The sequence below is a fragment of the Cetorhinus maximus genome, chromosome 12 (assembly GCF_964194155.1).
Source record: "Cetorhinus maximus chromosome 12, sCetMax3.hap1.1, whole genome shotgun sequence".
Lineage (NCBI taxonomy): Eukaryota > Metazoa > Chordata > Chondrichthyes > Lamniformes > Cetorhinidae > Cetorhinus > Cetorhinus maximus.
Window position 1 is genome coordinate 49443407 of NC_135890.1, and position 144179 is coordinate 49587585.

The following is a 144179-nucleotide window of genomic DNA, read 5'->3' on the forward strand; positions in this document are numbered from 1 at the left end:
ATTTTTAATAAAATTCTATTGGAAATCTATCAGGCCCAGGTGCCTTATCACTTTTCGTGGATTTAATTGCCTTTAGTATTTCATCTTGGGAAAGGGGTACTTCTGACGCATTCATAGAGTCAGACATTAGAGATGGGATGTCAACATTATCAAAAAAATTGTGAAATAAACCGGGATCTGAAAAGGAGTGTGAGGTATAAGGAGTGGAATAAAAAAGTTTGAATTGATCATTGATGTCCTGATGATTGCTGGTGGTTGACCCTGTTGGAGTGGTGATTTCAGTAATAAGTTGAGAGGAAGCAGACTGGCGAAACTGGTGAGCCAGGATCCTACTGGTTCTTTCACCATGCTCATAAAATGTACCATGTGATCTAAGTGTAAGCTTTTCTGTTTGTTTAGTAGGAATAAGATCAAATTCAGCCTGTAGAGCCAGACGCTGTTTGTATAATACTGGGGTAGGTGCAAAAGCATACTGCTGGTCTACGAAGAGAATTTGGTCAATCAATTGGGACAATTTTGAGGTATTGTGTTTGTTAAGTTGAGCAGTATATGAAATTATTTGTCCACATAGGTAAGCCTTCATACTCTCCCAGACAGTAGTAAAGGAAATATCTGGAGTATTATAAAGTTCTATAAGAGTAGCTATTTCTGAGGAAATTAATTTAGTAAAATCTGGGTCTGCCAGAGGAAGAGAATGAAGATGCTGCGGTGGACGAGAAACAGGTTGGTCATGGAACTGTATTGCTAAAAGGAAGGGGGCTTGATCAGAGATCACAAAACTATCGTATGCGCAAATTGAATAAATGGGAGCAGCCTCTTGTCAAGGAAATAATAGTCAATACGTGAGTAGGTGTGGTGAACAGGAGGGAAAAAGGAGTATTGTCTTGCTGATAGGTATAGAAAACGCCATGAGTCTCCCAATCTGTGTGTATCCAGAAAAGACCTGATGGCTGATATTGAAACAGACCTGATTTTGATATTGAAACAGATTTTGTGCTGAATTTGGGTAAAGAACACAGTTAAAGTCTCCTCCAAGAAGTAAGTGATTTGAGTTTAAATCAGGCATGGAAAATAAGAAAGTTGAAATGAAATGGTGATCACCCCAGTTGGGTGCATATACATTAGCTAGGATCAATGGACAGCTAAACAGTCTGCCCTGTACTATAACATAGCGGCCATTAGGGTCAGCTATAACCTGAGGGTAAACAAAGGAATGCCTTTATGGATTAAAATTGCTGCACCTCTCGCTTTACGTAAAAATAGGAATGAAACATCTTCCCAACCCAACCCAAACCAACTCTTCCGCATGTGAAAATGGTCAGATGTACGTAAGTACATTCCCTGCAGGAACGCAATGCCCACTTTCAAATGATGTCGATGAGAGAGAACTTTATTTTTTTTAACTGGGTGATTTAGACCTTTCACATTCCAGGTGACAAAATGGATTGGACAACTACCCTGTGAGGCCTTAATATTCGTGGACATTATGATAATAAAAGCACATGGTCCCATAGGTTAACCATTACATATAAAGGATAAATATTTTTGGACTGGTCATCACCCACTTGAAGAATGTTAAAAGCTGACCAAAAGGAAAGTATATATTTATATTTGGAAAAGAACAAGAGAAAGAGAAAAAAGAAGAGAGAAGAGAAGGGAGAAAAAAATAGAAGAAAGAGAGGAAAGAAAGAAAGAAAAGCTTACATCATCTCCCCAAACGAGGTGAATGCTACCCCTCACAGCTAGTGTACTATTCATACGTATCTTACCAGTGTGTCTTAAAAAGACAGCCCACATTAAAGCAATATACAATCAAATATTCCAAACAAAATGTATTGTACAGGTGCAGAATCTGGCCAGAAATAACAGTTTTGTAATACAGTACACAACAAGAGCAGGAGAATATCAAGAGAGATTCAACTGTCAAAGAATTCAATTGCACATGTGGTAAAAGATAAAAAAATAAAACACCCAAGGGGTTTATGTAAAACTTCCTGTGATTAATGCAGTTTGGACATAAGATACAAAGGGATTGGTATAACCAACAAAACATATTGTGTAACAGAACCATCATGGATAGTTACCTAATTAAGCATTGAGTACCGTTTTGTCCTGGGTGAAGTCACGATATGGCTTATTAAGAGGAGGTATAATTGTGTTCTTGAAAAAGGCTGAAGCTTCTTGTGGTGTGTTAAAAATCTTATTCACTATGTTGAAAGTTACACACAGACAAGCAGGATGGAGAAAGCCATACTTAAGTCCGGCTTCATGAAGTTGGGCTTTAACAAATTTATATTCGCCACGATGCAGGGCTAGATCCACGCTGAGGTCAGGGTAGATGAATATCTTGCTTCTACTAAAGTATCGTTGACTCTTTTCTCTAGGCAGATGCATAATTTGCTCCTTCACTCTATATTGATGGAGTCTTAGTATTAATGGCCTTGGGGGCTCACTATGATGTGGCTGCGATGCCAAAGAGCGATGGGCTCGATCCACTACTGGTGGTGAATCGAAACTCTCCTTGCCAAGAAGCGTCTCAATAAAGGTTGTTGGGTTTTCCTGTTCCGCACCCTTGGGCACAGAGAGAATCCTTAAATTTTGTCTGTGATTCTCCAGGTCATTCACCTTTGTCAGCAATTTAGTATTTTGGGCTTCCAGCTGGGTGCAACAGGTTTCCGGAGCCACAATTCTGTCGCATAGTGCTCTGTAAGTCAGCAAGTGTGCTGACAGAATTAAATTCAGCACAGGAAACTGCCACGTTGTTACCAGTTGTAGTATCAGATACCACAGTCGATAAAGCACCAGGCCCGGTTTCATTCTGATTACGTTTACCTCTGGGTTTAGACATTTCAAATATATGTTGAGCATCAGAATAAACCCCAAAAGCAGAACTTTTTAACCCAATATCAGTAAATTTTATAGGGATAAATTACAGAAATTGTGGGAGCTGTCTTCGGCCACGTCTTACTCCATTTCTGTCACGTGACCTCCTCTTAACATCCAATTTAAATATGTTTAGTATAGGAGTGAAGTTGAAACTGCCTTGCCTTCCATGCCTCAACACTAATCTTGTATACCCTGAATTTCCGTTGATGAGTTCCATTGCTTTTACACCAATGAGAAGCAACTGTGCCAATGGAGGATCTGAAGAGATATTTATGAGAATTTGTTTCTTGACATGGCTGCAGCCTTTGATACAGTTGACATCACCTTTCTCCAACATCTCTCCTCATTTGTCTCTTTGAATGGAAATGCACTCACCTGGTTCTATTCTCATCCCCAGTCATAACCAGAGTCATAATCTGCATTGCCTTTTCTTATTGCTCCCACACCATTGCCTCGAGAGTCTCCAAGGATCTATCCATAGTGGCTCCTATTTCTCATCTACATTCTGCCTTTCAGTGATATCATCCTAAAACACAGCATCAGGTTACACGTGACTGGCAACACCCAGCTCTACCTCACCAGCACCTCTCTTGACCCCCTACTGTCTTTAAATTGTCAGGCTGCCTGTCTGACACCCAGTACCGGTCGAGCAGAAATTTCTTTGTACCATACATTGGGAAGCTGTTGTCATTGGACCCCACCACAAACTCTGTTCCCTATTGACCAACTCTATCCCCTTCCCTGGCACTGTCTGAGGCTCAATCAGACTGTTCACAATTTTGTTGTGATATCTGACCCTCAGATACATTTCCATCCACATATCAGTGCCATCACCAAGATGACCTACTTCCATTTTGTAATTCTGCCCCTGCTTCAGCTCATCTGCTGAAACCTTCTTCCATGCCTTTTGTAAGTTCTAGATTTGACTATTCCAATGCTCTCCTGGCCAGCCTCCCCATTCTATCCAGATCTGTGCTGCCTGTATCTGATCTTGAACCAAGTCCCATTCATCCATCACCCCCATGCTCACTGATTTACATAGGCTCCCAGTTGAGCAACATGCGATGTTAAAATTCTCATCCTTGTTTTAAAATCCTTCCATTGCCTTGCCCCATTCTACCTATGTAAACCCCTCCAGACCTACAACCCTCACAGACCAGCTATGGTCCTCTAATTCTGCCTGTCGCATAACCCTATTTTAATCACTCCCACTATTGAAGACAAAGCTTTCAGATGTCTAGAGTCTAAACTCTGGAATTCCATCCTTGAACCTCTCCAACTCTCTAGCTCTCTCCCCTGCTTTGAGGTGCTTCTTTAACCCTATCCCTTTAATCAAGCTATTGTCCTAAAATTTCCTTGTGTGACTCCATGCTAAATAATATTTTAAAACGCACCTTTGAACTGCCTTAGGATGTTTTACTACGTCAAAGGTGCTACATAAATGCAAGCTGTTGTTGAATTTCCTGAAATATCTCATATGCATGTCCGTTGGGGTAGTGATTAGTGTAAAACCTGTGTAAAATGTGTAATTTTCTAGAAATTAAGTGCAGCCTTTCAGAAAGCTGCTCTTAGAAGCCTGAAGAGCAGTAGGTCATCCGACCCCTTGAGCTTGTTTTCATGTTTAATTAGATCGTGCCAAATCTGTACCTCAATGCCATTGACCCTGCCCTTAGCTAACAAAAATCTATCTATCTCAGCCTGGAAAATTTCAATTGACCCACCATTCACTGCCAGTGAATTCCAGACCCCCGTTTCCCTCTGTATGAAAAAGTACTTCCTGATTTCTAGCTGAAGGTGGCCACGGCCAGCTGGAGCATCAGCAGAGATCCCAAAACTCTGCTTTGCTCATTCAGGCGTTTATCAGGTAGCTGGACTGCATGCCTCATGACATGTTTTTTGCGCCACCATTCAAGAATATCTCACATAAGAGCAGCTGGCATGGACAGCCAAAGAAGGCACATAGCCAGAGTACAAAGGCAGTGAAAAGGGTGCCACAATTTCTTGGTAACAGATCTACAAACCTTGCTGGATGACATTGACCTCTGGAGGAGCAGACTGCTGAGACACTCACATTGCCAGCTGCCTCACACGCTAGGTCTGCAGACCAGTGCTGCGAAAAGCACTGGGATCAGGGGATCTTAGGCAAGGCAACATACAAACCACTCTCTCTTTTCTTCCTTGGGCACTCTGGCAGCTACACATGAATTACGCTTTAAACATCACAATGGTAAAACCTTCAAAATGCACTCTTGTTAAAGAAGCACTCACTCTGGATCTTACAGTCTGACTACCAGTCTTCTCTAAAAGGAATTGCTTCCAACCACAACCCAAAATTCTTTCGCTGCTACAATAAGATGATACCATCAAATTGTTTACTTCAGCTATTCCACTAGGCACATATTCCTCAATTGCCAGCCTTCACCTTATTTACCCATTCCTGCTGCAGGAGGAAGTGGCGTACAATGCCCGCAAGAGTCCGACACAGGAGGAGGCATTGCCAAGCTGAAGGATTTCATGGTCTAGGAGGACTAGGTTATGAAGCTCATTGTTATGGACAGGAGGGGGATTAATTTAAACAGCACTATTTTCTCCTCTCACCACCTGTCCGTAAACACAAAGGTGTTTTGATTTTGATTTCTCCCTTTATAAGCAGTGGCGTATTTCTCAACCCCATGATTTTGATGTGATCCAATTTCTAGTAATAACCTCAAAGTAAACTTGAGATAGGATGAACTCAAAGAGTTGGTTTACTTTGTACACACTCAAAATGGGGGGTGTGGGGGGTTGCAATGTAGCCCCCTTTTCATTCATACAGTAAAAGAGGGATAGAGAAAGGAAAGATTTATAGCGTAGAGGCCACAGAGAAAAGAAATGGCATTTCACATGGGTTCCACAGCATCAAAGTTCAATGAGATATTCCTTCACGGAGGTTGGCAGGCTAAAACCCAATGCAGCATAATTCACTTTTCTAGTAGTGTTGACTTCACACGATGGGATGGCACGCAGAGATGAATCAGCCTTGTAGGCATTGGTACAGAAGTTCCAGTAGAAACTGTGTATATGGGGCCAGGTATTAAATCTGGGCAAAGCCCCTTTTCTGTGCTGCTGCTAGTTAGATGGTAAAATGGCAGACTATGTTTGCAGTACAGCAAGGCAATATAACTGGCTCCGTCAGCTGGGGGTTCATGTCAAAGGACTCCCATCTTCTCACATTGTCTTTGACAAGTGTTGTGTATCACTTGCCTAGGTTCCCAAGATGGTTAAATGTTCCAACCATTAAGAATTGAAAGGAAGATTTCGGGATCCTTTGTCCTAGCAGAAGAATAGACTCAGTTTGGCCAACCTGGGTTAGGAAATGCAAATGTCCTTTCTATAATTCTCTTTGAATTTGGTCTGTGCATCCCACAGGGGTGTCATTAGTGTCTCTTAAGAGAATATGAGGTGTGAGTTTCTCTGATACAGCCAGAAAGCTCCTTTTGTTTGAGGGTCACAGACAGACATAGATTCAGCCATTTTAAAGGGTCTTTGTCCTTTATAAAATTTATAAAACTGTAGAAATAGTCATGAGGCTTTCTATATCTATTTTATAAAAACATACAGGGTGAGGTCTTAGTCCCCTCATAGAGAGGTAATCTGTTCTTGCTGTGAAAGAGGATGAGTGCAGGGTCATAGCGTCAGCATAAGGTTAGCAACTCTGGGAGGAACTACACTGCCTATTTTTTTGTATCCATAATCCCAAGCGGATGGCATTTACCATTCTTAGCTTGTTCCATCCTTTCCTAGAGCAGAATGGGACACGAAAGGAAGAGAAGCAGAAGACATAGTTTCTTCATTGTCAACTATGATGATAATGGTGGGGAAGAGGACAAGGTCACTGAGAAGTGCTTGAAAATGAGTCTGCCCTCTACTTCTCCATCTCAAACCTCTTTACAGCCACGCAGTGGGGGTGGGGCCATAAAATGCAATGAGCTATTCAAACGTCCATTGACTTTGGTGGAACCATAAACACCCGCTGGCTTAAAATTCCACCCTTGCAATTTTATGACCAAGACTCACTTGAAAAAAAGAATGTTCTAAGACTACGGTATCTACCGGCAGGCTTGAGCTCATTCTTCAGGGCACAGCAGGTGAATTGCAAGAGTTTCAGGGGCAAGTTGCGGTCTAGAATCAATTGTGTAACTAGCATCCATCCCATTTTGCTGCCAACTAAAGTTACCTGTCCTGGTCCTATGTTGAAGGTATGCTGAAAGTGGTGTGAAAATCCTAGATGTTAATGTGAATGCATCCTCAGAACACGCAGAACCGTGTTGATTAGTCAGCTAGTTAAAACTGACTAGTCCATTGAGGTAAAATTGTTTTCAATCGCAGTGAGTGTTGTCAGGCTGTTATTTTTTAGGAATACATCACAGTTGAACCTGAAATAAAAACAAAATGCCTGGAAAACTCAGCAGGCCTGGCAGCATCTGTGGAGAGAGAAACAGAGTTAATGTTTCAAGTCCGTATGACTCATCTTCAGAGCTAAAGAGAAGTAGAAATGTGATGAATTTTATACTGTTTAAGAGGGGTGGAGCAAAATAGAAGGTCAGGGATAGGTGGGAGCTCAGGAGAGATCGACAAAGATGTCATGGACACAAGACAAAGGGAATATTAATGGTAGTGTTAAAGACTAAAGAAGGTGCTGATTGTGGCATAAAGGTAATCTGACCCTGTCCTCACTCAGTGAAAATGTACATACACCTTTACCTAGTGTCACTGGATATCAATTAGGAGCAAGAGCCCTTTCCTTCATTTTCCAATCCAAGGTTGCTGAGGCCAATTGCACAATCTCTACCAGCACTAGGGGTTAATCGTAATCCTCTTGATCTATAAGGCTGAGCCTGGGTAAACTGGCCGAACATTGGAAGAATGTAACCATAACTTTTAAGTTAATTTCAAAGGTCATCATTTCTGTTCATTTTTCCCATGAATGTACTTTAATATCTGAGATTCTCATACAGTATCTTATTCCAGTCAGGAATCTTGCCCAATGCCTTAAATCTGCAGGCTCCTTGCAGGATGAAGGAAATAAATTATCCTTTCTGCTGTTGATCAATTTTCTTTTTTAGATAACTGTCCGTTAAAACGATTGCTCCAAAAAATTAAATCACTGCATCAGGAAACCAAATAACTATCAAAGAAACTGAAAGTGAATTGAATGAACGCATTAAATTACTGTGAATTTTGGATCTAGGAGTTTGACTTGAAGTGATCATTGTCTCCAAACTCTTCAGCAGAAGAGTGTTTCTATTATTGGCCCCAAACTCTACACCAATACTAGTTAAAGAAAAGCCACTGCAAGCTTGAGATAGTTCATATTTGTGCATCATGTTGTGTAATTGGACCTTGTTCAAATGAAATGCAAAAAATAGATGTTGTTGCTATACAATTGCATCATATGAACAGTTTTGGCTAATGAAACCCTACAGCTATCCTGTCACGCTCTTATCTTTTTCAATATATTTTTAAAAATTCATTCCAGTCACGTGGACGTTGCTGACAGCCACCCTTAGCCGCCCTCGAGAAGGTAGTGGTGCGCTGCTGCCTTGCAGTCATTGTGGTGAAGGTGCTTTTGCAGTGCTGTTTGATATGCCGTCACATTGAACGTCAATTTCTTTACAGGGCGAAACACAATTATTTTGGTTATGTCAATTTTTGGCCAATTAATGATACATGATTGATAAGTCATATGTTTTCTGTATACTTCGACAAAGGAAGATCAAAAGGCTTTTCTTCCACAATCAACGTTGCTCCTTTCACTGAGGAAGCACTGAAGCAAAGCACTAAATTAGGCTGTAGGAGAGGCAAATCTCCTAGGATTGCCAAGGGAAAACGCTGTGGTAGAAGCACTCAGTGCCAAGTTCGATAAATGTATTTTTTACCCTTTATTCTTTCATGGGATGTGGGCATCGCTGGCAAGTCCAGCATTTGTTGCCCATCCCTAATTGCCCTTGAATTGAGTGGCTTCTTAGCCCATTTCAGAGGGCAGTTAAGAGTCAACCACATTGCTGTGGAGTCACATGTAGGCAGATTTCCTTCCATAAAGGACATTAGTGAACCAGATGGGTTTTTACCACAATCAAAAATAGTTTCATGGTCACCATTACTGAGACAAGCTTATTATTAACAGAATTCAAATTCCACCAGCTGCCATGGTGGGATTTGAACCAATATTCCCAGAGCATTATCCTTGGTCACTCGATTACTAGCCCACCGACATTACCACTATCCCACCATCTCCCCTGCTTGATGTACTTTATTTCTCCCTAATCTTAGACCTTTCTGAGGAAGAGCCATTTTGTATCAGGATGGGGTAATATGTTTCTAGTACAACCTTTCTGGTTCCCTTGTAGTGCAGGAGGCTGTGCTGGACTTGAAGGTTTGATTTTATGATCCATAGTGGCTGCCTGAGGAGACTAACAAAATCGGGGGTTACATTTTCTGCCAGCCTCACTGCACAAGACTTTCTTGGAAACGACTCATGGCCCTTCTCAGATTGAGATTAAGGCAAATTGTGGAGTAGAGGAGGTTTTACTCTCCATCTAACCCATGCTGTACCATTCTTGATAGCAAAAGTAATGCAATGACATCCATCACCTTAATGAGCACAGGATTCACCAAAACTAAAATGAATTAACAAGGCCATTTGATTCTCTGAGGGCTTAAACTTCATTCGTTTTTTTAAATAATTCAGCAGTTGCTTTGAACAGTTTTGAGAAATTATGGCATTGTACAGACATAGGTTACATTTCAAAAGTTGTACCTTATTTAAAAGTCATGAGAATAATAATGTAAATGGAACAAACAGCACATACGGTTATATCATTTTTCTTGGTGCAAGCCTGAAACCCATATTTTTAATTACAGTGAAGTACTATAAATGTTAGAAAATATCACAAGGTATTTCACAGGATATATTCATATCTAACACCAAAATATGCCAAATATGTAGAAATGACAAACAGCATCCTATGTGACTGTGGCTGTGGTAAACTATCCCTCCTCATCCTTCTCAACCTGTCTACAGCCTTTGACATGATTGACCACACCATCCTCCTCCAACACCTCTCCACTGTCAATCTAGCTGGAGGGGACTGCATTCACTTGGTTATCAATCTAATTGAAGCCAGAATATCATTAGAAATGGCTTCTCTTCCCACTCCCACCCCATTAGGTACACCCATAGTGCTGTTAAGGAGGGAGTTCCTGGAATTCTGATCCGGCAACAATAAAGTAGGCGCTATAGTTCCAAGCCAGGATGGTGTGTGGCTTGGAGGGGAACTTGCAGGTGGTGGTGTTCCCATTCATCTGCTGGCCTTGTCCTTCTAGGTTGTAAAGGCTGTGGGTTTGGAAGGTGCTGTTTAGGGAGCCTTGGTGAGTTACTGCAGTGCATCTTGTAGGTGATGCACACTGCTGCCACTGTGCGTCAATGGTGGAGGGAGTGAATGTTTAATGTGGTGGACAGGGTGCCAATCAAGTGGGTTGCTTTGTTTTGGATGGTGTCGAACTTGTTGAGTGTTGTTGGAGCTGCACTTATCCAGTCAGATGGAAAGTATTCCATCATGCTCCTGACTTGTGCTTTGTAGATGGTGGACAGGTTTTAGGAAGACAGGTGGTGAGTTACTTGCCACTGGATCCCTAGCCTCTGACCTGCTCTTGTAGCCACGGTATTTATATGGCTGGTCAGGTTCAGTTCCTGTTCAATGGTAACCCCCAGGATGTTGGTGGTGGGGGATTCAGTGATGGTAATGCCATTGAATGTCAAGAGATAAACTATCCCTCCTTGTCCTTTTGCTGTTCCTCAAGAACCTGTCTTTGGTTCCCAATATTTCTTATATATGTGCTGCCTCTTGGCAATATCAGCCAGTTACACAGCATTAGTTTTCACATGTCACCCTGCTCTACCTCACCATCACCTTTCCCAACTTCTTCACTGTTGCTAAATCATCAGACCTTTCTTTGTATTTGTTCACGGGATATGGATGTCACTGGCTGGGCCAGCATTTGTTGGCCATCCCTAATTGCCCTTGAGAAGGTGGTGGTGAGCTGCCTTCATGAACCACCGCAGTCCATTGTTTATCCAACACCCAGTTCTGGAAGATCAGAAATTTTCTCTAATTAAATATTGGGAAGACCGAAGCCACTGTCTTCAATCCCTGCTACAATCACCCATCACTCCTGTGCTCACTTACCTACACTGCATCCCGGTTCAACCAACACCTTGCTTTTAAAATTCACATGCAATTCAAATGCTTCCTTGGCCTCACCTCTCCTCATCTCTGTAACCTCCTCCAGCCCCACAACTCTCCATGATGACTGCGTTCATCTAACTCTGGCCTCTCGAGCATCCCCAATTTTAAGCACTTCACAATTGGTGATCGTGCCTTCAGTTGCTGAGGTCCTAAACTCTGGAATTCCTGCATATATCTCTCCACCTCTCTTCCATTCTTTCCTCCTCTAAGACCCTCCTAAAAATCTACCCCTTTAACCAAGCTTTTGGCCATCCATCCTTAGGTAGCTTGGTAGCTACAGAACACTCCTGTGAAGTACCTTGTGATGTTTTGTTATGGTAATGGTGCTATTTAAATAGACATTCTGTTGTTGTGGAAAATTTTTAAAAGTGTATTAATAAAAATTAAAGGTAAACAGGTGAGTCAGATATTGGAGTCATTGGGCCCATGGTGTTCTGAGTAGCATAATTCCTATAATTGCAATTCTATTCTAAATTTCAGCAAATCATTTGAATACTCTCTAGTAATCTACAAATGCCACTGTCTGTCAGCTATCAGTGTACTTTTGTTCAGATTAAACAAAATAAAACATTTTTGTAGCCTTCGTTCTGAAGTGCAACCGATGTACAATGATGGCTTTCATTTATATTGTACACCTACCTTTTTTGATGGGAAGGAGGAATTAGGGGCTTTTGATTGTGAAGTAATTTTTCTGGGCTCTGCCTTTACCAAATAGCGTGAGTTGGAGATGGTGCTATAACATAGCTCCAGTTCTGTGACCTGCACTCTTCCCTGGTGAGACTGAGCACTGGTAGTTAAGCTCGGCTTATTCCTCATAAACCATCCTTACTTACAATCCAAGTGTTGGTCTTTGAGCTGGGAGTAGTAATTTCATCTTGACTACAATTCATTTAGGGTGACCTTTACTCTCTCCAAAGTGCCACATAGTGGAGGGAGGGATAGTGGCCAATAGTGAACCCAGGTTCTTGAAGTAGGCTTCAATTTTATCTGACCAAGCAATGACAGTGATTTAGAGGAATATTGAAAGGCTGTACTATTCACCCCCTCTGTGTTGACTTACTTTTCCTACTGAGGATGCCATGAAAACTACTTTAACTCTGGGAGAGGCAGGAGGAAATTTTACAAATAAACCTCATGGCAAACATTTTTCTTTTAAAGAAGAGATGAATTATATAATTTGAAAATGGCAGGTATGAGTTTCCACTGCAACAAAGGCTACCCTCAACCAAGAAGGGGGAGAATTTGACTTGAAGTTCATTTGTACATATTGTCTGGGTTTCATTGAGGAGAGGGAGCCAATGTGTTGATAGAGGAGTTCTGCATTCTGAGGAATTGTTCTAATCAGGTGGCTTCATAAGGTGAATGGCAGGGGGTGATGGGGGGAAGGGGTTGTGACCACACCCGGGGGTGGCACGGATGGGTTGCTGGGGCTGGTGGTGGGGGGGTGGGTGGTGCAGGAGTGCCAGGAGCTTTTGCACTTCTCATGATTTAAACAGCTGTGTTTCGCAGCACCCGCTCTGCCTGCCAGGAGCAGCTCTAAATAAATCAATGCAAATATCGAGGTGACTAGTGGGCAGTCAGCCCAAGTTTACACACTCACAGGTCCCAGCAGGAGCACCGGCGTGGACTTCCATGGAGCCATTTATGGTGAACCACAACTTCCAGATTTCACCGTAAATTGGCTCCCGCAGATGTTGCGGTTCTCGTATGACCTTCATTAGCAGCTAACATCTCAGTTCACCACATGTGGGGACACTAAAACTAGGGGGTCATAAATGCAAGATAGCCACTAATAAATCTTGTAGGGAATTCAAGAGAAAATTCTTTACGCAGACAGCAAATAGACTCTGGAACTTGCTATGACAGCAGTTGTTGAGGTGAATAGCATAGATCTCTATTAAGGGGAAACTAGTTAAGTATGTGAGAGAGAAAGGAATAGTAGGTTATACTGACAAGGTGAGAGAGGGTTCATGTGGAACATGAATCCTTTGGACTGAATGGCCTGCTTCTGTGCTGTTTTTTTGATTTGTTCATGGGATGTTGGCGTTGTTGCTTGCATTTACTGCCCCTCCTTAATTGCCCTTGTTCAGAGGGCATTTAAGAGTCAACCACATTTGCTGTGGGCCTGGAGTCGCATGTAGGCCAGACCAGGTAAGGACGACAGATTTCCTTACATTACATTAGTGAACCAGATGGGTTTTTATGACAATCAACAATGGTTTCATGGCTGTCAGCAGATTTTTAATTCCAGATTTTTATTGAATTCAAATTCCACCATCCCATCTCGAACCCAAGTCCCCAGAGCATTGCCCTGGGACTCTGGAATACTAGTCAGTGACAATACCACTATGCCAACGCCTCCCCTAAATTAAACTCTATGTAATTCTATATAATTTTGTCTTTTATAAGCTTTTCTATTTTCATCTTAATGTTGTAAGGAAGTGCCTGCCTGAAATGTCAGCCTGTCCTTTCAGATACAAATTGAACCCACTGTGCACCTCCAGAATTTTCTGTTTTTATTTCAGGTTTCCAGCATTTGTGGATCTTATTTTTATTTTCACCATACCTCTAGGTCCTAAGGCGCATCAGTGCAGAAATCAAGTGTCCATGTTTTTGCTGGGATTACATAAAGGAACTGCTGCTCTCTTGGTGTTTGAACATGGTGGTTCAACTGAGGAGGTGACAACAGAAGGGGAGATTTGAGTTAAAGAGTCTCCATTACAGCCAGCAGAATGGGTTTTGCATTGGAGGTTTCAGAGCAGTTTGTGCTGGGAACTGAGTGCTTCCCATTCAGGCAATTGTACAACCTTTAAATAGATTGGTGCAGTTTTGGGATTTTCCCCTGGTTTACAAGTGCATGAACAGAATGTTGGATAATGGCCTGGATTATCACCTTCGAGGTGGTTAGGGGGAGTTAGGAAAATTCCTGGCTCGACCTGCCTGCCTTGGAATAAAGTGCCCGCAAAGGTAGGATCTTCATTTTTACAGGTCTGGATGATTAACACTTTTTACTAGCTTGCAGTCCAGGTTTAACTTTCTCCTATGCTTGAAAAATAATCAATAGATTACTTTTTTCCTAAGTTTTTTTTTTACACAAACCAACATACACTGTGGAGTTCATTGGTTCTAGAAAATGTATAGTGAGTCAATGGGCATGGAAATGTCATAGCTTAGCATAGGGGGCCTGAGGGGGTGGGTGGAATGGTGGAGCTTAGCATAGGGGGTGTGAGAGGAGGTGGGTAGGGGGGGGTGTAACTTGGCATGGGGGCATGAGGAGGGCCTTTAAACTCATCTTTTAAAAGGTCCCGTCATGAACACTAGGATTCAAGGCTCCTCTGAGGGGTCATGAGCCACAACTCTTTAAAAATCTGGCCTGACTCCATGGCCTGAATTTTCTGGTTGGTGTGCAGGGGTGGGCCCTGCTCGCCAATGGGTAAAATGATGTGCAGTGACATCGGGCGTGCATCCCATTGTCGTCACGCGTCATTCCGATCTTCAGTTTGGCGGGCGCGCACCGGAGTCGGCTGCGCACCCGCCGAACAGCCAAAGGCCTATTAAGGCCATTTAAATGCTAATTAAAACAATTAACAGGGCTGCCCGTCCAGGTGAAGAGCCCAGGCGGCCTTCACATTTATCATGAAACCTCATCCACAGGCGGGATGAAGCTTTATGAAGGCTTTATAAATCAAGAAAATTTTCTAATTAAAATTCATTGACATGTGCCAGCTCATGTGACACTGTCACATGAGGGGACATGTCTGAAAATTTTTTTTTTCTTTATTTAAATTTTTCATAATGGATTTAAACTCCCTGAGGCAGCTCTGTGCCTCAGGGAGATTTCTGCGCTCTTTCGCGCGCATGCATGAAAATGTGCAGGCCCCAACTCAGCCTCCTTCTCCCGCCCACACAGGGAGCGCTCAGCACTTCCGGGTGCGCGTCACGCTGGGCGGGCCTTAATTGGCCTGCCCACGTAAAACGGCGGCGCGCAGCCGATCACGGGCAGCGATCGGCTGCTCACCCACCTACTCCCGCTCAGCCCCCCCCCCCACCCAGGTGGGGAGAAAATTCTCCCCTATGAAAATTGCGGAGGAGTAGGAGGTGCCTATATCCGCAATGGAGCCGTCCAGGTCGGGAGTGCCGAATGCGGCTTTTAACTGGAACCCTTTAAACGTACTCCTGAAAATTGTGGAGCCTGGGAATGGGGTCAGGAACCCCTGGAATCAGGGCCTGCCTGCCATTTTTAAAGGGCTCCTGAGTCATCCCGACTCAATGAAACTCCAGTGCAATATTTCCCATTCGTGTTGAGGCAAAAAATCTCTCTCAGCTTTGTTATTACTTTCAGGGGGACCAACATGGTCTCACTCGAGGATAGCGATTCTGCTGCTCTACAGCAGTTGGCAACTGTGCAACACTTCGTCACATTGGCTATTCTTCATATGTAGGTCCAGACTTTAATGGAGATAAAAAGTGAGAATGATGTAAAATGGGCTGCTGATTTGTTGAGCATCAGAATGTTTTTTGATCGTGGAGCTACTGGGAAATCTTGAGTGCTCTCTCTCTCTCTCAGGTGGTATTCTTTCTCATCGGTGGGAGGAGAATTTTCACTGTCATTGCCTGGGCAATAATCTGGGGATATGGATTGTAGTTCCCACCCAATCTATATATTACCCCAGTACAACAACATACTTGTTTATATTCCTCCTTGGGATGTGAGAAGGAGGTGTTGAGCCACTTTCTTGAACCAACTGCAGTCTATAGTTAAAAATTGATAATAAATAGCAATTACCAGTTTTTAAAAAATCCCTGGTGTGAGACATAAACTTTTCAGCTCTGAGATCTGAATTCCAGTCTAGCCTTTTCCAGTATTGGGAATTGTTGCCATTGGCCCCTGGCTGTGGTTTCCTACCATGAGTGTCCCCTCCCACCAGGTTGTCAGTTTGGCTGGCTGTTGGGTGGGAGGCAGACCTACATCAGGCTAATGAGGGCCTCCAGTTAAAATCTGCTGCGGGGTTTGCATGTTGCAGGCCTTGTCCACACTCTCTCTGGCTGTCCTTTAATGTCGGGGACTAAGTGCCTGAAATGCAAAATATATCACTACCCAACACCATTACCCTGTCAACACAATATCCTATTAGATAGCAATTAAGAAAAATACAATTTTGCAAATTGCTGTGAAATTTTATCTTTTGAAGGTACACTAAATGTTTTAATCTTTTCCAAGTAGGAATTAAATAAGGCTCTAAGCATGCCTGGGCTCTGATTGTTTTCTTAATGATTCCTCACCAGCCCAAATTAAAAACTATCCCTGTATATTATTTCTTCATCTATCAGGTCGTTATATTGAAATAGCATGTTGAATTTTGTGGAATTACAATGGAGAAACACAGTTAAAGAATAAGAGAGAGAGAGACATGTCTAATTCATCCACTGAACATAACTCGCCGAACGGACTACATAACTTCCAGCCCAAACTGACAGATAATTCACCAGTGGAACTTCAGCCAGACAACCTGCTGTAGCCTTCTGGTCACGATCCTCCCTGAGCCCTGTCCTCTCATGCTATTTCCAATGGTCCACAATAAGCTAAAAATAGCAGAGAAAAGGATGTTCATCCACGGCATTTGAGGTAGTGCAGAGGTCAGTAATGGTGATGGTGTATTCAGCCACAGCAAATCCCTAGTAGCTCTATGGTCAGCTTTGACAATTAAATGAATGTATTCTTTATGAAGGCCCTGGGTGTACTATGTTTGGAGGTTACTATGACAACGTTTTCTGGGGTCATTGTCAATATTCAACTTCTACTGTGGCTCAGGTGTTTTTAAACAGGCTGCTAAAGAAGGTAACTTTGCTCTCCTAAGAAATATCTCTATGATGTAGAGTGCTGCTATAGAGCCATCCAGCATGGGTAGCCGTCGCAAAATGATCATGCATCAAATATTCCTGCAGTGTCACAAAACTAACCAGTGCCAAGTAGAGCAACAGAGGGGCCTTGGAGAGTATGATCACAAATCCCTGAAAGTAGCAGGACTGCTAGATAAGATGGTCAAGAAAGCATATGGGATACTTTCCTTTATTGACCAAGGCCTAGAATTCAACAACAAGAGCAATTTACATTTGTATAGTTCCATTTAACTAACCAAACATCACAAGGTATTTCACAAGGACATTATAACACAAAATATGACACCAAATCACATCAGATTTTCGGTCTGATGACTAAAAGCTTGGTCAAAGAGGTAGGCTTTAAGGAGTGTCTTAAAGGAGGAAAGTGAGGTAGAGAGGCAGAAAGGTTTGGGAATGGTATTCGATAGCTTAGGGCCAAGGCAACCAAGGTGTGGTCGTCAATGTGAGCAATTAAAATCATGGATGCTCAAGAGGCTGGAATTAGAGTGCAGATAAGGGCAGGGACATTGTGCTGGAACTGTATAAAACACCAGTTAGACCTCAGCTAGAGTATTGTATACAGTTCTGGTCATTGTATTACAGGAAGGATGTGATCAAAGGTATGGAAGAGATTACGAGGATGTTGCCAGGCATGGGGAATTATAGCTATGAAGAAAGATTGAATAGACTGGTGTTGTTTTCTTTGGAACAGAGGAGGCTGAGGGGAGATTTAATTAAGGTTTATAAAATTATAACAGGCCTGGGTAGAGTGGAATGGAAAGACCCATTCCTTTTAGCAGAGATGTCAATTACCAGGGGGCATAGATTTAAAGTAATTGGTAGAAGGATTAGAGGGGAATTAAGATGTGTGTTTTTCGCATAGAGTGTAGTAGGGGTCTGAAACTCACTGCCTGAAAGGGTGTTCAAGGCAGAAACCCTTGTTGCATTAAAAAATCACTTGGATATGCACTCATGGTGTTGTAAGCTACAGGGCTACGGACCAAGAGCTGGAAGGTGGTATTAGACTGGATAGTTCTTTGTTGGCCAGCATGATGGGCCAAATGGCCTCCTTCTGTGCCATAAGTCTTTCTGTATTAGCACTCCATGCAAAGATTTATTAATCCTGCTCATCATGCAAATAAATTATTCAAAACAGATACTTGCTCCAATTTATCTAAGTCAGATGTTTAACTGTACAAACCAGAATGAAGCTTGAATTTCAACATTTCCTCTTAACAGACTGCAATCATTTTGTGATTGCAGTTGTATGTTTGGAAAATAATTTGAATGTTTCATTTAGTCATAATTCTGTTAATTTTTTTAGCTATGATGTGCCTCTCCTTGCATTGTGTTCTATAATTTATCAAATATTGATCAGGAGCTCAGGATTCCTTTGCAGTGATTCTCATTTTGACTTAAATGAAGCCATTGAAGTTTCTAGCACAGTAGTAAGGCACTGGGCAGCATTTTCTGGTGTGAGCTTCAGGACCCTTACATCAGGATCAAATGGGAGTCCCAAGTCCACAATTGCAGGCAGCAAGATAGGCTCAGCAATCTTCTGGGAGGGATACAGCTTCTTAACTGGCTGCCTCCGCATTCACGTCCTACCTCATGTTAAACTCACCACCAGTCGTCTCTCTCTCTGATGAGAGAGCAGCCTATGGTCCTCTGGGACTACAGCAACTTTCATTCATTCATTTCATTCTAGGAGCCATTACAAAAAAATAAGGATGGCGGATGAACTCCCGATACTACTGGCAGCAATCAGAGGGCTAGCAGCTCTGGAGCCTCATCGGGAGTGGTGGGCACTGCTGAGGCAGGTGGGAGATTGAAAGGGCACTGCAACATGGAGGTGCTTTCAGGGGTGTGGATGTAAAATAAAAATTATGAGGGCGGGGGGGGGGTGGGGTGGCGCTAAGCTCAGAAAGGAGGGGGAACTCCTACGGATGAATTGTTTGGGAGATGGGTGCAGCCTTTTCTACTCCGGCCCCTAGTTTGGGGCATGGAGCTTCTGGTCCCACCCCTCTCCCTAGCCTGCCACACGGAGGTTGCCTTCATTGAGTCAGTGGTCTCCACATGCAGAGGAGGTGGGGGTGAGGGGTCATTCCGCCAGCAGCAAAACGCCGATGATCTTGCAAAATTGCCCCTAATTGAAGCCTTAAGCATTTTAATTGGCTGCCCACCTCTGTGGAGCAGGCAGTTGAATCTACTCCCAACCCAACCATGGGAAAGTTCCTTATAGGTGAGAATGTGTTTGGAAACCACCCTGACACTAATTTCCCAGTTTGCACTTCCCCAGCCCCCCACTCCACCCCCACCCCCCACAAGATCTTAAAGCCTGCCACCAAGGACTGGGAAAACTCAGCCCATAACACTGAAGCAACTCAATCCGGAATATCATTATTTCTGCCTTTTTGTTACATTTATTACCTAGTGTTACCTTTTGTTTCAGAGTAAATATTTCTAAGAGCTCCTTTTTGCCTCAGGCTGATAACTGCCTTCAGTGAGAGTAAACTTAAAGAAAAATTAATTGAACAAAGCAAATGATGCAGGCTTTACATCAGTCCCACTATCAGGAGATAGCAGTGAACAGATATATCTGCGAGGTTCACAGAAAGAAAATCAACAACACAATCTTTGATGTACTGTATCTGTATACTGGAGGCTTGACTTCTGAAAAATACATGATTTTCCAATTATTTTTTGTAAAAACAAAAAAAATTGATCCAAGTAAAATTTTTGAAAATTCAACATGAAAAACAAAGTCATGCTGGGCTGCCTCACAGGAGAGTTTCCCAATGGTCCAGCCTGAAGGTTAGGCACAGGCAAATGGGTCTGTGCCAGTTTTGAGCTACATCAGACACAGGAGTTTGTGTGGAAACTTTAATAACTTTTTAAGCATTGGAACTTTTTCCAGTTACACACCTGATTTTCAAGTCCTTTCTTTGGGTTTTATAGTTGAGTTCTATTTTCAATTGTGAATTGAATGACTTGTGTGGAGCATAAACACTGGTATATATCAGTTGGGCTGAAGGGCCGGTTTCTGTGCTGTAATTTGAAGCAATGCTTAGTAATTTTGTAGATGCTACAGTTTGAATGCAAAGTAATATGCAATGTTTGAGTAGTTCCTCCAAGGGTCACTTAAGGGAGCAGGGTGAATCTTCAACTTCACCACATAGATAGTAATCTAACAGAGCTGATTCCAACTGATTTTTCATTCCATTGATTTCTATAATGGTATCCAATCCGCCATTACCTTTTGGGTGATGAAGACGAGAGATTTTCCCTTTCTACTTGTTGCATTATTCACTTGTCTCCCTTAGGTCGGTTGTTGCCAGAAGACAATGTTATGAGCGAGCTCACCACCAAAAAGATCAAATGCTAAAAAACGGGATGTTGTCTTGGTCCAGGCAACAGATATACAACCTGGAAATAATGCAACCCACTCACATTACCGCATAGCAGAATCGCACCTTTGGCAAATTTCAAAATTCTCTTGTATCCTTCATGCCTGTTTTTATTAATTATTATGATTGTTTTTGGTGGAAGCAGGAATGGTGAAAGGTATAAAATGTGTGGATTTCTTAGACTGGCCCACAAATGTTCTAACACATAATTGAATTGGCAAGATATTCAGTCCCATTGCTTAATAACTGTGCTTACTGATAATTTAAGTTCTTTAGCCTGTTGGGCTTGGCCAGTTCCAAACATAATTTCATTGTTGCTGTTTAAGTTTTTAAGTTGAAATTTTCAACAATTAGCAGAGACAAGCAAATAGGCTACGGTCAAAGCTATGTAAATATTATGTTTGTTAAGAGTGACACTGATGGCCAGACTGTCCCTTTAATGTGTTTCTTCCCGCCCTACTATAGTAGACAAATTAGATTTATCATTGGACCGCATTTTAAAGTACAGGTGTACCTTGTGGAGGTGGTAGATGTACAAGGTGGTTCATTAGAAGCATGGAAATAACAAATTTATTTTGCTTGACAATGTACTGACTCAGGAAAGGTAAAATTGCGAGCTCGCTATGAAGGAATGTCACTCTTGAATGCAATAAATAGTTTCCATACATCCCTATTTAATTTTATTTTATGTCGACAATTTTTTATTTCAAAATTAAGATCATTTAAATTATAATGTCCTGCCTATGGTTTTAAGAGTTATTACAATGTCAAGGGTGCCATAACAATCTTCATTAGACCATGTAAGCCATTTCTCCAAGAAACTAATTTTCATTATCTGTTTGTGGGGGAGAAACTTGGGCTAAAATTGAAGCAATTGCATAATTGAATCAAAAATTTGATGAAGTTTGAACTCCAACACTCAGTATGAAGATTGATGTTCGTCAACTCTGCTGTTGAATGCTTACATGTGTGAACCAAACTTTTGGAACTGACTCCATGGGCAGAATTTTGAACCTTGATGGGCGGGTGGGCCCCACCGGCTTGGCGGTGGGCGGGCAGCCGAACTCTGCTGCTGAAATGGGGCCGGCCGCCATTTTACACGGCCTGCCCGACAGGAAGCGCTATGCGCTTCCTGTGCGGGGGGTGGAGGGATTCCCCATCTGTCAAAGTGCGCTCTTTCGCGCACTCAATCACACCCTTGTCCTCAATTGGCCATTGACAGGTCGGTGGGCGAACAGCTGATTTCGCTGTCCGCCCGCCTTCCTAAAAAATTTAAATGGAGCGGGATGATGTCGAGGGTTCCTCCTGACGTCATCCCACGTCATTTTCCCATCGGCGAGTGGGCCTCGCCCCCAAATCACCGACGGGAAAATTCTAGCCCATGATCTATGCACCAGCTGATTTGGGGATGGGATGGGGAGCAAAGAACATTTTCTGATTCATGTTTCAGCAGATGAAGCCAGGGCCTGTGATAAACACCAACTACCAAACATTTAATTGAAAGTTTGTGCTTTACAAACTCAATCTGGTCAGCTGGTGGACCAGGCACAACAGGTGGAAAAACGTCGTTATTCGTTAATAAATTTACCATTCATTAATTCTACACTTGTGTGATAAAAATATATATCCTTTGAGTATGCTAAAGGGGTTGATCAAATACCTTAAACAAGGGCTGGATGTTCCCAGCTCTGATGAGATGGGAATGGAAGCGGGACAGCAGAAAAAATGGCCACTAAGGAATGTGGTTGGGACTCCTGTCTCCGTTTCTGCCCTCCGCCATTTTCCCGAGGGCCAGGGAGGGAGCAGACTTCAAAACTGCTTTCATTAATAAAGTACTTAATATCATTGTGGGCTCATTAAGAGTCTGCATCTGCAAAGTTTTCTAAATTTTAGCGAGGTGGCCGGACTTAAGCAGCTGTCGGGAATCAGACCCGCTCAATGGAGGCAGAGACAGGGTCAACTATGTGCTTTGTGAGAAAATTGGTCAATCTGGTCAAAGAAAGGTGAGCTATATTATTTGTGCAATCAACTAGATAACACCAGCTTAAATTAGCCAATATGTAAGGCACCAAATAAACTAGTGTAAACCATTCCTAAAGATTTTCTGGTATTGAACAGCTAAAATTAACTAATTTTATGACAAAATGCAATAAAATAAATCGGTAATGTTTTCAGTACTCTATATCCCCCAACTACTTGCACCCGATTGAGGCCAAACACCTCGCTCTCCTGGCTTTCTACCTTTGACTGGTACCTTGCTGTTTCTATTTCTAATCAGATGCTATACCCAAATGTGTCTCGAGTGGGAAGGAGCAAATGTGGTGGCAGGTCTTGTTTTACCATGTGAATTTGATGGGATCGAGGTAGCCATTTATCTGTTGGGGGCAAGAATTATGAGGTGACTCTACTGCAGTGGGAGTGATGGACAACTGGTTTGTGGGTTGTCCCATTAACTGTCACTTTTTCAATGCTTTGGGGCAAGAAAGACAGGAAAGAAACATAGTTCAGAGAAGGTTCACTCGACTCATTCCTGGGATGAAGGGCTTAGCTTATGAAGAAAGGTTGAACAGGGACTATACTCACTGGAGTTTAGAAGAATGAGAGGTGACCTTATTGAAACATATAAGATCTTGAGAGGACTGGATAGGGTGGATATCGGGAGGATGTTTCCTCTTGTGGGGGAGACCAGAGCTGGGGGACACAGTTTTAAGATGGAGATGAGAATTTTTTTCTCTCAGAGGGTTGTTAGTCTGTGGGATTCTGTTCCTCAGAAAGCAGTTAAGGCTGGGTCATTGAATTTATTCAAAACTGAGCTGAATAGATTTTTGATAGACAAGGGAGTCAAGGGTTACGGGGCACAGACTGGAAAGGGGAGTTGAGACCACAACAAGATGAGCTATCATCTTATCGAATGGCAGAGCAGGTTCAAAGGGCTGAATGGCCTACTCCTGCTCCTAAGTCCTACGTTCTTATGTTCCTAGATAAATAGCCACTCTGAGAGGAAACTGTCTCACCAGCTGCATTGACCACTGTGCTCAGCACATCTAGACAATGACCAGTGACTAAACATGAGGTAAATCAGTATGGTTCCACTGATCAGTATGAAGCTCACCAATATGAACCGATCCTCCAGCCCATTGATCCCTGGCACCAACATGCGGCTTGTAAGCAATAACTCAGGATCTCAAAAGCTGAACGTTATTTGCACTGTTCATGCAAATTACCTATCTTGTTAGCCTCTTGTGAAAAAGGTCAGGTAATAGTACGGAACTCAACTTTAAAAATCAAAATAAACAAGATGCCATCCGTACAAAAGCAAAATACTGCGGATTCTGGAAATATGGAATAAAAACAGAAAATGCTGGAAGTCCTTAACAAGGCTGGCAGCATCTGGGGAGACTAAATCCGAGTTAATATTTTAGGTCGATTACCTTTCATCAAACAGGCTGATGGCCACACATAACTGATGCTGTTAAAGGGTTGGAGCATTTGGTTTTTTTTTACTCATTCCCGATTATATTTTTTCTGCAAACCTGGAAGCTTTTATTCTGTACTTTTGAGCACCTTTAAGTACAACAACAAAAATTATTCAAGAGTTGCATGAGAGCTAAGCTGTTACAGCAATTCATTGTGGAACCAGTTTGTAACCACATCTGAAACACTACGTGCAGGCTTGGTCTCCCATATTTCAGGAAGGCCAGGCTTGCATTGGAGGCGGTAGAGGGAAGGTTAACTAAATTGGTCCCTGGGATGAAGAGGGCTGTCTTATGATGAGAGCTTGAATAAAGTGGGCCTATGTTCCCTGGAGTTTACAGCAGTGAGAGGCGATCTCATTGAAACATACAGGACTTTAAAGGGTAGAGCGGTTGGCCAGGATTTTCTGGCCCTGTCAGGGCAGGACCTGCCATGGAAGATTTGGTGGCCCAGGCGAAAGTCCGTTGACTTTCCACAGGACTGGATGATCCCGGCGGCGGTTGGGGCAGAAAATCCCACCCCCTTGGGCAGCACGTTCCCAAATTTGCACTAAGTGCGGTAGTGGGCGGGTAAAATGGCGTGCTGCCCGCCGGCCGCGATGGCGGGTTTTCATCCCAAACCTGCCTCATTACTTATGCACTCCCGGGAAACATGCCGTTTCTATGGCGAATGGGCTCTTCATTCGCTTGCCCGCCATCACCCAGCCGTTGCATCATGCTGAGCGCCATGTTTAAAGGCCAGCTGCAAGCACAGCGCTCATTGCTTCCAGTTCACCACTGCCCAGGAGACAAGGCCCTCAAAGTCAGGAGGACTGCAACCCCCCCCGCCCCCCCCCCGGCCCCCGGTTAATGACGGGTCCCTCGAGCGACTGCTGGATGCCGTGGAGGCCCGCCAGGATGTCCTGTAGCCCCCACTCTGGCTACAGGATGGGCAGCAACGTGACCAATCTAGCTTGGGAGGCGGTGTCAGCGGTGGTCAGTGTCAACGCCCTTCAGAAGAGGATAGCCACCCAGTGCCGCAAGAGGATGAATGGTCTCCTCCGTTCTACCAGGATAAGTTACTCTTCTCATCACTCTCAACTCACACACTCACGAACTCAGCACACACCCATTGGACCCTCATTCGCTGCTGGATGAAGGGGACATCACCATTTACTTTCTCTCACACAAACCTTCATTGTCCTCATCGTGTCCATGGGACCACTTGCCACCCACACTTGCCAGGCAAACTTATCATCTGGCCTGGCAGGTATCCTGCTTACACTCTCTCGCTTACACATGCAGGACAAGCTGGCACACAACAACAGGGAGAGGTCGCAGACTGGTGGAGGAATACCTCAAATCAAGGACCTCACAGACTTTGAAAATGCAGCCATCCAGCTGGCCGGTGAGGATCTGGACCATTCCTGTGCTGACGGTGATGTCGGCGCTGCTCTACCAAGTGAGGATCCAGCAGTGCAACATCCATCAGACAACCATGCTGTGAGTGATGTGTCCTCTCTCACAGGCCACAGCCATACACTAATTATCTCCCCTTGCTTTCATAGGCACATCTGGGAAACAGCCGATGGAGCCCATGACCCAGGGCCTCCAGTCAAGCCCCAAAGAAACCTCTGAAGAGGAATCTGAAGGCACCCTCATTGAAGTCCCATCACAGCGCTCACACACACCTTCCACCAGTGCAGAGACACACACCTCGGTGGGACCTAGTTTTAGGGTAGCCCTGGGATCACAATCTGGTGAGCACATCTCACTGTCTAATCCACAGCAGGTGGCGGTAGGGACTTCCTAGGTGCCCAGCACTTGGAGGACTGCTGGAGGCCAGAAATTTGCTGTGTCCGAGTCAGATGATGAGCCGCTGGACTCGGTTATGTCACAGTTGCTGGAGCTGCAAAAGCAAGCTAGGGAATATCAGGAAGGGATGAGCCATTCCTGCAGCTTCTGTAGACCGTGGTAGACTCCAGGGATCTGTGACCAACTGAGGATGTAGGTATCGTGCACACTCCCTGGAAACCGTGCGTGCACCTGCAGGATATGTTTCTGGTGGTCGCACACCAGCTGCACATTCAGCGAATGGAAGCCCTTGCAGTTGTTACAGTTCATCATGTGTTGTGATGGAGATCTGAGCGCCACATGAGTCAATCGCACCCTGCACCTGTTGGAAACCTGAGATCTGGGGAAATCCCATCACTCTTGCATCCTGGCTGTCCTGGTCCTGGGCGAAGTGCACAAAGTTGTGTGCCATGGAGAAGATGGCATCCGTGACCTCATGGATGCATTTGTGGGTGGTGGCTTGAGAGATCCCACAGAAGTCACCTGTGGAGCCCTGAAAGGAGCCACTGGCATAGAAATTGAGCAACGCTGTCACTTTCACAGCCTCTGGCAGTGGATGCTAAATCCTGCAGTAAGTGGCAGATGTGAGCGACCAGTTCCCTAGACATGCGCAGTCTTCGGCGACACTGGTTCCCGGTCATCTGCAGGAATGAAAGGCGGCGTCTATGGACCCTGGGTGTCGCTAGGCACTGGACTGCGACAGCTCCCTGTGGCTCTTGGACGGCCTGTGCAGGAGCCCCAGCCGCCTTTTCTTCCTGAGATTGTTGCTGCTGCGTCTGCGCAGCCAGGACCCTCAGTCGCTCTGTCCTTTGCTGTCTTCACACTCTGTAGGCCATCAGGCATACAGATAGTTCACCAGGCTTCGTGTTCCTGATATACTCCTCCTGCAGGATGAAAGAGAGAGGCACATGGTTAGCATGGGTGTACTAAGATCCTGTCCTGGTTAGTGTGAAGGCTGCATAATGCTTCCCGGAGAGTGCTGGCCATCACTTGGATGGCCAGAGATTAGTGTGCTGCATTGGCTGCCTGAAACCCCACCCACCTCCGCCCCCACTCCACCCAATCGATCGGTGGCAGCTTTGCCCATTGGACTGCATGCTGTGCTCTCAGCTCAGGAACAGGATTCTCCTAACCCACACTGCAAGGCTGCACTGTTAGCTTGAACCATGGGAAAGACTGGTTCAAACTGGGATGCTGACATTGCAAGAGGCTGTGAGCACCTCCAGCAGCGACTGCTCCATGGCCAGCTTTAGGAAGGAGATTGCACAACGTGTGCAGTCCAACTGCTCTGCAGTCCACTAAAGTGCTCATGAATTTGCAGTCTGTGCTGGGGGTTTGGGGAGGGAGGTAGTGTGGAATCCTGCAGAACTTGGTGGCATTTTGATGCCCCTGCGTTGTTTGACTGGGCAGATAAGCTAGAAGCCCAACCCCAATAACGTCAATGTGGCTGCACCTGAACTGTCTCAGCTGCAGAGGAATGGTCACTTCCTACAGGTTTCCCGAATGCGTGGCCACTTCCATCGCCCACCCTACCCCCACCCACCCCGAATGCTTGTACACTATATTCAATGTCAGGGCTGCCCTTGCCACTCCCCTCCACCAGTCGCCTCAGAGGCAGGGCTGCCCTTGCACCCCCCCTCCACCAGACACCTCAGAGGCAGGTCGGCACTTAAGCCTCACCCCCCGGTGCCCCTGAAGCCTGCAAAGCAACAGGTGACCCTGGCGAGCTCTGCAGAACGTTGCTGTGCACTCACCTCCAATTCACCCAAGTGCCGCCAAGCGCACATTGCTTAAGTGCTGTTGTGAAACGCGTCATCGGGCTGGATGGACGATCCATTGGGGGTGCAAAAGCCTGGCAGGATGGCCTGATAATGATATACTGATGTATTACAATAAGGTTCCCGATGACTGATGGCGGGAAACGCAGCCCGCCATCAGCGGGCTGAGCAGACAATCACGACCTGCCTTCCCGCCGTTGTGAAACCGATCGTGCCATATTGTCCACTCACGCCACTTGCCATGCCCGCTGCCAACAGGCACAGAAAATTCCACCCAAAATTCCACTGGTCGGAGAATCATTTAGGACTGAAATGAGGAGAAATTACTTCACTCAAAGGATGAATTCTCTACCCCAGAGGGTTGTGAATGCTGCTCCATTGTTGAATATTTAAGACTGGAATAGACAGGTTTTTGGTCTCTCAGTGAATCAAAGGGTATGGGGAGCGGGCGAGAAAGAGATTTGAAGCCCAAGATCAGCTATGACCATATTGAATGGCAGACCAAGCTATACACACATATGTACTGTACTGTGCTTGCACAGTTGTTCTGATGCCTGAAGCTGATGCTGTCAGATTCAGCATGGCTCGATATAATCACTGAGTGAGGATGCTATATGTTAAGGTTTAAACTTTTGATTAGCTTCAGGTTATATTTTATTGTGCCTCATTTCTCTCACAATTTATTCGATTGAATTGCACAGTTAATGCCATCCAGCTGTTATGCCAGTAGTATAAGAAGACATTAACATGTGAGATACCATGCTGTGATCTATGGAATGGAGAACTATTGTGGAGTACTGTGTGACCCAGTGAAGCAGTACAGTCAGTCTTTGGGGCCCAATAATAAATATTTGTTGAGTATATCACAATACATATCTTTTAGCACTAGTGCCATTCATAATAATTAGAAGTGGTCAACTATAGTTACTCATGATGGTCACATTTCCCCCATGTTACATATTAGGGCTGAACAAGGAGTTATTACAAATTAGTCCATTACTTGCCAGTTTGTGATGCTTCAATTTAACGGGAACTTGGCTCAATCACTGATTCCCTCCATATATGCATGGCACTCCCATTATAAAGCAGTCCTTGAAAACCAAGCATTTTACATGTTCTAATGAGGTACAGTGAATGTCCCATCACAACATAAAATGCACCAGGAAAATATGGGAGCCAACAGTAGTCTAGTAGTCTGATAATTAGAACCTCTAGAATTCCACAGCTCCCTTGCCAATACATTTTTCACATACATTTTGGGCTTTGCCATGTAAGTTGATGTAATCCTTAACAGGAATTTTGCATTTTGCCTGCTGAGCCAGTCATGTAGGTTTTCTTATTTATACGTTTCCAGTCTGTAACATTCCCATTCTCCACCCCTGCTTCCTCAGTTTGTCCCTATGCTGTTTTGGTAGCACTCTCGCGTCTGCCCACAGATGTTTCTTTTATATAGATTTCCAGTGGGCATTTGAGAAAGTCCCTCATAAGAGTCCATTAGCTCAAGTTGAAGCTCATGGAATTGAAGGGAAATTATTGACCTAGTTAGGAGATTAATAAAGAAGCAGGAGTCAGAGGGTAGGGGTAATGGGCAGGTACTGTAATTGGCAGTAGTTTACACGTGTTTGCTGTGACTTCTGAATCACAAGGTTCTGAGTTCAAGTCCTACTCCAAGACGTGAGCACAAAATCAAAGTTGATACTCCAGTGTAGTATTGAGGGTGTGCTGCACTGGTGGAGGTTCTATCTTTCTGAAGAAGCATTAAACCGAGGCCCATCTGCCTGCTCTGGGGGATGTAGAAGATCCCATGGTCCTATTTTGAAGAAGGGCAGGGGAGGTATCCTTGGAGTCCTGGACAATATTTATCCATTAATCAACATGAAAAAACAGATTATCTGCTCATTATCACATTGCTGTTTGTGGGAGTTTGCTGTGTGTAACTTGGCTGCTACATTTCCGACTTTACAACAGTGACTACACTTCAAAAAGTATCTCATTGGCTGTAAATCACTTTAGACATCTGATGGCCATCTTTTTATCTGCCTCAGCTCACCCAATGCTGGAACACTCCTCCATGTCTTTTTAGCCTCTAGACTCGGCTATTTGAGTGCTGTCCTTGCTGACCTCCCATATCTGTAAACTTGAGCTCATCCGAAACTGCCCATATCCTAACCTGTAATAGGCAATGTAACCCATTGCACCTGTGCTTGCTGACCTACATTGGTTCTTGGTCCAGTAATAGCTCGATTTTAAAATTCTCATCCTTGTTTTCAAATCCCTCATGGTTTTGCCCTTCCCTATCTCTGAACTTCCAGACAACACTTAGTGCTCCTCCAATTCTGGCCTCATGTGTGTCTCTGATTTTTATGGTTCCTCCCCTGATGACTGTGCCTTCTGCTGCTTAGGTCCCAGGCTCTGGAATTCCCTTGCTAAACCTCCCCCTTTCCACCTTTGTATTTTCCTTTAAGACACTGAAAACACTCCTGTGGATCACCCTGGGACATCTTATTATGTTAATGGCACTATATAAATGCTCTTGTTTAGCCAACATAGAACCATTACATAGCATGTTGTTTTTTCACCAGTATTACAGGTCAAATGGCAATAGACCTTGCCTTTTATAGATTAAAGCATTCTGTGGGCTGGATTCCAACAGAAACCCCCATTTGAAATGCAAGTCAGAGAATCAACACTATAGTTTCATATCCTTATCTCCAACACTTGCTGCTTTCTAGAGCCGCCACCACCCCCGACCCTGCTGGGAGAGTGGGATCAGTGGATTTATCCTTCAGTTGCCTGGACCCTAATCTCAGGAATTCTCTTGCTAAACCTCTCCACCTTTCCACACCTCTCTTCTCCTTTAGGACACTGATGCTGCTCCTGTGAAGGGCCATGGGATGCTTTATTGTGTTAAAGGCACTATATTATTGCAAGTTACTGTTGTTTAACATTGACATTGTACTAAATGGAGAAGAGTCATTACAATAATAAATATATGGATGACTGAAGATGAGAGAAATAGTAGGAATGATGAGATAAAAAAGAATCAAAAATAGAACAACACAAATGATCAAACAATATAGATTCAGACCAAAGTTTGGCTCCACCTTGATCGTTACTTGCTGTTTGACCATGTCTTTTCTTTCATTCTTTGAAACCTAGGTGCTGTCCTGTACTAAAGCCCTTGGTGTTTACCTTTGACTAGCAATGAAATGAAGGAAGGACCAAAAGATAATGGCCAGAATTCTGTCGAGCCGAAGTGGATCTCACCCACCGATCGGAGAACAAGCAGGGAAGCCCTGTCAGCACCATAGAGGATGCCTGGTGGAATAAAATGCCCTTCAGGCACTTAAAAGTTGCCACGGTTGGGCCTTTCCCTGGGATTGAGGTCCCTGGTGGCAGAAGTCCGCGAAGAGCTGCTGTCCAATCCTGATATTGCCAATGCAGCAGGACCAGTGGCAGCTGGTGCCAACACGCCCACCAGAGGTCCAGGACCATTGTTGGACCTCAGGCCAAAGGTGAGTGAGGGCAGGATGGGCATCGTTGCGTAGGGGTCATAGAAGGGGTGGTCAGAAGCAAGGGGAGTTGGTGGCTTTCAGCAGGCCTCCAGCTTCCCGATGCCGATCCCTTAATCAGGCACAGAATGCCCCGCTACATGGAATCCCACACCCTCCCCCCCACGGAAGGCTTCTGGCAGACCCAACAGGCCCTGAACGCAGATCAGAGGCAGTCAGGAGGGCTGCCGAGTGTCTAAAACGTGCGTCTTAGTTTTCTGGGACTTTGTCCAAGTTGTTTTCTTAAACATTAGTCCTCTAGTCCTCACCCCTCACACCCCCTCACCCCCTACCCACTCCACATTCCCATACATGCCAACACATGCCCCCACCCTCCCCATGACCTTTCATCCCCCCCATGTCAACCCATGCCCCCACCTACCATCTTTATTCCCCCTCTGCCAACATATTGCCTACCCATGTCCCCCCACCTACCACTCCTTACACCCTCCATGCCAAAAAAACAGTATCCATGAAGGCCAGACCTCAGGAGCTGAGATGAAATAAAACAAAGTTCTAAATATATAGTATAGACTTCACTATATTAAAAACACTTTCATTGATGAAAGCCCATTAATACATTTAAATGTCCTCAAGTATTTAATCCCTTATAAAAATAAACATTTTTATTCATAACCTCACATCAAAAGCAGCTAATCCTTGAATAACCTCTTTGAGCTGTCAATCAAACTGTGAATTTACAGTCCCTCCACTGTAATAACGGTAGGTTGCGGAAAGCAGTTTAGCATTAATAATGCTATAATGGTGGCACTTAGGGCTATGTCAACAAACAGCTATTGAAACTGCTATAACAGATTTTTTTTCATCTCTCACAGATACAGGCAGGCGTTTGTTTTCAAATTTTGGAGTGCTGACAATTTAAATAACTTGACAGCTTCAAGACCATTTAGGTCTACTCTAAAAATCCATAATTCGCACACTGCAGGATAAGGCCCTTGCAGTGAAAGCAGTGAAAATGGGGTCTGTTTGAACTCAGCACTGAGTTCAAATGGCCCCGCTGAATTTGTGTTTCCTACATGTGGGAGTCATTTTCTGTCCCTGAACCCCTCCAGCAAACAAAAGTAGTTTCTGCTGGATATTGGGTTGGTACATCCTAACCCTGGGTCCATGTGCCAGTTTGGACAAAATTCGGGCCTAACAGCCTATCCACTTTCAGCACAAATGCTTCTCCCATTGTCTACAAGTGTGAATACCTTGCACCTTCTTCCCAGTAAAACAGCCTGGCCTCCCCCTTTAATCTTTAACAATCAAATCACCCAGGTTTGCTGTAGGCAGAATTCAGAACAAGTCATATGATCACCCCTCATTCCTTCATTTAAACCTAAATTAAAGATATCGTCCCAAAGCATAACAATCCGATAAACTTCATAATTGTAAGAAGAGTAAAGTATCCAGAAGCATGAAAATAGATTATAAAGTTTTCTATACATATGTAAAAAGGAAGAAGATAGAGAAAGTGAGCATGGGTCCCTCAAGGGCGTGATAAGATAAATTATAATAGGGAATAAGGAAATGACAAAGACATCACATTAAACAAATACTTTTTATCTATCTTCATAGTAGAAGACAGACAAAACATTCTGGAGGTAGTGGGGAATGAAGGGTCTAGTCAAATGAGGAGCTTAAGGAAACTAGTATTAGTAAAGAAGTAATACTGGAGAAATTAAGGTGGCGAATCGTCTGGGCCCGATGGCCTGCAGCCTAGGCTTGTGAAAGATGTGGTTACAGAAATAGTGGACACGTAGGTTTGGATCTTCCACAATTCCCTACATTTTAGGTGGTTCCTGTGGATTGGAAAATGGCAATATAATCCCAATTTTGAAGAAAGGAGGGAGAATGAAAATGGAAATTATAAACTAGTCAGCCTGAAGTAAATAATAGGAAATGCTAGAATCTATTATTAGGGATGAAATAACATGATTTGAAAAATCATGACATAATTGGACAGTCATTACATACTTACGAAAGGGAAATCGTGTTTGGCAAATCTGTTAAAGAGTTTCTGGGATTATAATTAGCAGGGTAGAAAGGGGGAGCAAGTGGATGCGGTGTATTTGGATTGTTAGAAAGTATTTGTTAAGGTACCACATGAGGTAATTACACAAAGTAGGGCTCATGAGACTGGGGTAATATATTAACGTCAATGGAAGATTGGTCAATGCTCAAAAAACAGAGTAGGAATAAACAATAATCTTTGGGTTGGCTGTAGCTAATGGGGTGCTGCAAGGATCAGTACTTGGGCCTCAGCTATGTATAAACTATATCAATGATGTAGGTGAAGAAACCAAGTGTCATGTATCCAATTTTGCTGATGATACAAAGGTAATTAGGAAAGTAGGCTGTGAGGAAGATAATAAGGTGTTGCAAAAGGATAGACCGGTTACGTGAGTGGACAAGAACATGGCAGATGGAATGTAATGTGGGAAATATGAAATTATCTACTTAATTCCCCAGGAAATCTTTTTCTTTTCTGAAGATAACATCTAAATTTTTGCACATATTTAACATTTTTGGCTTTAATAATTATTTCATTATAAAATTTGTGCAATGATGACATTTCCAAGTTTCTAATCATTTTTGGTATGCTGATAAATACCAGATCTAATATCTAGCATTGGTCCTACTATCTGCTTCATGCATTGAAAGGAATTACCTCTTTAAAATTGCTGACAAATTCATCGCTTCCATTTGGTGGTCCCTGATCTGTCAGTTTGCCTCTGGGTATTGAAATCTTCAATGCTTATCATGTTACCATTGCTGCAGCATCTCTTACTTACCTAAGCAACTCACAATCTCTATATTCACCTTGAGCTAGTGGAGTGGTAACAGTTATTAATTATTACTCTGTTATCCTTATTGTCACTAATTTCGACCCAAGATACTTCTCCCATCTCCCTTTCTGATTTGATAGCTGTTATGCTATTCCTTCCTAATAATCCCTTTTCTTAGTTTACCAGGTCAATCTTTGTAACAAATTCTGCACTATCCTTTTATCTTATGTCAATCTCCAGTTCAAACCATGTTTGTTTGATGCCTATAATACTGATCCTTTTGTTGTCTGATTATATCTCTTACTCCAATAGTTTATTCCCAGTGCTCCTTGCATTAGAACAACAGCAGTCAGTTCATCCTTCAAAATCTTCTTAACCATATTAGATCCTTGTATTGTATGTGCGAAGCACTCCATCATTTTCCATGTTACCCTGTTAGTCACTGCCAATGTGGGCTTGTTCATATTACATTTTAGCATTCCTACATTGTTAAATATATTGTAAGTTTGGAAGACAAAGCTGCTGAAATTGGAAAGCAATTAAACACAAAGCAAGCTACATGCCACTCATTCCAAGGGTGTCTAAAGAAATACTTTTAGCTCCTGAATCTGTGTCAGTCAGAATGAATTTCCCTGTCTTCTCTGACTTAATAGTAGATGACCCAATGCAGGATTCTCAAAATTTAAGGTACAGATGGCAGATTTTGGCCCACAATTTAGTACTGTCATGAGGTTATCCTCTTTTATTTTTTGAAAATATAATTTTTCAATTTTCAATCGACTGGAAATTTTGCATCTTGAACTGAGACAGAGCAAACTGCTTAAAATGCAAGGCCAAGTTCCAAGAAACAAATCACCCTCAGATGAGCGTGAAGGGAGAGATGTTTCCTATAATCCATCAAAACTCATAAATGTCTAAGGAAAATACATTAAAAATGCAAAGTACTGGATATTGAAACGATGGCTGCCACAGACAAACACACCCAAAACCTCTTGGAAGTACACAATGGGTCAAGTATTTCAAGGCAAAGCCGCCGAGTCACCAGAGAGAGAGATTGCAAGTGACACAGGTTGTGTCAAGAAAGTCTTAAGCAGAGGAAACAGCCTGAAGGCTCCACGTTCTCTTTTGGAATAAGTGTGTTGCCTGGTTTGAGAAACCAACTTTACCGGAAACCTACCAGTGAACCAAGATTTCGTAATAATTATAATATTTTCTATATCTCACCGTATCCAAGAAACCAACTAACCCAAATCAGCTGCAGTGTTTAAAATCTATGCTTCAAAGACAATCAAAGGACATTTAACCATATAGTCTTTTACCTTTGTTTTTTATTGGAGTCCAACTCCCCTTATTTCTGATACCTCTGTGAGTGTGTGTGTGTGTGTGTGTGTGTGTGTATGTGCGTGGGCCCAAATGATTGCATAAGAGCCGAATGTTGATGTCACATTTTTAAGATTTTTCTCAAGTTTAGAGTTAATAAATTTGCTCTTTATTTGACTCAAGAAACCTTGTTTAATTGTCTCCTTGTTGATTAAATACTGAAATAGATTCTGATTTGGAAAAGGCATGGCTTTATGAATAAGAAGCTGAAACCTTATTTTTTATTCATTCATGGGATGTGGGCTTCGCTGGCTGAGCCAACATTTGTTGCCTATCCCTAGTTGCCTTTGAGAAGGTGGTGGTGAGCTGCCTTCTTGAACTGCTGCAGTCCATGTGGTGTAGGCACACCCACAGTGCTGTTAGGAAGGGAGTTCCATAATTTTGACCCAATGACAGTGAAGGAACAGCAAAATATTTCCAAGTCAGGATGGTGAATGACTTGGAGGGGAACTTTCAGGTAGTGGTGTTCCCATCTATCTGCTGCCCTTGTCCTTCTAGATGGTAGTGTTCGTGGGTTTGGAAGGTGCTGTTGAAGGAGCCTTGGTGAAGTCCTGCAGTGCATCTTGTAGATGGTACACACTGCTGCCGCTGTGCGCCGATGGTGGAGGGAGTGAATGTTTGTGGATGTGGTGTCAGTCAAGCGGGCTGCTTTGTCCTGGACAGTGTCAAGCTTCTTGAGTGTTGTTGGAGCTGCACTCATTCAGGCAAATGGGGAGTATTCCATCATATTCCTGAATTGTGCCTTGTAGATGGTGGACAGGCTTTGAGGAGTAAGGAGGTGAGTTATTCGCTGCAGGATTCCTAGCCTCTGACCTGCTCTTGTAGACACCATATTTATATGGCTGGTCCAGTTCAGTTTCTGGTCAATGGTAACCCCCAGGATGTTGATAGTGGGAGATACATTGATGATAATGCCATTGAACGTCAAGGGGCGATGGTTAGATTCTCTCTTGTTGGAGATGATCTTTGCCTGGCACTTGTGTGGCATGAATGTTACATGCCACTTGTCAGCCTAAGCCTGGATATTGTCCAGGTCTTGCTGCATTTGGACATGGACTGCTTTGGTATCTGAGGATTCATGAATGGTGCTGAACATCGTGCAATCATCAGCGAACATTCCCACTTCTGACCTTATGATGGAAGGAAGGTCATTGATGAAGCAGCTGAAGATGGTTGGGCCTAGGACACTACCCTGAGGAACTCTTGCAGTGATGTCCTGGAGCTGAGATGACTGACTTCCAACAACCACAGCCATCTTACTTTGTGCTAGGTATGACTCCAACCAGTGGAGAGCTTTTGCCCTGATTCCCATTGACTCCAGTTTTGCTAGGGCTCCTTTATGCCACACTCGGTCAAATGCTGCCTTGATGTCAAGGGCAGTCACTCTCACCTCAACTCGAGAGTTCAGCTCTTTTGTCCATGTTTTAACCAAGGCTGTAATGAGGTCCAGAGCTGAGTGGCCCTGGCGGAACCCAAACTGGGCATCAGTGAGCAGGTTATTGCTAAGCAAGTGCAATTTGATGGCACTGTTAAAGACCCCTTCCATTACTTTGCTGATGATCGAGAATAGACTGATGGGTGGTAATGGGCTGGGTTGGATTTGTCCTGCTTCTTGTGTACAGGAAATACCTGGGCAATTTTCCTCATAGCCGGGTAGATGCCAGTGACGTAGCTGTAGTGGAACAGCTTGGCTAGGGACGCGGCAAGTTCTGGAGCACTAGTCTTCAGTACTATTGCTGGAATATTGTCAGGGCCCATAGACTTTGCAGTATCCAATGCCTTCAGCCATTTCTTGATATCACGTGGAGTGAATCAAATTGGTTGAAAACTGGCATCTGTGATGCTGGGGACCTCCGGAGGAGGTCGAGATGGATCATCCACTCGGCACTTCTGGCTGAAGATTATAGCAAATGCTTCAGCCTTATCTTTTGCACTGATGTGCTGGGCTCCCCCATCATTGAGGATGGGGTTATTTGTGGAGCCTCCTCCTCCAGTGAGTTGTTTAATTGTCCACCACCCCTCACGACTAGATGTGGCAGGACTGCAGAGCTTATATCTGATCTGTTAGCTTTGGGATCGCTTAGCTCTGTCTATCACTTGCTGCTTATGCTGTTTGGCATGCAAATAGCCCTGTTTTATAGTTTCATTCCTTTTTTGAGACTTTGTAGCGGTTTGATATGACTGAGAGGCTTGCTAGGCCATTTCAGAGGGCATTTAAGAGTCAACCACATTGCTGCAGGTCTGGAGTCACATGTGGACCAGAACAGATAAAGACGACAGATTTCCTTCCCCAAAGGACATTAGTGAACCAGATGTTTTTTTTTCACAACAATTGGCAGTGGTTTCATTGTCATCATTAGACATTTAATTCCAGATTTTTATTGAATTCAAATTCCACCACCTCCCGTGGTGGGATTCCAATTACCCTGGGTCTCTGGATTACAGTCCAGCGACAATACCACTACGTCATCGCCTCCTCCCTGAGACCAACCGAGGAGGTTGAATAGATGGGAGTAAGTTGACCCCTTCTCACCTGCTCATAACAGACTCAAGAGTTAATAGCTGTGCCAATAACTTTAGCAAATGGGTAAGTATCCCGAATAGTTGTAGCCATCTATAGATAAGTATGCAAGTATGTATCCATAATACATTAAAAGGCTTGAGGATGCACTTCCTGTAAATGACACTTTCTTCCTGTCAGTATCCCTATTGTTATAAAACAGTGTATGCAACTCTAGCAAATCTGTTAGTAATCTATCTATTATTAAAAACTTTCTGTTGGACATACTGTTCCTGTTTATTAAACTTTTTTCTTTTAACTATGGTTGTTGATTGTGTATTGCTGTCAATGTTTCACATTACATATTGCTATGTCATCATTTCTCATCCAATTTTCCTGTGTCAACTGTCATGGTGCAGTTGCAGATTCTGGACACAAGATGGCTCTACAGTGTAAGTTTCTAATATCTTACATATCTGTTGCTATTTGAATATAGCATAGGCAATTTACTTATTTAATAAATGTCTTGGCTCCCAAATTCTAAATCATTTTTGGCTTTTCTTCACATTGAAATTGGGAGGAGCATCAGTTTATGACAGCTTTCCATCACAAAATTGACCCCCAAAATTCTGAACGTGACTTTGGTATTTGCCTGGAAGTCTCCACCCACCTAATGAAAATATATTTAAATGTGAAGCAGCAGCCCAATTTCCTGGTTTGGAACTATTCATATTTTAAATGAATTGCTGCATGAAACATACTTTAATTAATTCAAGTAATGTTCACATTTTAACTTCCTAAACTTTCCTTACTTTATGTAAAACACGATACCATCCCTGCTTAGTGAATTCCTACTGTATTATGTATGAATTATCCTTCTGTAAAGTGGGCTTCTGCTCAAATCTGAACTTTATGAATTCCCACTGTATTTCTACTTTAAATAAATTCCTAAATGACCCTCACAATAAGTGAATCCCTAACCTTGCACTATCTATACTTTAAATGAATTCCTGAATTTTCTAAAATAACTATCCCAATGCTATTCTGGTTGGAAGTGAATTTCTGTTCTAACCTTTATCTAATATGATTTTTGCACTATCATTCTGGCTGAATACCTACCCTGTCCTTACATAAGTTCATTCCTACGTCATCCTGCTGTCTAAATTCCTGTGCCATCTTTGTGAATGCTGCCATTGTCATTACTTTAATGAATTTATACAATTCCCACATTTTCCATAATGTCTGGCAATTTCTATATAATTAGTTGAAAGTCCTACAATATCCTTGAATTATTTTCTTAAACCCTTCTAACTTGAAAGATCTTTTTCACTATCCTGAGGTTGATTCCTATAGTTTAATTCAATAGATTCCTGCACATTCTGTACATATATAGAAAATTACTTCAAATTATGAACTATCTTTTTATTGAGTTTTAGCGCATAAATAAATAAATATATTACCCTTTCAGTAAATTTACTATTTCTAAATTTCTGCAGATAAATTCATGCATCATTTGGTGTAAAGATTTACCAAAGCTTTCCCCACCACCCATTCCACTTTCCTGCTCATCTGGCTGTTGTGTGCCCCAGCAGAAGAACACTCAAAGGAACCAGGCATTGAGAAACCTCATCCCCATTGTAAACCTGCCAGGGAGTAGAGCTAGACCAACAGGCTATGCAAATAGTCCAGGTTCTCAAATCGGAGTGCTCCCTCTCCCTTTTAGATGTGATGCATCTCGGGAATGCTGCATCTGTCTGGCACTCAAAGATGAAAATCAGATCTCAATGGGTCTAAGTCAATTCCTTACCCTTTAAAAGTCTGCAGTTACTTCACGTTCTGAGAAGGAGGATGCTTATTTGACCATGTGTGATATGTCCAATAAATGTATTTATCTGGCAATGGATGGACAGCAGAACTTAATATAGGTTGTAAATGGAATAGCATTTACTCAAGTGATGCATGGGTGTGTGGGTACAGAGGAGCAGAGAAACAGGAATAGGCTATTCAGTTCTTCAATTCCTGCTCTGCTATTTAATTAGACCATGGTTTATCTGTATCTCAATTGTGTTTACCTGCAATAGCTCTTTATTTCTTGATACCAACACCTAATGAAAAAATATTTATATATTTAAATACAAAATTAGAGTCCAGTTAAGATGATGTAATTGAAATAAATTATTTTCATTAATTGTAGTGGTTCTTTATTCCTTAATACTACTCTCAAGCTAGCTTTCAGCAATCAGCAGAATTGAACACAGCCAGCTGCTCAGCTACACCATATCTTTCTTTATATCAAATCTCAGATGCGAATCTCAATTTTTTTTCTCTCTCCTAAACATCTAATCACACAATCAACCTCCGGCTCAGGTATGAAGATGGCCCCATTTAACTAAAGGGGCGGTACTGAGCACTGATTGGAGTGAGCTAGTTTCATTCAGCTCAGAGCTGCTGCAGTCTGATCAAAGTAATCTGAAGCTGCATGACTCACTAATTAATTAGTGCTTTTCTTTGTTTCATGCTATTGAATTAATGAGCATTGGGTACAAGATACCCACGCAGATGCTACTCCTGATAATCATAAAAGTCTTTAAATGGAAATGTCTGCTTTAAGTGCAACTTTTAACTAAATTCCAATAACAAGTAATTAGGATATTGGAACAAGGGTGATGGAGGGCTATTACTGGCTCTCTAGATTAAAGAGGAAGAAAAAAATAGGGTAAACCTTTGAGGGTTATGGTAACACTCAGTGAAATAAAGATTTAGACAATTCACTTTTCTTACTAGCTTTGCTTACTCAATGGCTGCACACCATATTTTTTTCATATTTAAAGTCGGCATCATAGGAAGACCTGAAAACTATACAGGCAAGGGTTATTTTTGTTTTGTTGCTGCAGGGGAGCCTTGGCCACCAGCCAGGCTGCTTAACATGCACGCTTTTCCGAAGCATACTATGAACACGTGGACTCCTCACCAACAGCACATACTTGGGAAACCTGATCCTGTCATGTCAATCTGCAGTAGACCCACCCATGTTAAATTGAAGCACCAGAGTATTCTGCATTGTGTCTACTTCACAAAGGCATATAAAATTTAATATTGAAACAGCCAAAGTTGCCAAATACAAGCTTACAAAAATGGGGAAAAAATATTTTTAGTTGCCATTTGTCTTTGTGACTGGTAAAGTGCTTTATGGAACAAAGTATGGAACTGGAAGACATGTTTTGCCCACTTGGGTGACAGATGTCAATGTTTGAAAATGACTTATGCAGCCCATTCCCTCACCACTTTCCCTCTTTTTGTGCTAGTGTAACCTCCTATAATGCTCTGAGATCACTGCACTCCTCCAATCCTAATCTCTTCTACACCCCCCATTTCCTGCGCTCCAACATTGGTGGCTGTGCTTTCAGTTGACTTTATGCTCTAGGTTTCTTTAGCTAAATCATTCTGCACCTTCAGCTCTCTGTCCCTTTGCAAAGTTCCTGAAAACTCTAACATCCTCTTCTTTGACTTGGTGTCAGTTTTTTGCATCTGATTAACTTCCTGCAATGCTCTTTGGGATGATGATGTTAAAACACTACATAAATGCATGTTGCTGTTGGAATACTCGGGCTTGTAGCTGATGTAGCTCAAATACATAAAAGCAAGAGTGCTTAATTTCTGCCCTCCTCCATTTTCCTTCTGGGTCACTTGAAGGGATGATCCCATACTGCAGTTCACAGATACCAAGTGCTTTCAGCTACCTTTTCAACTAATTATTCCCCATGTGTAAGCCTAGAAAGTGAATAGCTGTGAGCTATTTAACCACAGCAGGAAGAGGAACATCAAAGGTAAACCCAATTCACTCCTCATCCAGGACAGACTAGACGACGATCAGACACAGGAATACTGTTCCCTGCAGCTGTGACCAGGAGTTCTTATGGTTGTGTTGCCTGGCTAGGGCTAATGTTAATAACATGCCCTTACAGCTGGAAAAGAACTTTGAGCGGGGGGGAGAGGGAGGGAGAGGGAGGGAGAGAGAGAGAGAGGAGAGGATCCAATTTCTTTGGTCTACATTAGTTCTCCCTGTGTTGTTTTGTTCTTGAGGTTCTGCTGGGAGAGCTTAAGATACTAGGATCAAAATCAGGTGATGATCTATACTGATATAACCCCCACCCCAATCATACACTGATATGACCCCCCAGTCCTATACTGATGTGACCCCCCCAGCTCTACACTGATGTGACCCCCCAGTCCTATACTCATATGACCCTGCCCCCTCTCCGGCCCTATATTCCCCCAACTGGGGAAATACTTTCTTCCAATCTACCCTGTTGGATCCCCTTAATATCTTGAAAACTAAATTGGCATAGGGTGAAGGGATCTAATGGCTAAATGCATGGCTGAGGGAGTGGTGTGGGATGGAGTAGTCAACCTGTGGAATTTACTACCACTGTAGGCTGTGGGGGCCAAGTCACTGAATATATTCAAAGGAGGAAATAGATTTCTAGACTCTAAAGGCGTAAAGGGGTATGGGGATAGAGCAGAAGTATGGCATTGAGTTAGAGGAACAGCCACGATCATAGTGAATGACAGAACAGGCTTGAAGGGCTGAATGACCCACTCCTACTTTCCACGTTTCAATTCCAGGGAGGCCCTGGCACCAGCTTGGCGAAAGAGTGCCTTTCCATTAGGGCAGGCTCCACTTGAACCAGGTTGAGACCAGTGACCTAGCAAATTGAATAACTACAACAATAGGGAGATTCAGGAAAAGATAAATTCAAGGCAGGAAAAGAAATGCCAAGGCTGTGGAGTGGAGTACAAATTTGGGCAAAAATTAGCAGCGTGGACCAGGAAGAACATAAGAAATAGGAGTAGGCCTTTCAGCCTCTCAAGCCTGCCCCACCATCCAATAAGATCATGGCTGATCTGCCCCAGGCCTCAACTCTTTTGTGCCAGCTCCTCCTAACCCTCAGCTCCCCAATATTTCAAAAATCTATCTACTTCTAAATACTTTGTGATCTAGCCTCCACAACTCTCTGGGGTAGATAATTCTAGACATTCATTACCCTCAGAGGGAAGAAATCCCTTTGCATCTCAGTTACAGAATAAGGGGATACTTATTTAAAACTATATCCCCTAGTTTGAAATTCCCCTACTAGTGGAAACATCTTCTCAACATCTACCCTGTCAAGCCCCCTCAGAATCTCGTACGTTTCAATAAGATCACCCCTCATTCTTCTAAACTCTGAGTAAAGGCCTAACCTGTTTAGCCATTCTTGATAAGTCAACCCCTTCATCCCAGGAATCAGCCTAGTGAATCCCATTTGAACTGCCTCCAATGCCAGTATATCCTTTCTTAAATACGAGGACCAAAACTCTACACAGTACTCCAGGTGTGGCCTCAGTAACACCCTGTACAGTTGTAACAAGACTTCCCTATCTTTAAACTCCAAACCCCTAGCAATGCAGGCCAAAATTCCATTCGCCTTCTTCATTACTTGCTGCACCCAAATGCTAACTTTGTGGTTCATGCACACTACCACCCAGGTCCCTCTGTGCTGCACTTTTTTGGAGTGTCTCCCATTTAAATAATAGTCTGCCTTTTCCTACCAAAGTGCATAACCTCCCTCTTTCCTACATTAAACTCCATCTGCCACGTTTTTACCCACTCACAACCAAATCCCCTTGCAGATTCCTTACGTCCTCATCACAACATGCCTTCCCACCTATTTTTGTACCAGCAGCAAATTTGGATACATTACACTCTATCTTCTCCTCCAAGTCATTAATATAGATTGTAAATAATTGAGGCCCTAGGACTGATCCTTGTGGCACTCCACTAGTTATATCTTTCCAACCTGAAAGACCCATTAATCCCAACTCTGTCTTGTGTGTTAACCAATCCTCAATCTATGCTAAACATTACCCCCAGTACTGAGTACTCCTATCTTGTACAATAACCTTTTATGTGTCACCTTATCAAATGCCTTCTGGAAATCCAAATACACATCTACCAGTTCCCTTTTATCAACTCTGCTTGTTATACAGTCAAAGAACTCTAGCAAATTTGTCAAACATGATTTCCCTTTCAGAAAACCATATTGGCTCTGTTTGATTGAGTTAAGCTTTTCTAAAAGTCCTATTTCTTCCTTAATAATGGATTCTAGTATTTTCCCAATGACAGATGTTAGGCTGACTGGCCTATAGTTTCCTGCTTTTTGTCTCCCTCCCTTCTTGAACAGGGGCATACACTAGCAGTTTTCTAATCTGCTGGGACCCTCCCGGAATCCAGAGAGTTCTGGAATATTTCGACCAATGCCTCCACTAGGGCAGAGAACTCAATAGTAATAGGCCATTAGAGACTATGGTGATATCAGGGAAAAGCAGAAAAAAGGCAAAACTAAAAGTACTAAATCTAAATGCATAAAGCATATGAAACAAAAATAGATGTATTAATAGCAGGGATAGAAATTAATGGATTTGATTTAGTAGGGGAGATAGTGGCATACTGGTAATGCCACTGGACTAGTCATCCAGAGACCCAGACTAATGCTATGGGAACACTGGTTCAAATCTCACCATGGCAGACAGGTGGAATTTAAATTCAATTAATCTGCAATATAAAGCTAATCTCAGTAATGGTGTCCATGAAACGATCAGTCACAAAAACCCATCTGGCTCACAAATGTCCTTTAGAGAAGGAAATTTGCCATCCTCATATGGTCTGGCCTACATGTGACTCCAACTCCACAGTAATATGATTGGTTCCTAACTGCCCTGTGAAATAGCCTGGCAAGCTACTCAGTTCAAGGGAAATTAGGGACAGGCAACAAATGCTGGCCTTGATAGTGATAACCACATACCATTAAACTATTAAAAACCATTATGTAGACATGGTTGCAACATGATCAAGGCTAGGAACTAAATATTCCTCGACTTGACTTTAAGAGATGAGCAAAGGTGGGGAGCCCTGATAACAGATGGGATAAGAAGTTAATGATCTTAATTCCACACAAATTGATTCTATATAATTGCTCTCTGGAGCCAAGAAATAAGGGGCAGAAACACAACTGGAAGTAGCTTGTAGGCCCTCTAGTGTCAGGCACAATATAAAAAAAAATCAAGAAATTGGAGGTGCATGTGACACTAATCACAAGGCACTTCCATCTTCAAACTGGGCAAACCAAATTTGCTGCAATTGTGTGAACGACAATTTTAAGGCATTCAATAAAGATCCTTAACATACTGATTTAGAAAACTAACTAGGGAACAATTTATTTTAGATCTAGAATTGTGCAGTGAGAAAGGGTTAATTAATAATCATCTAGTTGAGGATCCTTGGGGAAGAATGATCATAATGTGATGAATTTTATATGCGATTTTATGGAGTCTGAAACTAGGGTCTTAAATCTGAACAATGACAAACAAAAATCATATCTCACAATGGATATAAATTCACAACAAAAACGTCCCCTTCAACCCCTACAGTAGTCGTCCAACCATAGCCCACAGGAACAGCAGTCCAGCCCTGGCTAACAATTTAAATAGAGTATTAGATTTAAAGTAAGAGACAGAGAGCTGGACTTCCAATAGGTAGAGGGAAGATTGAGTCAGGAAAATTCCCGACCGTGGATACTCGCCCTACCCACCATGTTTTTATCCCGGGGAGTTAGGGGTGGGATGGATTGAACCATTCACAGCAGGAAGATCCCAGGATCAGTCTTTAATCTGTGTAAAATGGATCCAACCTGGTCAATGCTGGAGAACAATTGCTCTATGGAGGTAAGGGAATGGGGAAAAGTACTTAAATTTAATAGAAGCCTGTCTGCTTCATCAATTCAATAAGACCATGGCTGAACATCTACTTCAATTCCACACTCCCATGATTAATTTAGTTTCTAAAATCCTCAACAACTGAGCATCTATGGCTCTCTGGGGTAAAGTTCCAAAGGTTCACAAATCTTTGAGGAAATTTCTCCTTAGCTCAGTCCCAAAAGTCAATCCCTTATTCTGAAGCTCCCCAGTTAGGGGAACATCAACCCAACATTTACCCTGTCAAGCCAGAGCTGGAGACAGTTGGATGGCTAGACCAGCAATCCAGGAGCAGGTGGGGATTTTTTTTTTCCTCTCAAAGCTGAAATGTTTCTCTTCCCATTTTAAAAGAACTCTGGGCATTTAAATCATTTCAGATTATTACATTAGAGATCCCAATCACTGCAGTAAAAATACAGCAACTAACTATTGAAACAGAGCATTTTTTGTACTTCAAAGCCCATCAACAAAAGAATTGCAGGAGCAGGTGACAAGGCATTATTACACAAATTAGCATTCATGGGATTTGAGGTAATATATTAACATAAATTGGGGACTGGTTAACAGACAAAAACAAGAAAATAGGAATAAATGAGTCATTTTCAGGCTGGCAAGCTGCAACTGCTGCAAGGTTTTTGGGCTTCAGCTATTAATAATCCATAGCAATGACTTAGAGGGGAACCAAGTATAAATGTATTCAAGTTTGATGATACAAAATTAGGTGGGAAAGTAAGCTGTAAGGAGGATGCAGAGATATAGTCAGATTAAGCAAGCAAGGACTGACAGATGGAACGTCACACTCCATTTACTTTTCCACCAAAGTGGATAACTTAAAAAATGGTGAAAGATGAGAAATGTTATATTCTGAGGGACCTGCATGTCCTTGTATGCAGATCACAGGAAGGTAACTTGCAGGTACAGCAGACTATGAAAGCAAATGTTATACTCCAATCACTTTACAATAAAGGCCAAGATTAAGAAACCTTACTACAATTACACATTGAGCCTTGGTGAGACTACACCAGGAAGTGTGCTCAGTTAGTCTCCTTAAAGAAATACTTATCCTATGAGTAGATTAGATCTTTATTCTATTGAATTAAGAAAAATGAGAGGTGATTGCAATAAAACTTAAGATCTTAAGGGACTTGACAGGGTAAACGATGGGTTGATGGTTTCCCCTAGCTGGGGAGTTTCAGAATAACGAGTTTCAGTCGTTTAGGACTGAAACGAGGAGAAATTTCCTCAAAGGGTTGCGAGCCTTTGGAACTTAAATATAATCAACAACTGAGCATCTACAGCTCTCTAGAGTAAAGATAGTATTTTAGATACTAAAGGAATCAAAGGATGTGAGAAGAGTTTGGGAAGGTGGAGTTGAGGTAGATTTATGTTGAGCCATGGTCTTATCAAATTGGTGGAGCAGGCTCAAAGGGCCGAATGGCCTATTTCTCAAGTATTGTTCCCTATTCCCTTATCTGGCTGCCATAGAGCAATTGTTATCAATCATTGGCCAGATTAAGATCAGTGTTACACAGCCTAAGGACTGATCTTAGGATCTTCCCACCACGAATGGTTCAGTAACACGAGGTACTTGCCTAGTAAGACTTCAGTGCTGTACTTTTACCACAAATACAGCAGCCTATTTCATTCCCCACCACCCCCCAAACAACTGACCACATTTCAAAAGAAATTTGCAAGATAATGGATGGGGTATAAGTTTCCTGTGTCAGGATAGGGAAATTTTTTCCACCTAGCAGTTCAAGCTGGAGTAAAAAGGAATGTTTCTGCAATTTAAGTACTGAAACACATTTAGTTCCTGTCCCTACTATCCAGGGCCTTGAATGAGATCTATCCTATCAGCAATGTTTTCATTTTGTAAAACTGATCTTGACAAACAATGCAACATTGAATTCTAACAGCTCTTTTATACATAAAGTAAATGGCTTTCACTGCAGAGTACAAATGGGAACATTTACATTTTTCGATATACTTACAAGGTGGCCATTTCTAAACAAAATTCTATGCGACAAATTTTCTCTGAAAATACTATATAAATAAGCACATACAGTTGATATCCTTGTAGAGCATCCAAAATTCTTAAAGCAGTCTGGAACTAATTTGAATTCCAATGGTATTCAGAATTTTAGATGTTGATAGGTGGTCCCTCCCCACCACGAAATGTGGATGGAGTCAAATTAAATGAAACAACCGAAATCCAATTACTTTAAATGTGCAACCAATATCCAAAGTTTTTTTTTTTAAAAACTATCACCCCATGCATGTTTTAGTGAACACAAAATGGCTCCTTTCAAAACTGGTTTGACTATTTTTAAAAAATACATTAATCTACATCCATGTTGAGCTGTTTCTATAGGTTAATTTGTTTTGTGTGATATGTACTTTTTAAAAGCACACATTTCCAGTTATATTAAAGATCAGTTATCAAGAAAGCAGAATAAAGTTGACTAATGCTTCAGAGCTATTAAACTGCCTGTTAAAGGCTGCCAAATTGCAGATAACAGTCAGTCATTCAGCTGCTAGTCATTACTGAAGTACATCAAAAAGAGTCACAAAACCATACAAAAAACAAGCTTCCATTCTTCAAACCCTTGAGGTTAAAATATTTCTTGATACAGTAACTTCAGAAATGTACACTCCTTGGGTCTAGATGTGTAGTCTGGGTGACACTGATAAAATGTGCGCAAAAACAGGAAAATGAATACCAGTTTTGAAGGAGGAGTGAATAAAGCAAGTTATGTTCCACAACATGTTGCACAAAACTATGGTGTAAAATTGTTTATTGAACAAACCGATTTCTCATCTGGTAGACAAAGCATTTGCATCAGAATTGCTGGCAAAGTTAATGGTAATTTCTAATGCCAACCTCTAGGTGCAAGGAGATTACATATTTGGCTACTTCTAGGTCTCCAGATTTTTAACACATTGTATTGGCAGACAAATTAAAGTGCATAGAATTGCGGTTTGATTATTTTAATAGAAAGTTACAGCTCAGTTAAAATAGTTAATAGAATACAGAAAGCATAATTAATTATACAATAAATCTGAACACTGATTGTACTAAATGCAACAGTACCAAGAAACAAAGGAATGAACACAAATGTTAACACAATAAAACTGTATTACATTTGTGCTTCAAATATTACAATATAATATATACAAGAGTCATCCAAAATAAACATCTCATGCCAAATGACAAACAAAATTATAAACTGTAAGCAGCAAACAAAAAAGGGAATGTGTTTCCCTCATGACAAAGCTCAATATATACAGTAGGTCTAAGAGACATTCAACTTAGAACAGGAACAAAATAACTATATACCGCTTTCTTCCCAACTTTATTCCGAACATGGCCACCAGCTCTGGGTACTGTATGTCTATTCTATTAGTTCCTGTTTCAATTCATATTTACATGTTAAGTAAACAGTACAGAAGTTAGTGCTTAAAACTAATTTGACACGTGGCCATGGAATCAGCGAACCTGGGACGTGTAGCCTTCTTTCATCAAACCTTCCTCATAGTCTGTCTGGCACAGAATCATATTGTTCTTGAGGAAGAATTTATCTCCAACACAAAACCTGAACAGATAATAGGGAATAAAAAAAATAAGTGGTGGTGAATATAGAGGACAACTCAATAGAGAGTGTCTTTAAATAGAAATAAAAGCTATTAGCTTATAATCTGCCTGCACATTTCTATTATACTTTGAGAACTACTTCACTGAGTCAAGACATTTGGCAGTATGTTAGGTGTGGGTTCCAACTTGATGAAAAAACCCATTTATGTCTAATATGTATATACATATAATATATATATACTCAAGTATGCACAAAAATATTCTTAACTGGAGGCTTTTAAGCAAATTGCAGTGCTTTTGACCGTATCAATTTAACCTTCAGAAGCTCTTATGCGTACTCTACCAAATCCAGCAGAACCATGCATAATTACACACAGCAACCCAGGTGACCCTCAATAGCAGGCTGTGTTATTTAGCTAGCTGTTTACTGATGATGTTCCAATGTACTGCCAGAATTCCCTTTGGTAATAATGTTAAACAGATTAGATTTAATATCAAAAGCAACTCAATGTTCTGTGATCCTCAAGTGTTGAATTAGAAGCGTTTCACTGATATTAATTCGAGACAAATTGTGAGCCTAGTCCCTCCTCAATCTAACAGGTTTCTAAATTTGCTACGTTGACGACATAAGCTGGAACTAAATAGCAAGAGATTATCTTTTTAAAACAAAAACTAAATTTTCTTTGTAGAGAAAGCTTCCTACTCAAGTTTAAATTTCATAAAAATTTGGACCCGGTTGTACTTCCATTTGCAAACAATTCAATATTTTTGGTATTGATTTTACAGTCATATCTTGTAGAAGTGAAGAAATAGACACTCAATTACATAGAACGTACAGCCCAAAAACAGCCCATTCAGCCCAATAGGTCTGTACTGGTGATGAATACAGTTAATGTTAACTGGAATACAATTAACTGTATTCCTCTCCGCAGATGCTGTCAGACCTGAGTTTTTCCAGGTATTTTTGTTTTTGTTTCAGATTTCCAGCATCCGCAGTATTTTGCTTTTATCTTAGGTCTGTAGTGGTGTTTATGCTCCATAAAAGCCTCCTCTCACTTGCTTCATCTAACCCTCTCAACATAACCTATTGCTAATCTTCATGTGTGTAGCATAGAAGCATTTAAGGTGAAGCTAGATAATCACCTCAACTACTTGTGGTCTGAGTTCCATATTCTAAAACCACTTGAATAAAGAAGTTTCTCCTAAATTACTTACTGGATTTTTTCATGACGACCTTATATTTTATAGCTGCCTAGTTTTGCCCTACCCGATTTGTATTAAATGATCATCTAGGTTCTGATGCACTCAATCCATCTCAAAATTGCTTGATGTTAAAATGATTAAATTTAATTCAGAAAGCATTCAACATTGTTCAATCCACACAGTATCTGTGAAATACACAGCATTTATATAGACTTGTTTGATAATCTATGTGTACAATCTCACCATAGTCCAACATGTGAAATATCTTGAACTATTCATCGACTTGATAAGATAGAACAACCAGAATATTTTTAAATACAGTAACCGTAGTAAGAGGTTTAGCCTGTTCAACTGTGACATTTTCCAACAGCTTTGTGTTGCTTGAAGTTGTAAATATTACTTCATATTGTTACATTTAATTCAAAATGTTAGAATATTTTTGAAGGGATTGCAGTGTAGAATGCAAGTTACAAGCTGATAAATAGGTATGAACCTTCATATTTGAAGTTGGTTTGTTGGGGGTGGGGTGGGGGGGACAGTGGACGGAAGAGAGGAGGTCATTCAGTGCCCCACTATAGATCCTAGAGATAGAAGATCAATTATGAAAGGCTTCTGGTAGGCTCCCAGTCTTCTGTGCAAGATCAGTACCATCTTATTGTAACTTTTGCTTAATTGAAGAGTAGCTCTTTTGTTTTTCCAACTCTCCCTTGCATCTCAGTAGCAGCTTTCACATATCTCTCATTCATAGCTATTCAGTATTTGCAAGCCTCTGGAGTGCGGGACAGTCATTCAACCATGGATGTCATTACAATTGAGCCCCATTACTGCTCTCACCTAAATACGGCATTTCTTCTGGTCAATGTTCAGAGCATTGCAAATAAGGGGAAAATGGTTGCACAGTGGTTATGTTACTGGACTAGTAATCCAGCGGCCTGGACTAATTCAAATCCCACCATGGCAGCTGTGGAATTTAAATTTAAAGCTCTCTGAAATGGTCTAGCAAGTCACTCAAGTTATATTTAAAGAGGTAACTCAGCATTACCTTCAAAGACAATTATGGTGATAAATGCTGGCCTCGTTAGGGACACCCACAAATCTTTTAAAAAGGGAACGGTACAGCTTCCCAAGCTCTCAATGTTTTGTGAAGTCATGAGAATGTGCCTTATGTTTGCAATAGCAGCAGCACCCAGGGGACTCCTTGCAGTTAGGTTAAGGAATGTTAAGTGACCAGATAAAATCTCATTGGAAAGTAGCTCAATTTGCAGACAATCCAAACTTGGGGTGGGAGGTAGAAGATTGAGTGGAGAAACAAAATTAGCCTTGAAAGAAGAATAGTGGTGAGGGCATTATGGGAACTTATGAGCTAGTAAATGGTATAGATATCAAACCCAATGTTTGAATTCAGGGAAGGAGAGGAGCACAAGGGACACAAGTACAGAATGGTGAATGGCAAATTGAGACATCAGGGAGACTTACTTCATTATGAAACAGGCTGAGGAACATAAACCCAATTCAGGAGCCCACTGGATGGTATTCAATATATTTTGGTTGTATTTCAGTATTTTTTTGGTGAAGGAAAGGTTCCTTCATCTTGCAATCTTTCAAAATAGGCAAAGTAAATTTGATCCAAAATTGGGATGGATTGGGGAATACAGCTATTGTGTTCTGCAAATTCAGGAATTCAATAGCATATCATTGACAACCTTGCAGATGTGATTTCTCAGCCTTAATCTGCCAACATGAATCATCAGTCGAACATCGAAGATTGACTGCTTCAGCCAAGTATAGAACAGACCCCAACTGGAATTAAAAGCCCACAAACTCCCCATAGAAAGCTAAAATGATCTGTACAAGATCAGCCAGAATGGTTGTAAACCTGTTGAGAGTTTAGATGGCCTGCAGGAATCACTTGATTTAGAGATTGAGAACAAGATGACAATTCAATTACAGTAAAGTCCTGCTGTTGGCAGGAGTTACGTTCCAATGAAACCTTGCAACTGGTGAAATTGTGAACAATGAACATGGTTTTCAATGGAGTCAATGAGAGGTTCTAGCAATGTGAGGGCAGCATTGGTTTGTGCAGTTACTGTGCAACAAATTGTGGTGCCTGTACATGACAGATGGGGGAGCCTCTGAGAAATTCAAGACCTGTATTAAAATTTTTAAAGAGACAATCGTCATTTAAAAAAATGAATCATCTCAAAACTGACAGGAAAAAAAAAGTGTGAACATTTCGCAATTGAATAGAACTGTTGTTGCAGCTGTGGACCGAGAGATTCAGACATTTCCAGGTTCCCCTCTCCATTTGGGCTGCAACCATCCCAGGCACTGCTGCTCACCTGTGTCAGAAAGGGGCTTAAAAACAGAACTAAGATGTCTACAAGCAGGACTAATGGAAGGAATCCGCTTCCAGAGACTTCTCCTCCGAGAAAAACACAGATAAGCGACATTGTACACTCTCTGGCCCATGGCGTGAGCAAAGTACAAAACGCGGGCGAGCGAATATGCAAACAAGGGTGTTGCGAGAGGCGAGACTTTCCTGTATTACTTTGTGATCACGCCCAACTGCCTATTTGTTGTTTGCAAACCATTTCACCAAGTTGGATAGTTCTAAATCAGAAACTAAAAATATTTCTGCTGGAGCCGATCAAGTTTTTTGTTATATACAAAAAAGAAAACTGCTCTCATTTTCCTCTGGTGAACTCATGCTGGAGTACAGTTGCACCAATATAGGGCAACCCATCCACTCACTCACCTAAACGATGAGCTTTTATACTTGATCCAAGCTGGTGAATGTTAACAACTTATATGACCGTGTCGGAGCACAACTGGATCCTAACCTCACCACAACATACTTTCCAATAGTTAATAGGTTGTGCTAGGAGCACTTACTGCAGCTGATTATTTCCCTTTTGCAGCCCTGAGGTAGGGGGGTGGGGGGTTGAGCCTCTTCTAACACTTGAATCACTGGCTGAGATAACTTGGCACAAACCAGGGATTTTGCTGGTCTTCATGATGCAGTACCATACTGGGCGGTGCTTTTATTGACTGAGCAATGCTAACTTGAGGAGCAACTTCAGTGAAGTCACAAATTAAAGATTATAAATACAAACTCAATTCTCTGCCTAATATTCCCATTGAACAAGACAGAACCTGGCCCAAGGGTGAATGCTGGAAGCCAATGGACTCACTTGCTGATGGCCCATACCAGAAAATTACATTGGCAGCAGGTTCTACTTTGCCCGTACACAAATTGCCATCTTCCCTCTTTGGGTAAGGTATAAAAAGGGTTTCAAACTCAAAGAATAAACCTGCATCTATATGTTAACTTTTGAAGACCTCAGGCCCTCCCAAAGCACTTCAGTGACTATACTCAAAAGTATCTTGTGTGTTATTTAGGGAAAAATGACAGCAGCATCCCACAAAACAGTACTGAGAGGAGAGAAGTAATCAAATAATCTATTTCAGTTGAGGGATAAGTATTGTCCAGAACACTAGGAGAGCTGCCATGTGACCTTTTACATTCACAAGAGGGCAGCTGGATCCTCTGTTCAACAAGATAGACAGCACCACATCCGATTGTTAGCCTATTAGTCTACATTAGGAGCTCAAGTCTCCACAGTGGTGGGGGAGGGGGTGGGGGCAGGGTTGAACCCAACCCATGACCTTCTGATTCGGAGGGGTGTGTGCAATCACTGAACCAAGTCCTAGCTTTTAGGAGCTATGATCAACCAAAACGGCTGATGAGCGAATTTGAGATAATTTCACGAACAGGATTGACCGAGATACTAGCCCGATCCTACTCACTTGCAATAATTCTACCACATTTCTCAAGTAACTGAGCCATTAAATCAGCATAAAATAATGTCCATCCAGCTGTCACGTACACAATGTCTCAAGTACCAAAACCCTGTCCTTTTGACTGGGCGAGGGAGATGTTGGTCAATTGAGCAAATGGAGAAACAGGGTAAAGAGAGCCAAGGCCTGCAATAGTGACATAGAACATGTGAACTCAGGGTTAAGTGCTGCAGGGAGTTTAAAGGGGCTCTGAAAGACCAATTTGGAAAAAAAAAGATACAATTACTATTGAAAAGTAACAGCACAAATAAATATGAAAATAATGTTCAGTGGTGCTATTTATTATTAAAAAAATGCACAGAGAATGAATTTCAACATGTTATGACAACCTGAGAGAAGATATCCCGAAATCAAAACACAACTGGGATAACTTGGACAAAGTTCTTGCTATGTGGGGGATTGGGGAGGGGTGGGGTGGAGATAAGGGGAAAAAGGGAAAAGGCCTCAATTGTTAAGCTATTTTGCTTACCATCGCAGCTTTACAGCATCACGTTTGCTGGATGCTGAAAATGACTGCCCTAGAATGGAGCATTTATTAATAGGGACATTGAGCACAAGGGCAAAGAGGTTACATTGAACTCTTATGGGACAATAGTTAGGTCTCAGCTGGAGTATTGCATCCAATTCTGGGCGTTGCACATTGGAGTGCAGGAAAGATTCACCAGAAATCATTCCGGAGATGAGGAACTTCAGTTAAGAAGATAGGCTGGAGAAGTTAGGTTTAGGACTGTTTTCCTTGGAGAATAAAAAAGGTGGCTTAGAGGAGATTTGATGGAGGTATTCAAAATCAGAGGTCTGGACAAGGCCAGCGAGAAAAGGGCCAGCGAAAGAGAGGCGGGGGCACGTTCAATTGAAGCATTCAAAAGGGAATTAGGACTCATTCAAAAAAAGAATGTGCAGGGTTACGGGGAGAAGGCAGGAGAATGGCTCATCTGGAGAGCTGATGCAGACATGGGCTGACCTTCTGCACCTTAAGAATTCTGAGATTGTGTGTGGGTCCTTCACCAATGCAGGACTGCAGCTGCTATTTACCAAATATCCAGTATTCCTAGGAACAGCCCAGCAAATTTGGCACCTTGAAGTCAGTGACAAGCCTGACAACTTTTTTCAGTGGCTAAAAAAATGGTTCTAATGTTTCTTAGAAACCTTGTCACTAACCCCTGTCCACTTTCAGCAGCTACCAGCATTCAAGGTCTACAGCAACAGTGCTTTAACCCTTCCACCGCCACCACCCCACCCTACCATCTGACAGGGGTTCCCAGCACAGATGGAGACACCACTGGGAACCTGCCAAAGGTATTAGGTTGACTCGGGAAAACTCCAGGATATGTGGCAAGCAGATCCCAGTCAGTCAATGTTCAGTGAATCTGAGCTATTTGTTGTACTTACATATAGTAAACAAAGGAAACCTTTGCACACCCACTTCCCCCCCGCCTCCCCCCCACCCCTGCTGCACCTCCTCCAGTCAACCCAGCCTGCATTGCCCTCATCTTTTCCAAGGCAAACTTTTGCAGAGAGTAGAAGGGTGAGGAGTGGTGCAGATGGTGAAGCCTTCAAGAAATAGTGCTCTACTCTCCTCACATTCAGTAGACAGGGAGGTGGTCAGAGGTTGGAGGAGGTTCATAGATCAACTGGTACTTACCATATCAATCATTATTTGAATGCATTGCAATGGTGCAATTATATATATGGGTTTTGCACAAGTGTTCAATAGTTTAATCAGTAATACTGCAGTACCCCCAATGGCCAAGCATCTTCATTTACTCAATGTCCCACCTGCTCTCTTCAGAGCAAAGAGACTCAGGTAGTCAGGGGTTGGAAGAGCATCAGGTGCTACAGATACCTTGCAGGTAACCAATAGTGAGGAGTAGGAACAGCAAAATGGTGATGAACCAGGAGGTTGGAGGTGGAAGACAAGTTTCAATTTGCCTTCCTAAGCCATCATTGGTTAGTGACTAGTGGGCCAGCTTTCTAAAGCACCATGCTGAACAATTATTGACCTCAGCCGATGTAGTGCAAAGTATCATGGACAGGTCAGACCAAGCAATCAGTCAGTTTCATCTCACTTGAGACGACTTTGTAAATCCCTCCCTTGTAGTGGGAACCTAGCTTTCCATCATTCTACACAGGACAGTAGATATCACGAGGAGATGCCCTCCAGTAGTGTCAGAAACACAGAAGCCGATTGTCATCATTTACACAAATGCCAATTCATTTCTTAGCACTAGGTGATAACAAGAGTGGAATTTGAGAGCAAGGAGGCCAAAACTTCAGAAAAATGGTGTTGAAACATATACAGCAGGGGAAGTACAATGACCAGCCAGTTCTACAACCTGTATACGTAAACACTCCCCATAACCTCAACAGGATGAGAACTCTGATGTAGAAGCATGTGCACAAGGAACATGCAAATGTTTTCAAATGTGAAGCAGCTTCTGCACCAGGAAAGCACATTCAGTCCATCATTTGCTATTGCACAGAGCAGTCCAAAAGGGAGTCAAAATTCCTAAACTCTGTTCTTAGAAAAGCTGAACAACAGGGCCTATAGCTGACCTCAGCACAAGACCATCACCCACCATCAGCGGCCTAGTCTTCCACATTGCAACTCTGCTCATTAAAGCACACTGACAAGTCCATCCTTGGTAATGTTATCCACAATGAAGCATAATTAGAGCTTTGTTAACATTCTCTGGAAAAGATGTTCTGATCACCATAGATTGCACAGGGCTCTGAAGTGCAGTTTAGCACCTCAAATATCAACCCAATAATGATTCAAGTTCCTTCATTGCATCTATTTACTGTAGTGGTGGGAACAGGGGGAGGTCATTTAGCCCTTAAGCCTATTCCACCATTCATTCAAATGAAATCAGGCATGGCTAGCAAAATGTATTAATTGAGCTAGTATGTACTGATTTTGTGGGACAGTTTCAAACTTCTACCACCCTCAATGTGAAGAAATGTTTCCTAACTTCTATGGTCTGGCTCTGACTTTAAAGCTTAATTCTCCTCATTCTAGACTCACCCATCAGCAGAAAAAAAACTTTCTATCTACCCCAATCGATTATTTTGGTGCCTCCAAACTTTAGCTCAGTTATGTAATCTCCTCAATATAAATCTTTGAGCTCTGATAACATTCTGGTAATTGTGTTGCACTCCTTTCAGGGCCAACATATCAGGGGATTGTGCAGCAGTTGTGGTCATGGTTGCACTATTGAGCTCATACCCATGGGGTCAGTCATTCATCATTCCTTCTCGTTCAAAGAGCAGTGTTTAATTTTCCCCCAAATGAAAGTTTCTTGCACCCATCTTGGAAAGCAATACATTGTACAATAGGATGCCAATGTGTAAAGTTAGAATCTTCAGCATATGTGGTAGAGTAAGTGGCAAACAGGGCTTCAGCTAAACTGCAAATAGATATCCGATGGCAAAATAACTAATTCTTGAGATGGACCAGTGAGTGTTTGGAATGTGTCAGCATGAGAAAAAGTTGAAGGGAGTGGCTGGTTTCACTGACTTGGCGAGTTTGTTGACTACCCTTGGGAAATCTTTGACACAGCAACAAATTCATTTACTGAATCTGAGCCCCATCATTCATTACTCTATCAATAACTTATGATAGATCATTGATTGAGTTAATTTGTAGTTTGGGTTGTGCACCTAGAATCCTCTGCTTCAGGGTACACCCTGTCCTCCCACCCTCATGCTGTGGGACCAAATACTATGACTAAAATAACTACCTCAACAAAGCCATTTTACCTATCTCACTCTGCCATCAGACCAGCTATTTTAAAACTCAAAGTCAAACACTCCAATCTTACTTGGATAATGATTCTCCCTCAATGCTGTCAAATATTATACGATAACACCCCTGTTGCACAAAGTACAAAAAAAAGCTCCTGTTATCTTTGCTAATTTTCTTAAAAGGCAGAAAAGTCAAATGATTTCAATTCCCCAAGAAAACATTTCCTGATCAAAATACAATACATTTTTTTGCATTCATTTTCTAAAACATTAATTAAATTTAATATACGTACACCTCAGTCACAAGCTAATGAACAAACATTCTTCAATGTATCATTTTATATTAGATCCTACATATTTATAGACTTCAATACAATTATTACCCTCAGGGGCTTTCAGTTGGCAGGAAGGCCCCCAAAGGCTGTGGAAACGTTAATGAATTTTCCTATTAATGTGCGGAGCTGGCTTCTTGGCAAGTGCTGGTATCTCCATCACTATTTAAACATGCTTTACTATTAATTTGTTTAACCCCATGAACATTATTGGTTATTCAGAACCAACCTCTAAGCATCAGAACCTGACTGAATTTTTTCAATTAATACTTTATGCTGTTAACTCTGGCATATTAAGTTGCTTGAAGAATGCTCATTGCTTTTTTTTGAGAGGGGGAGCAGTATATAGTCAAGGCAGACTTTGAGGTGATTAATGGACGACATTTTCTATCGTCAAAAATCTAATATAAAGCAGATGGGTTTCAGAAAAATGATATGAATTTACAGTGAGTAACAGATGTTACATTCTTTTAACTAATTGGGTTTCCATGTGCACCATTGACAATGAGGACTTTTGATCAAAAACTGTACCTCTGATTACAGAGCTGACAAGCAAAACAGTCCAGGTGATAAACATTGTCCTTGGCTCTCATTACCATCTCAAAGGCAGGAATCAGCTTGCTGCATGCCGCACAATTCCCCGTCACACCGAACAACCTGCAAAACGCAGAAGACAAAACAAAAATCAGCACCACGTGTGAATGCGCTGCGACAGCCTGTCTTCTCTCCCCCCCCCCCCGCCCTTTCATGGGGGCATCATGTCTATTTGCAACCCCCACCCCATCAGAAAGCCTCTGCTCATCCCTTAGCCACAGGTGCAATAGAACCTCAAGTTTTCAATTCACACCTTGTGCTCAGCTCAGATCACACCAGGGATGCAGTCCCTCCAGTTATGTGGAGAGGGCAAAGAAGCTCGAGATTGTTTTCCCCAAGAAGGTTAAAAGTGGAGTTTTAATAGAGGTGCTCAGTATTATGAAGCATTTTGACAGTTTCTCCATACTTACCATTTCCAGCGCCAAAAGTGTCAGTAACCAAAGAGCACAGCCAAACATCAAAAGAACCAAAGGGACTATGAGAATTTGTGAAAATATATAGATAAATGCAGCAAGATATGATTGAGAATCCATGTCCTGAAAGGGTGCTGGAAGCAGATTCAACAGTAATGGAGCTGGACAAATATTTGAAAAGCAGAAATTTCTAGGGCTGTGAAAGAGCAGAGGATCAGGAATAATTGGATAGCTCAATGTACCAGCACTGGTATAATGGGTGGAAGGTCACCATTTTTTCTTTATTCTTTCATGGAATGTGGGTGTCACTGGTAAGACCAGCATTTGTTGCCCATCCCTAATTGCCCTTGAACTGAGTGACTTGCGAGGCCATTTCAGAGGGCAGTTAAGAGTCAACCACATTGCTGCAGGTCTTAAAGTCACATGTAGACCAGACCAGGTAAGGATGGCAGAATTTCCTTCCTTAAAGGACAGTGAACCAGATGGGTTTTTAGTCACCATTACTGAGATTAGCTTTCAATTTCAGATTTATTAATTGAATTTAAATTCCACCAGCTGCCAAGGTGGGATTTGAACCAGACTCCAGAGCATTAGCCTGGGCCTCGTTTACTAGTTGTGACATTACCACTACGCCATCATTTCCCCCTTCAAAACTGTATGACTATATCCAAGAAGTACTTCATTGAAACACAAAATACATTTTCCAAAATGGTTTTTAGTTTGAGTGTATATATTCTGTTATTGGGAGAGACACAACGCTAGGAGAAATTGATGCAATAATGATTATCTCTTTATAACTCAAGTGTCCCAAGCAAGCAATATGAATCACAGGCATCAATAATGGTAACTCGACTGGCAAACAAGTTGAGGTCGAGAGTGCTTCCATCATTTTACATGGTTTTCCCCCCCCACCACTATTGCAATAATGGCTTTAACCAACTCTGCTTTTCATATAGCAACAGTAAATGCTTTTATTCTAATTTACATCATTTAAAAAGACCAACACCTCTGCAGGGTGCCTTGGGAACAGTAGCTTATTTGGATTTAAAAGCAACAATGTAGGCCATACCAAGTCAAAATTGCTTTTCTGCCAATAGTGAATTCTCTGTGTGGGAGAGAAGGGGAGGGCTGTTACTGCTGAGAAATGAAACACTGTTCAAGAACCCAGTGTCAGCATCAAGCAGCAGTCAGCCCTAACCCAGAGACCAATGGAGCTAAACCCACACCCAACCCAAAGAAAGTCTCATAACCAGAGCTTTGTCAGATGCGTCATGTACCACACCAAAGGATTTAATATGCAACCAAAGGTGAAAAAAAAGTTACTTGTAGGTTATTTGTAAAAAAAAAAAACCAGACAGTACAAAAAAATGCAATCTCTCCTTAAAAGTGCATTGTTAATGTTACCCAACATCCCTCATCCACCATATGCATCTCTGACTGAGCCATTCTTTATCCCAGCTGCATCCATTCCACATTAATGTTATTTATCTCTACTTTGCAATCAGGAAGTACTTGAAGGTGTGCCTATCCCAGCTTCCCCCCCAAACATGTGGAATAAGTCTACTCTTTACACCAAAGGAATAGTTTTTTTTTAATCCCATGAAGGAAGTGGGCATTGCTAGCAAGGCCAGTATTTGTTGCCAACAGACCTCTTATACATCATAGGTAAAAGGCTGCCTCCCAGTGGCAGTCCCAAGAAAATCACTGGGAAAGAGCAGGATAGAACTAGAAAGTAATGAGGACTTCAGCTCATGTCAGGTAGCTAGGTAAATGCAGACACATTACTTGATGAATAAAGGCACCAAGCAGAGAAGGGGTCAAGGAGACAAAATTAATCCAGAGCATTAAGGTAGGAAGTTTCTGCTGTTTTGCCATTTAAAGCAAAAGCACAGATAGACTGAATACAAGACTTATTCACAGATATTTATGTTCCTTGCTGGTAGCTTTTTCCTACATTTGTTCACAGGGTGTGGGTGTGGGATTCGCTGGCTAGGGCAGGATTTATTGCCCATCCTTAGTTGCCTTTGAGGTGGTGGTGAGCTGCCTTCTTGAACCACTGCAGTCCATGTGGTGTAGGTACACCCACAGTGCTGTTAGGGAGGGAGTTCCAGGATTTTGACCCTGTGACAGTGAAGGAACAGCGATATATTTCCAAGTTAGGATGGTGTGTGGCTTGGAGGGGAAATTGCAGGTGGTGGCATTTCTATCCATCTGCTGCTCTGAGTAGCTGCAGTGCATCTTGTATATAGTTCACACTGCTGCTACTGTGCATCAGTGGTGGAGTGAGTGTTTATTGTGGAGGATGGGATGCTTATCAAGTGGGTTGCTTTGTCTCATTAGACTTATCTAATTTGGAAGCCCACACAAAGATGTAGTTTACCCATCAGGAATATTCAGGAGGTCTTCAAAAATTTTCAGTTGTTCTACAGCGCAGAGATTAATGTTCAGTTACTAATGAAACATTCATGCTCAACTTGGTCAATAAAGCAGAACTTTCTACAATTTAGCATAGACAAGACCAATCCTGCTTGCCTTCTGCTTAAAAGACAACACCCAACTCCATCAGTGATTGTTTTGCACCAATCTGTTCAATCTTTGTGCTCTCCAAGCCTGTTAGCCACTCGTTAGGTCCTATTCCACACTAAGTGCCAGTCAGCCAATTCCTCATTAATCTAGTTGCCTTTGTTTCAGGTATCAGGGAACTACATATTTTTAAATAAAAAATGAAGGGACAGAAAATGGTGGCTGAACATGCCATTTCTCGACATATGTTCTCATGGATAAAATCCCAGCCTAGGAGCACGGATGGAAGATTTATCCTTGGATGCTGCAATGTTTTTTAATGAGACAAACAAGTAGTCAAAAGGCTGGTTAGTTTTTGCTATGCAGGTGCACCACTAATTCTTAGGTTTGTCTGTATACCCAGAACTTGAGTGACAACTGTACTTAGATTTGTCCAGACTTGTTTGAAGGAAAATGATATTTGAGTTTCCATAGATAGCAGGGCAAAGTATAAAGCCTGCTAGTGAAGAGCTTTCAGATAGGGCATCATTAAATTTCTTGCAATCTGGAGTTTCTTTAGCACGTAAATCAACAATTGATTGAAATTAACAAATCAGAACAACAGGATCTGAGAATTTGAAATGTGATGGGATGTAGGATTATGGTCAACTTAACCAGATGGATGGACTAATTGGCACTCGGCTAGTTAAAAAGGCTTTAGAAAAAAATCCCTCTATTTCTGTAATTTTTAAACAAAAACTCCATTGAGAAAGTTACAAACAAGAAATGGTGCATTGTTTATTATAACACAGGGAGATGTACTTCAAGGCTGCACTCTTAGCTCAGTCAATTACCCCTCACATTTGCCTTCTGCTATGGGCTGGACTTGGCCAAAGCCTGGGTGGATGCATTTATGGACTTCAGGGACAGTCCTATAGTCTTATTAGGGCCATGTCCAACCTGTGCTTCCAACTAGCAGCATTCTATACTGAGAGCAAGCCTCAAAGTTACCCTAATTAGACCATGTTCTGCCGAGAGGGGTGTTGCAGAATATTGAATAACATTTTATAGCATCTCTGTGCCGCAAGCTTTGCTAGTGAATCTGGGACTAACAAAAAAACAAATCTTTATGGAGGTCTCCATGCACATTTTCCACAGCAAAGGGGATTGGAGGGCCTGGATTGAATGGTTGTGGCAATTTTCCAGCTGTCCCCCGATTATACTAGTAATCGTAATCAAAGAATAGGCATCATTACACTGGGGAGCACTGCAATATGAAATGGGCCACAACAGCACCTCCAGTCTTGAGAAACATATGGTGCATATACTGCAGAATATAATTAGTTACTGAAATTAGCTGTTTGCATTTTGATCATGTAGCCTAACTGCCAGCACATTGTGGAAAGAAAAAACAAGCTCGACTCAATATTTTTGCATATGCTGTTAGCAGTTTGATCATTTGCTATAAAGCACTGTTATTAAAAAAGTGAATTCAGCCTCCTCATCTGTCCAAGATAGTAATTTCACAGTTCCACCAACTGGACACCAATGCTGGGGCCACAAATTAATTCTAAAGTGAAAAAATGAATATTGAAGAGAAGTGTTCAGCCATGTACTTTGCTCATTGAACATACTGTATTGAATAATAAAGCTGCTGAGTAGCAAATTAAAAATGAGACATTATATATAACATTTATCTGGATGGATACTAAAACAAACAAATCTCTCCAACTGAATTCCTGAGTGATAAGTGCTTATAACAATCTTTTGCTCTGTTCACACTCAACCCTAACTGACACTATACTTAGGTTTAACTTCATTCCCAATTAATTAATTTTCTTCCCATCCAAGCTCCTTAGATGAGTACAGCACATCCAATAAGTGCCTGTTCTTCATAAAAGCTCGCCGCGCTGGTCAATGGTGACCCTGGGCTACGGACAGAATTGCCTCAGCTGCACTGTCCACACAAGCATTTTCAACAGGGCTCATCTACAGTTATGGCAAGCTTGGTCCATTTTGCCCTCCCCAACCCAAAGGAGTGCAAGTCAGTTGAAGTGTCACTACATTCAGTATGGCAGAAGCCAATTGACTGAACAAAATGGGGTTCAAACCTACGAGCTTTCAGGAATGCATGGCCTAGCTACTCACCAGAAAAGCTGCTCCTTTGGGGAAGACCAAAAGTTTACTCTAAATTATTGCAATGAAACATTAAGAGCATTATTCATTTCCTAAAAATCTTTGCAGTATTGTTAGACTTCAATCAGAAGCTTAATGCTAAACACACCACTTCCTTGTGCTTGATCTGAATTATAGGAAACATTTGATTCAATCTTTAGACTTTCTTGATTCCAGGGTCAGAAAGTAGTTTGCTTTTAAAGACTCTCCCTTAATCTGGTCCAAAGTGGAACAAATGTAGTCTCTACACAAAAAACACTATTGCACTGCAATGGGTTTTCCAATAATGGGGCAGCAGAGCTCCACACATGAACACAAGCTTGGCTCTCCATTATCTCTATTGCTGAAATTTCTAGTGATTCGCCCAGTACTGAGACTCAAGTGGTAACCGAACTAGAACTGGTACATCATTTCCTCATCTATTCCAGTCTTGAAAAGTCACAGTTACCTCCTGACCTCTTGACAACTTTTCCATCAAGACAACTTTGAAAAATGAGAGATTCTTTTATTTCCCTTCACTTTGAGCAGGGAAGAATGTCTTTTTATGCTGGCTCTGTGGCTAAGCTGTCTCGATCTTTTCTCCTTCTGCTCTGCACTATGCCAACTAATGAGGCGACACTGGGGAACGGCAATTGTACCACACATTTTAATGTATATACTCAATATAATCAAATAACATGAAGCCCAAATCCAACCTTAAGCCCTGCAGATCAGTTTCCCAGTTTCAAATGTATAATTTCACCCACAAAATATTTGAATATCAACAACTGAAAACTTATTTTAAATGAATTACTGATCCTGCACTTAATGGAATTAGAATAGCCAATCATCAAATTTTAGTTGAAAAATAAAATCCAGCGGGACACCAGCAGAAAACAATATTATGAAAGAGCCAATTTTTGCATGTCAAAGGGCCTGTTAAAGTTGACTATGCTTAATTGTACGCATAGGGAAAAATTGCCAAAGGGCATTTAGTTTTAGATCAGAGTGTGATCGAGTATTATTATTCCCAGATAGCACACAAGGGGTCAGACTCAGCCAAGGGGGTTTATGCTTGAAGGTGAGCTCTCTGGTTCGAGAGAATCTGCAGGAATAGTCAACCATCTTCATTACATTACCAGTGAAGGACACCAAAGTATCTTATTGGAACCTTGCAGGGAGCATGAATGGATCAGCACTTTGAAGAACTCTGCATCACCACGCACCTACCCATGTACATATAATGGAGCAATGATCTTTAAGATCGACGCCTTCAAGGTATAAGGCTTCACAAACTGCCAATTGTAAATATGTTCAATGCACGGTAATGTTTCTTATATTCTGAGCTCACCGTTAGTTCAGGGCATGATCAAAACATGCCGAGAAAAGGGAACAAAGTGGGGGCAGAGATTAGTCTGAAATTGTTGAGTTCAATGCTGAGATTGGAAGGTTCTTAAAGTGCCTGTTCAGAAGAGGCGGTGCTGTTCCTTGGGCTCGTGTTGAACTAGGCCAAGGACAGAAGAAAGGTCAGTGGGAGATCAAAATGGAGCATTAAAATGGCTGGCCACCAAAAGCTAGAGGCCACGTTTGCTGACTGAATGAGTGTTCTGCAAAGCAGTCATCCAATCTGCGTTTGGTAGTTGATCACTTATCTCATTGGTGTTTGTGGTACCTTACTATGCCTACAGAACAGATATAATTGCGCTTCAAAAATAATTTATTGAATACAAAATGCTTCAAGTCTGATGTGAAATGCACTGTATAAATAATTAAACACTGTATAAGTTTACAGATTGAGTGATCCAATGCTCAAGGTAGCAAGTCATCATCTCTGACTAGACCCCAAGCATAACGGGTTCTCTTTTACGGTACATTGATATGCCTTAAAGCTATGTTCTGTGAAGAGAACTAAATTCATTGAACTAATTCAATGGGAGAGTTAAAAATGACCTTGAAAATTGAGCCCAAGCAAAACTGAATGAGCACCAAGACCACAGATTTAAAAAAAAAAACAGCATCTTCTAAACTGTTGTTTCAGCGATCACTGGAAGAGGAATTTGAGTTGGCAGAAATAGCCTTGCCAGCATGGAATGTGCCAAAGGGGCTGCAAAATTGCCATCCAATTAGCAGTGCCCCCCAAAATTTCACTTAAATAGTAACATCCATTTAAATACACAATTGGTGACACCATTTCCTGTGTTTGCTCACCTACTCAGGGAGGAGCAAGTTCCACGTGTGAAGGAATTCAAAAAATAAAGGACGTGTGTGTGTCTTTATTTAAAAATGTTCCCACTGCCTTGCTACAGTTGTTTTTGTTGAGGGTCATGCTTATTTTTAAGCATGAAAAAAGAAATTGACAGAGGGGTTTGGAATATCTAAACAAAAATTATTCAACACGTTCTTAGTAACCTTTCTAATGATTTTGTAATATGTTGGTACACAGTGCCGATTAAAGTGGGAACAAAAGCTGCTAAAAAACAAACAAGGTTCAGATAGCAAGATATCCAAGCACGATCTATGGAGTTCCATGCTGCCCAGCATGTTGTTAAAATTAATGATGGAGTTGGTTTTAAAATGTTGCCATTCACCTGCATTTGGGAATGGGACATGAAGGAGCAGCCACCACAGCCAGATCTACCATTATGCCCCAACCTTAATCAGTAGGCAACCTGGCAATGACCAAAGGGAAAAAGACCCTACAAGTTGTGCAGTTGTAAAGAGCCAGTTGCAGAACAGATCGTTTACTTTACAGACAACGAACAAACACAAACACTTGTGGCAGCCAAGGCTGCAGTTCAGGTTTCTATCACCATCACCTCCCCAGTCTAAGATAGGGATCATGTGTAATATCAGAAAACATGCTGCCCACACATATTAATAACCTATCCAGTTATCTGTTTAATCATTTCCCACTTAAACACAAGTACAGCATGATAGCCGTCTAGTTTTACAAGATGACTGCATTTTTCAGAAGGCAAAGGGTTTCTGATGACAGCCATTTGCCCAATGCCACTGGCACTTGCTGTCTCTCCCATGTGGACTAATTTAATCAATGCCATACCTTAAAGTTCACTGACTGCATTTTTAGGCTGTATGTAAATTGGCACTTGCTTGGAAGTGTTGGAGACAGAGTTTGAGGGGTACTACAAAAATTACCTACAAAAACGTATCCCAGGCTATTGAGTGAGGCAAGGGAAGAGATAGCAGGGGCACTGGCAATAATTTTCAATACCTCTCTGGCCATAGGAGAGGTGCCAGAGGACTGGAGGACAGCCAATATGGTACCATCATTCAAGGAGGGAGGAAGAAGGAAGGGATAAACCAGGGAACTACAGGCCAGTCAGTCTAATCTCAGCGGTGGGGAAACTATTGGAAGCAATTCTGAGGGACAGAATTAACCTACACTTGGAGAGGCAGGGATTAATCAAGGACAGTCAGCATGGATTCCAAAGAGGTGACCAGGTGGGGTGGTAAATAGTGAGGAGGATAGCCTTAGATTGCAGGAGGATATAGACAGGCTGGTACACAGTGCCGATTAAAGTGGGAACAAAAGCTGCTAAAAAACAAACAAGGTTCAGATAGCAAGATATCCAAGCACGATCTATGGAGTGGCAAATGGAATTTAATCCGGATAAGTGTGAGGTGATGCAGTTGGGCCGGACAAACAAGGCCTGGGAATACACGATGAATGGTAGGACCCTGGGAAGTACCGAGGATTAGAGGAACCTTGGTGTGCATGTCCACTTAGTGGGACAGGTAGATAAGGTGGTTAAGGCGGCATATGGGATACTTGCCTTTATTATCCGAGGCATAGAACATAAGAGCAGGGCAGTTATGTTGGAACTGTATAAAACACTGGTTAGGTCACAGCTAGAGTATTGTGTGCAGTTCTGGAATTGGCATTCTTGGAAGGATGTGACTGCATGCGAGAGAGTGCAGAGGAGATTTACCAGGATGTTGCCTGGACTGGAGGAGTTTTAGTTATGAGGAGAGATTGGATAGACTGGGGTTATTTTCCCTGGAGCAGAGGAGATTGAGGGGAGGGGGGGGGGGGGTCATGATTGAGGTGTATAAAATTATGAGGGGCATAGATAGGGTAGACAGGAAGGAACTTTTCCCCTTGGTGGAGGGATCAATAACCAGGAAGCATAGATTTAAGGTAAGGGGAAGGAGGTTTAGAGGGGGTGTGAAGAAGAATTTTTTCACGCAGATGGTGGTGGGAATCTGGAACTCTCTGCCTGAAAGGGTGGTAGAGGTAGAAACCCTCATAACATTTAAGTAGTATTTGGATGTGCACTTGCGATGCCATGGCATACAAAGCTATGGGCCTAGTGCTGGAAAATGAGTTAGAATAGTTAGGTACTTGTTTGACTGGTGCAGACTCGATGGGCCAAAGGGCCTTTTTCTGTGCTGTAGACCTCGATGACTCTAAAAACTACCACACTGCACCCATGGCTTATTAGAAATTAGAATCCTACCTCCAAAATCATACCTTCAAGGAGAGCTTGCATCATTTGAGGTTGTTGCAAGTGAGATTGTTGTAAGTATGGCTTCTGAGTGAGTGAATATGGAAGAGTCAAGAACAGGGTAGTGTTAGCTCCAAGGTTGATGTTTGACTAACCTCTTGCATCGAAGGATGTTCAGGGTCACCGCCTCTAGCGTAAGAAAGGGCTTGTAAATTTCTCCAGTTTGAACCTGTTTCAATGACTATTGAACATCAATTCTTGCAATGTAGTCTCGTTCATGTACCACAGCCACAGTGACAAGTCTGCATCCAACTTGCAGCCAATTCAGGTTAAATATGCCATGCAGCCAGGGTTGTGCTGCAATGAAGTCTTCTCAAAACATACCAAGGACAAGTTGCAGCTTGAAATGGCATCATCCCCAAGCATTGCAGAGCACACTTTTGTTATTTGTTAATGGGACGTGGGCATTGCTGGTAGGCCAGCATTTATTGCCCATCCTTAATTGCCTTGTTCATTGCTGTGTGTCTGGAGTCAGCAGATTTCTTTCCCTAAAGGACAACAGTGAACCAGATGGGTTTTTAAACACAATCAATGGTTTCATGGTCAGACTACTAATTCCAGATTTTTACTGAAATCAAATTTCACCATCTGCTGATTTGAACCCAGGAGCATTGCCTGGAGTCTAATACTAGCCCAGTGACAATACCACTATACCACCACCTTCCCTACCATCCTGTGCCAGGCATAATACTGCCCACTAGGCACAGTAGTTTGAAATTCCAAAAAAAAAGGCAATGTTTCTCACAACCTCCTCCGGCAGGAGCATCACATGCCCATAGAAAGTTTGGTCTACTTAATTGTTTCACTAATGTTATATCTGGTTGACAAAAATTGGCAATTGTTCCACATGTGACCACACCCCTTTAAATATCAGCTGTACTTTTGTCTGAAATGATCATACACCATGTTTCCCAACTTGTGCTTTGCATGACCTTCACTTCAACTAAAGCTTCAATTCATCGAAGAAACTATAGGCCAGCTGTGAAAGAGACTGAAAAATCATAAATCTTAAAAAAGATTCTTTCATGGGATGGCTGACTAGGCTGGCATTGTTATTGCCCATCCCCAATTCCACAGGATTGTTTTACCTTCATCTGTATCTAATCGCCATGCGGGACAGAGACACAGAGACACAGAAACAAAAAGACAAAGACAAAAAGAAAGACAAAAAGAGAAAAAGAGAGGTTGTGTTTTAAAAGTCTGGGTTTATTTAAATTGGGACGCTCAGCAGGTAAGAATACACAACCCTCACATACAAACATTGATCAAGGGCAATATAAAAAGGAACACAAATTTTGTCCGTCACAATTACAAACATGTAGGAACAACTTACCTGTAGGAATGAGTTTAAATTGTTCCCTTTCTGAGCCAGAGAGGTTGAGCGGTATTGCAGGAACATAATATCATTAAAAAAAAGGTCTTCATATCATTAAGTACCAACCCTAATTTCCTGTTGAGAGCTTAATTCATATCTACAGTGCAAATGCAGCAACTTCTTGAAACACACAGGGTGGTTGACTTGTGATTTGTTTTGACGGAGCTAACGGCAGAGCAGTGGACATCATCCAACAATTTGTCACAATTCACAATCTTTCTCACCACAAAATGCTGAGGATTTTACAGCGTAATAATGGCGAGTGTCATTAAACTCACTCACTTCCTCAGCAAATCCTAGGCCAATGTATTGAAGTCACTGAATTGTGAAATACTATTTGCCAAAACACTTATGACCACCCACCCCCACAGCCCCAGACAATTTAAGAGGATGCTGCCCATCAATAAAGGTACTGTCCATAGAATCAAATATCTGATCAGCAGAGTCAGATAACAAAACATTACTTGGCTTTAGAATCTAAATCTGCTCCCATGTTATTTAGCTGGAAGCATGCAACTGTCATGTACTCTTTAACCCACATCTACTTTTTATTATTTAAAAAGTGAAGAGCAATTCTAAGCTCGGTATCATAGTCCATCCCAGGATAGATTTGCAGCTTCAGTAAACATTCAACAACTTTGTTTTCACAAGATTATTTGGAGCACAATTAATTTTGCCTCAAAATAAAAGATTAATTTCATTATTAAATTTCAGTATCCGCAGTCCCCTTTTCCCCGATCCAGCCCATTTAAATTGCTCTGGTTCCCCAAGCATTTATCAGCTACCTGATTAGAATTTGTTTCCACACAAACCATTGATCATCAGCCTATTACTAGGCAAATGACAGTTAATTACCCACTACATTAACCACTGGGACCTGAGACCTGCTTCTCCTGCCATCAGTCAACATGATAAATGTGGCAAGTTCGGTAATGCATGGCCAGCCCTGAGCTGCCTGCTATAGTGTGAACAACCCTCAATCTAACTTCCAGGCTGAGGAAAATCTATGGCAATCTGCATAATTACAAGCTCTGGGTTAATAACAGACAAATGATTTGTTGCATCTAAACAAAGTCCTTGGAATAAGCCTAGTCTCTTGTGGCTTCTTCAACTGCCGTTCTGCCAGTAGTATGATTTCCACTGCGCTGCACAGAACGCAGCTCTGCCAGGCTATCTTGTGAAGATCCATCCTTCCAATTTGTTGCCCTCCAATTTATGGATTCTGCATATATGATTTTTAATCATTAAACAACTCTTGAAGCAATATTATCTTAATTATTCTCTGCTGCAACCAGGGAATTGCACTTCAGATAAAATTTTCTTCTTTCTTGCACATTCTGGGCCTCACTGGAGGCTCCATCAGTTTTCATCTACACCTAGACTCTGATATCCTAATGATGAATTATTGCCCCTTTTCCTAAGAGGGCAAACCTTACAAGGGTACATTTCACTGAACTGTCAGCCTTCAAACTTGGGTGCGGAGATGCAGAAACCTGATTTAATTAGCTGCAAGTCAATGCTCTTGCTGCAGACACATTCCAACGCAGTCTAAAGAGCACTTGTATTTTTTCCCCACTTCTTCCATTTACAACTAACAAAACAAAAAGCCTTTGCAACCCCAGCCCTTGTACAAGGTACAGTTGTTGTTTACCTTGAGCCTTTTCACCCAGGCATTTGCACAATAGACACTAGCAGTTTCTTTTGTTTTGTGTCGAGGCACTGCGATAATCACTCACCCTGCTCTATTAATGGATATTTAGGCAATAAATTGTACCATAGTTCAGAAATTAGTATGCAGCAGTTTTAGTCACAACATATTGCAATTACAAAATGATTTAAACAGTTCTTTAATCAGAGCTTTTCAGCATTAGCACAATGCCTACACTTAAGGACGACAGACTTTTCTAAAGGGTGCATGACTTCCACTAAGCAAGCTTTAACCAGTAACGTTTGTAGTTGGGTAACCAGCTTTACCTAAATTGACTGACTGAAGTTGGTAAGGGGCTTGACACCCGAATAAATTTCATGAACAGTGAAAAATAATTCTTCATCTCTCCCCCCACCCCAAAAAAGAGCATCTTTCAAATACAAGTCATCGCTCCTACCTCCAAAATCTGGGATATTTCTATAATTCTAGAAACAGCCCAGGTCTGACCCCAGGGACAACTTTTTAAAGTAACAGGAAAGTACAGCTGTAAAAATATGTTAAATTTTATTAATAAAATTGGTTATAAGATCTTTGACATTTAGCGATATCTCAGAAGATACCAGAGGCTTTTATAATCCTAGCCCTCAGGATGTTATCCATCTAGAGGCCATTACTAACACCCTTCTAGCCCTTTGGCGATTTTCAACTTGCGTTAATGGCTGCCATATCTATTCCTAAATTTCTAATATTTAATTCAGCAGAGACTGAAACTGCAAGAGGAACACAAGCCAGGTGTCCAATTCCAAAAAAGAACTTATCTGAATATTTAACAACTGAAAGTTATGTGGAGAAGGTTTTTAAACATGAAAACTAAGTCACACAGTCAACCAAACTCCTGATGCAAAGCCTCAAAAGATTCAAAATTTGGGGAGAGGTATTTCATAATTATAAACCATTGTATTTAGCTATTACCTAGAGCAAAACATGATGACCCAGAATGGTTAATTTTACAAATTCATACATCAGCAAATGGGAAGTGCTAAAACATGTGGAAAAACTACCATTATGGGCATATTGTGTGCAGTTGTGTTGTCTCTTCTGGTTTCCATAAGAAATAATCACATTATATAGACTCAAAATGCTAGAACTTCATTAAGGGGATAATTTTCTCCCCGTCGGGGGGTGGGGGTGCTGAGCGGGAGCGGGCATGGACAGGCACTCTGAAGAGTCATATGGACTTGAAACGTTAACTCTTTCTCTCCACAGATGCTGTCAGACCTGAATTTTTCGGTTTCTGTTCCAGATTTCCAGCATCTGCAGTGTTTTGCCTTTAACCAGCTTAATTAGATCATTAACAGCCTTAACAGGCCTTTGACGGTTTGGCGAGCGCACAGCTGACCCCGGTGAGCACCCGCCAAACTGATGATCGGAATGGTGCGTGGGACGTCAGGACGCAACACCCAATGTCACCGCGCGTCATTTTATGCGTCGGCGAGCAGGGCCCAACCCAGAAGATTCAGGCCTAAGTGTACTACTTGATGATCTCCCTGTAGCTGGTAGAATCATTCTTTATGATACATCGTTACTCAGCACATGACTCCAGTGCAGCAATAAAATGTGGCACCCCGGATTTAGAGTTTATTTCATTATGAATAATATAACGAAAGTTGGCAAGATCCAAGGTAGCAACTTGGGACAATAGTCACACAAGGGAAAATTTCCCTGGCTCTTGGAAATTTTAGGAGCTCGAAGCAGGGCCAGTGTATGGCACTTTGTGGATAGGAGGCTTTGCAGTTCTGTCGGAGTGTTCACCACAGAAGGTTGTACATTACGTGGCTGAATCAACAAGAATTCTTGTAGTGACAGTGTTTAAGCTTTGGAGACATTTATTGGGCATTAGCTTTCCATTACCGTTTCTTAAAGGCTTCAACTTTCTGCAATTCAATTTTTCGTGAATCTAGACGTTCTTTTAAAAGGAAATGAAACAAAAATTCCGTTTGAATACAAAGTAAGGTTGAACACCATCTTTCTTCTCTATACCAGTGTTGGGTTTGATTTTTTTTGACAGCAGGCCACAATGGTCTAGGAAAAGCAAAGGAAATTAAACCCAACATAACCTGCAGGAAACAAAACACCCTTCTGGAGTTGATTTTGCAATGTTTACATAGGATGTATCATTTTGAGCCGATTCAAAAAGGATACGTCCGTCTGTTTTTAAAAAAAAAGCGAGCATAAGGTTCCAACAGTTACAAGAGCTTAAGCATCTGAAGTAGGTTCTTTTTTTGACTTCTGGAAACATCTATTGAAACGCTGTCAGATTAATTTGAGAATGCAAGGTAATAAAAGGATACTGCTCAACCAACATCCCTCTGCTTCAGTAACGCACTGCCTTACTAATTTCTAAGTGAATGAGCACAGACTGTTAATTCTATAGCCTTTACATTACACTTGTTTCAGTACTCTTACGGATGCAGCACTATATATTTTTTGCTCAAATATTAAGAGGGCTATGTATGGTACTTAATGGCGCAATAGTATGCTACGTAGGGAAGAGGGTTTGATTTCTGTATCTGTAGCTCAGTTGGCTGCGGTATTGCTGGTTTCTGAATATTATGGATTCAAGCTGTACTCCAAGACTTGAGCAAATATCAGTGCAGTACTGAGGGAGCGGGGAAGGGAATAAATAAATTAAGCATTTAAGAGACATTTTTTTTTTGAACCAGTGGGCTGTAACTTCTGATGGAAGTGGCAATGGAGTTGGATTGCCACTCGCTCGAAATTACTTACCTGGAAAACCAGGTGCTCCTATCTCTCCCAACTTTCCCGCTAAGGTCAGGCGAGATTGTTGTAGTGCAGCTTGTTCCCGGGATCTACAGTTGAGGGCAGCTTAGTTGAAGGTAGGCAAGTCATGCCCCTGAGCCAGGTGGGTCAGTACTATAGTTACCCATAAGCAGTTTTAATTCTGACTGTTTTAGGGTAACTATTGCTGTAACAGTCAGAACCATCCAAATTTTGAGGCTTAAGTTTGAACTTCCCAGGCAATTACCATGCAATCCTTACCTGGGAACGTCTAGGGTAGCAGGATGGGGGTCCCCTAGTGCCTCCTTTGAGTACCCCCACATACACTGCCCTGGATACACATCTGCACAAGGAACATTAGTTATAATTTTGCTGATCATTGAAAATTGAGCTATATTATTTTAAAATAACATCTCTGGTGTGGCCTGTACCAGTTTGTAACCATTCAGAAGCAAATTAGACCAAATATGAAAATCCAGTCCCCGTTTGGTGAGAAAGAGATTTGACTTACTGCTTCTCTAAAATAAGTTGAAACCTGCTTTTCTGGGAAGTATATTTAAAAAGGCTATTAACCATTAAATCAGGACATCTGAAGTTATTAGAAGGAATAAAGGATACTGCATTTATATACACCTTGCATCTCAGCACTTCACACAGAAATGGATATCTTTGAAAGGCTGTATATGCAAAATGTGGCCAGATCCTGCAAACATCACCTACAAACCCAGTTCCGGTTAGGGGGAAAGATAGGCAGCCAGAGCATCAGAAGTGCTTTTTCCTCAAATTGCCACAAAATCTTTCACTCACACTTAAAAACAGGCAGATTTAAATTTTGGTTCAACATTGCATTTGAAAGATGGCACCCCAACAATGCAGCACTCCCTCAATACTGCATTATAGTGTTAGCTTAGATTATGCACTGAAGTCCTGGAATGGTTTTTAAACTTGCACGTTTCTGACTGTACTACCAACCAAGTCAAGCTACTTGATTTAATGTATGCACAGGCTGATGACCACACTTCAAAAAAAAAGTGCTTCGAAATGTCTGGTGGTTGTGAAAGACTTGCAATTAAATAGTGCCTTTCTTTCCACAAAGATCCTTACACCAGGAAAATCAAGGCCTTTGATATTCTGCATGAGGGAATTAAACAAATTCTGATTTTGGAGATGAATGGTTGGATAGAGGGAGGGAAAAACATAGACCATCTCACATGAGGTACACTACACTTCAGAAACCATTCTGTCTACATGTAAATTTATGTTATACACTTGCACTATGTTGGTTCAAACTTCATGATGTATTGCTGTTTATGAATGAAGGTTTGCAAAATAAAAAAGCTGGAAAACGAGAACCAGGAAATATTAAAGGTATAGATTGGAAGAATATAGTAGCAGTTTGTGAAGGCTACCAATAAAAATTATGGAAAAAGCAGCAGCTCATTCCCTAGAATTGCAGTATAGCATCAGTTTTATGTGCCACCATCTTGGTTTCAACACAAAATTCAATGTTAATAATTTGAAATAAAACCACAGAAGTTAAAAAATGGTTAAACTGATCAATAATGTTTTATGTTTTTAATGCCTGCATAACTATTTCCAGAGGCCTATACCTATGAGCCAAGCCAGTCTCTCAGGCTCATGCCAAGTTCCCAGACCCAGTACTCACAGCTTAAGAGCGTCAACTCCCAGCATGCCACAATCTGATTCAATAGAGAAATATCCCAGCCGGCATCAATATGATAGAAAATGCATGAGACAAAGACAAATACACAAGGGCCCAGAGGGTGCAAGAGTAAGGGGGAGGATGTAATAACAACAGAGGCATGCCAAATAAAAAGCGTAAACTTTAAAAAGATATGCGAGGCAGGATAGACTATTGGGACATGTAGGAGAGAATGCAATTGAGAAAGCTGCACAAAAAATAAAAAATGTGGCTTAGAAATAAACCCAATTTTAAAAAGATTTCAAACTGTCCAATGTTGTACTCATCCTGCTCAAGACTTGAGGATGTTTCAACCAATTATGCTTACTGGCTATAACAGTTGGCAATCATACCTGCAACTTGTCTGTGTCTGACTGCATGTCAACTGTATGCACAATTACAAAAAAAATCCTTCATTTCCTTCACTCTTCAGTGGTTTGACAGGTAGAACATTGGCATTTTATAGTTCGAAACTTAAGTTTCAATGGTATAACTATTGCCTATAATCAATGTTTCAGGAGAGATATTCACATTTCTTAAACATTGCATCAAGTACATTTTGTCCGTCAGACTTACATTACATATAAATAATGTTGACCAAAATGTGGCCCAAGTGCAAGCGGCAGAGAAATGTGATTTTGGATAGTTAATACACAAAAATTTGAGCCAAACAGGTAAACAATGCATCAAATAGCAGTGCTCAATTTTTGATCATTGAAATTAATGACTGGTAAGTCCATGTGCTGGCCTCATATTCACCATTAATATCAGCAGAGGAGTCTTAGGAAATTTACCTGTTACCTGAAGGTCTCATCGAGGCACACCTCTTACAAACCTGTTTATAATGTTAAAAAAAAATACAAGGCACCCGTCCTACCTTCACTTATATGTCCTGGCACCACTGGCAAAATTGTTACCTGTTTCACAATGGTTTAACGACAGTGCCTCTAATTTCATATTTAAAAATTCAAACTAAGAAAAAAATCATGAATTATAAGTTCATCAGTGAAATCATCATGCACAATATCTTGAATCTTAGAATGGTTTGCACTCAAAATAAATATAATTGGCTATGCATCTTCTGAAAAGAGTTATTGTATCTGCAATGCATGCACAGGCCAGTGAATAAAAATATTCCTTCCAGTCTCCAAGGCAATTCTCCCACACCTACTTTGGAATTTCTCCAAGAACCTATCACCATCTTAGCAAAGATGACGGCTACGAGATGATGTTTGGAGATGAGAGGCACAGACCAGGCTTCAAGTCCTTCCACAAAGCCGCAGGAGGACATCATACCTTTGTCAGGATCCTGCCAGTCCTATTTTTGGTTTGCGCATCAGTGCCAGCCAAATCTGGCATTACCTGGATGCATAGCAGCATTAGACAAATTAGCTGGCAACAGTTGGCACCACCGGATTGAGGCAATTTACTCTAGTCCCCACACTGGGCAGAAACTCACAGCCTTCCTTCCTTGCAGCTCTATGTTGCCATTGTGGGCACTTTTGGAAGGGCTCAGCCTTGACTCAATTGGCAGTACTTCCTCCTCAAAGACAGAAAGTTGAGGGTTCATGTGTCACTTGGTGGCTAGAGCACATAATTTAGGTTGACCCCCACTGAGTGCAATCCTCCCCCATCACTGCACTGTTGAAAGGTGCCGTCTTTGAGGAGACATCTCAAATAAGCCCCCACCTACCCCTCAGGTGGCCATACAAGAGCTTGTGTTACAATTTGTAAAAGAGCAGGGGGGGTGCGGGTGGGGTTCTTCCCAATAACTTGGTCAATACTTCCAACTAGAAAATAATGGACCCAATTACAGGAAGGAAAAAAAAAGTTTTATTCCATTCTTCAATCATTCCTTTGCTAGTTTTCTAGTGCACACAGCTTAGTTTTTAAATAGACTTGCATTTATAAAGTGCCTTTTATGACCACAGGTTACCCTAAATCATTTTATAACCAAAGTGCTTTGGAAGTGAAGTGTAGTCCCACCACTTAGTCCCTGTTGCAGGAAACATGGCAGCCAACATACACACATGGTCCCAGAAGCTGAGATAATGACAAGATAATGTTTATTTTTAAATAAAGTAATTTGGGTTCACTGATTAATATTGGTCAGGATGTTAGGGAGATCACTTTCTCTGCTCTTCAAAATAGTGCCACGGGATCACTTACATTATCTGAGGGGACAGATGGGGCTGAAAGATGGCACCTCTGATAATGCAGTACTCCCTCAGTACTGCACTGGAGCGTCAGCCTGGCTCATGTGTTTAGTGTCTGCTGAAGCTTGTACCCCATAATCCTCTGAATCGGAGGCAAAATTCCTACCACTTTAGCCAAAATGATTTTACAATACATTTGTTCTATTTTAGTGTTCCAATTTAGGATACTAAATTGGAACCAATGATACTAGATTTGCCTGCAAGGGGATTTACATTTGCCATTGAACTTTTCAATACTGCTTGCCCGGTGGCTTTTCATGCACACCTGTCAGGCCAAATCTCAATTTTTCCTTTGTGCAGCGAGAGCAGACTCAGAACATGCTCCCTCACTCAAGCTCTTACCAAGGAAGGTGTAATTTCTGGAAACTTCTGTGCAAGTCTTTTACTCTGTGCGCACTTTTAGTGTAGAGGTTAAACAGAAGATGGGCTAGCATTTTTGCAGTTAAAATAGAGGAAGTTCTCAACAAAATGTTACAAATAGAACTTTCACCAAGTATTCATGGTAAGATAACAGTACAATGTAAATATGCAAATGAATTGCAGAGAGGAATTATATGACAGAAATTAGGATTGGGCTCATGCTCGAAATTGGATACGGAAATAAAAATTACAATTTTACCAAATCTAAGTGGTGAGTGGGACCAGAATGGACTCTGAACACATGCTCTCCTCTAGAAGCATCATGTAGCTTTTTCACCTCAAAAACACAGCACTGGTAACATAAAAGGGCAGAGTATAACCAAAGAATTAATTGGAATTTAGGAGGCCGTCAGATTATATTGTTCAAGTAACAACTACTGGGAGTCAGTTTTAGAAGGTATATTAATTTGTACAAAACAACCTGCATACAAATTGGCATTGCTCCAATGTTAAGCCAGCTACAGTTTCTCCTAGCTTTTAACTATCTCTCATTTGTACACCTGGTTGCTGCTGGTACAGTTCAGTTGTCTGTGTCGTTAACCCATTCACGAGAGCAGATGCAACCAAACATATACTGATATTCTCCAGAATCTGCATCAGTTGTATCCAAGGCTGAACTAAAACTGCCCCAGATCTACCTGCAGCACCAAGCAATGAAATTTCAAATCCTCTCTGGCCACAGGCGGGGTGCCAGAGGACTGCTAACGTTTTCCCATTATTAAAAGGGAGGAAGGGATAGACCAGGAAATTACAGGCCAATCAGTCTAACCTCGGTGGTGGGGAAAGAATTCTGAGGGACAGAATATATCTGCACTGGAAGACAGATTAATCAGGGATAGTCAGCATGGATTTGTTAAGGGAAGGTAATGTTTGACAAATTTGATCAATTTTGAGGAGGTAGCTAGGAGTGTTGATGAGGGTAATGCACTTGATGTGGTCTACATGTACTTTAGCAAGGCTTTTGATAAAGTCCCTCATGACAGACTGGTTAAGAAAGTAAGAGCCCATGGAATCCAAGGCAAAGTGGCATGTTGGATCCAAAATTGGCTGAGAGGCAGGAAGCAGAGGGTGATGGTAGAGGGATGTTTCTGTGACTGGAAGTCTGTTTCCAGTGGGGTTCCTTGCTATTTGTGGTGTACATAAACAATTTGGACTTGAATGTAGGGGGTATGATCAAGGAGTTTGCAGATGACATGAAAATTGGTAGTAGTAAATAGTGAGGAGGATAGCCGTAAACTGCAGGAGGACAGGTCAGGTGGGCAGAAAAGTGGCAAATGGAATTCAACCCGGAAAAGTGAGGGGTAATGCACTTGGAGGGCTAACAAGGCAAGGGATTACACTATGAATAGTAGGATCCTGGAAAGTACTGAAGATCAGAGGGACCTTGGTGTGCATATCCATAGATCCCTGAAGGTAACAGGGCAGGCAGATAAGGTGGTTAAGGTGGCATATGGGGTACTTGCCTTTATTAGCTGAGGCAAGAATACAAGAGCAGGGCGGTTATGCTGGATGCTGGTTAGGCCACAACTGGAGTACTGCGTGCAGTTCTGGTCACCACATTATAGGAAGGATGTGATTGCACTGGAGAGGGTGCAGAGGAGATTTACCAGGATGCTGCCTGGGCTATGAGGAAAGATTGGATAGGCTGGGGTTGTTTTCTTTGGGGCAAAGGTTGAGAGGGGACCTGATAGAGATGTATAAGATTGAGGGGAATAGATAGTGCCTTCCTATCCACCCTATTTTCATTACTAAAGGGGTCAATAACCAGGGTGCATAGATTTAAGGTAAGAGGTAGAAGGCTAAGAGGGGAGTTGAGGAGAAATTTTTTCACCCAGAGGGTGGTGGGAGTCTGGAACTCACTGCCTGAAAGGTTGGTTTAATCAGAAACTCTTGTAACATTTAAGAAGTATTTAGATATTCACTTGCGTTGCCAGAGCCTCCAGGGCTATGGGCCAAATGCTGGAAAATGGGATTAGTGTAGTCAGAGCTTTGTTGACTGGCATGGACATGATGGGCCAAATGGCCTCCTTCTGTGCTGTAGACATCTATGAGTCTATGAAAAGAGGACGACTCAGCTACTCTGTCTCAAAACACCATCAAGATTGAGATTAATAGATATCTTGACCAAAATTTGAGGAAATGTAGAACATGGGAATTGAGGTACAAATCAGCCATGATCTAAAAGGATGGTTCAAATGGCTAAATGGCCTACTCTGGTTCTGACATTGTGTCATGCTGGCTGACTGACCAGATCAGAAACAAATTCTATTATGTGAAGATAGGTTTACTTCCATTAAGTCTTGGGATAATTCAATACAGACATAATACTTATTACACCAAAAAAAAAACTTGATATTAAAAGCCTTGAGACAAAGTAAATATATTAACATAGGACTAGAAATGCTGGAAAGTATAGATGAAATCACTGTGGTTTGGAAATAAGTAGGAGTGACTTTGCTTACTCTCCCTATGTGGCTGCAGATGTAGTCTTAACAGTGATCACAACCATCACTGGTTGGCAAGAAAAATTCAGACGTAGCAGCATGTGAATTCACATTTGTCATGATGGAACTAGGTATTATAACAGAAAAATGAAGGGCATGAGAAAGGCTACGTGATGAACTGAAATGGCATATGTTATACAAAATTGAACACGAAACAGTTGGAATTCTGCTCTAATGCTTTATGTATGATAATGTGTTATTTTTATGTATCTCAATTCTTCCACCAAAAGATCATAGTTCTCCAAACCCCACTTTAAAAGCAGACATTTACAAAATACACTTGCACTCTCATTAGTGCCTTGTCACTTTGCTGAAAAAAAGCAAAGGATGTAGGCGCCACTGGCAATGCCCGCATTTAGTGCCACTGGCAATGCCCGCATTTAGCGCCACTGGCAACGCCCAAGGCAGTGATGGAAGACTACCTTAAACTGTAGCAGTCCACATAATAATGGTGTAGTGCCGTTGGGTAGGGAGTTCCAGGATTCTGACCTGTGAAGATGAAGGAATAGTATAGTATTAACAAGTCGGGTAGTGAGAGACTTCAACAGGAGTTTTCATGCACTTTTTGCCCTTATCCTTCTAGGTGACAGAGTCTGCAGGTCTAGGAGGCACTGTCAAAAGAAACTTGGTGAGTTGCTGCTGTTGATTTTGTAAATGATACATATCGTAGCTGTGGAGGGGGGGGAACATTAATGTGGTGGATGGGGTGCCAATATCATACATTAAGCATTAGTACAAAATTTCAACTGTTTGTTTTGTATAAAAAAGCCAATTCTGTTTATAATTAGCTGCTCTCTTGCCTTCCTTTTTCTGTCATAGTACTTTGCTAATCATGCCTAATGAGTTCACATGCTATCATGCCTGAATCTTTTCTTGGTACCCAGTGATATTTTGCCAAGCTTCACGAGTGTTGTTGGAGCAGTACTTCAGGCAAGTGGAGAGTATTCCATTACACTCCTGATATGTGCCTCGTCGTTGGTGGAAAGGCTCTGGGGAGTCAGGAGGAGTGTTACTTACTACAGAATTCCCAGTCCCTGACCTGCTCTTGCAATCTAAGTATTTACATAGCTGGTCTAGTTAAGTTTCTGGTTGGTGGTAACCCCAGGATCTGGGGGAATTAGACAATAGTAACATGGTTGAGTGACAACAGGTGGTGGTTAGACTCGGAGATGTGGCGTGAATGTTACTTTCCATTTTTCAGACTGCCTCATGGAGGAATTTTGAATAGAATTGAACACCATTCAGTGAACATCCTGACTTCTGGTTTTATGACAGAGGGAAGGTCATTAACGAAGCAGTTAAGATGGTTGGGCTTACGAGATTGTCCTGAAGAATTCCTGCAGCAATGTCCTAGGAGTGAGATGATTGACCTCAAAAAACAAATCCATCTTTCTTCGAGTTAGGTTTGACCAACTTATTTCCAGAACTTTTCAATCAATCAATTTACAAAACACTTGTTAATGTCAGTCAAGAAGGGAAACAAACATCAGATCTAGTTGTTTGCCATAGCTTACTTCAGAAATATAGATTTCCCAAATTTCAATGAGTACAGAGATTGTTACCCATCACACCCTCAATCACCTAGGGCCCATACTCTTGGGAATGGGTCGCTGTTGAAATTTAATTAGATTAACACTGGTCATCAAAACATCATTCACAACATGCACACTGACAAAAAATGAGGAGTGAACTTCAAATATATATGTGTCAGGAGTCAATCTGGGCCAGAAATGGAAAGTTTATCCTCAGTCTTATTGGCTGAATATGCACCTTACAGGTCAGAGCTTATGGAGCAAGATGTGAAGTAATGTGCAATTATGAGAAAATACATTGAAACCTGCAGCGGGAGAAAATGGGAGAACTCAGTGCAATAATGAATGTTTTAAAAAGTGAAAGCAATCATTGATGATTCATATGAACAATTGCCAAGTGATAGACTGTTAAATGCATTGAAAGTAAAAATATTTTTCTACAAATCATAGCTATGTACAGCACATTAAGTATTAAATATTTTATTTTTTGGGGTGAGTATTGACTAGTTGCTTGGCCAAGTAGTTATTCTCAGGATAGATTGCACAAGCTTACAACAGTGTAAAGCAGTTTTAATTTCACACCGACTTCTATAAAGCAAACTGTATGTTAAAATTGTACCCGGTTATGAGACAACTTGAGTGGGGGGGGGGGGGGGGGGGGGGGGGGGGGGGGGGCGGGGAGGGAGGAGGGCTTCTATTTACATAGTGCTGGTCATGATCTCACGACATCCAAAGTGCTTGACAGTTGATGAAATGGAACAAGATTTGCTCTTTAGGCCAGGCATACAATGGATTCACAACTGTAGCATCTGTGCAGTAAGACCACTTCAGTGACTACATAGTTCTGGTGTAAAAGCAACCTTAATAAACAGGCAAGTTATTAACATTTCTCTTTCACTTTAAACTATGGATTGGTTTTCTTCTAGATGTCAAATTTCAGGAACTAGAGAATATTCCCGCTTTTGAAAAACTTTAAATCTTAACTGCATCAGTGCACAAGTACTGAGATCATCCCTCAGAGGACGCATTTGGAGAATCTGTGTCCAGAAAAACTTCTTCCAACTCTTCGCTGCTGCAACTCGCACTCAAGTTATTTTTTCACCTTAATGACCCCTGAAGCAGCCCTCAGGGATTGAGGAACAAGGCCGTTACACAAGGCAGCTCACTAATTGAGAAGTTGATCAGGGGTTGAGAAATCCTGCTTTACCACGTTAAGTGTTGAAATCAACCATGACTGGATTGACATCCCCAAATCACTGCCTAGAGGCCACTCCAAGTCAGAAGCAGCAGGGCTTTTCACACCTGATAGGCCCCCACTCTATCTACATCAAGTCACATTAAAAAAGGAATGTATAACAGAGTGCAGGCCAAGCCTTCAGAGTAATTTGTTTGGCAGTCAAATTACTCACTTGGAGATATTTGCTGCATTAGTCCCGTTAGGAAACAAAAGGCGTTCATTTACACAGTTATTTCAATTTGAATTGGAACGTTGGCTTTTTGAGGATTAAGGTGAACAATAAAAAGGTGATTTTTTTTTTCGCATGTGTGCGTGTACAAGTACCACTCTCTCTCCACTCTCCAGATTTTGCTTGTACCTCTTCAAAATCTCGAACTGACTACTGAAAGATAGAGGCAGCAAGTGCTGACTGATACTTCAATTCCTACCCACCCCCTACGTGGGCTCCTCTCACCCAAATCTGGCTGTAATTCTCATGTAGATCAGTCAAGAAGCGGGGGGGGGGGCGGAAAAATCACAGGGAAGATCAAGTATCTTCCTACTGAAAAAAAAAAGCCAAAGATGGAATAAAATCAAATTAAAACCCATACAAATTTAGTCCTTAAAGTTTCATATTAAACCAGGATACATCACTTGGTTTTGAACACAACCAATATTTGGTGGGGTGGGGGTGTACTGAAGCACCATTTTGATCACAATTCTTGTGAAATGCACTTTTTAAAAAATATCAATATATCTTTGATAGCAACCCTGCACAGCTTTACTCTTTTTAAAAAATTCTTCTCACAATAAATGCTGAACTCAAAATGAATTTTTCCCCTAATTCTCAGAAAGGAAAGGTTTGCTTAAGAGTTCACTGAACTTTTCAGACAGTATTTTTCCCCCCACAATAGGGTGCAAACTGGAAAGCTTCAGTCACAAGTGGAAAATGGATCTTTAAATGACAGTTTTCAGGACTGGGCTATTAAAGGGCGCTTAAAGCGTGCATACCACCTTGCAGATAAGTTTTCACATTCTAGCTTTGTTCTAAACATGAAGTTTAAGCATGTGAAATTTTACAACGATGCCTTTGCTGCAAGTTCATGCTACACTTCCACAGTAACTTGGCAGTTCCAAGGAGGCTGCTTTAATGTGAACCAAAATCAATAAGGAGATTTTGAACAGTGTAATCAGTTTTAATGGTAGCTGCACTGAAGGTATTGCTGCTACCTTTATCAGAAATTGGCTGCTTTACTCTGGTGTGCAAATGGTTGGAAGTCAATTCAGGCTTGTTCAATTTGGATTTTGCTTTTCTTGAATCTTCTGTGCAAATAGCATTCAGTGTCAGGAAAGAATGACTTTTGGGCTCCATTTAGAGTGGTTCGAAGAATCATTTGTGTATGCACTTTCACAGTATGGTCGGAAAAAAAGGCTGGCAGCATGATTACTGACATTTTCTATTGAGGAGAACACTAGCATTTTCCTGTGACACTTAAAGTGGTTTGGTATTACAAGTGAGGCTACTGCAAATGGTGATTAAGAGGTATGTTGTACATTTGAGGTAGTCACAGGCATACTTATTCTTGTGCAGAAGAGGGTTTATTCCCTTTTTATCCTGAAGCACCCTCATCACAGAAAAAGACAAGACCAGAGGTTTAATGTACACATGCAATTTGAATTCAACTCTATACCCCACACCAAGAATTCTCATCACTAGCTAAAGTTATGTTAGTTCAGTTGATCAGGTCATAGATATTGATGCATGCTTGGTGTGGCATGGTGAAGTGTTGGTCTTCTGAATCAGAGGATTGTCAGTATTTGTGTCTTTGCAGTTTTTAAAAAAAATCCATCTTTACAAAGCCATGTTTTCTGAAAATTGCACCATTTTAGGAAAAAAGTGGATCTCCAGGATTGTTGAGCCAAAATACAGCCAATTAATTCTGTGAGTACATGAATTAGAACAGGTGGCCACCATTTGGGCCCTTAAACCTGCTCTGTCATTTGTTAAGATCATGGCTGATCTGAATGTGGCCTCAACTCCACTTGCCCATCTCAACTCCCTCGCTGACCAAAAAACTCAGCCTTGAATATATTCAGTGACCCAGCCTCCACTGCTTTCTGTGGAAGAGAACACCACAGACCAACAACCCTCAAAAAAATATTTCCCCTCATCTGTCTCAATGGGAGATCCCTAATTTTTAAACTGTGCGCCCAATTCGAGACTTCCCAACAAAGGAAAAACATCCTCTCCATATCCACCTATTAAATCCCCTCAGGATCTTATAGGTTTCAATAAGATCGCCTCCCATTCTAAATTCCAATGGGTATAGGTCCAATCTGCTCAACCTTTCCTCATAACATAACTCCTTTATCCCAGGAAAAAGCAGAGTGAACCTTCCCTGAACTGCTTCTAATGTAATTATACCCTAAGTAAGAGGCAAAAACTGTATATAGTACTCTAAAATGTGGTCTCACCAATGCCCTGCACAACTGTAGCATAACTTCCCTACTTTTATACTGTTCACTCCTCACACCTGCATATCAGCTTTGATTCATGTACCAGTAAATCAAGATCCCTTTGTACTGTAGAGTTCTGCAGCCTTTCTCCAGTCAAATAGCATACTGTTTTTCTATTCTTGCTAAAGTGGACAAGTTCACATTCTCCCACATTGTACTCCATCTGCCAAATTTTTGCCCACTCAGCCTGTCTCTTTGCAGATTTCTTATGTCCTCTTCACAACTTACTTTCCTACCTATCTTTGTGTCATTAGCAAATTTAGCTTCATCCAAGTCATTGATGTTGATTGTAAATAGTGGAGGCCCCAGCTCTGATTCCTGTGACACTCCACTAGTAAGTTTGCCAACCCAAAAATGACCCATTTATCCCTCCTGCTTCCTGTTAGCTAACCAATCCACTATCCATGCTGATGTGTTACACCCTACACCATGAACTTATTTTGTGTAGTAAAATTTGTTGTGGTACCTTGTTGAATGCCTTTTGGAAATCCAAGTGTACCACCCCTACATGTTCCTCTTTCCAAAGCATTACAGTTCTTAGGGGAAGTAATGAGCAATTAAACATGATTTTCCTTTCAGAAAACCCTAGGATGAAAGCTGTCAGGTCCAAAGGGCTTGTTAATTTCCAGATCTAAGAGTTCAATTTCCAGATCTAAGCGTTATCCCAGTACCTTATCCCTAGTGATTGAGGTGGTTTTAAGTTTCTCCTTCCTTTTACATCTTGATTTTCCAATATTCACGGTATGTTTTGCATGTCTTCGACAGTGAAGACAGGCACATAATACTTGTTCAACACTTCCATTTCCTCATTTCCCACTATTAATTCTCCAGTCTCTCTAGAGGGCTAACACTAGCTTTACTCTTTTCCTTTTTAAATACTTATAGAAACTCTTACTCTTTTATATTTCTAGCTAAGTATAATTTCTGCCTCTAAGTCATTCTCTGCTGATTTCTAAAATCTGTCCAATTTTCTGACCTATCACTAATCTTCAAAGTATTTATGCTTTTTCTTTCAATTGGACACTTTCTTTACCTTCCTTTGTTAGCCACAGATATGCATCCTTTTCCTAGGAGTCTTTCTTCCTCAATGGAATAACTAGTAATGGAGTATTTCCTCAAACATCTGCCATTGTTTCTCTACTGTCCTACCATTTAACCTATTTTCCCCAGATACTAGTCTTAGACCCACACTCCTCACCCTTAAACTGACTGCAAAATTGTATCATGTTATGATCACTGCTACCTTGATGCTCTTTTTATATAAAAGGGGTAATTAATTAAACCTGCCTCATTGCACACTAGCAGGTCTAGAATAGCCCGTTCTCTGGTTGGCTCTAGAATGTACAGCTTTAAGAAGTTGTACTGAAAACATCAAATCCTCTTCCAGACTTCTTACAAGCTCCCATAATTTCTTCCTTTGTACCCCATCCTGCAATGTAGTCCCTATTAGGAGGCCTACAAGCTACTTCCACAAGTGATTTCTTACCTTGCTCCTCTTCATGGGATTTTATCTGCCTGAAAAGGCCAATTGGACCCCTTTCTTTAACATCTCATGCAAAAGATAAGTTGCATTCCCTCATGACTGCACTAAAGATTCAGTCTAGATTACATACTTTGGTCCTGGAACGAGGCATTAAACCCTAAAATTTGCAAACAAATGCACTTCCAACCATGTTGTATTATTGGCACATCACCCACCAGCAACAAGGGAAACAGAAGATAGGAAATGCCTACCAAATGGCAAGAATTTACATAATGTTCTTTTACAGAGGTGGGTCATAAAACTCAGGCTTTGGTAGGATGAGCATTCAGCTTTTAAAGTACCCCTCCAACTCAGCACTAAACATCCAAGTCAGTTTGGATGTTTCTCTCCCTAGGCCATCCAATGAGTGGACTACCCTAGGCTGTGTGCACACAATTTCAATTTGTTCAAGGTTCTCCACTATGAAAGCAATCAGAAAATGTAAGTGCAGACAGGATATCTTTCCCCAATATTTGCACAGTATACCGTAAGCTATATGCCCGACTTTCCTTGGGTTGTGGATAATCTTACAGATTACTGATTGCTGCCGCTTCCTGCAGTATACTGCTGTTCTTGCCTGCTCCAATAATGTCTGTTGGGTTTCAGCTGTGCTACCATTGTTGTGGGGGTGGATAGCAGTCCAATTTCAGGGCAGAGAACACACTACAGGAGTCGAGCATCTGCCAACAGTCCAGCAATGAGATTAGGATTTCCTGGTTCAACTTTAATGCACAGGTGTTGTTGGACTAGGCTATTTTCTAACAGGGCATGAAGCACATTGGGTTAGGTGAATGGGTCTGCCTGACAATTTCAATTGGACGAAAATGGGAAGAAACCTAGAGATTTACCCTTGTGGGGGTTCAGGGAGGGAGGAATATATGAAAGATTCAGGAGGCTGTGTGCAAGGTGGTACATGGTTTTAATTGTAAAGACAGCCTTTGGTATTGTGACTGCAGTGCAGGATGCCATCCATGGCATACATAACAATACTAATAAATGAAGCACCTGTGAGGAGGGAAAGAGTTTATGTTCTAGCTTGATGTTTCAGCAGAATGTTCTGACAAAAAAAGGTCATTGACCTGAAATGTTAATCCGCTTCTACCTCCACAGGTGCTGCCTGACTCTCAGTACTTTTTACTTCACATTTCCAGCAACCACAGTATTGTGTTTCTCTGGCCATTAACATACAGGGACAGCCTCAAACTGAAGCAAAGATAGAAAACACTGGAAATTCACAGATCTCAGTATGAAAAGTTTGGGGTAAAGACACTTGAAAAATTAATAGCAATCACATTTTTTCAACTAGTGAGTCAACTGTGAATTACCAGCATTTTGTGTTATTTGCAGATTTCCAGCTTCTGTCACACTCAAAGTTGGCCTTTTTGGATCAATTCAAAATAAATCGACTCAATTCATTTTGAATCATACCTTGGACTTACCACCTTTCACAATCTTAATGCCAATAATAATTTCATATGAATTGCATAGTAAACAAAACCGGTTTTACCACACAACCCAGGTTGCAAGGCGAAGAATGAGCTTTGAACTGGAGTTCAGTTCAAAATGAACGCAATGTAAAATATAATGGATACTTCAACACAATAAATTGAAAAAACACAAAAATGTTTTAGTTTATGCAGAGATCCAAGGGACAGAGTTAGAAGATGGAAAAGGACATAGCCAGAGTGAAAGGAGGAGAGAGGTAGAAGAAGAGAACACAGGCATTGAGTGGTTATACATTTCAGAGGGAGGAGGGTCAGAACAAAGGAAAATAAGGAACCTGGAAACAAACCTCAGTATTGACCAGCCAGTTTCCAACTAGCTATTGGGGAAAAAAAAAAAGAGTAACTATGCTGGATCATATCTACATCAGTTCACTGGAAGATGGACCATAATTGAGTTGTGTACAAAGTACAAATTCTTCAGAAAACTCAGATTATTTTTGTTCAATGTAATATCTTCAGCAATCCATATAAACTAATGTGTCTGTGATACCAACATTAAACCCGCCAGTTTGAGCACTGCTTTGTCACGGGCAGTAGATTTCTCAGCATGGAAGAGAGGCTTTCACAACGGGAGACAAATAGCGAAGCATATTACTTATGGAAAACAGTGGTGTTCATTTCTTTTCAAGATTCATCTCTAGATTTCATTGTAGCAGACAAAAAAAAAGCTACTTTTAGTGTAACTTTTTATTTATTGATTGCCAAAGGCAATAAGTCTAGTTTAGTGTCAATGCGTTGTCACATTTCAGTTGAAACATGAGACTTAATTGAACATTTACAGAAAAATGGTAGTGTAGGAGGTGCAATTGTCATGCTATTAAAATAATTAAAAAAATCCAAGTCAAAATAGTTGCTTGGTAACCATAACAACTGTAGCCTCAATTGTAATCAAAAACAAAAAAAAAATTGGAAGCTGTGGCAAATATAGGAATGTTCTGCACCTGGACAAGTCAGTGTAGGAAAGCCTTGTAAACTCAAGAGATGAATCCAAAATTTGATAACCAAGCTATTTTAATGGTCAAAAGGGGGCAGTGGGGGAAGAAATGGGACAGTAGAATGAGAATACTTCAGACTTCTATTCTCTTTTGGATGATGTTACATAGTTATTTTATTCGCAAAGGAATAGAAACTAATTGTTATGAGAATGTACCTCAAGGGTGTTCACTGCAGTCTTGTGCTGAGTAACAATGCATCAGTTCACCGGCCACGTGGAATGATGCAAAAAAATACACTTAATGCCATCGAGTCTGAAGTGTGATTACTTCTGACTTATGCGAACCAGTAAAAATAGGATGGTGAGAGTGGGTGTCAATGAGTAAAAACCCAAAACACTTTGAACTTAATGCTGAATTAGATAGAAAAAAAATCAATCCAAAATTAGTTTCTCTCTAACACTGAATTATGCAAAATAAGATTGCTGCCACAACAGAGAACTCCAGCCTACGATGAATTGGAAGCCTGATGATGTCATAGATGCATTGAATGTGGATCGATATTTGGTAGCTTTCTAAAAGACACTAGTAAAGATAAAAGGGGCAGCTATATACTTTTGTGACATATGAGAGGGAGAGGGAAATTTGCTTAATAGTCAGGTGGAGTGAGGACAACAGTAAAAACCACAGAAAATCTGAAAAATTCAGCACACATCTCCAGCCAAAATCAAATCAATTTATCGATGTGAATTTCGAGGCTTGAAACAGGAATCAGGTGAGCCTACTGACAATTTCATAAAAAATTGAAAAATGCAGCCAGAAAATGTAAATTTAAAGGAGACAGATGAAAGGCTGCTACATCAGCTCATTTGGGGCTCTGTACACTGAAGTACAAAAGGAATTGATTAGAAAGGACACGCTCACAATATCACAGGCTGTAGACACTGCCAGAGCCCACAAAGCCATGAGTAGACAGATGAAGACACTAACTATCCAAATGGCTAACTTTCAGTTAAGTCAAGAGAAAGGCAGCAGGGTTGATGCAGTGAAACAGCAACAAAAAGGATGTACACCAGGTAGAAAATGACATGTAGGAGCCAGAAGTACAGAAATTCACAACAGAAAGTAGGAGGTGGTGTTAGCTACCATCCAGACCATGGCATATTGTGGGAGCTGATGATTCGCTCACACATATACAATATCAAGAATGGTATCTCAGTTGCAGACTGCTACTCAAAGTTCCCTTTTACCTGAAAGGTGAAGGATTTCAGTGTTGCACCAATCATCTAAACAATACAAGTTCTATTCATTGAGCAAGGGATTCCTGAAAGAATAAACATGTAACAAATGAAACCCAATTCAGTTCCAGATAATTTAAAGGAATTTGCTGAACATTATTATGGGTTCATCACTACACTACCCAAGGAGACAAGGGCACCTCCACATGTTCAAGAGAACCCTCAGGAACTGCCGAGACACAAAAAGGATCCCAAACCTTGCCTTATTGTCACTCTAATTTACACCTCTTAAGGCAGATATTAAATCACCGAGAGTTGTTGAATGGAAGAAAGTATAAGACAACTCTGTCAAGTAAGATATTCCCTCAAAGTGACCAGGAGGAAGAAAGACAACAACTCATCGATTCACAGGTAGGAGGTCAACGCTAACAACGTAGCATGCTTGTTGAAGGACAACTGTACATTATAGGATCCAATCATGAAAACCTGGAACCCAGCAAGTTGTTCATGAAGCAGAGACTCCAAGGTCAGACATAATTGAGATTGAAAACAGTAAACAAGTGAAAAGGAACAGAGTGCATATCTGACCTTCACTTGAGCTGGAAAAACAGAAAAGATCAACATCACCACCAGCAACATCACTAACCAGTGAGACATCAACAGCACGACCAACAAGCGGCAAAACGTCAACAATGTCACCAGCAAGTGACAACATTAGCAACATCAAGCATCAACATCCTACGACACCAAGAGCAACATGCTCATGGCCTGTGCAGCATGCCAACTCCAGTGAAGAATGCCAAATCTACAAGATGGAGGCACATTCTACCACATAAGAGGTACCGTGAATGATATTTAAAAAAAAAACTCAAGGTATTTAGTTTATTAAAAAATTTTTTGTTAATCTTTAGTTTAGAAAAAGTTAATGATTGGAACAGTTATATTGATAGGCATTACATATTTTGTTAAAGAGAGTTGTTGTTCTATTATTTGTAAAGGAATAGGAATTAAATATGAGAACGCGCATCTAGGGTGCCACACTTTTTGATTGTACTGCAATCATGTAGCAAGGTGACAATGTATCATTCCACCAGCCATATGGTGAAATGCAAGGAATACATTTGAAGCTCCAGCATTTGAGCCTAAAGTGCGATTATTTCTAACTTATGGGAACCATAAGACATAACAGGTGACTAGTTTTTAAAAAAAAAATTCTATTCAGGAGTCAGTTTTCCTTGTCAGAAATGCTGACAGCAATAGAAGAACCTACAGTTGTGAACACAACCAAAAGATTTCCAGGGTGTCAATTGTGTTCTCCAGTTAGTGACACTACCTGGGAGGATGTTAATGGAGTGCGACACAGGCACTGACGATTGAATTGATTCAAGCAGCTAATTAACAAATGGCTGCAGTGATTTTTTTTTGCATCATTTCACGCATAGTCACTTATCCCATTTAACAATATTTTTCCAACAATTCTGCCATTCGGTTGTACACTCGTAACTGGCCAATATTCTACACATACAAATCTAGAATCAAAAACATCCGAAGTGCTAAGTGGATATTAGAAATTAGAAATAGAGACACCCATAATGAATACACCAACTATTTTCTTATTGAACTGACAAATACTAGCATTACATTCTCAGTAGTCTTTTAGAAATCCTGTGAATTCATTTTTTGCTACATTAAATTCTTCTACATCTGATTAGTTAGCAGTTTCAGAATTTAGCCTTCTGGATGGCAGATGAAAGTTATATTTTGAACAATTTTTTTCCCCCAACATAGAAATGCAACATTAAATTTTAGGAAGAAATGTGAACCCTGCTATCACCACAAGCAGTTAGTTTCATATGGACACAAGCTGTGCAAGTAAACCAGAAAGACCCATGCTGTAAAGGGTATCCCTCAGCAACTAAGGACTAAACATTTTCCAAAAATCTATTAAAAAAGGATGTCATGGCATTTCAGAGATTTTAATTTAAATTTTCAGAATACTTAACATTTGTTTTGGCTAGTACAGTGCATCTTGTATAAATAACAGTATATTCTAGAAAAGGCTGAATAAATAGTATAAATGTCTCCCTCCTGCAATCTGCAGGTCAAAATGGATCTCAAATTGCACAGATGTGCACTCAAACCAGAAGCTGTTTTACTTGGCAGGGGAACATATTTAAATCAGTGACTAAAGCATTAACCTAAACATCACCAATGTATATCAAATTGGAATGGTCCAACTGAAATATATGCTTGTGCTGCAGATAAGTAGACATTGAGAGAAAAAAAAGTTAGTGTTCAAAGTTAAGAAATGGTGTGTACCAAGGAGTAAAGAAAAGGGAAAAAATTAAACAGTTCTCAACATTCATCACACAAGCTGGATTAAAAATATAGTTCAGTGTAAGAATCAAATTAATGTAACAGTATTTTAGCTCATTAATTAGCAAGAAAACCCAAAGTAGGGATTCCTAAGAATCTTACAGGAGTGTTAAGGACACTTGTTAAAACATTTTCTTTACACCAAGCGCCATCTGTCAGAAATACATTCAGATTTATGTAGTGAAAGCTAACTGTAAGAAAGCAGGTTGTGCACTCAACCACCTCAACCCACAATTCTTGAAACTCTAAAATCATAGATGAAAATGAAAGAAGTCAATGACCAGAGGGCCCCAAAAACCTATTGCAACCAATCCCCACTGAATATCAGAACACCTGCATAGGTGTTGGCCTTACTCAGTTGATAGCACTTCAGAATTGTCAGAGGATGTGGGTTCGAGCTCCACTCGAGACTTGTTTATAATGAAGTATACATCTCAATGAATTGCTGAATGCAGTACTATGTTTCAAATGGGATATCTGACTAAATAGCTAACACAAAGGAAGATGGTTATGGTAACCCCAGGACATTACTGCATGGAATCCTCAAGATAGTGTTATATGCCCAGCCATCTTCAGCTGCTTCAATAACCTTCCCTCCATCACAAGATCAGAAATGGGGATGATCACTGATGATTGTAGCATTCAGTACGACTCAAGACTCCAGTCTGTGCCTGCATGCAGAAAGACCTGGCTTTGGCTGATAACATTTGGCAAAACAACATTTCCTTCACAAAAGTGCCAGGTAATAACCATATCCAACAAAAGAGAATCTAACCATCTCTCCTTGATGCTCAAACAACATTACCATTACTGACACTCTCTCTCTCTCTCCCCCTCTCCCTCTCCCCCCCCACCCCCCATTGCCATCCTGGGGGCTTACCATTGACCCGAGAGTGAACTGGATTAGCCATATAAACACTATGGCTGCAAGAGCAGGTCAGAGGCCAGGAATTTTGTGGTTTAAAAAAAAAAGGAACTTACCTGACTCCCCAGAGCTTGCCCGCCAATGAGGCACAAGCCAGGAGTAGAATGGAATACTCTCCACTCACCTGGGTGCAGCCCCAACACTCAAGGAGCTTGACAATCCAGGACAAAGCAGCCTGCTTGATCAGTTCATCATTGGCACAGTGGCAGTGTGTACCATCTACAAGATGTACTGCAGTAGCTCACCAAGGCTCCTTTGACAGCACTATCTAAACCCTTTTACCACCTAGAAGGACAAGGGCAGCAGATACATGGAAAAACCACCACCTGCAAGTTCCCCTCCAAGCCACACATCATCCCAATGTGGAAATATATTGCTGTTCCTTCACTGTCACTGGGTTAAAAACCTGGAACTCCTTGCAAACAACACTACATAAACGTTTTAAGAAGGTGGCTCACCACCACCTTCATGAGGCAATCGGATTGGCAAAAAAAATAAATAAATGCTGGCCTTACCAACAATTTTCTCACCCCTTGAAAGAATAAAAAAAATTGAGGCATATACCAAAGAACCCATGACATTATGCATTATGAAGAGTTCTCAATGGTGTCCTGCCTGATATTTATCCATTAAGCAAAGTTACCAGTGATGGTTCACTTGGTCTTTTAACTCCTCTTGACAGGGTCTTACTGTGCGCAAGCTGTCTGCCACTTTTTCCTAAATTACAACAGGGACTAAACTTCAAAAGTATTTCATTGGCTGACCAGCTTTGGGACAGAGGTTTTGAAGGTGATTATATAACTAGCTAGTGCTTTGGAAAGGAAAACAAGCACATCTGTAAGGATTTAAAAACATTTTATTTCTCCTTTTCTGAAGTCAGACTGGGCAGCACCTTGAGACATTAACAGTCATCCAGCATTTAAAACTTAGCCTGCTGACCCACCATCTGAAGGGGATGGCAAAAAGGGGGAGTCACAGCCAAACCTGCTCCCATACCCACCCAAACAATGGTGGATGGGCATCAAGGTCCACTGTTCACCCAGCACAGGCTAACTGCAGCACTCAGCTGATTTCTGCCAAGAAACTTCAACACTGATCAAAGATTGAACTTGGGAGCTTGTGTTCTGTAACATTTAACTCAGTGGATTGGGAAAACTGCAACCAGTGAGATTTGTACCTATTTAATAGTAGGATTTAAAAAGTTAATCATCTCCCACCCAAGATTATTTTCTAACAACCAGCAGGGTACTGTAGATGCATAGGAATGTTGGCAAGAGCATAGCATTTAGATAATTGTTTATTTCACTAGTCAGCTTGCCCATCAGTAGATACTGTTGTGTTGGCCCTCAGAATTCACAAGACATCAATTGAACCTGTACAAAGTCAACTGGCCATTTTTCCCAACTGGTCTATGCTGGCATTTATGCTGCTATAAAAGTTCCATTTTTGCATCCAAACATTAACACATATTACACAAAAGGGTGCTCTTCCTAAGCCCACGCTTCAAAATGTGAATTAAAACTGAAAGAAACCAGATTTTTGTGTTGAACCAGAAATGTTCAAACCATTTAACCCTGAACAAAAGCACAGCAAAATCCATATTCCTTTGTAAACTCGTATCTAATTGCTTCTCAAATGAGCAGGACTGAATGATCAAAGAACTATTCAATTGCATTAATCTTGTATTGACAAGCTTTAATATCTCATGAAAAAGTAGAAAAAAACTTTTTGACTCATTCCTAGCCTTGAGATTAATTACAGCTTCCTTCAGTGAAAATTCACGTGCACAGAAAAAAAATTGCTAGCAACTGGACAAACTTTTGCCATCATATGTTCCCATTGTGATGCGAGAATTTGTCTGAGCTCTAACAGTGGAGCAGAATTGCTGCTGCAGGGGCAGTCCACACCTGAACAGGAGACCAGGGTCACACCCAAAATTGGATCTCAGGCCTCAATTTTATTAGTTTGGCAGAAAGGTGGCACCAGTCATATCTTCAGCTGGCTGGTAGAATAGTTAAGTGTCAGGTTTGCAGATGCATTACTGTATTTCCTAGCTCCAGATAAATATTTCAAGAAAAAAATAATTAAAAACTTACCTTATACTGGCAGCTGCTTGCCAGGCTTGGGCCCGGGTCAATTTTCAAAAACAGGTATTAGGACAGTGTCATCTACTAATGGAGGAGCCTACAGCGGAGTTAAGTGGCCATCTAAGGAAGGTCACTCCAGATTTTGGTTCGGGTGTTTTTCAGGTGTCCTTGGGGCACAGATTTTTCTATTGCGCCCGATATTTACCCCATTAATAAAAACATTGAATGCTGCAGCAACTGCAAGGTAAATGTACTCTTGATCACAAGACAGAGCAGAATTCACATTTATATAATGACTTTAAACAAAGCACCCAGCACAAGGCAGTATCTGAAAAAAACTGAACACCAGAAGCAATGAGAGCAAAGAAAAGAGGATCAAAAGCTTGATCAAAAAGAGGAGCCTCATCAGAATAGAGTGAGGTGGTGCTGAGATAGACAAGGTTGGGGAAAGGATCCCAAAGTTTAAAAGACAGCTGAAGGCATAAAAAGTCAATATTGGGAAAATGCAGAGCTCTGGTTCACAGTTAGTAATGCTGAATGAGGTTAGAGATAAGGGCAAGGCCAAGAGATTTAAACACATGGGTGAGAATCAGGTGAAATCAAGAGGCAATGTAGGTCAGGAGTGTTGCAATCGGAATTTGCATGAACACCAGTATTTTGGACAAACTGAAGTTTATGGAGAATGGGAGATCAGCCAGGAAAGCTTTAGAGTTGTTCAGTCAGTGGTAACAAAGGCATGGATGAGGCTTTCAGCAGCAGATGGGCTGAGGCAGGAGTGGAGTGATGTTATGGAGGAGGAAATGGGGGTCTTAGTGATGGTACAGATGTATAATTGTAAGTTCATCTCAGGGTCAAATATGACCAACGTTGTAAAGTCTGGTTCAGCCTAGGACAGCTATCAAGGAGCAGAATGGAGTTGAGAACGAGGGAATGGAGTTTGCAGTGGTGACTGAAGACACTGGCCTCAGTCTGCTCAATATTTAGCCGTAGGAAATTCCTCCTCACTCAGTACTGGATGCTTAGTAAACAGTCTGACAATTTAGATAAAGCGGAAGAGGTCAAGAGAAGTGGTGGCGAGATAGAACTGATAGTCAGTGTACAGGTGGAAGGGGCAGCATGCAGATATAAATTGGGATGGGATGAAGGACAGATCCTTTGGGAACACCAGAGCTAAACAGTATGGAAGAGGCAGGAAGAGAAGCGATTGCAGTTGATTCTCTGGCAACGACTAGGGAAAGATCAGCCATAACTGTGTCAAAGGTTTTGAGGCAGGTTGAGAAGAGATGGTTTACTTTTGTCAATCACATAGGACATCATGTGGGTTTGTTGAGAGCAATTTCAGCACTTTGGCAAGGACAGAAACAGGGACTGACTGGAGGGATTTGAAAATGGAGCTGCTCTGGGAAAGAAGGATATGACTTAGGAAGCAACATGTGCAAGAACATGAGGGGAAAGGGAGGTTGGAGATAGGGTGGCAGTTTGCAAGGACAGAGTTGACTAAGATGTTTTTTTTTGAGGTGGGAGGGGGACAAGGCCTGAAGAGGTGACAATTACTCTCAGTTAAATGTTTGATTGAGCAGACAGGTGGCTACAGATGTGACATGGTGAAATGGAAAGCCAAAGGCTAGACAGCTGAGGCTCTGAAAGTGCATGTAAGTGAACTGGGAGTGTTTTTTGGGGACAGACACAGAAGGATGGGGAGGGAGACACAGAAGCAGCGGGTGTAGGTGGAGATTGATGCAAGAAAGTGGCCCATGATGGCCTTACCTGTGATTGCTAGGTTGGCAGTAACAAGGGCATGAGAGATAGCAAGGTCAAGGGGATGGCTGAGAATGTGGGCTGAGCAGTTTACTTGAAGGAGAAATTCAGGGAGAATAAGGAGGGCAGTGAACTTAGAGCATGGTGAATTGTGACAGAGGTTGATATCAGTGAGGATGAGAAGAAGTGCAATACAGATACTAAGGGAGGAAAACAGTGAAGATATATATTTTAAAAAAATACTACTCGGATGTTTGGTAGAGAATGAGGATTTAAAATGAATGATAGGAAGATGTTCAAAAGCAGGAGAAAGAGGACACAGCAAGGTGAGATTTGGTCATAAAAGCCCCAGCATCAACCTTGGCAGGGCAAGTGGTCAAAGGAATCACCAGACAGGGAGGCTTCATTTAGTTGGTGGGGGGAAAGGAGGTGGTGTTATCAGCCCTCAGCCTTGCCAGGCCACGATGATTGCAAGGTTTTGTTAGTGAATAAATCCTTCTAGAAGGAGATGTGGAGAGTGATGGTGATAGCTGGCAGAATCCACTGGGAGAGGAGAGTTGGATGGAGACACAATAAAAATTAGTTCCAGCGATCATGCTGATGAGGAAGGTTGGCAAGAGTAGGCTGGAGCATTTAGGGTTGCCGTTTATGAGGAGGCAGTGCTTACTGCCCTCAAATGAGCCCAGAGATAATCTGGAGAGAGTCAAGCCAGGGACAGCAGGAGAATAGCAAGGTCAAGGAGTACAGAAGGGTTAGGGTAGGGATACAGAAGAGCCAAATATCTGGAAAGAGATAAATGAAAACAGGCATAACAAGAGAAGGATCTAGGAGGGATAAAAGGAAAGAGAAAAAAAGTGGAAATGGAAGCGATGCTCAGGTTCGAAGCATTGCTAGTTTGTAGCCAAAATATGTGCATGAATGGACACAGGGAAAACTAACTTCACAAGGCCTGGTTGCAAAGCAATTATTAGGATACATAAACCTGGTTAAACAGGGGATAGGATACAGGGAGTGAAGAGTTAAAGTTAGAAGTCTCTTGGGATAAGGTCAATGTTGTTAGGTTGCAGACCACATTTCAATCCGATCATGAAAATCAATATATTGCACATCAGATTTTATAACAGAAGTAAAATCACATTCTGCAATCTGCAGGTGGGGAAGGAGGAAGTATTTGAAGATAAATGGATTGAATAGTTATCAAATAATCCAGGGTGGATTCAGCCATTTTGGAAATTTGAAATTCCAGCTTCGCCCAAGCTCGCCCTGAAAGTTTGAGATTTTAAATTTTAGTCTAAAAAAAATAAAAACTGCAGTATGTTTACTGCTTCAAACTATATTATCCCAGTGGTATGGAATCAAATTCAGATTTATTCTTGATATGCTGCTTTGACTTCACCCTGCATCAGTGGATGATAACAGAAATAGTTTTAGGGTGTGTGTGATCCAGTTAACTCCAATATTCATTATGTCATCCATCTTCCAACAGAGATCTACATTCATGTAGCTGTGCTGAGCATGTGACATGCATGTACTTCATGTAATGCTGCCATTTAGATTAAAAAGATAAATGAGGTCTTCCTATCCAAACATTAATAGCAGTATACTTCAAGGGAGGTGGAAGAGAAGTAACCTCAATTTGAATTATGACCATTTAAATATTACTTGATGCTGCATGTTAAAATATTTCCTTTCACTTAGCGGTAAAAAAAAGTCATCTTTCTTCATAGGCTATGTGAATTTATTTGAAATATCACAAACATATTTAACAAGTATGTTTTAAAAAATAAATACTGACTTATGGTAAAAGAGAGAAAAGAATTATGGTAGTTTAATTCAACGAAAAGCACGCTTGCTGATGCAAAATTCAAAACACCTAAACGAGATCCCAATCAATGGCCACTTGGCTCCCAATCCTTCCTACCAGTAAAACTAAGATGCCATTTAAGGTTTCGGTTTTAAATTAAGGGGTTAGAGTGGCGAAGGAGAAAGCTCATTAAAACTATTTTCAGGGTTCAAATAAATTATGCAAAATTGCTCATCATAGAACATTAATACATGACCTCATAACAGGCATCCATTTTGAAAGTAATCATTCCAATTTGGAAATTTAGTCAGTGATGAATCTCTTCACATTATAAGTCTGCAGTGAATAGTTTATACTATTTTCATTAGACAATATACAGCAGAACACAGACAGGTTGAGTAGAATGGTTACCACTTGGCGACAAACTGGACTCAAAGATGTTTTACTTCAGTTAGAAATTGAAAAGAAATTTACTTAGGATTCCATCACTAAGTGCACTGCAAAATATTTACTCTGCCCAACTTCCAAAGAAAATGCAACCTAAAAAAAAAATCCCCATTCTCTGCAAATTCCAGTGTGTAGCCTTAATTACCGGAGCCAAACTAAATCAACTACTTGAATTGGGTCAGTTCTAATTAATTTATTCAATTTAAGCACTTGATTGTGCTGCATCCGAACCTTAAGAAAAATATTTCTCAATGTTTGTCTATAGCTGCGAGATTGGAGCTGCAATAGGTTTTTAAAAATTAATTTGATGCCTGGTGCTAGAATGGCAGAAAAAGCAGTGAATTTGCCCCTCATACTATAGTGAGGATTTATAGTCTCATGTCATCCAGATCTGACCCCTGCTTCAAGATTTGAAAACGTATAGTGGCTTTGTCTACAAAACAGAGCATCGGTAAAATCTAGCACTGGAGGTCAAATTTGAGCTAGAGAATTGAGTATCCAATTTCCAAAGCTAAACAAAAATATTCACATGGCACTGGGAATTATAACAGGGATTAGACAATACTATTTTTCCCCCATTACTAGTTTCATATATTTAGCAAACACATACAGATCAATTTGAGACAGAACACAAGTTAGGGAACCAATGACATGCTTGGTTAGCGACTGAGAATACAGCAAGTTTAAGACATCTCTACAGTTTTAAACAAAAAGGTGTGCAATCAATACACAACCTTGAAAGGTGAGTGATTGGTCTGCTTATGTATCAGAAGAGCTTTGATTTGATTGAAAAAGTCCAATACAAATTAATACATAGCTGAAGCAAGTACCCCTGAAAAAGTTCCCAGAGCAATTGATTCAACAATTATCTTTAACAATTACCTATACATTTCCCTACTAATTTGTCAGTCATGTCATAACTATTCTAACAAAGTACAACTTAAAGCCATGGGCAAAATATTGTACAGTAGCAGATAGAAACAGTCACAAAAATAACAGGACATGTGAATTTGTAACTATTGCAGTGAAACAATTGGTACAGCAACAGGCAATTTGGTACCAGTACGGATTAAAAGCAGCAACCTTTCCTTGGCCTTGCTGCTATACCAGAACACATACACCTATATCTTTACAGTTCTACTACAGTCAAATATCAGCTGCTTCCCTTACCAACTATCTGCTATTCTACTGCAGTTCCACCCACAGCTGCAAGTTAAAATTATGTTTTACAGGTTAGGGGGTGGAGGTGGGAAACAGCTCCCACACTGCTGTCGTGGGGACGGTTGGCAGAATGTCCTTGCACTGCAGCAGGACCAATGATACTCTTATAGGTGCTGGGGTCTGCCCAGGCCTCTCCCCAACTAGGAGTTTAGGTGTGAATGCAAAAGTCCAGCTTTGCTTTTGGGACAGCAAATAGGACAAGTGCAAAATAACGCAAGGCAAGAATGTTGCTAATAGGTTGAATCGTGATGGAATCAGATGTCTGGCCTATAACAAGCAAATTGCTTTGAACCAATTCAAGATATTGTGACTTTAAAAAAAATACATCCAACAACCCATTAGTTTTAAAAATTAATTCAAAAAGGCTTTGAGGAAAAACAAAGTTCTATGCGATTAAGTCCTGTGTTGTTTTCAGTAGCTTTTTACTCAAGATCAATTTTTCTTAGAAGCATAGAGACGGAGGAATTATTCTACACAAATATGCCTTCAAAAGCGTCGCTTTTAACACAGCAGAATGCCACAAGGTATGATGCTATAAATCACTATTTGTGTAATGTATAAAACACGAATCATTCTACACACACCCCCCCCAACCCCAGGAAAAATAACACTCTACTGCAATATGTCAAGTGCCAGGAGAACACAAGAGCACAAATGGTGGCCCACTGGTAAATGAATGACCCAACTCAAAACATTTTCATGCTGTCGACTTTCTTCAGCCCTTTGAAAGCCGAACATCCGCTAGAGGGCAGCGCAGCAGCTCGTAGGGTAAAGTTACCAGCTGAGAGTTGCTACACAATCTCTCCTGGTGTCTTGAAAAATAAAATCAATTTAAAAAGTTCTACAGTAGCCAAGGTTACTTAAACACAAGACTGCGTAGATTAAGCACTGCGAAGAGCTGTGATCTAGTTTTTAAAAAATCCGAAAACAAAGAACTATCTTGCTCACTTTCCTGAACCCAAGGTTGTGATTTTAACTCCCTCATCTAACTTTGTAGCGGCCAAAGACTGAAAGGGCGTCACTCACTCAATGAAGTCACCAACAGATAGGCTGCGTACTACTTTAAAATGGACTTTTAAAAATAGAATGGATTGAGAGAACTGTAAAGGGGGAAATACAGATATACCGGTTTTATTAATCAAGCAGGCTTAATTCCAAGGCGGGGGAGAGGGGTGGGGGCAGACACACATGGCAAAGCAATAGCTTCCTCATCCCTCAAAAGTAATTTACAGGACTCGCGTTTTGACTGTGTTCAGTCATCACAGATTCTAAAATGTCCTACATCAACTCTTCACGCAGCAATTGAACAAATGCTCCGAAACTCTGAAACAGCACTTGGTATATTAATACGAAAACACGGCCACTTAATTGGCCAGCCCAAAGGCAAAGTTGCTTTTTGCTCCTTCCGTCCTAAAGCCGTACCTCAGGTAGTCTCTACGACAGAGGATGAGGTTTGCCTTGGTGTAGAGGGTTGAGCCCACCTCGCCCAGACGGCAGTCACAGCAGGCACATTTCAGACAGTCTTCATGCCAGTACTTATCCAGCGCCTTGAGAAGGTAGCGGTCTTTAATCTTCCGGTTGCAGCCAGCACAACCCTTCGGCTTGGCGTCTGGCTGGGCTGAGAGCATTTGTATACCTAGGAGAAACAGAACAGGTACAGAAAAAGAAAGATCAGTTACTGGCAGATCAGAGTGGCGTGCGCGCTGCTGTGTTCTAGACTGCAGTATATTAAATTGCCAACGTTAAACTAATCCATTGAATATTCAATTTCCAGCTAGACAATGTTCTGTATGAAGTGCGGAAAACGATAAAATGCTGCTTTATCTACTGTTCACTTTCCCTCCTGTTCTCGAGCTAGAGAGAGGGAGAGGGAGAGAGAGAGAGGGGGAGGAAGTACTCTACTTAGGAGGGACAGCTTCAGAAGCAGCGTTAGTTGTGATCTCCCGGTGGGAGATCGATTGAGGGGCTTGGGGGTGGGAGCTAGCAGGTACCACCACCACCACCCTCCTCCGCTCCTGCTAAGGGGCGATTTCTTTCTGTGTAGCATCACAGGAGAGACATTTACCCGCTCAAATTCACCCGATCCGACGGAGCGACAGCAACGGGACTTGAACCTTTCGACCTCTGTTCACAAGAAATCTCACTCAAAGATATTTCCAACAATCAAACTTTCACATTCATCACTCCATTTCACTCTTGTATTGAAACCCAATTCGCTGTGCGGACATTGGAGAATTGATATAGCCTTCCTTCCAATAATTACAGCTGAGTATGTTTCTGAGCTGAAACGCCTTTTTGGAGGGGTTTTGATGATTTAATGGACTAACCTCTTGCCTCAGTATGGAATACCCTTCGCGGCTCGCATTGAGATCTTACAGGCATGCTAAAAAGAGGTCCATTATATTGTAGAAAAAAATAGCTCTAAAGAGCCCATTAGTAAGGAGGAGAATTTCCAGATCAAAACTGCAATTACTGCATTGTCCTCCCCCCCACCGCCCCTCACCCGCTTCTCACACAAACATCCATTTGACAGAAAGCAGAATTTACAAATGAAGGGTTAGGCACGGCCCACATGGTGTTTACATTGAGTAATGGTTAGAGCCACTTCACTCCATTTAAACTGTGGTCACTGTTAAATTGCTTGCATTTCATCATCGTGAACAGAGGCCACGGTCGATTTCCTCCATTCTCTTACTCTATCCTAGTGCTACAACCACCCAAAACAGCCTCAATAGTTAACAACAGGAGAGAAAAAGAGAGGGGGGGAAAGAGAGAGGAGGGGGTGGGTGGAAGGGAGAGAGAGAGGGAGAGTGAGTGCCGAAACTCATTACCAAGCTCCGGATTAGCAAGAGTTTCATTTCCCTCTGAATATGTTGTTTCATTGCGGTTCCCAAGCTGATAGTTAAGTCGCTTGTGCCAGGGGATACATGGATTTTTGGCGAATTGGGAGTTTGGGTCCCGTTGCTGGGAGGGTGGGAACGCCGAGACAAATTTAAAAAAAAGTATTTTGCCAACACACAGTCATTAGATCATTCAGGAATGGCAAACAATATATATATTTTTTATATATAAAAGAAAAATGCTGAAAGCTGGGATCAAGCTGGAAAGCCGTTTCTCTCTTGTTCAATGGCCCAGGGCGTCCCTGCGGGATGTAGCCCTCAGACAACAATGCAAATAAATGTCCCCAGTTCCTGGGGATTGGAAAAGCCTTTTAAGCAGCGGAGCTGGGAACCAATTTGATTCCCTCTCTCTTCTCAGATGCAGCTGTAAGGCTGAGAGATACTGACATTTTTCCACTCTTATCAGTTTAATTACAGTTTCCATGGTAGCAAAGTGCTGGTGCTTGGCAAAGGCCAATGAGAGATTTGCAACAGCAAGCCCAATTTTTGATGCAGCCAGCATACAAAACAACAAAAAAAGGGAGAGAAAAAGCCACTTTCACCGTTAACATACTCATCTAGGTGCTAATGTCCTTTCCTCGAGAAGATTCGGACTGAATAATACCAAGGTATCAGTTTAAACCTGACAACATTAATTGACAGAAAAGGACATCCTTCAGAAAGCACTAAAAATAATTGGAAGTAGCAGAAAGCGTCACGCTGCTAAATAGAGAGAGAGACTCTTATTTCACTAGAAGCTCTTTGAAGAACGCCTGTGTGTCGAATCGCAAAACAAAAAAATCAAAATGACATTGAGAATCACGTTTACTGTCTTACCAAAAACTTTCCTCCCCTTTCCCGCATCAGTTTGCCTGTAAGGGCCCCTACCAATTTCTTCCCCCAAAGAGGCAGGTCCTTGCCAGGCAGGGTCAAGGGGCGGCCGCGGACACACACACCGAGGCTGCTCATTGTCCACACTGACAAAGGCACAGACAACACACTGCAGAAGCACACCGCACGATCCATCACCAATGCTGGTGCTTACAGACCCAGTTGTGTGTATGCGGCGGGTGTGCGCGAATGACACAGCCACATGCTTTTTTTTTGGTGGGGGGGGGGGGGGGGGTGTGGAAGGGGAGGGGTACCAAAAAGCTCCGCTGTAATCTTACAATCCACCCCCTTTCCTGGTGCTGCTTTGCAGTGGCGAGCGCTCCGGTGTAACTTTAAAAAACAGGAAGAACCCTCGAAAAATGTTAACTAGCGGACATATCAACTTACCAAGGGACCCAGTGATCACTACTCCACAAAAGGGCGCAGCGACATGAAAAAGCAACAGCAAGTTCAAATCATTCAGGGAAAAACATTTTAAAAAATGCATCGAGATTAGCTGTAAAATAGCCAGAGACATCCACTTACCGTCCCTATCAAACATGAAAAAGAAACCCGCTCCAAATGCTCAGAATACAGCGTGTACTTCCTTCCAATACAAGGTCAAAACATTGAAGGGGCCGGAATGCACTTGTATCGTAAAGTTTAAGATAATGAGGTCCTTAAGGAGCTGCCAGTAATTGAGTTGGTCGCAACTCAGCTACAGGTGTTCTGTCTGGGTATCTGCAGCGCAACCTTTCCCTGCGCGGAATGATTGAGGACAACTTACCTATCAGCTTATGAGAATTGTCCTAAACGAATTCAGCTTCATCATCTACAAATTCAATCCTTCGCCAGCGAGACACAATGCAGTAAAAGGTCATTCAATTATTAGCGAGGAAGCGCGGCTGCGAATGCACACACACAGACACACACACACACAAAAAGGTCTCGTCAAACCACACGGCAGCGCTCCCCATACTTGGGATATTTTACCACACGCACACTCTTGCTGACGACTCGAGTCCAGCCAGCAGCAGTTCTGGGATGGATCATGCCTCAGTGGCCAGTTTCCCCAATGGTGAAATTTACAACCAGCCGCAAGCTTTGGTTGCAGTCAGAGCCACACGCAGTCACACACACTTCCCTCACAGAACAGTAAAGCAATCAGAACCAACCTCGGAGTGCGTCCAGGACCAGAGACTGCGGATTAATGAGAGCTTTCCTATTGATTTAACGGTTTGACAAAAAAAGTGTAGCAGAGCCGTGATTTCCAACCCCCCCCCCCAACATAAAACCCCCCTCTCTCTCTCTCTCTCGTTTACCTCTACAACTGCTATGAAATATCAACGTCTTTTGTTAGCCAATACACAGAGAGAAAGCAGCGAGAGAAACAAGAGAAAGGAAATAAAATCAAAACAAATGGGACCGCTAATGAGGACAATTAAATTAATTATGTTCAAGAAGATGAGATTTTTTTTAACTATGATCTGCTACCCCTCGCTTGCAATGACTACTCTGTAATTCATGGCAACTGATTAGTGCATCTATGCAAATCTTTGTTTAAATCATTCAACTAATTAAATGATAGGATTATTCTTCTGCCTACAGTGACATCATTTCCCAGTAATTAGTACTGTATTTAGACCGTGGCAATAGATTCTTAATAACACCAGCGAGATACAGACATTTAACCACTTTCTCACACGTCTGTGACAAACTACCCAAACCCCGATTATATATTGTTCACCATTGCGGAGAAGATTTAGGTGAATAATATCCCACAACCACATTTGATAAAAAAAAACACACAGGAATCAATAGTTAACATTCAGCTCCATGCCATTCATTTCTCTCATTTCCAGCCAACCACCCCCCCCAACCCCACCACCACACAAAATGTAATGATAATTAGATGGGTCATAAAATGCTCTTCTTTTCATTATGACTGATGAAATGCATTAAAGCTGACAGGGTATTACCTGACAGTAATTAGGTTTTGTCATGAATTAAATTATTTGAATGCGGACTATCTTCCCAATCATGCAATTTTCAGGGAAATGTTTTTTGTCAGAGAAGAGACAGAAAATAGCAGTCCCCCCCCCCCCCTCTTCATAATCATATGAATTATTCACAGAATCATCACAAAACCATACAGTTGAAGAGGCCCACCACTTAATGCATTGCACAGATGTGATCATCAGTGATTACCAGCAATGAAATACTGGTACACACAAAGTGATTTGGTGAACAAGAGGTGGAATTTAATCATCGGCTTGATATTCTCCAGATATTAAAAAAAAAACACACCAATTCATAACCTCCACAAATTCCTCCCCCTCCTAGTTTTCAAAGAGAAAATTGTGCATTTACTCCCCGCATCAAGCTGGAAGGTTGTTTTTAAACTAGGCGAGCATTTTCCTTTCACAGTGGGTAAATTAAGTGCTTAATTGAAGACACTCAAGAAAACCCTTTCAAAAAGAACTAAAGGAGACAGCTATTTCCTACTTTTAATGTTCCAGCCCAAGCTGTTTCTTGAAAATCCATTGCCAGGTTTCCATTCATCAAATAATGCACTTAATCTCCTATTTTACAAGCATATTTTAAAATCAGATTCACCACACAAGACAATTATTGAACTCACCTTATATTAAAATCGCTGCTGAGGTGAGGGGGGAGGGGGGGGGTTAAAAAAACCCGTCAAGTTTTCACTTTTTCCTGCTTCACACTAATGCGTTGTTTTGGAGGTCTTTTCCTTTTCCTCAATAAAATAAAACAAACAGAAATCCTATATTCACAAATATAAATACTAAGTAACAGAGTGCTGTTGAGGCAAGAATTAAGTGTTGGGTTTTCCCCCCCTCTTCTAAAAAAAAGCCTCAGTTTCCAAGGAAGACAGAAAGAGAGCAAATTTCTTTTCATGGGAATGACGGCAGACCCAGTTACTTGTTCCTTCTAACCGCGACAGCAAGGATGAAAGGGCCACCTGTCTCTCTCTTCTCTAGCTGAGCACAAAACCTGAGTGGGCCAGCTCCTTTTCCTCCAGTATTTAAGCACCTCACCAGGTCCCTAGTTAGCAGCTTCCTTCAGCTCATCCAAGAAGCTGACAAGTACTGTTAGAGGAGGCTGTACATGTTGCTCTAATGGACCTCATTAAGTTCTACTTACAGATGTTCTCTTAACATAATTGATCTGTGGTGAGTTGAGAGGGCTGCAACTTATTCCCCAGCCCCCAATTACGGTTGGGTAATTAGATCCCCAACCTCCAATTTTTCACATTCACCCTTCTAACATTCCAAAATATCAAAGTATCTCTTTCTCACAAAGCCTCCCCCCCCTCCCGCCTTACTGGACTCCACTCGCTCATAGTATTGACAGTTAGATCTGCTAACCTTTGTAGTGACGCCAGTTTTAATAGCACATTCAGTTCACTGACAGAGCTCCATCTTTTTTTTCCTTCCCCTTCGCTTCCTTTTTATTCCTCTCTGATAACAAAGGGGAAGAGAAACTAACTTTGTATAGTTTGTACTTTTTGATAAAAGCCACTAATGATCAGCCTTGGCAGGGGAAGTTCTGTTTTAATGTCTTTTTTCAAAATCTGTTTTAATTCCTCAGATAGAAACTTTAAGGAGCAATGAAGGAGAGAGGTGCTGCTCTGAAACAGTGAGGCAAAAAAATACTGCACACCTGGGACAGATGAAGCCAAACCAATGCTTTTATAATGCCAATCAGCGATGCTGTTATCATCCCGCTAATTAGGAAAGCAGCCTAAAACAGAGAGCACTTTGGGAAATGGTAATGCTATGGTTTTGCACTTAAAAGAGGAGAAATTTCCTGTACTGTAGAATCCTGGATTGGCACTGACAATCCTTTAACTAATAGATAAGGTTTACTGTGTACTTTTTTCTCAAACAAAAGGGAAGATGTGGCCAAAGAGTTTGCCGAAATAACTTTGATAGTCTCAGGGGAGTCAAAGGTCATAACACATCACAAAATTTGGGGGAGTTAATTTTCAGTCTGAATGAAACTACTCTATGCATGCTAAGGTGATGGTTGTCTGTACGTACTGCTGGTCTGAGGGTTCACCCTTTTTCAAAAATAAATTCATGAATATTAGGGGACATGCAAACATCTTTGCTTGTGAACGGCTTATTAGAGTCATTAAAGTTGAACCCATGTAGCACTATACACTTAAGGGGAGTTGGTGACATAGTGGTAATGTCAATGGCCTTGTAATCCAGAGACCCAGGCTAATGCCCTTGGGATAAAAGCAAAAAACTGCGGATGCTGGAAATCCAAAACAAAAACAAAAATACCTGGAAAAACTCAGCAGGTCTGGCAGCATCTGTGGAGAGGAGCACAGTTAACGTTTCGAGTCCGAATGACCCTTCAACAGAACTAAGTAAAAATAGAAAAGAGGTGAAATATAATGTCCCCTTGGGACACAGGTTCGAACCCCACCACGGCAGCTGGTGGAGTTTAAATTCAATTAATTAATCTAGAATTAAAAGCTAGTCTCAGTAAAGGCGACCATGAAACTATTATTGATTGCCATAAAAACCCATCTGGTTCACTAACCCCCATTAGGGAAGGAAATCTGCCGTACTTACCTGGTCTGGTCTACATGTGAGTCCAGGTCCACAGCAGTGCACTTGATTCTCAAATGCTCTCTGAAATGGCCAAACAAGCCGTTCAAGTGGGTCAAATTGCTACAAAGTCTGAAAAAAGAAATGAAACTGGATTGACCACTCAGTATCGACCTAGGCACTGCATCACTGTTCCCCCACTGTCACTGGATCAAAATCCTGGAAATCCCTCCCTATCAGCACTGTGGGTGCACCTACACCACATGGACTGCAGCGGTTCAAGAAGGCAGCTCCACCACCACCTTCTCAAAGGCATTTAGGGATGGGCAATAAATGCTGGTCTAGCCAGCGATGCCCACATCCCGTAAAAGAACATTAAAAAATCTGCAGGATCACCAGAGTGAATATAATATTCCTGATTATAATGAGTATAATAAAGAGAAACATTTCAAAGTCTCACCACTTCAGCAAGAGAAATGAATGATATAGAGGGATTGTCATGGTTTTAAGAACATGTGTGTAGTGACTACTGGTGGGAATATTGCAATGGAGGAGGAAAGGTCAGCTCAGGTATAGAGAAGCTTAGGAGATGTGCAATGCACAACAAGTGCTACACAAAGCTCAAGGTCTACGACAAGAAAACAGACTGTACATAATGGAGGAGTAGTGCATGAGCAGACTTGGAATCATGTTTTAGGGCCAGCACAGAGGCTGTGAAGGAGATATGCTGACTGGTGTAAGGATACTCATTAATTTGTACTGTCCTCTCCTGCCAGCAGCTTTAAAGGTCACCACCATCCCAAATTGCTATGACATGGGGACAATCCAGACACATGTTGGAAAGATCTCAGGAGTCAGTCAGTTCATTATGCACTGCTCCATCCGAAGCCTTGTATTGTTACAAACCTAGCTACATACATCTCAGTAGCAAACAAAGTTCTTGCCTTCTCCAAGATAAGTGGCATCATTGACAATATACATGTGCGTATGTATGTTTGTGTGTGTGTGTGTGTGTGTTTTAACAGGTTCTCTGCTTGACAGACTTGGCTCCCACTCAGGTGGGGAATGCTGCAACAGAGGTCACAATGCAGAAATATGTAGGCTTTGTGCATCACAGGATAGAGATTACAAGGGCTAGGATGAGGGGGTTATATTGCAGCTTAGACACTGGGAGTGGAGATAGTGGGGTTGGGGTCACAGCAGGCCAAGGGCAAAGATTCAGATTCTGGGTCTCAGTGGTTATAATCATGGTAGTTCTGATCATTGGCGAGGGGTCTGACTGAAAGGAGGGAACAGGTTTTCCTGGCGTTCTGGGGGGAAGCACTCCTGCCCCTCCTGGAACAACAAGGTTACCTCTTTCACCGAGAAGTTGTGCCTCCCTCCAGCTGCCAGATTTCCAGAAGCCCCGGAAATCAGTTTTGCCAGCAATGAAGCTGGAAGAGAGGGAAAGTCTGAGCCGTGCAGTCTTAATAAAATATTCAAATGAGTGACTTGTATCCCTGAGCACGATGTACCCATGCCCTTACCCCTCCTTCATTAAAACTGAACACAGAAAAGATACAACAGAATACACAGCAGACATCAGGGTGTTAACGCAATCCTTTAGATGCTTGACTTGATCAATAAGATAAACAATATGCACCAGAGTAGATCTACGGAATTAGACTGGTTTGCTGAGCGCTGCACATTATTGCCATGGACAGAGGGCCTCACCGCCCATCTGCAAGTCGTGGAGGGCCAGGAGAGTAATGTGAAGCAGCTACCAATGGCAGGCTGGCCATTATAGACAGGGAAACAGGCATGTGGGTCTAACTGCCCAAACCTGTTAATGACCTCTGCAAAAGGGCACTGGTGCTTTTGATTGGACATACTTACAGACACAAGGTAGCTTTTTGTTTCATTGATTTAGTTGTGACAGTGTTTTGTTGTGTACGTTTTGATAGGCTACAGGCTTGTGTTGATGCTTAATATGCTTTGCACATGAATTCGCCCCTTGTTGGATAGGAACTTCTTTGTTTTGCTGGTGGATGTCTTGATCGCTAAATGCTTTGGTACAGGAGGAAGTAGCATTGGCATGTAATAAAAACAGAAAATGCTGGAAAAACTCAGCAGGCCTGGCAGCATCTGTGGAGAGAGAAACAGAGTTAATGTTTTGAGTCTGATATGACTCTTTGGAGCAGTTAGGTTCCGATAAAAAAATCTCCCCACAGTTGTTGCAGATCTGCTGAGTTTTTCCAGCATTTTCTGCTTTTATTTTACATTTGCAGCGTCCACAGTATTTTGCTTTTATCTTAGCATTAGCATGTAGGTGGTTGTATAGACAACTGGTGAGCTACAGGAAGCACAAGAGTCACTTACATGTAGTTACAGCAAACATAGTTGTCACAGTGGGCTATTTGCTTTCAGAAGCAGCATACTGTCATTTGTGTGGGGCCATGTTATGGTACAGGACTACTGCATGGGGCCAATTGGATTCTTTTTGTTATTTCATGCAGACAATGACTGGAGGACAACTCCTTAAAACGCCCACAGATCTCTCTCAGCATTGAATGGTGGATACTAATGAGGTCTTGAGATCCCTTTCTTATGGTTGCTTATTGCCATACTCCAAACATGTTGAAGTTGATCATGAATGGTTCTGGGCTTTTGATGGTACAAAGTTAGGTGGGAGTGTAAGCTGTGAGGACACAAAAAGGCTGCAAAGTGATTATAGATATGTTAAGTGAGTGGACATCAAGGTGGCAGATGGGATATAATGTGGAGAAGTGTGAGGTTATTCACTTTGGTGGTAAGAATAGAAAAGCAGAATATTTTTTGAAAGATGTGAATCTTTTAAATGTGGCTATTCGAGATATTTGGTTGTATTTGTACAAGGAACGCAGAAAGTTAGCGTGCAGGTACAGTGAGCAATTAGGAAGGCAAATGTTGGCTTTTATTGCAAGGGTATTGGAGTGCAAGAATAAGGAAGTCTTGCTATAATTTTATAGGGTTATGGTGAGACCACACGTGGAGCACTGTGTGCAGTTTTAGTCTCCATATCTAAGGAAGGAAATATTTGGCTTGGAGGCGATACAGCGAAGATTCACTAGGTTGTTTCCTAGGATGAGAGTGTTGTCTTATGATGAGAGGCTGAGTAAATTGGGCCTATAATCTCCAGAGTTTGGAAGAGTGAGAGGTGGTCTCATCAAAACATATAAAAATTTTGAAGGGGCTTGACAAGGAAGACACTGAGAGGTTGCTTCCCCTGGCTGGTGAATCCAGAACACGGGGGGGCACAGCCTCAGGGTCAGGGATCGACCATTTTGGACTGAAATGAGGAAACATTTCTTCATTTAGAGGGTTAGGAATCTTTGGAATTGTCTATCCCAGAAGATTGTGGCTGTTCCATTATTGAGTATATGCAAAACAAAGATTGATAAACTTTTGATCTTTGAGAGGATCAAGGGATATGGGGAGCAGGCAGGAGGGTAGAGTTGAGGTAAAAAGTCAGCCATGATTTCATTGAATGACGGAGCAGGCTTGAGGGGCTGAATGGCCTACTCTTGTTCCTATTTCTTATGTTTGTATGTTCTTAACTGTTCCATGGAAGAAGTGAGAACAGTCATAAGAGATATTTTGATAACATGGACAAATTGAGTGTCCATTGCGGAAGCTGCATGTTTATTGCCAGACAAAAGTGTTGACAACTGGTGCCCTTGTGGGATTTGGAGTGCAGATCTGTGTGTTTGATATCAGCACACTATTGAGATTACTTTCCAATGTAGTGCTTTTGGGCTAAGTGACTGCATCATGGTGACATGGCCCCAAAAGCACCAGTTTGAAAACAGGGCTCTAAAGTCTGAATCTTCATGCACCTCTGGAGAAGCACCGGACATCTTGGACCTCTATCTTGTACTATTTACTCCCACCATTGTCATCCTTACTAGTTCTATGTAAGGCCTCACCCTGGCCTTGCTCCTCAAGATCTCTACGTTCACTTCCTGTAGTGTGGGCTATCAATTGCCTCTTACAGTTGATGGTAGTGATTGTTGGTATTTAGGTGAGTGGTGATCTTCAGGTGTATATGGTTGATGTTGGGTTTCTTTGCTGTGTGAAGAGGACAGATGGAACTTAATGGCCAGGATTTTCCAGCCTCACCGTGGTGCGACCCGCTGCAGGAGATTTGGCAGTCCGGTCAAATACTCATTGACTTTCGGTGGGAACAAGTGATCCCAGTGGTGGACGGAGCTGGAAAATCACGCCCGATGAATGTGCCAGCAGACTTTATTTATTTAGATGCCTTATTAGGCACACTTGTTTAGATATACATACATGACTGTACATATCATGCTGATCAGAGAATATATGATGATATATACATGCCGGTCATTCTATGCTCTCGTCCAATCTCTGCAGTCATGATGCTTTTCAAACTCTCTTATCCAAATATATCAGTTTCTGCATCCTAATCTAGAGTGAGCTGTTGCTGATCCACTGATTGTATGATCCACTTCCTTTTACATGTGATGTCCTCAGCTGCTGTAATCAGCATCCTTTTAATCATGGTAACAATGAACATTTTGCCACAGTGATCTACTTCATGGAAATTTCTTCCTGCAATACATTCTCGTTCCCATCATGGGATGTATAATATGACTTGTATTTGGCTCTTTTCATCCTACTTATTACATATGTGCTATTATTTCCCTATGACAGTGCAGCAATTTCTTTTATTTTCAATCTGTTACTTTCCTCATGCCCACATATGGCCTGTGCAGCTAATTTGCAGATATACTCTCCATTCTTCCATGCTCTTCAACTTGTGCAACTTCCTTCATGCCTCCACTGAATTTCTGACACCTAGTTCACTTTTGAGGTGTAATATTGCACACACTGTTTCCTTTGTGGAAGTTATCAGGTCCGGCTAAATACCTGCTGTACTTGATATAGGCTATTGCTGGTTGGTTTGCTCACTTGCTAGCATTATTGGCTCTGAGTCAAAAGTGTTCAAACCTAACTTGTGTGCATAGTCTACATTGACATTTCAGTGCTGTACTGAGGGAGACGTTTATCATTGCAGATGTTGCCTTTGAGATGAAATGTTATATCTGCCTCTTCAGGCGGATGTAAAAGTTCCTGTGGCACAACTCAGAAAGAAGATTAGGGAATTTTCCCAGTGCCCTGTCCAACATTTCTTCCATAACCAATACCTCTAAAAACAGATTAATTGGTCATTCTGTGCAAAATGGTTGCAACATTTGTCTATATAACAGTTTCTATGCATCAGTAGTAATAGTTGGATGTGAAGTGCTTAGCAATGTCCCTGTTAATCTTTTTTGATCAACTTGCTGTTGAACCATTTCCTTGAAAATTGCACATTCCGTGCTGAATGAACTTTGTAACACTTAATTGGTTAAGTGGCCTGCTAGTTGCTTGAGACTTGTTAAAGGATCATTACTGGTGTGTTATAATTGGATACTATTTTTTCATTACTGCTAAAAAAATTATTCTATAGCCATGCAATCCTGCAATTCTGTTAATGGTCCTTAATTATAATGAAAAGTGGGCATTGTCCTGATTTTAGAAAGGAAGAAAATCTAATCTTATGTGTTCAATGTGACACAGACTGACAACACATGGCACAATTGCACTGAATCCCTTCCGCTGTACTGTATTGCTGGAAATGTTATACCATGCTAGCATTCTTCAGAGCCATTTGTATCAATGTAAACATTTGACAGTAACTAGTGGTAATTTACTCTGCATGTGGCCACTCATTTGTTCCTCCCTTACTTTGCAAATGCAGTGCTTGTTACTGTTAAGTGAAATACTCCAACACTTTGTTCGTATTTCTTGTTACTGCGGTTCCTGAAGCTGTCATGAGGTTCCATTACCAAGCCGGTCTTTTACTGTTGGAGTATTTCACTTACCAGGAATGCGTGCTGTATTTACAAAGTGATGTAGGGGCTGTCCCTATGGTTTGACAAATATAGTCAGTGAGCCACTGAGGCATATTGACCAGGAAGCTTCCAGGTTTGTTTCCTGGCCTGTGGAAGATTTCTGATTTCAACCTCATCAAGTATAACAGTGAAACATAGAAATATAAAAAACTTATAAAATTCAGAGCACGGAAGGAGGCCATTCGGCCTATTGTGTCTGTGCTGGCTGAAAAACAGCCATCTCAGTTTAGGGTAGTTTGTGTCCATATTCTGTTACTGAGCAGCCTAGGGAAGAATTATCCCCCCATTGTGGGGAAAGTGCAGGAGTGGGCATGGGCAGGTGCGCCTCCGATCGGCGCCCCCAATCGGGGGCGTGCCGCCATTTTACGTGGGCGGGCCAATTAAGGCCCACCCAGCATGACGTCCGCCAGGAAACGCTATGGGGGGAAATTCCCTCAGCCGAGAGCGTGCTCTTTTGCACATGTGCACGAAAGAGCGCACTCGTCTCCCTGAGGCTAAGTGCTGCCTCTGGGAGATCGGCGCCAAATTTAAAAATGGTCAACGTACAAAAATAAAATTTCCCTGACGTGTCCCCTCATGTGACACTGTCACATGAGTTGGGACATGTCTATCACTATTATTCAAACTTTTATTAAATTTTTAAAAAACCTACATGAAACCTCATCCCGCCTGATGTCATTTTACGCATCGGTGAACGGGCCTCGCCCCCCCCCGCTCGCCAACCTCAATATCCTGGCCCTAATTCCATTTTGCAGGTCTTGGTCTGTATCCCTGTAGGTTATGGCACTTCAAGTGCCTATCTAAATATTTCTTGATTACTATGAGGGATTCTGCCTCTACCAGCCTTTCAGACAGTGGGATGCATTTTATGTGGCCCTGCTGGCTGTGCTTTTGGCAGGGTGGTACATAAAATATGGCAGATGCTCACCCCACCACCTTGCTGTCTATGCCTGAGCTCACCCCCATAATATGGTGCGGGAGTTGCCAAAATTGGCAGCCTGCCCACCCCCCCATATTTAAATAGATAATCAAGGGTCAATTGGGCTTGTTACCAAGCCAATTGACCCTGATAATACCATACCCTCACCATTAAATATTTGGCAAGGCCAATGTCAGGCGGGAGTGGGCAGCCTGATTTTTAAAAAACCTTTTCAGAGGGCAGGTACTATCTTCAGGGTCTGCCTTTTGTGGATCACGGGGTGGACCCCATAAGATAGCAGCTGCCTCTTACCTCCTGCCCGCCTGCTGCATTAAATACACGACTCCCCCCACCACCGCCACCAACCTGCCCAAACGCTCTCTGCCCAAGACTTACCTGTCTCCAGGATCCATTGGGCTTTCTTCTGCTTCCTCATTGCAGCCCTGGCAGTGCCCACTAATGTGCTCTTGGTACTGCCAGGACTGATGGAGCTGCTGGCCAATCTGATTGGCTGGTAGCCCCCAAGGGTGGGACTTTCTCCCCAGTGAGGGCAAAAGTCCCACACTGCCCCTATTTAGCCCGCCCGCAACGCTACAGTTATGGCTTCGGAGTGGGCAGATGTGAAGCGGGTTGGCTCCAGGGGGCCGGGTGGGTGGGTGGTGGTATGAGCCATCCATGCCCCCTGCATTATTCTGCCCAGTGAATTCCAGACTACCACCACCCTCTGGGCAAAAAAAATTCTCCTCAAATCTCCTCTAATCCTTCTACCAATTACTTTAAATCTATGCCCCCTGGTCACTGATTTCTTTGTTAAGGGAAATAGATCTTTCCCATCCACTTCATCTATGCCTCTCATAATTTTATACCCCTCAATTAAATCTCTCCTCAGCCACCCCTGTTCCAGAGAAAACAACCTTAGTTTATCCAATCTTTCCTCACAGCTAAAATTCATCATTCTCAACAACCTCATAAATCTGTGCTCGCGTACAGTGTGATCACATCCTTCCTGTAAAGCAGTGACCAGGCTATAAAAGTCTATAGCTGTGGCCTAATTAGTATTTTATACAGTTTTAGTGTAATTGCCCTGCTCTTATATTCTATGCTTGACTAGTAAAGGAAAGTTTCCTGTGTGCCTCCTTAACCACCTCATCTATCTGTCCAGCTACCTTCAGAGATCTGTTGACATACTGTCCAAGGTCCCTTTGTTCCTCTACACCTCTCAGCATCCTACCATTGATTGTGTTTTCCATTACCTTTTTCCCCTCTCCGAATGCATTGCCTCACACTTCTCCAGATTGCACTCCAGTTGACACTTTTCTGCCTATCTGACCATTGATACCTTTATGCAGTCTACATCCTTCTTTCTCATTATCAACCAGTCTACCAATTTTTGTCTCATCTGAAAACTTCTTCATCACACCCCATACATCTAAATTAAATGATTTATATCAGCCACACAAAGCAAGGGAGCCAGTATTGAAATCTGCGGGCCTCACTGGAAAACAGCTTTCCACCCCCAAAATACTCATCAACTATTACATTTTGCTTTCTGCCACTGATCCAATTTTGGACCTAACTTGCCACTTTCCCTTAGAACTCAGGGCTTTTATTTGTCTGATTGGTGTGCCATGTAGGGCCTTGTCAAAATCCTTGCTAAAATTCATGCAGACATCAAAAGTGCTACCCTCATTGAACTTCTTTGTTACCTCCTCAAAACGTTCAGTCAAGTCAATCAGACCCAGACTTCTCTTAATAAATGCATGCTGAATGCCCGTGATTCTTTTGTGCCTTTCTAAATGATGATCTATACTGTCCTTCAGAAACATTTCCAATAATTTGCCCAACACCAAGGTTAGGATGCCTGGCCTGTAAAACAGGCACTCTTGGCCTGCATGTAGGTGGCCACCTCCAGGCAGTGGAATTGCGCCCCCATCATGTTGGGAAACTGGAGGCTGACTGGAAAATCCCAGTCAGCTTCCTTTCAGTGACCTTAATGAATCTAATTGGCCGCTAGCCTCGTGGGGCCAGGCAGTCTTGCTGGGTCCCGGACCCACCTCTCCTAAACTGACTGGTGCCAGGAGCGGTATTGGGAAGCCAACACGCCAGCTGGCACTGGTCCCTTTCTGCTTCCATTCCCAACCTCTACAGGGCATGAAAATCCTCCGCAAGGTATCTATTAAGAGCCATGTCGACATCTTCTGCTTCTACACATGGGTTCCCTTTCTGGTCTTTAATAGGTTCTACAGGTCATCGAGCTGAAAAGTTACGTGTCTCTCTCTACAGATTGCCGCACCAAGTAAGCATTTCCAACATTTTCCATTTTCAATTCAAATTTCCAGCATCCACAATATTATGCTTTTGGATTAGGTCCTAATCTTTCCGTGGTAATCCAATAGTTCTTTATGTACCCATAAACATCTGTTGTTTTTCCTTGATTTTATTTGTCAACATTTTTTCATGCCAGATCTTTGCTTTCCTAATTTTCTTATTCATTTCCTCCCTTCATTTTCTATACTGCTATAGGCTTTCTGCAGCATCGAACTCTCAGGACCTGACAAAGGCTCTCCTCATCTGATTTATCCAACTGCTTATAATCTCTGGTGGTGGGGTGGGAGTTTTGATTTGGGAATTCCACCCATTTTCTTTGTAGGAACACAGTTGTTCTGAATCCTCCCAATTTCCTCCGTGAATGCTGTCCACTGCTTTAGCTATTCCAGTCCACTTTTGCTGAATCACATAAAATTGGCCTTTCCTCAATTTAAAACTTTTGCTCCTGTTATTGATGTTCCTTTCCATAACTATGCTAAATCTAACTGAATTATGATCACTACCGAAATGCACCTGCACTGACACCCCTTTCAACTGCCCGTCTTCACTCCCTAAAACTAAGTCCAGATCTACTCCTCTTGTTGGGTTAGCTACGCACTGGCTGAAAAATGTTTTCCAGAATGCATTTTAAGAATTTTGTGCTCTCTACATGTGCGATTGTAGCGATTTTTAGTGGCCTTACGGTTGGCGGATGGGCCAATCGGCCAAGCGGCCTTTACATTTTTGATGAAACCTCATCCAAAGGTGGGCTGAAATCTCCATTAGGAAATAAAATAAAGAGAAATACCTGTTGACAGAATTTTTATGAGGTATGGCTTTCAGGTGCTTGATTGCGCTGCATGGACATGCATCATTTTTGTGCGTTCTCTTATTATTTGGGATTCTGCAGCTCCCTGGGGCAGCTGTCTGCCTTCAGGAAGCTCAGTGGAAGTGCTCACCAGCACCCGAGGTGACGTCATTGCACGCCCTCTTCCCACTCCCACCTGGGCAGCGCTGAACTTTTCAGCGCGCATTTCATGCTGGCTGGCCATTGATTAGCCAGCCAACGTGAAGTTGCAGTGGGGGGCCCATTTCCCGACTGCTCACGGGCCCACCAATCATGTGCGCTCGTCGAAGGAAAATTCAGGCCTACATCTTTTTCACTTACCCCATTTGGAGTGGTTGAAATTCCCTACTTTTCTCTTCATCCCTTAAATTTGCCTATAAGTTTGTTCCTCTATCCCTTTGACTGTTTGTGGGTCCACTGAATGATCCCAAAAGCATGATTGCTCCTTTTTTTGTTCAAACCATACGGCCTCATATGATGATCCTGCTGTCAAATCATCCCCCCTCACAGTGATGTGTGTGCATACGAACACTGGATTAGGATAAAATTGGGTTTTTTCTCTGATATTTCTGTTATTAGTTAGTTGTATAACACTAACTTAGGACTCACAGCCACGAAGGATAACTGCTCGTGAGTAAGGTACCAGAGACTGGAAGATCCCTTGGATCTGTACTTCTTCAAGGTGTTGATATCTTTAGTAGAGGAGGAGCAGGGAGAAAACTTCCATGACAAAAAAAGGGGAAGGAAAGAAGGATTCAAATTTACATTATTGTCCAGGATTTTTAAATAGGTCATGGTTGGGATGAGAGAATGGGACCTGCAAATTTATGTCGCTAGCCTTGTGCTGGTTTGGCACCAATCTCAACCCCGAGCCATTCTTGGACAGCTGTTTTGGGGTGGGAACGGCTACCCGCAGCAAGTGGTGAGTAACAAATTGAGGGCAATTAGGGCTGAATATGGGACCTATTAAGGCCTGTTCCCACGGCGACTGGAATTTACAGTGGGCAATGCAGGCAAGAGACATCGGCCCAGGCCATGGCCAGGCAATCATGGTGGGCTCATGTTGGGAAAGGGGGTAAGCCATGATTCATTCAGTGAGGAATTCCCCCATCCACACCAGTCATGAGCACTGGACCACAGCTCTGGCCACTGGTCAGCCTGTGGAAGGGCTACCCCTCCACAATCATGGCCAGGCAGCTGTGACTGTTTTAAATTAAAAAGAGACTGGCTTCTTCTTCATAGGGCACTTCCATGTTGAGGCGCCTTCTCTTCCTACATGAAAATCTGCAGCTCCCACCTCGGCCAATGGGGCTGCAGATGCGTCAGTACTGGAGAGCCTCCCATTGGCCCTGCAGCTGTGAGAGCTTGTCCATTTTCCTGAATTAGATGGCAAGTCCGCTCCCTGCCATTATTTGGCCTGGCCTTTTAAAAACCAGGGAGGACATGTCTGGAACACGCTATGCAGGGTCGGGACCCAGAACTGGTCCCAACTTCAACCCCCAGCCCTGAACTGAAAATCTAGCTCATTGTTCCAGTAAATACCACAATCTCTTAAAGAAAACCTCTTCTTTGAAGCTGGGATCCAAATTTCCTCTATGGACTCAGCTGGGACTTTAACTGGGTCACATCCTCAGCCGCAAAGGACATAATCCTCATTAACATTTCCTCTATTTTTCTCTTTTACTGTTGAATCAATGATAGATGAAAACCAATATGAGTCCCATCACCACAATGTATCTCCAGTTGAACTTTGGTTAAATGTGGCACCCTTTTAACTTTAATGGTTTATGTTTCTGATTTATCTCTGAGTAGGCCCAACTTGTAGACATAAAAGGCCCCATGTTCAAAAATCAGACATTGATCTTTGCCTAATACATCTCTATCTTATTATATATAGTGAATATACATAATACGCATAATATATGATATAAATCTTTCTTTTAAAATGTCCATTTCTCAGCCATTTGTTCAGGTTTCACTTTTTGTAATGATTTACATCCTTGGTAGGTGAAGTGAGAGGGATCTGGATTTACATTTTTAATCTTTCAAGATTGATTTTTAAAAGCAAAAATGGAAAGTAGTCATTCTTCTTTCTGTATAACCGATGTATATTTAGATCAGTTATCCAGTCACCTTCCATTTATGCTGCTCTGTGCAAAGACAATGTGTTCATGGCCAAATACTGTTTGCCTCAGTGGTGCTCATTTCAAAACTTTTGGCCTTAGTACTGGGTCTTAAATTAGACTTTTGTGTTCCATTTCATGTATGTCTCTGATGTTTTCTTCCCCCCTAGACAAAGGACAGGTTTTGCAATGACCCATCAACAGTAGGTACTACTCGAATGCAAAATCCTTCTCTTTAATATTTTAAAGGGCTGCAGATGAAGAAGCAGGAAGGCGGAGAGAAACACATGATTTTTCAGGGACTCTTTTATCAAAAATGACCAAGGACAAGAAGATTTTTATGGAGTTTCAGTTGGATATTTGAAGAATTATTGTTCTTTAGGTATTTTACTTCAACACAGATAAAGTGCCTCATTATCTTTCAAAGATTCTAGAATTGCACTACGTTTTGTACTGTACCCATGACTTTTCTTTTGTAATATTTTTATTATATTTGTCTGATTTAGCCTATGCTCCAAGGCCAGAAAGAAGCACTTACATTAAATTGCAAGTTACAAGGGCTTCAACTCTCACTCCCCCCGCCCCACTCCGCACCACCCACGCCCCCAGTGCTGTGGCTTTCTTTTGCATTTATATGTCTTTTATACCTGTGATTTATTTTGGATAGTTAATAAGAGTATTTATTCTTGACTGTGACAAGGTAATTCAATTGAACTGTAATTAGTGCGAAGATTGTGTGTGTGTGTGTGTGTTTCATTTCCTTATACTGCTAGCATCTTTTCATCTTGAAAATGAACCCCCAGCTACAGCTCTTATTGTTCCTGGGAACATTTGTTAGTACCTTGGCATAAAAAGGAAATATCTTTCTTTACCTCTGCGTGGCTCTCCAAGTAGTTTAAAACAAAACATTTGTAACCTCTTAAGGATGGTTTTAGGGCAAGTAGGGTACTTGCACTGAGTGACTCAGGCTGACCAAACTGATGTTGGTAAGAATAAATTGTTGGATCAAAATAAGCCTTATTTAAAAACTCCATTTTGTATTTGAAAATTAAGTGCAAATGCATGTCCCCATCCCCCAAAAAATCTCTAAAATATTGACATATCAATAGATGAGTGATAAAATGCAACATTTTCACTCTCCTTAAAAGGGCATCACTGAGATACTACGTATCTTTTCCCAAACAGTGTCATTAATGTGTGGGACTTGTACAACATTGCTTTCGGAAATAACCTAAGATTGTGGTAAACAAAATTGGAAACGGAGGACTGACATTAGACTTATCCTGCTTTAATGAAATAAAGGAGCACGTCCCAAAACTCCCCATCCTTCCAACTTGCTAGGGTGGGACCAAGGGGGCAGCAAAAAGTAAGAGAAATAAACACAAAACATGTATCCCCAGCACTACTACTATATGGAGTGTTTACATGGACATAACCGTTGATCTGTATGTTAAACAGGAGCATTGGAAAGCGCAGGTCTGGCAAAGACTCTTCAATCCATCAGGTTGGTTGCAATAAGAACATCAATGGAAAGAACCCGTGAATACAATTTCTTTGGGGGTTTCCTGATCTCCTGCCATTGTTTTGGTACAAGATCAGTGGAAACCTTGGAAAGACATAAATGGCTATTCATTCCTGAGTTTCTGCAATCATCTGACAAAAGTTTCAGGGTGAAATTGGATGAACCCCCTGTGGAACAAGCATTTATTGTATATGATAGGGGCATAAACCTTTGGTATATGTGGATGCACCATTTCTGGATGTGGCAGATTGATGAACTAGATGGCCTTTTCTGATTCCTTGGGATGGATTTTGCAGGGCACTGTGCTCCCTGTCCCCCACACCACCATCATCCCCCCCCCACCCCCCCTGCCTCCACACCCCCCACCCGACAAAAAAGACAGCCGGGAGTCCACAAAAAAGTCATCTGCCCCACAGCTATTTTAAGCTTGGATTGGCCAGCAGCTCTCTAGTCCCAGCAATGTCAGGTTCAAGCAGGGGCCACTGCTTAGACTACAGACAGCCCCCAAAAAAGAGGATGTTATGGAGACTGGACTGAAGGTAAGTCCGCGGTATTGGTGGGGCCTGGCTGGCAGGCTCCAGTGAGGGGGGCGAAGGGGCTGAGGGGAGGGTGAGGGGGTTGGTGGGGGTGGGGGGGGTGCAAGTTTGAGAGGCTGGGTTAAAGGACGGAGCATGACCTTTGGGGAAGTACCTCCAATGGGCACAGGGGACACCCCAAAAAAGGTTCTCCCCCTCCCTTGCCCTGTTTCTTGGCATTAATAGACCACTTAAGGACCTTGATAAGCCAAATGGTGGGTGGGCCCGATGCTTCCACCGACCCCCTGTAAAATGGGAGAGACAGGTTGGGGGCAAGTGGGAAGGTGGCAGGCAGGTCATGCGCTGCATTTAACGAGCCCTCCTGCCTCCAGCACGTCACCAGGGGAGCATAAAATCCAGCTCCTTTTTCCATATGTTTTCATGTTTTAACAAGGGAATGTACAATATCATGTATTTAACAGGAGTTACTGGTCACAGTTACAGAGTTCTCCACAAGTTACATACAGCAACATTTTCTATGCCTCACAAAAAACATGAAGATTTTCCCCCCTTTTAGATTGTGTGTAGTGGTTCACATAGAGCAAACTGAATTTTAAAGGCTATTCCAAGTGCACTTGAAAAGTGACTTGACAATTTATTTTACCGTGAGCAAGATCAAAGGAGGATGGATCAACATGTTATAGCCAGAATGGCTAGCTTTGCAGTTTGCTAATTTGCAATTTTAGATGTGATTTATAAATCTAGTGTGGATTTCCTAATGGTCTCTAGTGTTAGAGGTATTGACACATAAGTTGACGAATTGGCTTCAAGCACATTTAATAGCATTGGTATTTTGAGGGTGGGGGTGGCTTTCGACATAGGGACACTAGCAAATTGGGATGGGGTGTATGCAGATTATAAAAAATGGGGATGGTCAGTAGGACAATGTAAGAAACAGGAATGGCCTACTTGCACACTATGATAGTAGGGTTGCCAACTATGATTAAATGGATTCCTGGAGTCTTGCCCCCACGCTCCAGTCATTAATCAGCCAACACATCCTTGTGACACACTACCTTTCTACACCAATTGGAAATCAAAAAGACTTATTACCTAATTGGATGATATTTGACTGTCAGCCAAACAGCCTTTTCTTCCATTTCAATATTTTTATACCTGGTAAAGAAAATAAAAAAAGAAACTATTGTTTTTAATGTCTCTATGATTTTTCTCCAGGGTTGCACACAGCAGTGTCTTGGAGACTGATTTTCAATTCCTGGAGACTCCAGGCCAATCCTGGAGGGTTGGCAACCCAAAGACTGTGTTCACAGTGTAACAAATGGTGATGATATAGCCATAGTACAGTAATTACGGATAGACTGTTTACGCAGTGTAGAAATAAAAGTCACGGATGACTGAAACTCCAAGGATTTTTTATGGATAAGTTTGAAGATAGAACTTTGCATATTCCTTTACATTTTTCTCTTTTCCTTTCGCATCAGCAACAGATCAAAATCAACATGAATTCAATCACCACAAGGCAGCACCAGTTGAACTTAGTCACAGCATTTTATTAAGAAGAAACATTCATCTGCTCCCCTTTTAATATCTATTTTGGATCCTATTTGAGCACTATTCTGGGTGGAGCATTCCACATCTTAACAACCTCCTGTGTTTAAAGAGATTTTCTGAACCATCCTCTGGTTATTCATTCTTGTTGACAGTACTGCCCAAATATTAAATAAGAAAATGTGACTCAACGGGAAAGAAGCTGAGTGACCTGCAGCAAAATGGCAGCCTTTGCCTTGCCCTGAATATGTTGAAGATTATTGCGTCTTGAGAACTGACTACTCTCTTTGCTGTTATTATACTGAAGAGGATAGCTGCACTTTGCAAATGCACTAGGCAGAACATGCTTACTTATGTTAAATGCAAGGGAGGTGTGAATTTCGTAGGATCATCAGTGGCATTAGATGCCCTTGCCTTGGTATCTAAGAAAGCCATTTTTTTTTTTAAAAAGGAAGAATAAAACAGGAGCTTCCTCATTAAATTGTTCCTGTGCAATCTGGGTGCTAGTTTAGTTCATCCTTCTATGGATTCTTCCTGGTAAATATTGTTGGCCAGGTCTGAAAAGAGCTCAGCCAAGAGTCTCTACACGATTGAATGGCAGTTAAATAGCACTTGCAAATGGTTTACTGTTACTGTTTTAAACAATTGCTGTGTGGCCTCAAGCAGGTGACTCTGTACTTCTGTTTTATTGACCTTCCTCTAATGGGGAACTTGATCCATTTATTTATTGCATTATGTTATTGGGTGGGTGAGGGGGAACTGAGCCGGACAGTTCATCCATACTACAAGTGCAACCTCCATTGCTGTTTCACAGAATTGTAAACGTTGTTGAACATACAACCTAGATTATCCTGTTCCCTGATTTAAGGGGATTGTGTGCTGGCAAATGCTTATGGTATAGAGAGAGAAATACAATATAATTTTTTGTTTAAAAATATCATATTTATGTAGATAATCATGCAGCAATGTTTTGTGATCCCATTTGTTCCCCTTCATTCAGTTTTCCTGCAGGAGTTGCTTGCTGTTATGGAAATCCTTCGATTCAAATAAAATAGAACGAGCTACAATCTCCGGGTTGGATTTTCTGATAGACATTAAAATTTCATTCCCCATTCCCTAATGAGATGTAAACAATTCTTTAGGATCTCCCATCCCAGTTTGTCAAGTGGAGACAAATGACGTCCACTTGGTCAAGCAAGCCTGAAAGAATGCCTGGCAGCTGAGGGTCTTGCCTCATGGCAAAGGAATGGGTACAGTGGATGATGCATTGGGTTCATATTTGCTTTCCAGCTCTGGGATCTGGCTTCACACCTGATCGAGATGGATAGGATATAGGTGTTTGTTCACTGTAAGGGCCCTATGTGAATCAGTGTCAATCCCTTTCAGGTAGGCATGTACTTACAGTTCAAAAATACTCCTAATTCAGTACTAATTGGCAATGTCCCTCAAACAGGCCACAGTATGTAGAAAATGGGAAAAATGTCATGAGGAGGGTTCTCTTCTAAGGCTTTGGTTGAGGCACATTATCAGGTCAGAGTAGGAAGAGCTTAACTCTTGCACTGGCTGTCCTATATCCCTGGGGCTGTCTGATGCTGACAAAAGAAAGACATGGGGCAGAATTTTATGGCCCCATTGCAGCGGATGCGGGGCCGTAAAATGCGGCAAGCTGTCAAAAGTCCATTGACTTTGGCGGGACCGTAAAATCCCACCCATGCATTTATATAGTGCCTCTCATGACTCAGGACTCCCCTTTTGAAGTGCAGACACCGTTGTAATGCAGGAAACACATAAGACAATTTGTAGACTCCTTGGAATCCTGGCAGGTAAAAGGAGATGAGAAGGGCCGGATCTATGAGGCTAGTTTATTTACAGCGCAGCCTGTGGGCCATGCAGAGGAGCAAGAGTGTTTCCTCCAGGCCCAACCAGCTGACCTTTTCACACACCCACAACTGGCTGACCCATCCGCTGCCACCAACCTCTGCGATCTTCAAGACACCCAGCGCCCGATCCTCTGACTTGCCCAATCTCCAAAGCCCCCCTGTGACCTGCGTCTCCCCTCAAACCCATCTCTGACTCCCCTTTTGATCTCTGACTCACCTCACCCACCTGCAATTTTAAAATCCCCCCCACCACACCGACCCCACCCCCGGGACCGCCTGCTTTCCTGGCTCCCACTCCTCGGCTGTTTTACCAGCCAGCTTGCCAAAAAACCTTTAAAGACATCCTGCAGTTAATTTCTGCACGGCATTTGGGCAACCCGTAATTGCAGGCTACCCATCCAGAAATCCACTCCGCTGCCCTACAAATCTTTTCATGGACCTGAGTATTATAAATATGATGTTGCCACACAGTAACACTGATTCCATGACTTACACTCCCTTTAAGTGTGATTAATCAATCAGAATGCAGCATTCGTTAATTTACGCTACAATCTAAACTGACACACCAGTGCACGTGCTGAGAGAGTGCTGTGCTGTTAGACATTCATTATTCTTTAGCAGAGATGCTATTTTACTTAATTAAGTGGACATTAAAGATTCCTTGGCACTACTCAAAGAGTAGAATGCATCCTGACCAGCAGTCTTCTCTCAACCAATATCAGGTTGGATTTTCCTATGTGCAAAATGGCTTTTCTAACATGCCTACGGTCCCCACACTTCGAATAATTAATTTTCTGAGAAATATGTTGATATATTTCTGAGAGGAATAATAAGGTGCCATCAATTCAATACAGGGCAGGATTTTCCAACCCCGCCTGCCGTCGGGATTATCCGGTTCCACTGAAAGTCAATGGACTTTTGGCTGGACCACTGAATCCCATCCGGCGGGTCCTGCCATGACGGAGCTGGAAAATCCTGGCCACAGGTTTCGAATAACTCAAACACAGCACCGCACTCTGGAGTTATTGTTTAAATTCTTCCATCTGAAGTATTACTTGAATATGTTTGTCTTTTTAACATAAATAATTGCCTTGAGAAAGATACTGAAAAACATTGTTTATTTAAACATGCAGTAATTAAATATTAGAATGAACACTCCAGAATTAATATTTAAATAAAGATGTCACCATCCCTAAATTTAATATATGTCTGAACTGTGTAATTACTTAAGTTTTCAAATAGAGCTCAGATTCAATATATTACTGAAGGCGTCATCTGTTACAGCCTCATTTACAAATTCATTGGATTTCACCAATCCCACTCACTTTTAGAACATCCAAGATGGGTTTGCTATTTAAGTTGCTTGTTTCTGAACAGTGCCAGAATGTAATTACCAATCAGTTCCCCTTTTAGGTACAGAGCTCTGGTGAACCAGATGAATAAACACTTCAATAAATGTTAATAATTCAAGCCTCCTTCAGTTAATCACACCATATGTAGTATACAAGACTGTACTGCAAAGTAACACCTCTTTTTTTGGGAAACAAAAAAAGTCCAGAGTGTATTACTCAGTGTCTCCGCCATATTAGTGCAAGAAAGTATGAACTTTCATTTATAAAGGGCCTCACCAAGCACTCAGGACTTTCCAATGTGTTTCACTATTAATTCCCAGTGAAGTCTTGTCGACATTGTCACGTTGGCAGGTATGGCAACCAATTGCACAAAACTACAAATGAGACAAATAACCCGTTCAGTTATTTTAACGATGTTCACTGAAAGGCCAATGTTGGCCAGGGCAGTGGGAGAACTCCTCCCTCTTCTGCAAGCCATGGATATTTTATTTCTATTTGAACAAGTGTTTGGGCCTTGCTTTAATGACACCTACAAAAAAATGCAGCACTCCCTCAGTACTGCACTGAAGTTGTGCACCAAAAAAAATTGTCATTAGTAGGATGGGAGACAATCAGTGATTGAGAAGAACATTGGAGTTATTTTTAATAAAGGATTGTGAATTTAACCATATCTCAATTCCACTGGTACTGGTGACACCATTTTTAAAATCCTTTTTTATAAAGGAATGCAAGCCAAAAGAAAAAAGAAACTTCAAGATAATGTTTTAAAATAATTTATTTTAGTAATGGGCTTTATATTATTTTGTATTCTTGGATAAAGTTTCAGGTTGGAAAATGCTTCATAATTAGTCTGCGGTTCTGAATATGATGAACATAATATCTATTTTACTGCACTGTAATGCTGATTTAATGAAATGGGTTTTGAAGGGGTCATTAACACTTACACAACATGGTGTATTAAAAGCAATTTTTGCTGATACCTGTATTATTAGCGAGTGTGAATTTAAAATTATTCATTTCTTTACGAGTGCTATGATAACCATGTTTCTTGCGTTTTATTGGGGGGAGTGAATTTATGCACACGATAACTAGAAGAGAATCATAAAGGATCAAGCTGAAGGAATCACTATCTGTCTGAGTCCATTTTTCCTGTCATTCCCACAGAGACTGCAATATTTTTCCAGTGTCTATGTTCATTTCTAGTGCCAAACATTGTTTGAAATACAGTCTATTCTAAAGTGATTCAATGAATACTTTAAAGTGCAGAATTTCCACTAAAAGCTAGAATCTCAAGTACTGTAAATAGTGGAGCCAAAGTAGCAGTAATACTTTTCTCATATTTAAGTTAAATTGCAAGTGCATTTAGCTGGAATACGTTTGGCAGAGTGTATCTCTGACCCAGTGTTGAAGTGTATGTTTGGCATTACAATTTCCAGTTTGGATGCCCTTAACTCCAATCTCCTCAGCTCATATTAGTTTTACTAGCTGGATCACTGCATCTTGTCTGGTGGCATCCTCTCAGCTACATCAAAAAAATTACATTCATCTGCAGTTGATTCTTTCCAAACAGTGAATAAGACAATAGTGTGATGGGTACATGAGTAACAGAGACACTGCAAAGTAAGGAGAAAGACAAGGGGATGGGGTGGGTGGGGAAGTGTGGTGGGGGAGGCTAGGTTTGATAGTCTCAAAAATTAGGTCCAGGGTTGGCAATGCGGGATTAACCCATGCCTCTTGCTTCCGATACTGCCAACTTTGTGCTGTTTGCTAATTAACATGATTGTCGTGTGCCACCAACACCAACTGTACTGTTCAGTAGCTGCATACCTCAGCAGGAGGCCCAAAATCATGAGAGGCTAGCACCACTTAAAGTTAGCCTGCACTATTTAAAGCCAGCTTGAACCTCTGAAACCACCCATAGTGGTTGGAGGTCATTGTGCAAGTCATTCTGATGTGAAAACAAACATTATAATGACGGAGAGAGTGGGCACTAAGATTTTCCCGTGCTGCACTGGAGGCCTTGGTTGAAGTGGTGCAGAGTAGGAGACATGAGCTTTATTCACAGGATGCTCTCCAGACAGGCAATGAGCCCAGGTAGCCATGCCGGTCAATGCCAGGAGTCGAGCCACGAGGCCCTAGGTGGAATGTCACAAAAATTTCAATGACCTCACATGGCAAACGTATCTTCAAATGTCACATCCCATCATCCTCACACTAGCTTCAGCAACCACTCACTCACCACACCCCGCGTCACTCATCAGCAACCTCTATCAAACAGGACTCACGCCTAACATTCAGAGCTTCACCCCACCCTCATCCACTTAGCACTGCTGCAAGCCTCACACCCACATCTCACAGCTTCCATACACTGCCAGCTATTCAACCATGACAGCCCCATCAGCCAAACAGATTCTACTACACTCACTGACACACTTCACTCTCTCTTGCAGGACAAGACTGCACGCAAATGGGCAATCATGCTGCATGTCCTCACCACCCTGCCCCCCCCTGCCAAGGAACGAACGGCATTTGCTATCACTGGAGTGGTTGAGGCTGTGGTCAGCAACACTGCTGAAACCATAGATGATGATGATGTTCTCAAACCTAGTTCTTCTTCTCATATTCCACAACCCAACATCCCCTAGTCTCTTCTGATTTACAATTTACAGGTAGCATATTCAGGCACCTATTATTTTCCTGCAAGATGTTGCAATTATTGTCTGCTCCAGTTTGGAAGGAGTGAAATGCATAAACAATTATAGCCATGGTCACCTTCACAGCCACTGGCAATGCCATCTTCACCCTACTCTGAAGCTCCAAGTGTGGTGGTAGCAAAGTGAGAGATTTCAGTGAGGGTGTCCTCAGTAAAATGTCTGAAACACTGGGCGGAATCTTGTTGAGTTGTCCGAGAGACCTGTTGGCTGGAGACCCGGCAAGAGACCATGCTGCCTCTTTTCAGGGAAGCCCACTGAACCACAAACTAATCAGGCATTGGCAGACCTTACCCTGGAATCAAGACCCCGGGGTGGAAGCCTCGCCTTCTGAGAACTGCCGGCCACTGCTCAGAAGCGCCACTGGGGAGGCTGTGGCTGCTGCTGGGAGGACAGGCATCAGAATCCCATGACCACGGAACAACCCAGGCAACAAATGTGATGTGGTGGTATGCGGATTTCGCGGGGTGGGGGTCGCGGGGAGAGGGGTGCAGTGGGGTTGGCTGCAAGGGCAGGGGTTGGCTCTCAGCAGGCCCCTCTCTTCCCGACATCAAGTCCCTCAATCAGGCACTGATGCCTTTGATCGAGGGACCCCCCTCCCCATCCTCTCAGGAGTGACAAGCTGGCTGCATGGCTTTGTCTGCCGTGCACGCTACATGGCGACAGATCTGCCTGCAACTGGGTTAATACCAGCGGCGGCAGGATGAGGCCCTTAAGTGGTCATTAATTGGCCACTTGAAGGCTTCAATTGGTGGTGGGGTGAGAAGGTCAACTGTGGGCCCTCTCGCCCAGAACTTAATTCTGGCCGAGGTGGGAATGTGGCAGGGTTCCAGTACCTAAGCACATGCCCTCCCTGGCTCCAAACCCACCACCAGAGAGAGCAGAAGGTTCTGCCCACTGTTCCTCACTCACATTCAGGCAGGAGAATTGCTCCCTGATTTGCCACCCTGGATGAATTCCGTGGGATATGCATACAGCTGCACCCCTGACTGGAAACAACTGGTTTGTGCAGCAGCCCAGAAATCAGGACAAGTCTAATCAGTGCCTGCCACTCCCTTCAGACTTGAGCAACTGTAAGGAACGCCAGAAAACATCAAACACTTGTACAATGTAACAACAGCCAGTATAAAACAATCAACAGCTAACCTGAAAGTAGTTGATCCCTTTAAATATCCCAGGTGGGGTTTCTTTCTATGGCCATATGTGATTAAAAGAGGACAATATCTGAAGCGTTGAGCTCTAAAATGCCAGTGCTGGTGTCAATTGAGCATTACACACTCAATATGGCGTCTGGCATGACTTGTACATAATGAGGCTTGGCTGAGAGCCCAGACAACTATTTAAATATGAGAATGCCTGCTCCCTAGAGGAGACATTGTCTGATTGTCAGCTCAGGCTCTCTGATCTCGGTGGTCAATTTCACAGTGTTTGTTGACACGAGTTAAGTGGTTTCAAGTGTTTGCGGCTTTTGAAACTTCAAACAGCCTGGGTAACTGACAATTTTATTAGCTTGGTCCAGACTTTTTTCAATAGGAGAAAGTTATCAATGGGGTATATTTTTTCAAAGTTTTTTTTCACACATCCCACTCTACAGTGTGTGTTCATTGATTCTAGAAAGTGTACATTGGGTCAATGGGCATGGAAGTGCGAGAACTTGGCATGGGGACATGAGGGGACATAAGGGATGGGTGGAAGGGCAGAGCTTGGCATAGGGTGCATGAGGTGGCATGGATGGGGCATGGGGAAAGTGAAGGGGGTGTGAGGGGTGATGGATGGAGGGCCTTTGTGTTTTTATTCTAACCGAGACATAGTCCCATGGCACCGAGGCGGGCCTTTTAAACAGCCCATCTCTGAAACCAATAGCCCCTGTGGCCGCCTCCACACTTCTTCCCAAGTTGGCTGGCCTGACCCCAGACAACACCCGGTGCTCAGCAATGAAGATCCCGCCTTTGCAGGCACTTTACCCTGAGGCGGGCGGGCAGGCCAAGGCGGGGATTTTCCCAACTCCCCCTACCTACATTGAGGATGAAAATCCAGGCCATGGTGTGGAATTTTAATCTCCAGGAATAGGTGGGTAGGGGCTGGCTGGGAAGGTAAAAGTTGTAAAATTCTGAAACATGACCCTAACTTATCCACTTCTTATTTTAATGAAGACTAGTTGGGGGACGGGCGACCAACCAGATCTCAGGAGGCGAATTGGTCACTGATATCATTTAAGGAAGCTGTATTCCTCCATTTTAACTGAATGTTTGCTGAACCTTGAGAACTCTGGAGGGTGAAAGGAGGAGAGGAAACTCAGATCTGTGAGGTAAGTAGCACAGGTGGGGAATAGGAGTGTTTCCCCCAGGCCCAACAAGCTGACCCCCACATGGAACCCCCTGCGATCAGCCACCCCCCTCACCCATGATAGGCCAAATTCCATCTGCCCCCATGTTGTTTGACACCCTCCCCACTCCTCACAATGTCTGATTTGCCCCTCTCCTCTGAAGATCTGGGCAAAGTCTGACTGCTCCACACCCAGCAATGTCAGATTTGACGAACATCTGCTTCCCAACTTAAGAGCTCACCTGCCAACCTAGCTACCTACTGGGTGGGAAACCTATGCAAAACAGACTGTAGTTAATTTCTGCAGGACTTGCCAGAAATTCTTACCTCTGGATTTCCCATCTGAAAATCCAGCCCGACTCTTCCTGATCCCAGATAAATATTGGGGGGCCCTGGTCTTTCAGCTATGTGAATATGCAAGGTCCTATGCCACTTTTACTACAACAGTGGCCACACTTCAAAAGTACTTCATTGGTTTTGGGATGTCGTCATTCTGTGAAAGCCATGAAATAAATGTAAGTCTTTTTTTCTTTCTTATCTAAGTAGCAGCAAGTGTACCTGGTATCCCTGCCAACACTTTGCTCTCAACCTACACCAGATTAAATGTTCAATCGTCAAAGTGCTGTTTGGGGAATCTTGTGCACAATTGGCTGCTGTGTTTGTCTATGAAGCAACATAACTCATTGCTCATGAAGTGCTTTGAGAATCCTTGAGGATAAGACACACATTAAATGCAAGTTCTTTCTTGCCTCATTGGCCCGTGAAAGGATTACCTCCTAGATTCTGTTGTTGAATCCCCTGAACAATTCCAAATGAACTTAATTACTGAACAATGGGAATAAATGTTTTAAGAGAACTTAAAAGACAATGAAAAGCTCTCCTCTTCTTCTTAGGCGGTCCCTTGGGATCGAAGATGACCTGGCTCCACGTCGCTTTGATGGGTTCTGAGATGGTTGATGAGTCCGATGCACAATCTGCCAATTCTGACACATGAGGGGCAGGTGGTACTTGAAGACTTGTGCAGATGGGCTGTTTGGAGGTTTGTGCACTCCGTCCGATTTCTCGATTTTGGCTCTGCATGTTACTGACGAGGTGTCACGATGTGCTCTGTGCCTTTCCAGATGAACCTTCTCCATTTTGGTTGGTCACAGGCCAGGGCGTCCCATGAGACTTCAGGAATGCTTTGAGGACATCCCTAAAGTGTTTGCGCTGTCCTCCTAGGAGGCTCCTGCTGTGACTGAGTTCCAAGTAGAGCAATTGCTTTGAGAATCTGGTGTCAGACACACAAACTACATCTTCTGCCCAGCGGAGCTGGTTTTGAGTGATAAACTTGCTGGACAAGTTGGTTTGGGAGAGGATCTGCTGTTGGACCGCCTTTCTTGCCAGTGTATTTGGAGGATCTTGCGAAGGCACTACTGGTGGTACTTTTCCAATGCTTTAAGTAGGTTGTTCAAGTCTCTGAAGCACATGCTGCTCAGTAAACCACGATCTTAGTCACTGGTTTGAGATCCTGGTCCCCAAATACTCTTTCCCTTAGTTATCCAAAGGCACATTGGAGGTGATAATGAATTTCGTTGTACATGTCTACCTTTGTCGAGAGGAGGCTCCAAGATATGGAAAATGGTCCACGTTTTCCAGCATCTCGTCGTTGATCTTCATCGATGTGGGGAGGTGTTGTGCTGTGGGAACTGGTTGGAAGAGGACCTTAGTTTTCCAGGTATGTAGTGAAAGGCCCATTTTCTCATATGCTTCAGAGGAGGAGTCATCAATGACCCGGAACTAAGTTTGAATGAGCGCACACATAAGCGTCATCTGCAAATTGAAGCTCTGACAAAGGTTGGAGTGATTTTGGTTTTGGATTGAAGGCAGTGTAGTATGAACAGTGTCTTGTCTGTTCTGTAGATTATCTCTATGCCTGTGGATAATTAGTTGGAGGTGAGGTGCAGTATTGCAATGAGGAAAATGAAGAAGAGTTGGTACAATGGCACAGCCTTTTTTGACCCCAATCTTCACTGAGGTAGGGTTTGTGGTGGTTCTGTTGGTGAGGATCACAGCTTGCATGTCATCGTAGAGTAGGCGGAGGATGGTGGCAAATTTCTGAGGGCAGCCAAATTTGAGGAAGATACTTCATAAGCCTTTGCGGCAAAGGTTCTCATGAGCTTAAAAAAGAACTTAAAAGGTAATGAAAGCTACCACAATGGTTAATACCGACACCTGTAAAACCCGAAAGCTATGGTGTCGATTAAGCACAAGACATCAGATAAATTGAATTCTAATATCTAAAGGAGGGGCACAGCTACAATTTAAGGATTCACATTCGTAATTTCTTTTAGTTTGTTCATAGTTTGTAACATTCAGCATGCCGGGGATACAGAGATAATTTGCAAGTCAGTATTTGATTGTTTAAAATAACAGTATCAACTACTGATATATAATGATCTCTTCCATTGTTAGGGTAAAGTCAGGGAGGTTGTACTCTCAGTGTGCAGCCTTGCTAGATGTGATCAGAGCTTCAAGCTCAGTCCCTAATACTAAAGCCCTGATTTGCCGACCTTCAATCTTGCCAAGCAACACATACCAGCAACACAACCTTGCTGAATATGCCCTGTTATTTCACAGAAGAATCCAAAGTGCTTGCAAACAGCAGTGTGCTAAAATTATTCACTATTCCTTCTGATGTTTCTGGACATACATCCCTTGAGAAGTTTCTGGACGTGGTCTATAATAAATTTCCTCCATCCTTCAATTTCTGAAGATGCAGAGGTATGTCCTTCATCAAGCACTCAACCTACACTTGACCATCATTTTAAATATCGCTATCATGTGGCCAAAACATACAAGAAGCCTAAAAGCAGAAGACCAATTAAATACAAAACTGTATATGACTCAACTCTCCTAGTGCCTTGGTGTATAAATTTGCCTCAGATTTGATTGTTTGATCACCGAGTTAGCTGACCTCAGCCAGGTAACTGTAGACGTGCCAGAACTGGATAAGTGCCCTTGGGTTAGAGAGGGAGAAAACTCAGTTCTACATGTGTTGGCCTCCACTGGTACCTCAGCCAAATTACCATTCTTTGTAGAAGGCTCTAGAAATTGCCTGAACTTAATCCTCTGCTCACTTTACAGCCACATCTGTACATGTTGCAACAGGAAGGGCACCTGGATAGTGATCGGCAACAGGAACAATGGCCAATTGTCTGCTTCTGTGTGAATTTCTCAGTTGCAATAACTAATCTGTGCACGCACAGTGCAACTGCTAGATTTCCATCCATTTTAGAATCATTCAACTGAAGCCTTGTGATGGCTGAAGGACGTTTGGGAACATGTTGTACATACCGAAGGAAACAGTTCCAAATACCATTGTGAAGCTATAGTATAATGTGCAATGAATGGTACAAATTAAGATTGTAATCATAGATTCTGCATTATGAGTACACAAGGGCATTACTTTCACTGTGTATTGTATTTCAGTTTCCTGCAATGTATGCTATCTCTCCACAATTTGTCTTCAATCTAATTCGCAGCTGTTTCATCTCTTTCAATTCCTATGCTCTGATTTCACTGCATTTTCCCCTATTTCTCCAATCAACTTGTTCAATCATGGTTTCTCTTTTGATTTCATATTTCTATTTGCCTGCTGGTTTTGTACACTTCCCCGCACCAGTTTAATTCCCTCAGAACGGATAGTACACAGGGAAAATGATGGAGCATTTTTTTGTTTCAGAAGATTGGAGGTACATAGATATGCATTAAATCTGTACGCATGACATTTCACAACAATCAGACCTCCCAGTGCTAAAAGCTGGACAGGTATGAATGAACCAAGATTTTCTCATTTCTGCATTCATACAGCAAGATCAGACATCCGGATCAGTAAGCAGCCTTTTGTTCCTCACTCTTTCAGGTGCTATGCTCATTGACTTTCACTATAACATGCCATTTGCCTGGTTCCCAGGTAGCCCTCTTCTTTGGTATTGCTGTCACCAGATTTATTTTGTGATATGAGAGCTTCCATTGAAATGACAGCCTTTGGTGAATTAAAGTCCACCTGGGAGGGCAAGGGGTTAACTCTGTAAGGCATCTTTTGCAACACGGGTATGTTCCCGCCCTATCTCTTATGGATTAATAAACTGGGGATGCCCATTCCTCTATAGATTTTGATGACATATTCACCGCTTACTGCAAGGTGACACCTGACAGGATCTAGTGATCCAGGAGCTAATGTAATTTTGATGTGAGATAAGGTGGCTGGGCTGACTCATTTCTTCACCTATTATTATTCTATCTCATAGAAAAACTTGTAGGAAGATATTATCATAGCCTTGGGCCAAAATGCTAAATGTGATTCACTAAACAGCAAGAATACAGTCTGCATTATTGCCCACTAATTCACGTCAGTGGAATAAGTGCAGCTCCAACTACACTGAAGAAGCTCGACACCATCCAAGACAAAGCAGCCTGCTTGATTGGCATCACATCCACAAACATGCACTTCCTCTACCACCAACACACTGGCAGCACTGTGTACCATCTACAAGATGCACTGCAGGAACTCACCAAGCCTCATTAGACAGCACCTACCAAACCCACAACTGCCAGCATCTAGAAGGACAAGGGAAGGAGACACATGGGAACACCACCACCCGGAAATTCCGCTCCAAGCCACACACCATCCTGACTTATAAATATATCACTGTTCCTTTGCTGTTGCTGGGTCAAAACCCTGGAACTCCCTTCCTAACAGCACTGTGGATGTACCTACACTACTAAGACTGCAGCGGTTCAAGAAGGCAGCTCACCATCAACTCCTCAAGGACAATTAGGGTTGGGCAATGAATGCTGGCCTAGCCAGCAATGCCCACAACCCATGAATGAATAAAAAAAATATTCTCAATCAACATCAAGGAGCAATAGAATGAAAGCTATTGCCCGGCAGAGCTAATGCCTCCAAAGCAGATGTCTCATGTTCTACATGAAATACAGTCCCTGTGCATTAACACTGCATACAGGTTGCTGGAATACATAGGCCATTTCATTGATTCTCAGGATACGGGCTTTTCTAGCAAGGCCGACATTTATTGGCCACCCCTCGTTGCTCTGATAAGGTGGCATAGGGCCTTTTTCTTGAACTGCTTATGGTTTGATAGAACTGAATGGCTTGCTGAGGCGCTTCCAATAGTAGCTAAGAGTCAACTACAATAGTGCAAGAGAGAAGTCATATATAAATCAATTGGTTAAGGATGACAGGGTTCCTTCCTTAAAGGGACATTAGGGAATCAGTGGGGCTTTTCTGACAATCCAACAGCTCCATGGTCACATTTATTGATATCAGCTTATTTAAACTGAATTCACAATCTCAATCAATTAAACTCAAGAACTCTGGATTGTTAGTCTGAAGCTATGGGTTACTAGTTCAGTAGCATAACCACTACACTATTGTACCCTCATCCACTGGTTGCAGATATAACTTTGAATGCCTTCGGCTTTGAATAAATTTTTTTTTTTGCGTTGCAGCAACATTGGAGTTATAGTGTAAATGCAGTCAGGATTGACTTGACACCAGAATGAAATGGCGTGAGATTCACTGAAGAAACTAGCATCACTCCGCTTCTCCTTGGAGTCAGTTCAGGTCTTGATAACCGATTCATTCACCAAGTTTGAGGTATCAGTGCTAAGCTTGTGGTGTGCATGTGCACCATAACATTCTCATTCACAATGTTTACCTCAGTAATCTTCGACTGCAGTCAGTATTAGTATTGGCGTTACAATCATATCACCGACTCTCATGAACTGTCACAGAACAGTCTGTTGGAAAAAGCTATTAGTACATATGTACCAGGTTCTGTGCTCAGGTGCAGTGGATCACCTGGGTGAAGTGAACATCAGAAAATCGTGAAGTGCATTCTTGAAATGGAACCTACCAAATTTTACTTCCACTCAAGTTACTAGAGGAAAATGGACAGATGCCTTTACATACATATGCTCCAACGCCAATGGTTTTCCAAATTTTTTGCACATCAGCACAGACCCCAGAAAATCTCCCTAATAATATCCAAAGATTTAGAATAGAACCATGAATACAAATCAGCGAAGAGAGATTGCTTTTCAGCTAAAACCCTTACAGTTTCAAATAAGAATACTGTCTGATTTTAGGTTGCAACCTTAGCTCCTTGGATGACAAAAGAGATAGAGATTAAGATGAAACAGAAAAAGACTGCATACGATAGATGTCAGGTGAATAACAAAATTGAGAATCAGGTTCAATATAGAAGGTTCAGATGGGAACTGAAAAAAAAGTCATAAAAGCAAACAGAGGGTATGGGAAGAGACTGGCAGCTAATATAAAGGGCAATCCAAAAAGGCAAAGGCACATAAACAGTAAAGAGTGGTAAAAGGAGAAGTGGGGCTGACCATGGACATAAAAATAGATTTACGTATGGAGGCAGGGAAATGGCTTACATCTGTCTTTACCAAGGAAGAAGATGCTACCCAAATCATGGTGAAAGAGGAGGTAATTGAGACACTTGATTTTAAGCTCTAGGGCATGACATTGACTTTCTGTTTGTGAGTGGGAGGTCTGCTATATTTGCCAAGTATTCATTAATCTGTTGCATTTATCAGTCCACAGGGAGAAGGAGGATTGAATAATGGAGCCTGTGCTCAATGTTGCCTTCTTGATGGCAGTGATCTGATGGATGCTTCCACATGATGATGCCATCGAGGAGGCATGGTGTGGAAGACGTTCCCGTGTGACACTGAGAGCCACAAGATTCCAGGAGGAGTAAGGTTTAGGGAACAGGACACAGCCACATTCCTTCTGTCCCTTAGTGCCATGCCAGTGCACTGAAAGGCCTTGACAACCAGTGACAGAGAGCAAGTTCAGCATTCGGTCTTGCACCTTCAAATGGCATGATTCACCAGGCCCTAATCTCTGGAAAGGTCAGCAGTGAACCCTGTATCCGCACACCCTGGGAAGCGAAAGTCGCTACAACAGTGCAGATGCTGCATTAAATGACTTGATGCAGCGGTGGTCACCTTAACAAGAAACCTTTAGCGGACACTGAGATGTGCGCATGGCCGGAGAGACTGACATGGCTGCAGGTCTTGTGCTTTGGCATTACCAGTGAAGGCAGCCGTCTCAATTGGAGAGACAATTACAACAATTACTCCTCCAAAGCAGGTGAAGACACTTAACTCCATGCTGTCTTGTAAGGAGCATGGTTACTAATGCATTTTGCAAACACTCCCAGTAAAGAGTTTGATACATCTCCCTAACATAACACAAGGGTAGAGTAACTATCACGAGTCAGCTACACATCACATGAATGTGAGGCTCACAAAGGGAAGCAAACACTGAGTGGGAGCATGGCTCACCCTCACAACAAGAGGGTACATAGATGCATCTGCACGATGCTTTCAAATGACGAGACCAATCACATGAACATCAAATGTATTTACAAAAGTGCATGATATTAAGGCGATTAAACACCCGTGACCCATAAGTGATGTCAAAGTTTCTTAATTTTTCTAACACTACTGCTACATCTAGGTAACATCCACACCAGAGGTGGAGGCATCCTGCTGACTGGAACGCCCTGCTGTCTTTGATGACTTTGGCTGGTGTCCTCTATAGGGCCAGGAGCTGGAGGGTCCTGCCTGCTTTGGGGGTCCTGCTATGGGGCAGGTGAACCCTCATCAGCCTGTACAGCTGGAGGTGATGGGGCCACAGGCAGAGGAGATTGGGTAAGGCTGGACACTCTTGGAGTGACCTGGTTGGATAGCCACAGGGTCGCCAGCTGCTGGTCCTCCTCCCTGTGGGTGCCCTGCTGACTGCCTCTCGCAACTCTACCTGATTTTCCACAGTCTGCCGTTGCACCTCCAGCATGTGTGACATGGCCGTTTCCAGATGTTCATCATCAGATCCAGACACAGCTGGTACCTGATCCCCAGCAGTCCTCCAAATGCCAGAGACCCGGGCTGTCGTTACCTCTGACTGTAGTGGAGACGTGTCCATGAGGCGTTCCCCAGAAAATGATCCTGAGCCTACTCTATAATTAGGATGCGCCGGGGTGTGTGTCTCTGAACTAATGGAGGGTGCAGGTGAATGCAGTGACAGGTCTTCTTCTAGTGGCTCCTCAGCTTCCTCGTCTGAGATGGCCTGAGGTCCGGGGCTTATGTTAGGACTGGAGGTCTGTCTAGACCTGCTGGTGCGGAAAAGATTCATGAGAATGGTTCCAGGGGTGAGGAATTTCAGTTACATATATAGATTGGAGAAGCTGGGTAAATAAAAACAGAAAATGCTGGAGAAACTAGCAGGTCTGGCAACATTTATGGAGAGAGAAACAGAGTTAACATTTCGAGTCCGTATGACTCTTCTTCAGGCTCTTCTTCAGCTCCAAATAAGAGTCATATGGACTCAAACACTGTTAACTCTGTTTCTCTCTCCACAGATGCTGCCAGACCTGCTGAGTTTTTCCGGCATTTTCTGTTTTTATTTCAGATTTCCAGCATCCGCAGCATTTTGCTTTTAACTTGGAGAAGCTGGGCTGTTCTTGGAGAAGAGAAGGTTCAGAGGAGATTTGATAGAAGTATTCAAAATCATGAGGGGCCTGGACAGTGTAGATAGGGAGAAACTGTTTCCATTGGTGGAAGGATTGAGAACCAGAAGACAACTGATTAAAAGTGATTGGCAGAAGAAACAATGACGACATGAGGAAAAACATTTTTATGCATCGAGTGGTTAAAATCTGGAATGTACTGCCTGAGAGTGTGGTCAAGGCAGATTCTACCATGGCTTTCAAAAGATAATTGGATTATTATATGAGGAGGAAAAATTTTCAGGTCTACGGGGAAGAGGCTGGGGAGTGGCTGTAGGTGAATTGGTCTTGCATAGAGCTGGCATATATATGACAGGCTGAATGGCCTCTTTCTGTACTATAACCATTCCATATAACAAGCACTAAGTACAAATAAACACACATATCTCTGCCGAGAGACAGAGCAGGTTGCTTGATCGGTGTCCCTACCTCTGAACTCTCTATCCACTTCATATGCCATTAATGTGTTGTGGCTGCTGAATGAACTATCTACAGGGTGTCCTGCACCAACTCATTCAGCTTGCAATGAAAGCATTTGTCAGTCCCACCATCCTCACCACCAAAAAGGATGAAAGGAGGAATGTCATAGGAACACCAATATCCCCAAGTAGCCTTCCAAGTTATCCTGACTTGGACGTATAAGATTGTTCCTTTAGCATCATTGGGAGAAAACTGTGGAATTCCCACCTAACTACATCTTGGGAAGACCATCACCCAAGAAGACTCACCACCTTCCCAGGGCAACTAGAGATGGGCCATACATTTAATCTCATGAGTGCTGTCCAAAGGCTGAGAATGCAAACGAATGATGAATATTAACAGTTTAAGTACATCACAGTTTACACCAGCAATGATATACCTAGAACAATTTACACTGATTTACCTGCTAGATACACGACCTTGAATGTCTGCAAAGGTTTTTTCTGGAAATAATCTTTCATTAATTAAAAAAGAAAAGGTGTCCAGTTGAACTGTTGTGAACCTTTCCACCCAGGAGAGCCAAAATAATTATCTGGATTC

The 144179-nt window shown here is 42.0% G+C and overlaps 1 protein-coding gene across 3 annotated transcripts; it reads right to left on the reverse strand.

Annotated features, from left to right (window-relative positions):
• Nucleotides 1-48352: 48352 nt before the first annotated feature.
• Nucleotides 48353-106934, reverse strand: lmo3 (LIM domain only 3). Of its 3 annotated transcripts, none has more exons than XM_078552833.1 (4): nucleotides 106758-106934; nucleotides 103644-103857; nucleotides 58820-58945; nucleotides 48353-49155 (listed from the first exon to the last, which is right to left on the reverse strand). In XM_078552833.1, exons 2-4 carry the CDS (start codon nucleotides 103847-103849, stop codon nucleotides 49050-49052), a joined length of 438 nt encoding a protein of 145 aa, XP_078408959.1. In that variant the 5' UTR covers nucleotides 103850-103857; nucleotides 106758-106934; the 3' UTR covers nucleotides 48353-49049. The 3 variants fall into 3 exon arrangements, with proteins under 3 accessions (XP_078408959.1, XP_078408958.1, XP_078408960.1); XM_078552832.1 differs by lacking the exon at nucleotides 106758-106934 and adding an exon at nucleotides 106517-106553; XM_078552834.1 differs by lacking the exon at nucleotides 106758-106934 and adding an exon at nucleotides 105938-106029.
• Between the last annotated feature and the right edge of the window lie 37245 nt (nucleotides 106935-144179).

Excerpts from the sequence above, each read along its gene's own strand:
- lmo3 (XM_078552832.1), bottom strand. Across the intron at positions 58,946-103,643 it reads TGTCGTAGAGACTACCTGAG|GTTGTTCGGTGTGACGGGGA; the intron begins GTACGGCTTTAG and ends TGCGTTTTGCAG. Across the intron at positions 49,156-58,819 it reads TGTCAGCTCTGTAATCAGAG|GTTTTGTGTTGGAGATAAAT; the intron begins GTACAGTTTTTG and ends TTATCTGTTCAG.